This window comes from Pseudophryne corroboree, chromosome 7 (assembly GCF_028390025.1).
Source record: "Pseudophryne corroboree isolate aPseCor3 chromosome 7, aPseCor3.hap2, whole genome shotgun sequence".
Taxonomy (NCBI): domain Eukaryota; kingdom Metazoa; phylum Chordata; class Amphibia; order Anura; family Myobatrachidae; genus Pseudophryne; species Pseudophryne corroboree.
In genome coordinates this window covers 435,201,926-435,346,104 of record NC_086450.1, presented here as the reverse complement: position 1 = coordinate 435,346,104, position 144,179 = coordinate 435,201,926, and positions in this window count along the sequence as shown.

Sequence of the window (144,179 nt, the reverse complement as noted above, 5' to 3'; positions counted from 1 at the left end):
AAGTCCCTACACGCCGCCAGACATAGCCGCACGCCCGCGTTCTCCTCTACTGATAGCTGAGACACAAGCGGGGGGCCCGCTTCGGGCCCCTTGCGACCCGCCGGGCCCTAGGCAACCGCTTAGGTTGCCTAGCGGCAAATCCGCCACTGGTGGCAATAGATGGACAGAGCATGCTGGGACTTTTAGTACATCACAAGCTGGGGGCCCACAATTTGCCTGGCAGATCTACCAGGTACTAATATCCCCTATCACTGTAAAAGTCATCTCAGACAGAACATGCTGCCGCTAGCTACAGCAAATGAAAACCTCAAACACTGTGATCTCAGGGCTACTAAATAAGCTGTGGGAAAAACGGCTGGTTTAACCAATCAGATCGTCCCGGCATTAAGCCTGAGCCGAGCGGTCCTGCCAGAGACAAAATAACGAGCACTACAGTAATTAGAAATTGTTGGATTATCTCTTTTCCTTAACCACTTCTGCTAAAAGCTGTCTCTAACAGTTCCATCATGTCCACCGATAACACTGCAGCCTATCACCGCCGCCAGGAGTTAAGATAACGTAAGAACCGCTGTGGTTATCCAGCACTTATTTCCTAACACTATATGTGTTCCTCCCGCTGTGCACACACACAATATCTGCTGTAATCTTGCTTCTTCAAATAAAGAGAAGGATTATTCAGTAAGTGCTAGTTAAAGAAAGATATTGCACAACGGTGTGTTAATGGTGTAATGTTTTCCGTTTTACCGTCTTCTATTCTCTGCATTCATTTTCTAGGTGATGTCATTTTTTTTTCTGCATTAAGGGCCTGACCCAGAGATGGATGTCATGTTTATGTTCCACGCAACTGAGCGATTATCGGCAGACAGCGCAGGCATGCGTCAAGGTTGCGCTGCAATCCTGCTCGCAATAAAGAGTTTATTGCATAGTGATTGACAGGAAGTGACTGTTTTGGGGGAGATAACGGGGAGTGGTTGGAAAACGCAGGCATGTGACGGCCGTCTCGCGGCGGGCGCCTTACACCGCATGGCGTATTGAGGCTTGGTGTATTAGGGCACATCTGTACCACGACGTGTAAGGCCGTGGCTGTGCCCCTTTGGAAGACATGTACTTCCCTCTACAGCTTCCCTGCAGGTGAAAAGATAGGCTGCATTGTCATGAATAGTGGTGCAGCCCCACAAAATGGCCGGCACAACTGCTTAAGGGCTAGGGGGTCATTCTGAGTTGATCGTAGCTGTGCTAAATTTAGGAACACAGACCTGCGGGGGGACACCCAGCACAGGGCTAGTCCGCCCGCATGTCAGTCCCTGACCCGTCGCTGAAGTACAAAGTACTGCACAGCGGCGATACTTTTGTACTTCAGGAGTAGCTCCCGGCCAGCGCAGCTTTTGCGTGCTGGCCGGGAGCTACTCATCGCTGCCCGGCTCACAGCATCTGTGTGTGACATCACGCAGCCCTGCGTCCCGCCCCCCTGCACTGTCCAGCCACGCCTGCGTTGGCCAGACCATGCCCACAAAACGGCAGCCAAACGCTGCCGTGCCACCCCCTCTCACCCAGTGACCGCTTCTGCCTATCAATCAGGAAGAGGTGATCGCAAAACAACGACAGCCGTCGGCTGTCAGCCATGCACCAACGCACTGCGGCGCATGCGCAGTTCTGACCTGATCGCTGCGCTGCGAAGAATTGCAGAGAGCATTTAGGTCAGAATGACCACTTAAGTTTTTAAGAGATCACAGCTGGGTTTTATGAAATGAACATAACAGAAACTGAGCAAATCTCCAATGTTTTGGATTATGGCACCATTCAAGATGATGGGTCAATAAGAGCTTGATTAAGACCCCATAGGACCCTAGGCAAAACACTGGTTTGGGTCCCCTTCTCTCCACCATTTAAAAAAAAAAGACAACTTAGTTAAAACAGAAATGTGAAATTACCCTTTTTTAAATCACAAACTGATTCACCATCTGCAGAATGCTAAAATTCATAGTAACTCAAGATTCCCTTAACGGCTGAGGGCCGTACAGTTAAACTTATCCAGTGACATACAATTAAAAAAGAGGCTGACCTAACTGCCAGCTCCCTGATACAAATGAGGGACAACCCCTACCCTCTGCACCCATAGGGTAATAAACACTGGTGCTTTCCCAGGTCTAACCCCAGCCTGAGGGGTTTAACCCTCTCCTGTCCTATTCTGTCCTTTCGTTCTACTTCTTACACAAAACTAGAAGGGACAAATCCAAGTCATAATGGACAGTTGGGCGGAGCTTAGTGGTTTGGGGAGTGGTCTTTGAAAACGTGGGCCGCATCTGGGCTGTGGTGTGGGTTAATGTAGACCCTATATTTTCCCTACAATGTTGGGGTTGGGGATTGTGATATAGGAGAGATGGTGGTTGCTAGAGCTACACTGACACAGTCACAATGTGGTTGTCATGCATTAGGTCGTTAAAAGGTGGACAGTTAAAAGGTTGATTGTGTCTAAAATTGACAAGTTCAAAAGGTCAACAGGACAATGGTCGGCACAAGTTTGTTTATATTTTCAACTTTTTCATACTTTACCATCCACGTGGACTACGACTGGGTATCATGGCAGAGCGAGCCATGCAAGGGGACGGGTACACTAATTGTGGTCAAAGACTGTGAAATGGACAAATTGATGAAAAAATACCCCAAAAAATAAGATTTTACTCACCGGTAAATCTATTTCTCGTAGTCCATTGTGGATGCTGGGGACTCCGTAAGGACCATGGGGAATAGCGGCTCTGCAGGAGACTGGGCACAGCTAAGAAAGATTTAGGACTACCTGGTGTGCACTGGCTCCTCCCACTATGCCCCTCCTCCAGACCTCAGTTAGGATACTGTGCCCGGAAGAGCTGACACAATAAGGAAGGATTTTGAATCCCGGGTAAGACTCATACCAGCCACACCAATCACACCGTATAACTCGTGATATTATACCCAGTTAACAGTATGAACATAACAGAGCCTCTCAACAGATGGCTCAACAATAACCCTTTTAGGTAACAATAACTATATACAAGTATTGCAGACAATCCGCACTTGGGACGGGCGCCCAGCATCCACTACGGACTACGAGAAATAGATTTACCGGTGAGTAAAATCTTATTTTCTCTGACGTCCTAGTGGATGCTGGGGACTCCGTAAGGACCATGGGGATTATACCAAAGCTCCCAAACGGGCGGGAGAGTGCGGATGACTCTGCAGCACCGAATGAGAGAACTCAAGGTCCTCCTCAGCCAGGGTATCAAATTTGTAGAATTTTGCAAACGTGTTTGCCCCTGACCAAGTAGCAGCTCGGCAAAGTTGTAAAGCCGAGACCCCTCGGGCAGCCGCCCAAGAAGAGCCCACCTTCCTCGTGGAATGGGCTTTTACCGATTTAGGCTGCGGCAGGCCAGCCGCAGAATGCGCAAGCTGAATTGTGCTACAAATCCAGCGAGCAATAGTCTGCTTCGAAGCAGGAGCACCCAGCTTGTTGGGTGCATACAGGATAAATAGCGAGTCAGTCTTTCTGACTCCAGCCGTCCTGGAAACATACATTTTCAAGGCCCTGACTACGTCCAGTAACTTGGAGTCCTCCAAGTCCCTAGTAGCCGCAGGCACCACGATAGGTTGGTTCAAGTGAAAAGCTGATACCACCTTAGGAAGAAACTGGGGACGAGTCCTCAATTCTGCCCTATCCATATGGAAAATCAAATAGGGGCTTTTACATGATAAAGCCGCCAATTCCGACACACGCCTAGCCGAAGCCAAGGCCAAAAGCATGACCACTTTCCACGTGAGATATTTGAAATCCACGGTTTTAAGTGGCTCAAACCAATGTGACTTTAGGAAATCCAACACCACGTTGAGGTCCCACGGTGCCACTGGAGGCACAAAAGGAGGCTGAATATGGAGCACTCCCTTGACAAATGTCTGAACTTCAGGTAGTGAAGCCAGTTCTTTTTGGAAGAAAATCGACAGAGCCGAAATCTGGACCTTAATGGAACCCAGTTTTAGGCCCATAGTCACTCCTGACTGTAGGAAGTGCAGAAATCGACCCAGCTGAAATTCCTCCGTTGGGGCCTTCTTGGCCTCACACCACGCAACATATTTTCGCCATATGCGGTGATAATGGTTTACGGTTACTTCTTTCCTAGCCTTAATCAGCGTAGGAATGACTTCCTCCGGAATGCCCTTTTCCTTCAGGATCCGGTGTTCAACCGCCATGCCGTCAAACGCAGCCGCGGTAAGTCTTGGAACAGACAGGGCCCCTGCAGCAGCAGGTCTTGTCTGAGCGGTAGAGGCCATGGGTCCTCTGAGATCATTTCTTGAAGTTCCGGGTACCAAGCTCTTCTTGGCCAATCCGGAACAATGAGTATAGTTCTTACTCCTCTTCTCCGTATTATCCTCAGTACCTTGAGTATGAGAGGAAGAGGAGGGAACACATAAACCGACCGGTACACCCACGGTGTCACTAGAGCGTCCACAGCTATCGCCTGCGGGTCTCTTGACCTGGCGCAATACTTTTGTAGCTTTTTGTTTAGGCGGGACGCCATCATGTCCACCTGTGGCCTTTCCCAACGGTTTACAATCATTTGGAAGACTTCTGGATGAAGTCTCCACTCTCCTGGGTGGAGGTCGTGCCTGCTGAGGAAGTCTGCTTCCCAGTTGTCCACTCCCGGAATGAACACTGCTGACAGTGCTAACACGTGATTTTCCGCCCATCGGAGAATCCTTGTGGCTTCTGCCATCGCCGTCCTGCTTCTTGTGCCGCCCTGTCAGTTTACATGGGCGACTGCCGTGATGTTGTCTGACTGGATCAGAACCGGCTGGTTTTGAAGCAGGGGCTTTTCCTGACTTAGGGCATTGTAAATGGCCCTTAGTTCCAGAACATTTATGTGTAGGGAAGTCTCCTGACTTGACCAAAGTCCTTGGAAGTTTCTTCCCCGTGTGACTGCCCCCCAGCCTCGAAGGCTGGCATCCGTGGTCACCAGGACCCAGTCCTGTATGCCGAATCTGCGGCCCTCTTTGAGATGAGCACTCTGCAGCCACCACAGCAGAGACACCCTGGTCCTTGGAGACAGGGTTATCAACCGATGCATTTGAAGATACGATCCGGACCACTGGTCCAACAGGTCCCACTGAAAAGTTCTGGCATGGAACCTGCCGAATGGAATTGCTTCGTAGGAAGCTACCATTTTTCCCAGGACTCGCGTGCATATTCAGAATCCAACCGTGCTGGTGTAGCACCTCCTGAGATAGCGCTACGCCGACCAACAACTGCTCTCTGGACCTCGCCTTTATCAGGAGATCGTCCAAGTATGGGATAATTAAAACTCCCTTTTTTCGAAGGAGTATCATCATTTCGGCCATTACCTTGGTAAATACCCTCGGTGCCGTGGAAAGGCCGAACGGCAACGTCTGGAATCGGTAATGACAATCCTGTACCACAAATCTGAGGTACTCCTGGTGAGGATGGTAAATGGGGACGTGCAGGTAAGCATCCTTGATGTCCAGAGATACCATGTAATCCCCCTCTTCCAGGCTTGCAATAACCGCCCTGAGCGATTCCATCTTGAACTTGAATTTTTTATATATGTGTTCAAGGATTTTAAATTTAAAATGGGTCTCACCGAACCGTCCGGTTTCGGTACCACAAACATTGTGGAATAGTAACCCCGTCCTTGTTGAAGTAGGGGCACCTTGATTATCACCTGCTGGGAATACAGCTTGTGAATTGCCTCTATCACAGCCTCCCTGTCTGAGGGAGTCGTTGGCAAGGCAGATTTGAGGAAACGGCGGGGGGGAAATGTCTCGAATTCCAGCCTGTACCCCTGAGATACCACTTGAAGGATCCAGGGATTTACTTGTGAGCGAGCCCACTGATTGCTGAAGTTTTTGAGACGGCCCCCACCGTACCTGGCTCCGCCTGTTGAGCCCCAGCGTCATGCGGCGGACTTAGCAGAAGAAGCGGGGGAGGACTTTTGTTCCTGGGAACTGGCTGTATGCTGCAGCTTTTTTCCCCTACCTCTGCCTCTGGGCAGAAAGGACGCGCCTCTACCCCGCTTGTTCTTTTGGGGACGAAAGGACTGTACCTGATAATACGGTGCTTTCTTTGGTTGTGAGGGGACATGGGGTAAAAATGCTGACTTCCCAGCTGTAGCTGTGGAAACTAGGTCCGAAAGACCATCCCCGAACAACTCCTCACCCTTATAAGGCAAAACTTCCATGTGCCTTTTAGAATCTGCATCACCTGTCCACTGCCGAGTCCATAAACCTCTCCTGGCAGAAATGGACAGTGCACTTATTTTTGATGCCAGCCGGCAAATATCCCTCTGTGCATCTCTCATGTATAAGACAGCGTCTTTAATATGCTCTATGTTTAGCAATATAGTGTCCCTGTCTAGGGTGTCACTGTTTTCCGACAGGGAATCCGACCACGCAGCTGCAGCACTGCACATCCATGCTGAAGCAATAGCTGGTCTCAGTATAATACCAGTGTGCGTATAAATTGCCTTCAGGAGATGCTCCTGCTTTCTATCAGCAGGTTCCTTTAGGGCGGCCTTTTTTGATAAGCGTGTAAGCGCTTTATCTACCCTAGGGGGTGTTTCCCAGCGTGACCTATCCTCTGGCGGGAAAGGGTACGCCATTAGTAACTTTTTAGAAATTACCAATTTTTTATCGGGGGAAGCCCACGCTACTTCACACACTTCATTTAATTCTTCAGAAAGGGGAAAAACTACTGGTAGTTTTTTCTCCCCAAACATAATACCCTTTTTTGTGGTACCTGGGGTCACATCAGAAATGTGTAAAACATTTTTCATTTCCTCAATCATATTACGAGTGGCCCTATTGGACATTACATTAGTCTCTTCGTCGTCGACACTGGTATCAGTATCCGTGTCGACATCTGTGTCTGCCATCTGAGGTAGCGGGCGTTTTAGAGCCCCTGATGGCCTTTGAGACGTCTGGGCAGGCACGGGCTGAAAAGCCGGCTGCCCCGCATTTGGCATGTCGTCAAATTTTTTATGTAAGGAGTCGACACTTTCGCGTAATTCCTTCCACAAGTCCATCCACTCAGGTGTCTGCCCCGCAGGGGGTGACAACACATTTATAGGCACCTGCTCCTCCTCCACATAAGCCTCCTCATCAAACATGTCGACACAGCCGTACCGACACACCGCACACACACAGGGAATGCTCTGACAGAAGACAGGACCCCACAAAGCCCTTTGGGGAGACAGACAGAGAGTATGCCAGCACACACCAGAGCGCTATATAATACAGGGATTAACTAAATTATATCCCCTTATAGCTGCTATATGTATATTGCGCCTAAATTTAGTGCCCCCCCCCTCTCTTTTTTACCCTTTCTGTAGTGTAGACTGCAGGGGAGAGCCAGGGAGCTTCCTTCCAGCGGAGCTGTGAGGGAGAAATGGCGCCAGTGTGCTGAGGGAGATAGCTCCGCCCCTTTTTCGGCTGACCTTTCTCCCGCTTTTTAATGGATTCTGGCAAAGGTATTTATCACATATATAGCCTCTGGGGCTATATATTGTGATATATTTGCCAGCCAAGGTGTTTTTATTGCTGCTCGGGGCGCCCCCCCCCAGCGCCCTGCACCCTCAGTGACCGGAGTGTGAAGTGTGTATGAGGAGCAATGGCGCACAGCTGCAGTGCTGTGCGCTACCTTGGTGAAGACTGATGTCTTCTGCCGCCGATTTTCCGGACTCTTCTTGCTTCTGGCTCTGTAAGGGGGCCGGCGGCGCGGCTCTGGGACCGAACATCAATGGCCGGTTCCATGCGGTCGATCCCTCTGGAGCTAATGGTGTCCAGTAGCCTAAGAAGCCCAAGCTACCACCAGTTAGGTAGGTTCGCTTCTTCTCCCCTTAGTCCCTCGCTGCAGTGAGTCTGTTGCCAGCAGATCTCACTGTAAAATAAAAAACCTAAAATATACTTTCTCTCTAGGAGCTCAGGAGAGCCCCTAGTGTGCATCCAGCTCAGCTGGGCACAGGATTCTAACTGAGGTCTGGAGGAGGGTCATAGTGGGAGGAGCCAGTGCACACCAGGTAGTCCTAAATCTTTCTTAGCTGTGCCCAGTCTCCTGCGGAGCCGCTATTCCCCATGGTCCTTACGGAGTCCCCAGCATCCACTAGGACGTCAGAGAAATAAGTGTCGACCTTTTTTGTGTTGACCTTTCGTACCTGTAGACTATGGTGGCCAATCACAGGATCGAGATCAGCAGGATCCCGGGATTCTGGCCTAAAATTGACCGGGATTCAATCCCGGGATTGGAGCTTCCGGGGATTTCGGGATTGGCCACCACTATACTTTTTTCTATGCCGAGTAGTGTTGAGCGTTTTCAGGAGACTCAGACACTGCCCGGCTTCCCTTGCTCAGCTCCCCCTGGCCCCGGCTGTGGGCACTGCGCAGCGAGACATGACCGCCCGCCAGCTGGACCTCACCTCCTGCGCTGCCCCGCATCTCACCTCCTCCAGCAAGTGGTACCACCCTCCCGCCCGTCCAGGTTACGGTGAGATTTGTGGACTGAGCAGGGGAGGGGGGGGGGGGGGGCACATTGAAGAGAATCCAATCCTGGGATTTATCATTTTTCAATTCCGATCCCCGGAATTGAAAAAATGGCCCAGGGTTGGCCACCCTACTGTAGACCGTACACAGTAGCGGATCTTGCCACGGGCAAGCAGGACTTTTGCCCCGGGGCGCCGCCTTCCGGAGGGCGCTGGCGCCATCCGGAGGGCGCTGGCGCCATCCGGAGGGCGCCGCACCATGGCAAGATCCGCCACTGCTGTGCCCTCCGCTGCCCGCTGTGTCCCCCGGCTCTGCGGCTGTCCCGGCTGTGGTCCCCTGTGAAGGGAACTAGACGCGTAGCGTCTAGTTTCCCTTCGCGGAGAGGACCTTTGCTGAGCGGTGCGCGATGACATCATCGCGCACAGCAAAGGTCCTCTCCGCGAAGGGAACTAGATGCTGCGGTGCGCGATGACGTCATCGCGCACCGCTCAGCATTTAAGCGGCGCTTCTACTGTACAGGGGGCGTAACTGGCCACGCCCCCCGTATTAAGCCACACCCCCATTCCCTGCCCGGGGCGCGGAGGGCCCTCGAACCGGCCCTGACCGTACACACAGTTGACCTTTTACCTGGTCACATTTTGATGACCCTGTCGACCTTTTGACCCTGTCAAGCTATTGCATGTCTGCCGTATAGGGCCTACTTATTGACTGTCTAACTAGTTACTGTAGATCCAATGATCCACACCCTATAGGAGATGAAAGTCTGCAGGATGATGCAAAGGTCAGCAGCGTCTGTACTTACAGTGTTACAATTAAAGGAAATAAATTGTTATGTGGGATACGGGCATTAAAGAATAAATATCCGGCACAACAACCATTCATCAACACACAGTAGCACTGGCATTATAAGAGAAAAATATTAATAGTAACTTACGGCCAAAAGTCAATTTAAACATTGTTGGAAACACAACAATCTCCTGGTTAATATGTAATGGGGCTAAATGTCAGGGAGCGCACAAAGAAGATCAATAGAAAAAAAAACTAACTTGATTAGTGGCTCGTATTAGAAATATAATGGAGTAAATGTATTTAATTAAAGATGGCCTTTTAAAGATGCATCTGTTACAGTCTGATCAATAATTACTATTGTAGCCCCTCCCGCTTTGAGTATGATCCCTGGAGCAGCTGCGAGGCCTTTTTTAGACAATCAGACGCTTGCTTTCATTATCTGCATTTCACTGGTCACCGGTCTAATTACTGATTGGTTCAGTGCGCAGTCTGCATCTATTCTAGATGATACTTCTCAACATTGGAGGGCAGGTGATTGGGAAACATCATGGAGTGCCTCACACTGTAAAGGGCTAGGCTACCTGTTATCTTCCTACTGTCACCCTCCTCAGTAGCACACGCCCCCCCCCCCCCCCCCCCCCCCTGACCAACAAAATTATTTTTTCAGAGACGGAGACAAGATTGTCTCCGTCTCTGCACCAGCTGCACACCCTCACCTCATTGCTGCTACCTGGCCACTGCCGGTTCGGCTGTCAGCGCTTCCGCGTCAGGTGCCGTTATTATCCATACCACCTAACGCGGAGCGCGATCAGCCGAACCTACAGTGGCCGGGCAGCAGCTGCGAGCACACAATTACAGCCCTGATAGCAACAATCACTACGTGTGAACTGTGAAGTATGGGGGAAAAGGGGGTGCGTGTGTATGCCCTGTGTGTGTGTATAAGAAGTATCCTTTGTGTGTGTGTGTGTGTGTGTGTGTGTGTGTGTGTGTGTGTATAGGCCCTATTGTGTTTTTCAAGCATGCTGTGTGTGTGCATGCTACGTGTGTGTTTGTAAGTATGCTGTGTGTGTGCATGCTACGTGTGTGTTTGTAAGTATGCTGTGTGTGTACTGTATGTATGCTGTGTGCCACACATATACTCTCTCTCTCTCTCTCTCTCTATATATATATATATAATGTGTATATAGATAACATAGATATTTATACGGAAACCCCCGCCTGGAAATCCTGCGTTTGCCCCTACTCCTACAACACTTGCCATGAATAGACCTACTGCACCTCCCAAATGCCCGGCAATCAGGACAATTCAGTCTTGATGATGACAGGAAGACAGAGACCTCAAATGGGAATATTAGGAGGTGTATCAAAATGGAATATAAGGAAATGAGCCATATGGTCTAAACATAAGCATAACTAGAAAGCGCTGTATTTCATATAAATAAACCCAGCGGTTGAACAGTGCAAACTTAGGTGAAGCTGCAGTGATGCCGCTCTAGCCATAGAAGGATCATCCATTAGCAGAGGCGGATATAACTGCCGACTGCTCAGATGCAGCAGTTGGTGGAGGGGGTGGAGGGGGGGGGGGGGCAGCCTGTTTTGCCACCCCCAGCAAGTGGTGCCCCTGGGCGCCTGCCTCGTGCCCCGTGGGAAATCCGCCAATGTCCATTAGGTGACCTAGGCGTTCACCCAGAATCCTGTGAGCACTGAGGGTTCCATACTTCTTTAACAAATGTAGGGGGAAACAGGGTCCAAAGTAGAATGCTGCCTAGGGCCTCATAGAGCTTAAGCCTGGTTCTTGTATTAGCATCCCAGGCCCATCCCAGTGCTATGAAATGAGCAGAGTATGTGGCTGTATTCATCATGTATGGCTCGCAAGTTACTATGTAGCTGGTGAACATCTTCTCGGGGTTATGAGAAATAATGAGTGGAAAAAAAGGCTAATTTATTAAATTGCTCAAGAAAATTTACTGCAAGGTGAAAACAAATATTGTCACCGTAATTTTATTCAATGTGTATAAAATGTGCACTTCACAATTATTCGGAGTGCGGCAAACTAATATGTCTTCAAAAAGTAATCATCATTTATCTCGCCCGGCCCGAAATCCCATTTGTGAATGTGCGCTAACACCATGGGGGGCCTATCGCTAAAGACTGTCAGTAGAAGCACTGGGAAATAATAATTGCCATATATCACTGGGGGATGGCGCTGGAATTAGAAGGGATATTAATGCCATGGAATACAGTAATCTAGCAATAAACTCTCTCTGAGCAATTACAGTATATTCCTTAGGATGGTGTGTGTGTCAGCGATCTACACTTATGGATATACTATAGCAGCCATATTTGTCCAGCTTATTTATGTGAACACGGCATGGGCACATGAATTACGGGCATATGAAGAAAATAGGAAGGGGGGGGGAGGGTGTTGTTCAACAGGTACTCAACATGCAAAGGGCATACTCTCACCCCCAACATCATTCTGGTGATGTCTACAGAAAGATGGCATCTCCATGGTCACCATTAGAAGCGTTGGGCCCAGTATGCAGTGGGCGTGGCTGTGATCCATTGGGAAGTTTGGCCCCCATCTGTTTAAACTACTGCTAAAAGGGGGATGGCCACCCTTGAACCTTGGTACCTGGGACCCGAGTGCTTTGCATCCAACCTGCACCTGTCCTCGGCACCTCTAGAGATTAATTAGGTTTCTATGGAAACCACTGGAGGACGAGGTACACCCAAAAGTGACACAGACACATTCCCAATGGCCTTATCCTACTTGGGCTTCACAGATGGTTCTTTAGGTTTCATGAATGGGAAATGGGTAAAATAACTTGATCAATGTAGGTACTGGAGTTTTAACTCAGGGCCGTAACTAGGGGACTGCAAGCAGTGCCACCACACATGGGCCCTGGAGGCAACAGAGCTGCTACAAAACCACCAGGAGCATCTAAGGGACACTTCCTGTACACTCCAAGAGCCTACGGCCCCGCACCCTAGATGTGGCATCATGATCTCACAGGTTTAGGGGGAAGGGCCAACACAGGGGGCACTGCTGTCCTGATATGGTGCTGGAAAGTGGGGTTTTTGGAGTATTACTTGGCGCTTTACTTGACACAGTGGCAGCCTCTTTACTTCACAGTTGGACTTATCCTAATAAAGTCCATTAAATTCTAGTGAAAAGTGTGAAGGTTGTGAAGAAGATGGCGCTACTGTGTCTGTGAGGAAAAAAAAAGGGGAATAATGGAAAAGAGGACCCAAAAGTATACTTATCCTATTGTTGAGGGTCTTTTTTCTGATGTAATCTCTTCTCTGGATGTTTGGATATGCTCGGAGATGCATAAAGGAATTAATGAAAAAAGAAAGAACACATGTGTAGAAATGTTTCAATGATATGCGATAATGTACGGATAATTTTGCAATATATTCTGGAAACTGTATACGATGATGTTTAAGTTATGAGGGCTGTATGATGGTGCTGGTCAATCATATGCGTACCTCACTTACATAGTGAGAAGCACATTGAGACACATCAAGGTATCTTTACACATCAAAATTCAATTTTTCATATAAGAAATGTGGGTATGGTATTCGACCACAGCGTACCTCACTTACTCAGTGAGAGAGAGGTTAGTGGGAAATGGGTAAAATAACTTGATCAATGTAGGTACTGGAGTTTTAACTCAGGGCCGTAACTAGGGGACTGCAAGCAGTGCCACCACACATGGGCCCTGGAGGCAACAGAGCTGCTACAAAACCACCAGGAGCATCTAAGGGACACTTCCTGTACACTCCAAGAGCCTACGGCCCCGCACCCTAGATGTGGCATCATGATCTCACAGGTTTAGGGGGAAGGGCCAACACAGGGGGCACTGCTGTCCTGATATGGTGCTAGTATAACATTCCAGGTAAGTTAGAAAGCAAGCATTGAGCCCTGCTTAATTTTCACTGTAAAGCGTGGCTCTACCTTCCATCGGGAAAACATAAAATTGAGGTCTATTAGTTTCCTTTATTCTTCCATTCAGAAGCCCGAGACACTGCTTTGTTTATGAACCACGATCTGTATGGGTTGGCATCAGTTGCTGGTGTTAATTACAATGATGCTTAGCTGGCTGGCGCTTGAACGGAACGGTTGATTTGCGACCTTTGCTGACATTATGACTAGTCACTTTCTGAAATGTCAGAAGAATGACATTTAAATGAAAGATTCACAGAGTGTAGCATATCAGGCAGCCTGGGCGGAACGTGTGCGCCAGTCTATGACTCCGCAAACCGCCATGGAAACAGGTACAGTCTGCAGGATTCGGAGATGAAGGATTCCCTTCAACCAGTACGTCATCAGCCAGTATCTCAGGAACACACGCAGCAGCTTCCGAGAAGGTGCCAGAAAGCACTGGGGGCCTCATTTAGAGCTAGGAGCTCTTCCAGCTAATGGGTTCTCGTGGCTGCAGAACGGACAGTACTGTAGATGAAGGCTAAGAAAAAATATTTTTAGAATTTGTCACCAAAATATCCAGTGACGTCTGCTGTTTTCCCAAGATACTGTATGACTGAGAGCAAACTTTGCATCGCCACAATTAGAAATGTTGAATTGTGTTTTCCAAGTGAAAGATCAGGATACTTTAGATCAGGATACTTTAGAGCACACTTCCAAGGGTAAAACCCATAGAAATAATCTCTGAAAATATACTCAACACTCCATACCAAACACACAATAGCAGGTGAATTGTCACCTGACTGAGGCAGCCATTTTGTTGGCTACACCAAGATTCAGATTGTCATTTCACAAAACTAGGGACATCACTACAGTGCTATAAGAATGCAGTCGCTGGCCCTTCCCTCAGGTCCTAATGAATTCATAAGCTGCGTTCCTACACATACATTTTCAGTATAAAATGGCTGCCGTGTCTCTGCCTTTTGGCTAATATCATATATATTATCTGTTGTATTCTGGAAGTACCGGATGGCTCTCTGATGGAACCCAATGTGCCGCCTACTTCCTGGTAGAACAGGACCCATGGGAGCTAGAAAATGTACATCTTGCATAGAGGAAGGCACATGAACAATGGAATTTATATCCACTAGCTGTAGGGCTGAAACCTTATGGCACTATGTATTTTCAAGCACAAAAAACGTGAGAAGACCTAATGTGTAGGTAGAAGTGGATGGAATGAGAGCCTCAGTCTCACAATGTGCACCCAGTATTACCCAAGTGCTACAGAGGACTGCAGTGCAAAGTTTGTGCGCAGCAAAGGTGAGGCAATAAATTAATCATTATCACTTATTTGTCCACCTACAATGATTCTTTTCATCAGTGGTGACTGCATCTTGCCGGACCTGCTACATGGACATTACTCCTCCTATACTGTTAGCAAACCTGCATGTGCAGTGACCCCTGTTTGCTAATGTTAACCACAGGTGCATACTGTATCTTCCTAGAGTACCGAATCGCAGACCTCAAAATGGGAGGGATTTATATGGAAATGCAAACTTCCCAACAATAAACCATTAACGCCACCCAGATCCTCTCCAAAACATCCACTTTCTGGTGAAACTTCACCCATTTTCACATAAGCTTTCCGAGATCCTTAAATCAGTTTAGGACATTTTAGAGTTAATGAAATAGGCGGAGCTTCAACTAAATCTGCCATTTGGGGGCGTGGTTTGGACAGATCTGGGAGGGTTTATATTATGCAGCTTTTGCATGTACTGTATTAATATTGGGAGGTATGAGACGGGAGAGACTGACTGACCAAAAGTATGTCCTATTTCACCCTAGGGCCCTACAGCACTACCGCACTAGAAGTTATGCAGTGCACACTTCCACCACCCACCGAGGCAAACAATAAAAACACAAAAAAGGTGCAAGCCATAAAAATGCTGCCTCCAGTACATGGCAGCATTAAATGTGTAAAACGTAGAGAGTAATACAGAAAGACTACATCATTTTTAGTATATCTAGAGAACATAATTTATAATAGATTTAAATACATTATTTTCAATTGTGCTATTTATTTTTAAACCAGATGGATACATGCCGCTAAGCGCTGGGAGTATTTGATGAATTTCTTTTATCATTTCATCGTCTTTAGTTTTAACACGCTTCAAAGGCAGTTTGGTGCCTTTCACTTACTGCGCTGTCTTGCATCAGTAGCCGAGTGTTGGGAGATTTAGGGGTAAAAAAGATGTCAGCGTTTTCATGGTCCTGTCAAAAGGATCTTTTTTTGCTTGTTTGTCAGCCAGGAAGCGGCGTACTAGGATAAAAGGTCCGGGTGTGAGAGCAGCTGCAGTTCAGGTAAAGTGACGGCATCTATCCTTTGGGGACAGTTACACAGACCACGTATGGGACTTCTACAGTTTGCATTGTGCCTTATGTATTGGGATCTGCATGATTTACCGGCGGCCGGGATGCCGTCCGTCAGCATACAGTCAGCGGCATTTCAGCCGCCAGTCTGCCGGCAGCGGGGCGAGCGCAAAGAGTCCCCTTGCAGGCTCGTGGCTCGCTGCGCTTGGCACAGGTTCTATTCCCACTCTATATGAGTGTCGTGGACAACCACGAGTGGGAATAGCCCATGTGCGCCGGAATTCCGGCTGTCGGCATTATAGGCTGTCAGGATTCCGGCGTCGGCATCCAGACTGCCAGGATCCCGGCAGCCGGCAAATTAAGTGCATCCCCATACACTATACCTTGATCTCCAACCAATTTGTAAGTTGGGGAGGAAGGTGTGTTCAAACTTCTGGGATGTCCTAATCCCTGTGCCCTTCCCTAAAACCTACTCTTGAGCACAGCATATACTGTGGCAGTACATGAATGGGTTATATACGGGCCAGCCTTCAGGTCTGACTATGACAACAGGACACAGACCCCAAAAAGGGACAGTCCAGATAAAAGTGGGACATTAGGGAGGTGTACTGCAATCACAGCAGGATCCAGCCCTTTATATACAATATACGGGTGAGGGGGGCTGAACTGCACACCCTAACTCTAAACATAATAAGAGGCGCTACTATGCTGATATTTGTAGTGCTACACAGAAAAAAAAGAGAAAATGCAGGTGCACACTTTAAACACTAAGAAAATTTGTAACCAGAACAATTGTAATAACCTCTGCAATTTAACATGGAGTGAAATTGAAGTTTTTAGCATAATCCTTGGCCATGTGCTGTGGACTTAAACCTTAAGGATGTAAGGGACCCAGCTGATGATGTCACCTGCCCATGATAGGTGGGCCCATATTTGTAGCCCAAAATTATGCTAAGATCTCAGTTTTACGCCTTATGTACAATGCTGGCTTCATAAGGCTGCATAACTGGTTATTTGTTTAAGATGCATTTTTATCTGAAGCAAATCTAAACGGCTGGGTTCTGTCCACCATATCTTGTCCTGGCTTGCCTCAGGGAGAGCGCACTCCACTTTGCAAGTCCCCAGGACACTCTGAGACTCGGAAAGTAAACATTTGCATAACCCTTAGGGAGGTGCCAAGTGTATGATGACGCTAATGTCACTATTATGTTCACTGAGGTTGGGGCTTAAAGACGCACTTCGTGTCATTATGGCATATCCTGTCAATCTTGTATGCAGGTAGGTGTCCCTGGAGGAGACTTGCCTTCTCTCTACAGAGTCCTAGAGGTCTCACTGTAATTAGAGTCTCAGGGGTAATTTTACTAAAGTTTCTAAAAATAAAACGTGCTGGTGCTGCCGATGAACCAATGGGAGAACTACTATAGTTGTTGGTGACTGGATCATGGTGATCAGTAAAGGGGGTGTCTGCTTCTTTCTTGTCACAAAACACTATCTAGAGCAGTGGTGGCCAACCGGCGGCTCTCGAGCCGCATGCGGCTCTTTCATCTGCCGAATGCGGCTCGGCCGGCTCCTGGCCACCACTGCCCGGCACATACACTTGTCTCCGGCGGCGGTGTCACTCTTCAATTCAGCGCCGGTCCGCAAAGGAGCGCAAAGCACCTAAACCGACTAAACTAATGGGCGCGAGCATGAAATGGTCCATTTTTAGGCACCCAAACGAGTCTCTTTATGCATATTTCAGCCTGCCACCCCCCGGGAGTAGCAAGTTGAAATTAACTTCTTGCGCTCTACGGCAGCAACATTTGAATAGCCGGGTGCCGGGACCCGTGATAAGAATTGAATCCGGCCCAATGAGTTTTAAATAGCTAAAGCTCGTTGATAAATTTGCCCCTAAATGTGTGGGGCCCGATATGCTGCATATCGGAGTCCAAAACGTAGCACCGCACTCTAGACACAATGCTGCATTCACATTCTGGATACTTTTTTATGTATTTATTTATGTTGAGTTTAATAATCAATATTCATGAATCAAAAAATATTTTAAATTAGGTACTGCAAATTTCTAGATCCCTTCTTTACTGCAAAAAAATGACTTCAACCGGGACTGAAAAGAAAAATGCAAGAGGCTGTAAACCCCAATAACCCGGAATCTTTGTACATATGACTCAGTGGATCAGGAATCAGCTCACTTGCTCTGCCTTAATTCACCACCTGCGGCACGCTTAGCAATCCCATCCGTCTCGCAGGGAGCTTACAGTCCTGGTGGTGTGTTAGCACAGACATAGGCATTCATCACTGATACAAAGTTTAAATGCCTATTGCAAGTTGTTTAAAGGTTTTTATCTGCATCGATAAATCACTCTAATTGCCCGGCCAGGGAAGGCAGGGAGATGTCAGCGTGTAAACAGAATGCATCGTCAAACAATCAGGGCAGTGCAAGTGGCCTGGGGACGAGCCTTACCAGTGGCGTAAGGTGTGCAAAATGTATATACCAGATCCAACAGGAGCCAGGCTCTCCACTTGTCTGTTCTGAAGAGGGACAGGCGCAGGTGCAAATGCAAAAATAATTGTTCAGCCATTAAATGTTCTGTTAAACGGTTTATGGATCTAAAGCCAATAATTTTTCGGATCTGATGGCAATTTGGCAACCAGACGTACAGTACATGTTCCCCCATGTTTATCAGCTTGGAATGGTTAGCTGGTTACAATATTAATGTTCAGCCCTAGCAACGCTCTATCATAGCTTAGAAAATGTATATAAAGCTTTCAGTACCACCAAGGTGACGATTGTATCCAGCGTGATAAAGGGATCTTTTACACTCTTGTGATAAATACCTTCTGCTTTCCCAACATTATACTCTATATTCCACCCAATACAATGGAATTTCTCTGCTCGCCAGACCCCACAGGTCAGTGGGAAGAGAAACTCAAAGTCTGACATCCAACTGTGATTCCACGGCTCCTTCTTGCCTCCGCTGTTACCTGCCAGCTATTGTGGCACTACATGTTCCAGTATTCACGGCAGACACAGGGTTGCTGTTTCTTTGATGAACCACAATTATCAGCATGTCAGTGGATATTAGGGAGCATGGTCAGCTATAGTGGGACCATCAGGATGGAAAAGATGCCACTCCACAAAATTTTAGTTTTGTAAATATTTAAGTTGAAGTTAAGTCGGGGCGCTCTGCCCATACATCCCCTGCAGAGTGGGGGCAGACCGCCCATACATCCCCTGCAGAGTGGGGGCGGACCGCCCATACATCCCCATGCAGAGTGGGGGCGCTCGCCCATACATCCCCTGTAGAGTTGGGGCTCTCTGCCCATTCATCCCTTGCAGAGTGGGGGCGTTCCACCCATACATCCCTTGCAGACCCGTACATGCCCTGCAGAGTAGGGGCGCTCCGCCCATACATCCCCTGCAGAGTGGGGGTGCTCCACCCCTACAACCCCTGAGGGGTGGGGTCACTCCGCTCATACATCCCCTGCAGAGTGGGGTCGCTCTGCCCATACATCCCCTGCAGAGTGGGGGCGCTCCTCCCGTACATCCCCTGCAGAGTGGGGGTGTTCCACCCACACATCCCCTGCAGAGTGGGGTTGTTCCACCCATACATCCCCTGCAGAGTGGAGGTGTTCTACCCATACATCCCCTGCAGAGTGGGGTCGCTCTGCCCATACATCCCCTGCAGAGTGGGGGCGCTCCACCCGCACATCCCCTGCAGAGTGGGGGTGTTCCACCCACACATCCCCTGCAGAGTGGGGTTGTTCCACCCATACATCCCCTGCAGAGTGGAGGTGTTCCACCCATACATCCCCTGCAGAGTGGCGGCGCTCCGCTTATACATCCCCTGCAGAGTGGGGGCGCTCTGCCCATACAACCCCTGCAGAGTGGGGGGCGCTCTGCCCATACATCCCCTGCAAAGTGGGGGCACTCCGCCCATACATCCCTTGCAAAGTGGGGGCGCTCCACCCGTACATCCCCTGCAGAGTGGGGGCACTCCACCCATACATCCCCTGCAGAGTGGGGGCACTCCACCCGTACATCCCCTGCAGAGTGGGGGCACTCCGCCCATATATCCCCTGCAGAGTGGGGGCACTCTGCTCATACATCCCCTGCAGAGTTGGGGGCGCTCTGCCCATACAACCCCTGCAGAGTGGGAGGCGCTCTACCCATACATGCCCTGCAAAGTGGGGGCACTTCGCCCATACATCCCTTGCAAAGTGGGGGCGCTCCACCCGTACATCCCCTGCAGAGTGGGGGCACTCCACCCGTACATCCCCTGCAGAGTGGGGGCACTCCACCCGTACATCCCCTGCAGAGTAGGGGCGCACCACCCATTCATCCCCTGCAGAGTGGGGGCACTCCGCCCATATATCCCCTGCAGAGTGGGGGCACTCTGCTCATACATCCCCTGCAGAGTTGGGGGCGCTCTGCCCATACATCCCGTGCAAAGTGGTGGTGCTCTGCCCATAAAAACCCCTGCTGAGTGCGCCTATACACCCCCAAAGTGTCAGGCAACAATAATGCACCAAAAATAGCATACAAAAATAATCAGAGAGCACTTTGTACACTCGCCCTGTAGTATGCAAATAATTATTTTTTAAAGGGGCAGTCACTTTCAAGGCATGGTTTTGCCTTGTAAGTGATTGCCCTTTAAAAAAAAAAAGACAGAGTTTGGCCAGCATCCCGCACGGTCACCGAACTGAGCCGTCATTGCATCTGTCCTTTAATACGTTTCTTTTGCAACACACCAATCAATTAGGGGTATGCTTCAATCAAACTGAATTACAGATAATTTGCCTCACAAATAATTACAACAACATTTCTTCTATGTACTTTAGGCATTTTCTTCTTTTAATTCTGATTCTTTGTGACACTTCCAGCATGAAACACATAAACGCCGCCTGACACTGAATCACACCTATCCGCTGTTTGTGCACTTTTCAGCAGCTGCTAATGTCTGAAAAGCTCATTAAAGACAGGATGAATGGTTTGGTCTGGATCTTGTTCCCACCCTGCGTTCTAAAAATGCTGCCTTTTTTTACATTTTCAACCCCGGTGTGACCAATTCTCTTGCATTACCCAGCACTATCGATACAATAGGGTGTATTATAATAAACAACACAATGCAAAAAAAAGCACATGGAAAACAAGTTAAAAATGCCTGAACAACAGGCATCTATAGTGCATTTTGTCATCAGTTTACCCATTTTTCCCAGTGCATATGTGTACAAAATGTCCTAGTATGTTATTCTAAGTACACAACTGGGAAATAAATACAGGTCAATGGTTTTTCATATCGTTCTTGAACAATGTTGATTTCATTGGTCAGAAGACGAGTGGCTTGCCAGTTTGGGGCTATGCCATAGCTAAATTGTATAGCAACTGACAAGTTATAATGGTCACCAAGTGACCACCATCAATAGTCATAACAGACACTAAGGTGAGCATGCTGGAATATGTGTGCTCAGGCCGCTGTGGCAGTGGCAGTGTTAGTGTACACACCAGCGGATGCCCTGAGACAACAAACAGCCCTAACACTTAAACAGTGTAGAAGTTTACTGATGGTAGATGAAGTACAGCCGTACTCACTGTTATACACACTGGTTATATGGAGCACAGCTTGAGCGGAGTGGGTTGTCATACAGCTCACCAGCCAGTGAGTGTATTCAGATAGCTGATAGTGGTGCAAGCTCTATGGAAAGCGGTAGTAAGGCAGTATAATCGCAGGTCTCACAGAGCTAAGTGGAAACTGTGGCGCTCTAACACAGTGACGAGATGGTGGCTAGGTTCGGAGGCCATCTTGGTAAGGGAATGAAGCCTCCCTGAAGAATCCAATATGGAGGCACTCTCCATCTTCAAAACAGGCAACAATAAACAATGGTCAGGTAAAAAGCGAAGGTCGGTAACAGTAATCTAATAAGAAGATAGCAACCAGGTAAGATGAGGAAGGAAAACTATAAAGACTTGGCATGCCCTATATGGAAACACTGCCATAACATACATAAAAATGCTATCTCCATGCGACTGAATAGCCTCCTCCCTGTCCCCGCGTACGAATGCCCATTTAATTTCCAATACACTCCTCTGTGTGTGCGTGCGTGAAATCACTGCTGTGACTCTGTACAAACACAACAGGAACTCATGTGCGGCGCGACTTACACACATGCACAGTAAAGAAAAATCTCTCGTCTGCATCCAACATAGACATTGCGTGGCACTCAGGCCCATGGACTGGTAACATTATCTCAGGTTCAAACAAAAAAATATATCAACTGCGCTGAAATGCAAGGGGTGCAGCTACTCAACAGGTTACCACTAACCAGAATACATATATGAAACAACAAAATTATGAATAGCGCTCCCCAATTGGGATATATATCACCAAAACGTAATGTCCATCAGATTCTTGCAAGGAATAGTGATGACAGTGTTTCACGTTCTGATATCTTCTTACATAGACGTCCAAGATACCTTTGCATGATAGGAAGGGTCAGATAAAGGTTGGAAGGTGATGTCTAGTATCCAGCTGTAGGGTATTTTGAGGGTAACATTCCGGTGTTAGTTAGAGAAAGATCGCTTGCTCCTGCAAAAGTATGTAGGAGAGGAGAGGAGCCTTCAGACGTGAGGAGCAGCAGCACAGCAGGTCTATCAGAAAGCCATACCATACGGGGGAGCACAGACTCAGGACATACATACTTTTGCAGGAGCAAGCGATTTACAGTCCCTGACATTTATCAAGATATTTTAATCAAGGAAAACACTGACAGTGAGCGCACAAGGTAATGATGTTCCCTACACGGCTGCTACCTGTGATACAGAACATATGCTGATCTCACAGGAGACAATAACAGTTCTGCCTGCAAACATGGGGCTGGTGTTTTGGTCTTTCAGCAAATTTCCACGCATTACTTTATTCTCCTGTGGAAAACTAAAATATTTATTTATTTCCCCTCTTTTCTGGAAGATGGAGCATGCTATTTATGAAGAGGGAAATGAATATGGAGCTGCCCAGCTTTCTACACAACTAAGGACCATAGCCACATCTGCGTTCATCACCTCACACCAGGGGCGTTTCAACAGAGGAGGGGGCCCGTGTACACCTTCAGGCGGGCTCCCTCCTTTGTACTGCGCTGTAGACTCCGGCATTGTGCCGGAGTCTGCTGAGCATGCACAGGTGTCCGGAAACATGGCGCCCGCCATGATCCAGAGACCAATTTGGCTACCGCGCATGCGCAGCGGCCATTTTGGTGTCGATTTGGTGGCGAATTGTTTTATTGGAGCGGCTGCGTGTGTCATTTTTATTGGAGCGGCTGCAACAGCCGCCCTGAAAACGGTTCCCAGCCTACCCCCGTTCAGAATGCCCCCCCATCAACGCCGTAACTATGCCCCCTGAGGGCCGCCGCTGTCACACTTCCTGGATGCGGACAAATGTGTAAAGTCGCGCATGCGAACAATGGCCGATGCGCATGTGCAGACCACCTGTATGCGGCCACTGTAGGTGGACGCGCGGCTGCATCCAGGTCTGAATTACCCCCTAAGTCTACATTTATGGGATTTACACTAATGCACTTACGCAATGAGAATGACCAGCTAAATCGTTACATTAAATATGGGTCATATTACCATTGCTTGTACAGTACACATAGGGGGTAATTCCAAGTTGATCGCAGGAGGAAATTTTTTAGCAGTTGGGCAAAACCATGTGCACTGCAGGGGGGGGGGGGGCAGATACAACATTTGCAGAGAGAGTTAGATTTGGGTGTGGTGAGTTCAATCTGCAATCTAAATTGCAGTGTAAAAATAAAGCATCCAGTATTTACCCTGCACAGAAACAAAATAACCCACCCAAATCTAACTCTCTCTGCAAATGTTATATCTGCCCCCCCTGCAGTGCACATGGTTTTGCCCAACTGCTAAAAAATTTCCTGCTGCGATCAACTTGGAATTACCCCCATAGAATATACAGAGCCGGCCCTAACCAATATGATGCCCTAGGCAAGATTTTGGCTGGTGCCCCCTAGCACCACCACTAGTTCCGCCTCTAACCCTGAACCCCTTTCCCAGCACCATCACCCCCCACCCATAGCAGTCCTTTTTTTTTTTCCTACCCCCTGTAATCTAAATAAGAACAGTGTGCACATTCGGCACACAGCCCAAAAAGGTATGTGTTTTTGCTGGCAAGGGGCATGGCCATACAATAGTACCCCCAATTCAAATTATGCCTCACAGTAGTGCAACTTTATTCACAATTTATCATACGATTGTGTCCCTTATTCACATTACATCACACAGTAGTACCACTTTACCTTATATACGTTACTCCTCACAGTAGTGACCCTCATTCACATAACATCATACTGAATTGCTCCTTATTCACATTACACCACACCATATTGTTTTTTATTCTCATTACACCACACAATATTGCTCCTTATTCACATTACACCACACCATATTGCTCCTTATTCACATTACACCACACCATATTGCTCTTTATTCACATTAGACCACACAGTAGTGCCCTTTCTATACGTTATGCCACACAGTAAAGCACCTTATACACATAATGCCACACATTGGTAATGCATTTATCCACATAATACCACACAGTAATGCCCCTTACACATATGACACACATTATTAATGTCCTTATAAACATAATGCACCTTATACATTATGCCAACCCTTATTAATGCCCTTATACACATCATTTCCCTTACACATATGCTGCACAGTGTTAATGCCCTTATACATATAATGACACACATAATGTCCCTTACACATATGCCACACATTATTAGTGCCCTTATACACATAATGACAAACATAGTGCCCCTTACACATATGTTACACATTACTAATGCCCTTATACACATATAGTTCCTGGCGTGAGTCAACTGGCAGCTCTGCTAATGTTGGGTGCCTATTTTTTATGAAAATGCATCTTATTTGCATTGCTATGTGGCAAGGATGCACAAGCAGCTTCTGCTGATTAAAATGATATGCGGCATGCCTATATACTGTGTGCGACTGTGGCTGTATCTGCATACGAAATGCTACACACAGAATATAGGCATGCCGCATATCATTTTAATCAGCAGAAGCTGCTTGTGCCCTAGGCATACCAGATTCCCTAGGCAATTGCCTAGTTTGCCTATGCCTAGGGCCGGCTCTGAGAGTATACATACATTATTTGTTACGTCATTATTCTTTAACAGAGTTCAGGAAAAGTTCATTTTTCAGTATTTATAATCTGTGATTAAGATACTGAACAACATAGTTTGTATGCAGTTTAGTTTGCAAGGAAGTTTATTAACAACATAATGAGCAAAGCTTACTTTGAATCAGCGCCCCTAGTGGCCACATTGTGGATAAGCATGGTGGAAATACTTCCCTTTGCAAGTAAATGTACAGTACTGTAAGTATACATGAGTGATTTCAATACTATAATGTTTAAAAAAAAAAAGGAAAAGAATAATCCAGAACACAGAATGGCTGAATCTTGACGACTGTAATTTGAAACATTCAGCTGACACACACTGGACACAAGAACTATGGACGAGATGTATCAAATTTCGGAGAGAGATAAAGTGCATGAGTTGCTCATTACAACCTATCAGCTTCTGTTATTTTTCTAGCACAGCCTGCAAAGAGACAACTATAAGGAGATTGGCCACTATGGGCAACTTCTCCTCATTATCGCCAAGATTTGATAAGTCTCCCCCTTTGCAGACTAACCAATATTTAGTAACAGAGCTGGAATGTCCTGTAGGTGGGTAATTTGGGGCAGTAGTCATGGGCAACCGTAAGTCCCTTGTTCTGAGGCCCATACAGATGTTAAATTGGCCTTGCTCAGCCTATAATTTTACTAAGAATAGGGGGAGATGTATCATAGCTTGAAGAGATATAAAGTGGAGAGAGATAAAGGAAGGAATTCAATTGTTATCGCCCCCCGATCTCCCGTCTAAAGTGATGGGTGATCGCATGGACCATATTGTCCCCTATCATGCCGATCGCGCCCATTAGTGTCGGGTTTAGCTGTGTAAAGCCGACTAAACTAATGGGCGCGATCGGAAAAAGTGCTGGCAGCCATCGCGCCCAAACAGAGCTACAGTTGATATTTTGTCGGGCGCCATCTAGTGGCCACCAACTTGACCAACATTTGAATCTCGCCCAAAGTATCAACCAAACAGCTCTTAACTGTCATATTACAGTGCACTCTCTCATACCGCCAACAAACCTGGAGCAGGTGACGGTATTTAATATGGTCATAAATAAGAGGGAAATTAAAGAGGATTGCATTTGTTAAAACGCCTCAGCAGTTTGGATAGGCTTAATATCAAGATATATAAGGTCCAGGTCACACATTAGCGAATTATTTATATATATATATATATATATATATATATATATATAATTTTTTTTTAACCGTATTTATTTATTCGTTTATTTCTGTTCCTCCAAACCACACCTGTTTACTGTTTCTCCTTTTCCTCCGTTGCTAATGGCCCTGCATGGTGCTCCCCTTGCCTGTGGTCTTTGCAGACTTCCCAGGCAGCTGCCAGCAGTCCTGCTTTGAAATCAGATCCGTCCCTCACAGACAGGAATGAGATTGGTTCGCAACGTGGATTAAAGGAGCTACTGAGAGCTGGGCTTTATACCCTCCATCACTGTGTCAGGACCAGCTGGGCATGTGGCCACCGCAAGCCACGGGGACAAGTGTCCGGCAGGTGATGCCACCTTCTGTGTTCTTTCTGGGAACTGAAAGCCAGCCTGTAAGAGCTGCAGCTAAGCATTGTAGAACTTGGTCTATTGTAGAACTTCTGTCAAACCTGAATGACAACAGAAACCATCCTTTCCCACCAGTGTCAGCAGCCAGACTTACACTGATGATCACAAGGACCACGCCAGTTGTGTGGTATCCGTTCAGATGGTCGACCATGTTATGGTCGACAGTCATTAGTGTCAAAGTCAGAAAAATGTCTCAATGCACGTTGCCATATTTGCACCGCACACTGGTCCGCGCTGCGCGTGCGTGCGCTCTCCCGTGGATGCGCATACCCGCAATAACGTGCACTCGCAGGCGCGGTATGCGTATTTACGGTAGAGTTTATGTAGTCGTAGCGTGCGACTCATTCGTTACAAATGTTCACAATTAATGTAGTTTATAGATCATGGTCCCTTTGATAGATTCTGAAAGTTTGGTTAAAATACAATGTCCCAGAGCTGAGGAATCCCTCTTTATATCGTACGAAGGGTCTAACAGGAATCATACAGCAGTGTTTGGTACCCATCGGAAGAGTATTTAATTAGCAATATTCCGGTGTTGGTTTGGAGCGTATTAATCGCTCGTGCGAATAGTTATGGACATAAGAAGTTTATGTCCATTTCTATTAATTACACATACTCAGGTATGCGGCGGGAAACCCAGTTTCCCACCCACCTGAGCTGTTGGAAATCGTCACAGCCCACCTGTATGAATCACCCTATGACCTTTTGTTATGATGCAGGGCCGAATTCCTTCGGCCAATGGACAATGGGATTGTAGGACCAGGAGATTGCATTGTGTGTGGGGCATAAATAGGCAGGCCGACCACATCCAGCTCTCACTCTCTCATCAACGGTTATCTGCTGATAGCCGGGAGCTGGATATCGAGGCGCAGGCGATCATACCCTTTGTGCGTAAGTTTCTCTCCGTTATCATTGTCTTTCTGTGAGCCAATCTCTCTCTCTCTCTCTCTCTCTCGCTCTCTCTCTCTCTGTCCTGTTCTCTCATATCTCCCCTAGACTGGGCTAGTATTGTATTGTATTAGATAGTATTGTATTGTATTGCATTTAGGTCAGTGTAGTATTGTCTTTTTGTATTTATTGTTTAGTTCTGTGGTTAGGAAGTCTTTGTTATATTGTAGTGTATCATTTGTACTGTTATCCCCTTTTTACAAGTATATTAGATATAATACAGTTAATAGGCTTTGGAACCTAAACCAGCATCTGTGTATTTCCTATAGTGTTAAGTGTTCACTTGAGCGTCGGTGACGCTCAAGCAGCTTTGTAGTTAGTCAGGTTACACAAGGTTGCACTTACACCCTGTACTCACATTAAGGTATTCTTTGTATTTCATTGGTATAAGGTTTTAACATAAAGGTATAGTGTTGTGAGCGTCTGCATCGCTGGTGACCTCCTCGTGGTCTCGAGCGTAAGCTACGCCATAGCGAATCATTACCCTAGACATAACCAATAACGTGTCCTGTGATCGCTGGGCCGTGAGCGAACGTGACGCTTGAGCGTCTCGCCTACGGCTGAGCGATCGTTACGCAACTAGCGTACCATTACGGTACTTCTTAAGTAAACAGCGTACAGTGTTCTTAGCTTCATAAAGGGTTGTTATACGACAAAGGAATTTAGCATTGTCAATTGGGGACTCGTCCTATCCTTCTCATATCTGCACTAGGTAGATCAGCAGACATTATCCCTCCAGCAAAGGGTGGGAGGTTGTCTCACAGTGCTGACGGGATAAGCGTCTGCTTCGCTTAGATAAAGAATGCTGAAGGAATCCGGGAACCGGAAGTAAGAACAAAACGCTTGTGTCTTTTAAAACTGTTTTATTTCTCTTCTGTCTTGCGTATACACGCACGCATACATATATCTGCATTTCTGTTTCATTTTTCGTATATCACTATTCCTGTTTGCCAATTTTATAGTTGATAGAAAGTGCTAAAAAGAGATTTGCTGTTATTTCATAGTAGAGGTAATAGTTAAAGTATAGAACAAACACACGGTTTGTCTGAGATACAAGGCAGTCAGTGTGGATTGCGGTAGATGATCAGGGATCATTTACATTGATAAAAATATATTGTGTTACGGTGGATCCTTTGCATTGCGTACACGTGTCGCTAACAAAGACTAGCGTACGCAATCCAAAAGGCAGACGCACGCAGAGTACATTACGCAACGTAGCGTCCGGTTACGCTCACGTAGCTCAAGTCACGAAAAAGTTGAATTAGCGCAAAGCGATAATTAGCGCAAGGCGATAAGTAACGCACAGCGGTAGATAACGCGAAGCGGTAAATAACGCAAATCTATTTTTGGAAAATCGTAAATTTAGTTTAACAGATCCTGCTCCTAATTGGTAACACTTTTGGCCCAAAGACAATTTCTGCGCAGAAATAGATATAGAAACAAAAGTGTACATGTGTTGAGTGAGTGTGTTTTGTATACAAAAGTTTATATAACTTTAAGGTGGAACCAAAAGGAAAGCCGGGTACTCGTCAAGGGACATACGTGTAAGTGACATATACGGTGGCTAGGGAGGCATCCCTGGTTAAATAATATTTGAGCATTAGAGTATAGCGGACCATAAGGTAACAAGACCAGGAGGTCATAAGGTAACAAGGTCCGCTATAAAAGTCCAGTGGCACAACGCCTGGGGTGTTGGTGCAGAACCCATATAGGCCATACAAGCTCTGGCTGAAGGAATCGCAGCCGGAAACATAGATTCCATTGATCTTTCAGTACATGACAAGTAGTGCTCGTGTACTGAACGATTGGACCACACGTAATTGTGTGCAGTAGTTAGTAATCTGACCTAATACCATTAGAGTAAAGTGGTCACAAACGCTATCTGTACATTCTGACGTGATTTGTGTAATTTTTTATTTTTGGAAGGGAAGTTCGCTGGTCACTCAGGAACTATCTAACAACCCCAACTTTACTGGAAAGAGTAAGTGTCCTGCGGGTAACCCTCATATGTTCCAGTAAATAAAGGTTCACAGGGGCCCTAGGTTGGGTACAGCAGCTCTGGTTACAGTGATTGCAGTACTGGCCAACGTGGGCGAGAAGTAAGTGGGGTACTTGATAAACCACCACCGCCGGCCTGCCCAAGGACATCTTGGTTTGTTTGTAAGGGTTCGCTGAAAGCCTTGATATTCAAGGAGGAATAAGCAACGCCTGCAGATTATGGGGGCCATTTGTTCAGGTAGGGGGCGATCAACCCTGGTTCAGGTTGATTCTGTGAACCGACCAGTTGGGTCGGCACGATATGTAATGTGTGAAAAATATGGAATTCACACCGAATCTTTATGTGATGAATGGGAGAGAATGACTGTACAAGACAGGGACAAATTCCCAAGAATAGGTAGCTTTAGTCCAGAAGTGTTACAAAATTTAAGGAGGAGGATATGTCTCGTAAAATCAACAAAGAGACGAATTCAGCATCATGATTATTTACAGTTATGGCACCAGGAAGGTGAGATACAGAGAGGTTTGGCTCTGGCGGCAGGATCTGGGGCAGTCAGGAAGTTGATTGCCACAGCTCCTCCTCCACCATACATTGCAGGAGAGAAGTTGATTGCGGAGAGAAACGCACTGGGTTGTAAAACACAAACTCTTAGTAACACTGTAAATGTTAATGATGTTAACCAAATAACTCATGCAAGTATTAACCCGTGCAAGATGTACCCTGTTTTGAACCTTCCTCAGGAGTGTGATCAAGAAGACGATTCAGCAACAATTTCAGCTCTCTCTCTTGCAGCCACCATAGCAGAGACCACAGTAGGCACAGCGACACCCACGAGATTAGTGAAAGCCCCTAGCGGAGGGATAGGTGAGGTCGTGTCAACGGGTAAGTACGGCACCATGCACTACACTGAAACAATTGTACCACAACAAGCTGTAGAATCTACACAGGAAGAGGCTGTTAGAATTGCTCCTGTAAGGGTAATAGCAGTTCCCAATGGAAAAACAGATGTGTCTGGAGCCACTCCCATAAGGAACATTGCCATGTACACTCCATTTTCCAGAATGGAATTAAGAACAATAGTGTCCGAATTTCCTGACCCCAGAAAGGATTTAGTTGCTAGCCAAAAATACATCAGGGATCTAGGTAACACTGTAGAACCCAACAACAAGGATTGGCAGATACTGCTAAGAGCTTGTTTACCTTCCAATGTTGACGCAACTCAATTTTTAGCTGACTGTGCATTGGATAAAGATGTACCGCTTACAGACGTGTACAACAAGGATAATGTAAAAAGGATAAATTTACAGCTAAAGGAGTATTTCCCAGCCGTTGTTAAATGGAATAAAATATTTTCCATTAAGCAAAAGGAGTCCGAAACGGCAACAGAATATTTTCACCGGGCACTATTAGAAATGGCAAAGTACACTGGTATAGAAGACATTAAGACCAACCCAAACCATCGGGAAGTAGCAGTATCTGTACTGATGGATGGTTTAAAGGAAACATTAAAGACTAGGGTTCAGACCACGCAACCGTGCTGGCGAGGTATGTCAGTGTCCGGCTTGAGAGAGGCTGCTATTGATCACGACAGAAACATCACTAGGCACAGGGAATCGCAAAGTGATAAGTTGATGTCCGTAAGTATACAGGCGCTGACCACAAGGCAGCCTGCGTATGTACCACCGAATCCTGTGGGTAAGGCAAGTGTAATAACATGTTTTTCTTGTAACAGACCGGGACACTTTGCACGAGAATGTAGAACAAAGAATGTACAAAGATCTTTTCAACCCCCTAGACAACAACACAACACACGACATTGGGAGCAGGGTCCACAGAGGCGGAGTTTTGAGCCACATACAGGGGAAACAAAAAGATATCCCCCGAACAGAGATTGGCATGCCTCTGGTAGTTCCCAGCTAACTCCCTCACAAGTAGTTGCTGCCAGCGGGATTCAGGGAGGTCAGCATACCCAATAGGGGTGTGGCCATACCTGTAATCTGCAGCCAGTTAAGTTGATTGCTAGTCTTGGAAGCGAACCAGAAATTGCAATCAATGTAGCTGGTAAAACTTTAAACTTTCTTGTAGACACAGGGGCGGCCAAGTCAGTGATAAATTCGACAGTGGGCATGAGAACCACTGGTAGGACAATTCCAGCCATGGGAGTAACAGGAGTAGTCCAGCACTACCCTGTTAGCAAACCAGCCGAGATTACAATAGGGCCTTTGCATACCAAGCATTCCTTTTTGCTGGCTGCATCGGCACCAACCAATCTCCTGGGAAGAGACTTACTATGTAAAATGGGTTGCGTCATTTATTGTACTCCTGAAGGTGTATTCTTGGACATCCCTGAGAATCACGCTCAGGAAGTACGAGACATGCTAGACTCCCCATCAAAATTAATGTCACATTCCATTATGACAAATAGGAATCCATCCCAAGTAGAAGAGATGATATCTCAGATACCAGAGTCACTTTGGACAAAAGATGGACAGGACACTGGATTAATGGCAAACGTAGCTCCAGTAGTTGTGCAAGTAAAAGATGGTAGGATAGCTCCAAAAATCCCACAGTATCCTCTGAAGCCAGAGGTGGAGTTAGGAGTTTTTCCCGTAATAGAGCGCTTGCTACAACAGGGCATTCTAGTAAGAACGTCCAGCACAGCAAATAGTCCCATCTTCCCTGTTAAAAAGAGTGGGGGGAGGGGTTACAGGCTAGTGCAGGATCTAAGGGGGATTAACAAAATAGTTGAGAGTCAGTTCCCCGTAGTGCCTAATCCAGCTGTCATCCTAATGCAAATTCCTCCCACTGCCAAATTTTTCACTGTTATTGACCTCTGCTCCGCATTCTTTTCGGTACCTCTACACCCTGACAGCCAATATTTGTTTGCATTCACATACAGAGGAGTCCAATACACGTGGACTCGGTAACCCCAAGGTTTCATAGATAGTCCAAGTATATTTTCTCAGGCTTTGCATGATTGTTTACAGTCTTTCCAACCAGACAGTGGATCAGTATTGATACAGTATGTGGACGATTTATTACTGTGTTCAGATTCACTGGAAACATCTCTGAAGGATACGAAACAGCTCCTGTTTCATCTTTCAGACACAGGTCACAAGGTTTCCAAAGACAAGTTGCAATTATGCCAAGCTAAGGTAAAATATTTGGGACACTGTCTAACACAAGGACTGAGACACCTGACCGCTGATAGAATCCAAGCCATTAGAGACATGACACTGCCACAAACCCAGCAACAGATCAGGACGTTTTTAGGAATGTGTGGGTATTGCCGTAATTGGATCCCAGGGTTTTCCATATTGGCGCTACCTTTGCAGGAAATGGTCTCTTCAAACAAACCTGATCGGATTTCGCATACAGACGAATCTGAAACAGCATTTGAGAGACTCAAACAGTGCCTAACGCAGGCACCAGCACTAGGTATGCCAGACTATGGGAAACCCTTTGAACTATACGGAACAGAAAGTGCTGGGTGCGCAGCAGGTGTACTAACACAAAAACACGGTGACGCCAGCAGGCCAGTCGCATACTACAGCGCCCAGCTAGACACGGTAGCGCGATCCCTCCCCACATGCTTGCGTAGCGTTGCGGCGATAGCATTGCTAGTGACAAAAAGCGAAGATGTTGTGCTAGGCCACAACCTCACAATCCATACACCGCATGCGGTATCTGCCTTATTGAATTCTGCCCAAACCAGACACGTCTCATCAGCAAGGTTTACAAGATGGGAATTGGCATTAATGGCCCCCGTAAACATCACCATAAGGAGATGCAGCGCATTAAATCCTGCAACATTTCTCCCAGGTGTGCCTGGTCAGACACAAAGGGTGGAAGGTGAGAGTGATGGGGAAGGAGGATCTAATGCAAAGGAAGATACACATGATTGTATGGAATATTTGACCCAAAATTTTACCGCAAGGCCTGACATCAGTGACAATCCACTGGAAGATGCAGAACTCACGTTCTACACGGACGGTAGTTGTCACAGACAGTCAGACTCGGGAGACTTGTGTACTGGATACGCAGTCGTAGATGACCAAGACACCATAGAAGCGGAACCACTAGGCCCACCTCACTCAGCCCAGGTTGCTGAACTGGTCGCCCTAACCAGAGCATGTGAATTGGCTAAGGGTAAGTCTGCCAATATCTACACCGATTCTAGATACGCGTTCGGGGTAGTACATGATTTCGGAGCGCTATGGCGTCTCAGAAATTTCATGACAGCAGCTGGTACACCGATAGCGCATGCAGCTCACATAAAAAGGCTTCTAACAGCGATACAGGAACCCGACAGAGTGGCTGTTATCAAATGTAAAGCACATACATATAGCCAAGACCCAGTATCCCTTGGTAACAGCCGAGCAGACGAAGCCGCAAAGCTTGCAGCTGCTACCCCCACACGGACAAACACCACACAGTTGATGGTATTTAATACCATCAACACACAGAAGTTGTGTGAGATGCAGAATTTGTGTTCCACACAGGAAAGAGCAGTCTGGAAGGCAAAGGGATATGGCCAGGAGTCCTCAGGGCTCTGGACGGATGGACATGGTAAACCAGTGGCCCCCAGGGCATACCTTCCATGTCTGGCTGAAGCAGCTCACGGGCTGACTCATCTAGGCAAGGAGGGGATGTGCAAATTGGTAAGAGCATACTGGTGCGCCCCAGGATTCTCCTCTCATGCGAGTAAAAGAGCAATGTCATGCCTTACCTGTCTGAGAAAGAATATTGGAAAAGCAATACCTACAGAACCATCCCATATCCCACCTGCCGGCGGCCCTTTCCAGGTAATACAAATTGACTTCATTCAATTGCCCCCATGTCGAAATTTGAAATATGTACTTGTTTGTATAGATGTTTTCTCGAATTGGGTCGAGGCTTTTCCAGCAGCTACAAATACCGCTATGTTTACAGCTAAGAAAATTGTGCAGGAATTTGTATGTAGATATGGTATCCCTAGAATCATTGAAAGTGATAGGGGTACCCATTTTACAGGTGATGTCTTTCAAGGAATGTGTAAATTGATGGGTATTGATAGCAAGCTGCACACTCCGTACCGTCCACAGGCGAGTGCGAAGGTCGAAAGAGTGAACAGCACTATTAAAAATAAATTGAGTAAAGTAATGGCAGAGACAGGATTGACGTGGCCAGAAGCTTTACCCATTGTTTTGTATAGCATCAGAACCACTCCCAGGTCCCCTCTTAATCTGTCCCCTTTTGAAATCTTGTTTGGTCGACAACCGCATGTCATGATTAACCCTCAGGATGATTTGAAATGTAACAATGAAGTAACTGTAAAGTACTTGATTAACATGAGTAAACAGTTGAGGAATCAAAATGATAATCTGAAGTTGGTGATTCCTGATTTACCAGATAGTAATTGTCATGACATTGAACCTGGGGATTATGTAATGATACGAAATTTTCTACGCTCAGGTTGTCTTATTGATAGATGGGAAGGACCATACCAGGTCTTATTGACTAGCACCACAGCATTGAAGGTTGCTGAGAGAGAGACTTGGGTCCATTCATCCCACTGCAAAAAGGTTGCCGATCCAGAGAAGCCCCGTGATAAGGAACAGACGGTAGAGGTTGTATCACTGGAGTATCTGTTCCAGGAGGACTGAGGCGGCACCTGAGCCTTGAAGATCGAAAGCAGTTGTCGACTCCCTTCTCCCTTTTATTGTTTTTCTCCACTTCCCAGCCCCTCTCCCTTAAAATTTCTTTTTCCCCCTCCTCATTCTTCTCTATTTCCTCCTCAAAGATGGACTTGCCCCAAGAGACTGTGATCCGGATTTTGATGTTAACCATGATGTTGACCAGAGCAATCTGTTCCGGCGAGAGTACCATAGAGGTCGAGAGAGGTTCTGGAATGGGTTCCGATTATGATGATGGAGGCGTAGTTTTCCAAGATCAACCAAACCAACAAGCAAAGGCGAGTATCAGAAAACGATCCGATAGAAGAAATTGTGATGGATTGTTAGCTGAAGAAAATTGTATCTGTAGGCTCTGTGATAATCTGGTCGAAGATGGATGCATAAAGAAATGCCAATCTAGTTTTAATATCCATATAGACCGGCATCCATTGAGTGACTATCACTCCTTAGTGGGTAACGTGTTAAACCAAACAGATTGTTGGGTATGCTCTCAAGTACCTCAGGGTCACAGCAAATCAGGGCTAGTACCATTTCCTTTAACGTTAGGGGAGGTACTTGAGCTAAGTGGTGGGAGACCGGTGGACCGGAGGTTTAATATCTCCAGCCCTCCTAGTTTGAAGCTCCACCAATACCATGTGGATAGGTCCCTCATATGTTTTAACATCTCCAATCCCAGAAAACCGGGAAATTGGGAAGTGTCATGGAGCAACCTTACCATGACCTTTTCACACAGAGCAGATAGAATGCCTACAGATACAGAGCTCGTACGCCACATAGCCAGTAGAGGAAAATCTTTCCGGTATCGATATACCTTAGGAAATAGGATTACTAGAGTTGGAGAGGTATCACCAGGATACTGTGCACATATCGTACAAACCGATACGTGCATTAGGCAGATGGAAGAATTAGGGTCAGGAGATTTCACCTGGAAGGTTTGTAACATGGTCATGTCCTTCTCCGTCCCATATGTTCTCCCCGATGATGCATATTTCATATGCGGGAGAAAGGCGTACAAGTGGCTTGCCCCAAACTCTGAAGGATTGTGTTATATTGGAAAAGTATTGCCTGAAGTGATGACTGTTACACATGACAAAATGAAGGACATACACCGTGGTGCCCAAGCTCCTTATACTCACACTCATTACGAGCACCGAGTTAAAAGACAACTGTCAGAAAGGTTAGAGCATCCGGCCTCTGATCTTATCCATGAATCCACCGGGATTCAGGTTCTGGTAGCGTTAGATTTCACTCGTACCGCTCGAGGAGTGATGAATTATAAATACATTTCCGCACTCGCCAATTTGTTAGATAATATCACTGAAATGTATGATGACACGTTTAGATACACTGGAAGAGAACTTCAAGCTTACAAAACAGAACTAGTTCAGCATAGGATGGTTCTTAATTATCTTACAGCAGTAACAGGCGGATATTGTGTTACATTGGCAACACAGTACGGCATAAAGTGTTGCACGTATATCACAAATAGCACCGAGGATCCGGTAGAGGTCATAGACCAAAAGATGGATGATATTCTCCAATTGAAGTGGGAATTTCGTCGAAAACACAATCTCACCCTTGCTGCTGTAGGTAATGAGCTGACTAGTTGGGTGTCATGGTTGAACCCGCGAAATTGGTTCTCCGGTTTGGGAGAGTGGGCTCAAGGAGTCATAATGGATGTTGGAAAGTTTCTACTATGTATCTTGGGTGTCGTTATATCGATTGGATTGATATTTAGATGCGGGCAGGCTTTAATGAGGTGCAAACAAAGTACAAAAGTGATGAGCTTGAGGAGTGAGGAAACCGTAATTAACCTGGATTTGATTTATGACCCAATGATAGAAACCAGGATGTGATGAAAATGCGATTATACGGTCCGTTTCTTTCACCTGTTTTTCTGCTTTTCTCCAAGATACAAAGACCCCCTTGGACAAGGAAGCTGACGAGACGAGATGTATACAGACAACGGATTGACCAAAGAAGAAGATTTGACAACTTTAAATATGGACACTTGATGAACTTTGCCATGGATCCCCAGTTTCCCTAGTATTTTTTAACTCACGCTAGCCCAACATTTTTGTAAATCTGATGGCACTGACAAAGCTTGTTGCTCATGCCTAAGGAGCAAAACAGCGCAAAGAAGACGACTCTCAACAGATACCGAACACAACTTCAACAACAGATGTACATTTCCCTGACATAGAATATCATTGCATTTTTCGTAAGTGTTCTTTATCTTCATCTCTACAACCCTCAGGTAACGACACACATAGACGATAGGGAATACAGGCACAGATATCAGCAACCACATACCTCCCCCATTCATGTATCATCAACTAAAATGTGCATCCCCATTTTGTTACAACCACAGCCGAAATGAGCTCGGTAGAGTTTGACAGCCCATCCACAGACCTGTACCACAGGATAAGAAGGAATTCAAATGTATACTTCGCAATACCTCGAAGCTTGATTTACAACACGTACGGCACGATGATACATGACCCCCCAAACATGGATTCATACACACATGCTTCTGCTATCTCACTAGGTCATACCCTCTTCACACCTTCTCCTCTCTCCTCCCCTACCCAACCATGGAAATCAATTAACCCCTGACTTACATTTTTCTCCTTAAATGTTTTGTGGCAGTTATTATTGACTGCCAAAGGGTGGACTGTCAAAGTCAGAAAAATGTCTCAATGCACGTTGCCATATTTGCACCGCACACTGGTCCGCGCTGCGCGTGCGTGCGCTCTCCCGTGGATGCGCATACCCGCAATAACGTGCACTCGCAGGCGCGGTATGCGTATTTACGGTAGAGTTTATGTAGTCGTAGCGTGCGACTCATTCGTTACAAATGTTCACAATTAATGTAGTTTATAGATCATGGTCCCTTTGATAGATTCTGAAAGTTTGGTTAAAATACAATGTCCCAGAGCTGAGGAATCCCTCTTTATATCGTACGAAGGGTCTAACAGGAATCATACAGCAGTGTTTGGTACCCATCGGAAGAATATTTAATTAGCAATATTCCGGTGTTGGTTTGGAGCGTATTAATCGCTCGTGCGAATAGTTATGGACATAAGAAGTTTATGTCCATTTCTATTAATTACACATACTCAGGTATGCGGCGGGAAACCCAGTTTCCCACCCACCTGAGCTGTTGGAAATCGTCACAGCCCACCTGTATGAATCACCCTATGACCTTTTGTTATGATGCAGGGCCGAATTCCTTCGGCCAATGGACAATGGGATTGTAGGACCAGGAGATTGCATTGTGTGTGGGGCATAAATAGGCAGGCCGACCACATCCAGCTCTCACTCTCTCATCAACGGTTATCTGCTGATAGCCGGGAGCTGGATATCGAGGCGCAGGCGATCATACCCTTTGTGCGTAAGTTTCTCTCCGTTATCATTGTCTTTCTGTGAGCCAATCTCTCTCTCTCTCTCTCTCGCTCTCTCTCTCTCTGTCCTGTTCTCTCATATCTCCCCTAGACTGGGCTAGTATTGTATTGTATTAGATAGTATTGTATTGTATTGCATTTAGGTCAGTGTAGTATTGTCTTTTTGTATTTATTGTTTAGTTCTGTGGTTAGGAAGTCTTTGTTATATTGTAGTGTATCATTTGTACTGTTATCCCCTTTTTACAAGTATATTAGATATAATACAGTTAATAGGCTTTGGAACCTAAACCAGCATCTGTGTATTTCCTATAGTGTTAAGTGTTCACTTGAGCGTCGGTGACGCTCAAGCAGCTTTGTAGTTAGTCAGGTTACACAAGGTTGCACTTACACCCTGTACTCACATTAAGGTATTCTTTGTATTTCATTGGTATAAGGTTTTAACATAAAGGTATAGTGTTGTGAGCGTCTGCATCGCTGGTGACCTCCTCGTGGTCTCGAGCGTAAGCTACGCCATAGCGAATCATTACCCTAGACATAACCAATAACGTGTCCTGTGATCGCTGGGCCGTGAGCGAACGTGACGCTTGAGCGTCTCGCCTACGGCTGAGCGATCGTTACGCAACTAGCGTACCATTACGGTACTTCTTAAGTAAACAGCGTACAGTGTTCTTAGCTTCATAAAGGGTTGTTATACGACAAAGGAATTTAGCATTGTCAATAGGTCGACCACTATTGGTCGACATTGACATGGTCGACATGTACACATGGTCGACACGTGAAAATGGTCGACACATGAAAAGGTCGACATGAGTTTTTTAACTTTTTTCCCTTTTGGGGAACTTTTCCATACTTTACGATTCACGTGGACTATGATTGTACCGTTCCGGTAATCTGTGCGAGCGAAGCGGTAGCGGAGCAAAGGCACCATGCCCGAAGCATGGCGACCCATGCGAGGGGACGTGGTGCACTAATTGGGGTTCACAGTCACTTTACGCAAAAAACGACACCCAAAAAAGTTAAAAAAACTCATGTCGACCTTTTCATGTGTCGACATTTCATGTGTCGACCATGTGTACATGTCGACCATATCAATGTCGACCAAGAGTGGTCGACCTAACGACTGTCGACCATAACATGGTCGACCATTCATACCGGAACCCAGTTGTGTATGGGGTTTGTCTTGTCGCTGGGTGTTAAGTATTTCATAGTTGCTACAGTAGCTCCTGAGTCATAACCGGTGGCAATTCTGGTATAGTCAATGACGTCATTGCGGCTTCAGCTCCCCCAGCTGATTAGTGCTGTGATTGGGCCATTGACAGATGTAAGGAAGGGCCAAGAAAACACGAACCCCTGCGGATGGCTTCATCAAGCCCCAAAACAAGTTTTATGCAAATATCTCCCAAAGTACTGCAAATCGGGATGAGCTATTGATCGCGGAATGGCGGGGCAGTTCCCTGACGCACAGACTGCCCCGCCGACAGCCGATATCAGGACATACAAATGAAGCAGGACCGGAATGACTGTGACCGACACGGAATAAATCAGTACCTGTCAGTATTTGCCCCGCCCTCACCCTGTCGACATGCAATAGTTCAATAGGTACAAAAGGTCGACCAGTAAAAAGGTTGATATGTCAATGGTCAACACATTGTTTTTCCAGTTTTCCCAATATTTGCTAACTTTATTATCCACGTGGACTACAATTATGAACAGTAACCTGTGGCGAGCACATCGGTTGGGTCGACCATGTGTGTGTCAGCCATTTTCATGATGACCTTTTGAGCATGTTGACCTTTTGAGCATGTTGACCTTAACCTCTGTTGATCTTTTAGCTGTTGATCTTTTGTACCTGTCGACCTAATGCACGTCGACCATATTATGTCGACCTACTTACTGTTTAGCTAGACACTGTAGATCTTCTATACCACCCCCGACAGGGTAGACAATTTTAGTCAATGTTACATAGATCCTGACAGAGGCGCATCTAGAGAGGAGGAGGCCCCAGGGGCGCATCTAGATTGGAGGAGGCCCGTGTGTAGACTCTGTCTGGGCCCCCTCCTTTCTAGCCGGCAGCTCACTAGACTCCGGGCACTAGGGTTAATAGGGGACCCTAGTACTATCCTAGAGTCTACTGTGTATGCGCAAAACTCCGGGAAAATGGCCCGGCGGGCATTTTTCCAGTGATTTCCGTACAGCACATGTGCAAAATGCCGGGAAAATGGCCACAGCACCATCCTCCTGGTGATTTCTTCAGCACTGCTGCTGCCGACGCAGAACTCCGGAGGGTAAATATATAAAAAAATGGGTGCAGTGTGTGCGGTGTGGGCCCCCCTGGATCCCGGGGGCCTGGGTGCACCGCGCACACTGCACCCATTATAAATATGCCAGTGACTCCTGCACACAATGACAATGTTGACGGAGTTAAGCAATTTTGCTGCAGCGGATGTGACATCGCCATGCATGAGTCCCGGCTGCGTTCGTACAGCGTTGCAGCTGCAATTTTAGCCGCTCGCACCCAGAAGTGTTTTGAAAATGTATTGGGCCGTCCTGGGCGGTGGCAGGAAGGCGGCTAAACATACGCACTGAGATGGTCCGTCTTATGGGCGTAATACAGGAGTAGACGTGCCCCTGACATATTTGCATGCACAGGTACTCAATCATCCTGTTTGGAGGCCATATTCAGGCACGCAATCTGCACCTGGCGTAAGTTTTAATGTTGCGACTGAAGATGGCCTCTAAGGACTCACCAGGCGGTATTACGGCATCCACAGACGCTGGGAGAGGGGGTCTCACTCCTCACAGCTGACCACCAGGGAAGGGCTTTGCAGCAGCATATGCATAAAGTCACAGGCGGGTAACCACTAAGTGACGCAGCCCACCTGCTTCGGAGCCCAGTGCTGAATGAGGCCCATAATGACCTAAACGCTCTTTGAGGCTTATTCATGAAGCAGTGAAAAGTGTGGAGAAGTGAGCCAGTGGTGAAGTTGCCCATGGCAACCAATCAGCATTGAGGTAACGTTTAAAATTTGCATACTATAAAATTATACAGAGTAGCTGATTGGTTGCCATGGGCAACTTCTCCACAGGCTCACTTCTCCACTCTTTTCACTGCTTCATGTATAGACTCCTTTGTATTTTTAAAATCTATATTATTCAAGTAAAAAATTCCTCTTGACGAGCAAGAGTGATCCACCAGCTGTATAATACTCATACACACCGCAATGCAAAGGACTCAAAGATCCAACTACATGATCAGATTACAAATACATAATTATTTTATATATGTACAGAATAATAATAAATTAATTATTATGTATCTTATGTGCGATTTCATAACCAATAAAAGTATCCTCATCAAACATGACATTATAATAAATCGGCTATATTTACCAATACACGTATATGGGTAATCACCGTGCAGCTTGAAATGATCGCCCTATACACACTTAAGGTGGGTACACACTGGCCGATATATCGGCTGTTCTCTTGAACGGACGATATATCGCGGGTCCGACAGCCAGTGTGTACGGCCGATACGTCTGTGACCTCCGTCGTTCACAGACATATTGTGTTGGCCCCGCAGCACAGCCGACGGCCAATATATCTACCGGTATATTGGCGCATTGCTGTGTGTGTACGGGCGACCAGCCGCCCGCCCGTACACAAGCTGCGGCAGCCGGCGGTGATTGACAGCTGAACTGGGCGGGCGTGTGTACACGCCCGCCCAGTTCATGACGTCAGTCTCCGATGGATCGGGCAGTGTGTATGTACAGCACACTGCCCGATCCGTGCATAGATATATCTGCAGATCAATTGATCGGCAGATATATCTACCAGTGTGTACCCACCTTTACATTGTACTATTGTATATGTTACATTATTGTTGCATCAGTGCAAGCATTGGGGGTCATTCCGAGTTGTTCGCTCGGTAAAAATCTTCGCATCGCAGCGATTTTCCGCTTAATGCGCATGCGCAATGTCCGCACTGCGACTGCGCCAAGTAAATTTGCTATGCACTTAGGAATTTTACTCACGGCATTTTCATCGTTCTGGCGATCGTAATGTGATTGACAGGAAATGGGTGTTACTGGGCGGAAACAGGCCGTTTTATGGGCGTGTGGGAAAAAACGCTACCGTTTCCGGAAAAAACGCAGGAGTGGCCGGAGAAACGGGGGAGTGTCTGGGCGAACGCTGGGTGTGTTTGTGACGTCAAACCAGGAACGACAAGCACTGAACTGATCACAGAAGCCGAGCAAGTCTGGAGCTACTCAGAAACTGCTACGAGGTGTGTAATCGCAATATTGCGAATACATCGTTCGCAATTTTAAGATGCTAAGATTCACTCCCAGTAGGCGGCGGCTTAGCATGAGCAAATCTGCTAAAATCCGCTTGCGAGCGAACAACTCGGAATGACCCCCATTGTTCTTTATTATGAGTCATTTCAGAATCAGAAAGGTTACGTGCCACAGAACGGACAGGAAACATGTTGTACATAGGAGACAGTTCCCTGAGGCACAAGTTTTATAAAGTTTTCCTATAGCGCCTGCTCTCTCTACGCTCAGCGATTTTGTAACTTGAGTCTTAAAAATTGTGCAGGGTCACGCTGAACAGCAGATTCCCAATGCAACTCTTCAAGGAGGATTACACATTAGGCTCATGTTTTCAACACTTTAATTTCCCAGTTCTCTCGCCCTAAAGGGAACACTGCTTGTACGGCTGAGTGCTGTTTTGCAATTACAGATGGCCATTGTGTTACTGTACATCCCCGCTCCCACCTGTTTTGGAAATATGCCCCACATGCTGGGACCTGTAGTTCCATAAGCAGCTGAAGAAGGTGCTACAGGGTGTCATCATCGTCAATACCTGCTCCCATTTTGCAACTGCTGAGAATTATTTGTCCATTTCCCAGAGGCACCCGGGCTGAGTCTCGCACCTTGCTTTCACACGTATCCAGGACAGGATGGGGAAAACAGGATCTGACTTTCTCCCAGAGGGAATGGGATCTTTGCATGCAAAGTCTGGATCAGAACAGGCCATCAATCACCAGAAATGTTTCCTGGATTTCTGACAAGCAGACCGTCTATCCATGTGTATAAAAGACATGGTTTATATATACAATCCCTGTGTGCACTATTCACCAAATAGCAGGCCTGCTTCTCCTAAAACCAATCAGCATTGCTTTTATGACATTGCAAAGTGTCACAAAAGGCTTGAAAAACTCTGTACCAAGCCAGCCACTCCAGGCTGCTGCCTAATATGGCGATATGGGCACTGTACAGTTAATGATGTCATGCTGTTTAAAGGGGCAGTGGAGACGTTACGGTTAACGGTGTGTACCGTTTCTCAGTGGCCTGAGCAAGCGCCGGCAATCAGTAACACAAATAGGAAGCTGCTACGTTGCACCCTGCTAAACCTTCCTCAGATAATGGAAAAAGTTCTCTCTCTCCCCCCCCCCCCCCCCCCCCTCCTCCCTCCACACCTCCCACCTTCATGCCAGCGTCTTTATACACAATACATCTAATTTAAAATTATTATCGGCCTCGGAACTGTTTACATGACATTCATTATTTTCTAGTGGTTACCAGGGCAATACACATTTATACAATACACCAACATCGCTAGTTGTGGCTGGTTAATGTCTGACACTGAGCTTCGCAGGCTGACTGTGTGTGTGGTAAATCCGTCGTCTTGCAGCACTAAAGCCGTTGATGATGTTTGCAAGAACCTACACAGAGGCTGACTAAAACGAAACGCTTATTATCCTCATGAATGGAGATAATGGGGGTAGGAGTCTGGCATAAACTTCCCTGGCCGTCTCAGAAAATCAGGGTACGAAAAACAAAGAAAACATGGCAATGTAAACAGTGGCACACTTAAAATGGCAGCAGTTGGCAAGACAAAACTTATACACTGTATGTGCCTTGCAAAGTTCCGTGTAAACTGAGACATCAAGAAAGGAAAGAGTTAAAATATTGACTTCCCCAACTATGAGTGTATGTACACTATGTATATAAATATATATATATATATATATATATTTATATTTATACATAATAACAGGCTACTGCTGCTCTTCACCTCTCTGGGGGCGAGTTCAAGTGTTCTGCGCGCCGCCGGCCACTAGATGGCTCCCGACTGATCAATTCAAGTGTTTCTCCGTTCGGGCGCGCACATATTAGTATTTAAGTAACGTAGTTGATACACAGGTAAATGTCTGTTGATATCAAACAGAAATTACTGCCGAACGTCAGGGTCCAGTAGTGAATGTTTAAGCGCATCAGCTATCGTGCTCCTAGGATTTGTCCATTCCTGTGAAATAATATTCATAACACATTTCCGGTCTGCAAAATGTAATATAAAATACATGGCTTAAAAGTGCAAAAAACAGCATCCAGAACTCGTCTGGAGATGATAAGGTTTCATTCATTCTCATGACATAATTAAACATTAACCCATCCACAACACAACATTGGGAGCCTGCTGCAAAGTGCAGGAGAAACCACAGAAGACACACAGTAATGCAATTTTACACCAGTGCCTGTCTGCTAGAAGCTAGGGCAAAATATTGTGCCAAGCAGAAGAACAAAAGAAAATGTATCTATTTCATATTATACCAAGACATATGTACGCAAAGATACAGAAATATATATTCATCTGAGAGAGCTGTGTATCCATTCCCCACACATTGTAGACAACACTGAGGTGTGAGGCACTACTGTAGCTCCTGGTGAATAGTTATAACAGTGAAAGTTACCTCAAGCCTACAAAATGGCCGCTTCTAATATGTGTAAGATATGTGCTGACTTTAAGACAGACCGGAAACTGGCAGGTGCCATCTTTACAATGCAACTTAATGAACATGACCAGGAGTGCTGTATAGCTTTAGCCGCAGGACAAGGTTCGTTTTCTCAACTGCTCTATCTCAAACACGAGAATATAATCTATACTCCCTTTAAATTCTATGTTATGATGTCTGGCGGACTGAGTAAACAGTAACCTGTTATTATACAACAAGCACTTTAATGCATCCCCAGCAATTGCTACCACCCTAGGCTACTGCCTCATCCAACCTTCCCACAGTTCTAATCTTGTCGAAGAAGCAGTTTCACACGTCAGGGAATCAACAAGGTCAAAGCACTTAACGAAACCAATGGGTGTGTGGCAGAGGAGCACAGTTTGCCTTCCCTTCTGGTTTAAGTTATTTTGTTTCATCTATGGGCAAATCTGTCTTCTAAGCAGTACTGAAATGTGTTTTTCCAGATGCAGAAACATTGGTATAGAGCGAAAACCGCTAGTACAGTAGATGCCTGGGGTATAGGATCAGGATCGAAGATAACACAGTTGCAATCAGCATAAACCCTGTCTAGATAATACTACTACTACTACTACTAATAATAATAATAATAAAACTCCAAAAATGCAGAACTGAGAATCCTGTGTTCAACATTAGAAAGATCAGGACTTTTCACTACGAATTTCCAGTGGTGTAAAAGCAGCATGCTTGCTTGATATTTATCCCATATTAACAGCCTGACAACTTTGCAAATTAGTCCCTGAACAACACACACTGAGAGCCCCTGGGCAGGTGGCAATCAACTTGCTCTCCGTGGTGGGTGGCAGCCCTGGTCTTTCCAGTACAGACTTAGATCCGGCGAAACATAAAGTATTTCATTAGTACACAAAAAGAAACTTTGAATCAGACAACTTAAAGAAGAACATCCATCCTACCAGGTTCCCCAGCCTGCATGAGAGGCCTGGGCAGTTTTGAAGAACATATATTGGTTCCACAAATAATTGGAAAGGATATGGGTTACAGACCAGTTTGAGGCACCAGCTGCGAGGACGGGTGGTTTGTTTGAGCCAGAAGAATACGGTGGGAGCCAATGCTGGGTATGGAACCTGTTCACCTTCCTCTGAGCCCTGACCATGGCTCCGACCTCTGCCAGAAGATTCTCCAGAGCCCAAGCTCCCCAGAGCTGCCTTCTCAGCACTTCCCCCATCATCTTCCTCGCCAGGGACCCCTGCCTGTGGCATGGGGGGTATGGGAACCCTGATTTCATCTCCGGCCAGCGGCTGGAAAGGTTCTTTTCTCTCGCCATCAGTCATGATAGCAAACGGCACCTGTGGTAGAGGAGCAAAGGACAATTTGTAAGTTCACCAAGTTGTCTACTCCCCAATGCTTGGGCTAAGAGGCAACATACGGATTGCCGGTATCTAATGTGAGTATAAATGGATGACAGTAGAACAGTTAGTCAGTTAAATACCTACTACCTAGGGTTCTAAAAGCACTCAAGGTATAGAGAGGTTCAATTTGTAAGCCACCGAGTGTTTCAAGATTATAGAGGAAATAGGAAGAGTCTAAACTATACTGAAAGCCCTGATGAAGCTCAAACTTTATCTCATGGTGCAGATTTCCAGGCTGGGAGGTGTTACAATTAATGGTCAGCACTATCCAGGAACATCTAAGCTAGATGTAGGACCTTTGGTGATGATGAACTCTTTAGAAAGGTCCGCGATAGGGGTTGCTGGCTATAGGCTCGCATGGTCTCAAGATCCTGAACACCAAGCAAGAACAGAAAACCTACAGACTTGTCAAACAGTGACATTAACAAAACAAAAAAAAGTCAGAAGACAATAAGAGGAAAAAGCAACAAGAAAGTCAAAACAGGTAGAAAAATCAAATAGATACAATAAATACATTAACAAAAAACAACAAAGAATGAGATGACAGTAAGCAAAACCTTAGGTCTAAAAGGAAAAGAAAAAGACGAAGAGGGAAAGAAGACAATGGGAGAGATTTGTGTGGAAGAAGAGAAAAAGAAGTGAGAAGAACGGACCCGCAGCTGAGACATAAAATTGGGAGCAGTGCATGGAGCAGATAATGTAATAAAGGGAATATTGCCTCAGTAAAAGACTGTAATAACACATAAGAGATGCATGATGTACAGTACTGTCCCCAATTAGGTCTAATTCAAGTGAGTTCACTAATGACAAGATATTCTCCATGCAATGAAAGAGGATGATTTCTGCATGAGAAAAAGTAAGTGGAGCTCTTTGTCTGGCAGCGGGCACTCCCTAATACTCATCTCTAGGCTTACATACCTTCCATATGGGCATCGCAATGCCCACATTTAACACATCCTCTACTAAAAAGTGCCGACATGCAGCCATGCAGCTAATGACACTGTCACTGGACAGGACATGTGCTGTATATACACAGTGATGCACAGTATACAGCTGCTGTACACTACTTACACAAGGCTACAGCCAGAATTGCTACTTTGCCAGAGTATTCTTGTACAGCGCGAGGGGCGGACATCGCCCACATCCATATATTATCTAGTATCTTGCTCCATCCAGACAGGGAAAATGTCCAGTGTATACAGAGAATATTCATATGAAATATGAATATACAGTGCAGCATATACAATGAGCACATGATATATGGGCAGATGCAGTACACAGGGTACACATGCATTCATAATACGGTAATATATTTATAATGACCCTATAGATCATATAGTGTACACTGTCTAAAAGCATGAGTATGCACAGGCTAGGCATTTAATGTATACAGTTTACAGACAGTCAATGTACAGTAGACGCGTATTATACATACTATATATTCCAAGATGCTTTCCCTTTGCCATGTTATTTGAAAGCTTAAAATGATTGCTTGTGCCCAAATTAGGAAACACATATTTGTGAAAAGTAAAAAACACGCTGAAGACTTGAGCAGACTGGGGAGACTGGGAATTGGTTCCTGATGTGCCTGGGTACAAGCATATGTGCATGGTAAGTAAGTTAACTTAAGCCTTACATAAACCCCCTCTCTCTGCAGCCCCTTCCTGGTGGGGATCAGGCTGGAGGAAGAGTCTGCAGAACAATATACAGTGTGTGGTTTTATTGCACATAAAACTAAGACCTTGCTCTAAGTCACTGGGGGCATCCGCAGTATTAGGGCACATACGCTAAGAATGAATAGCAAACACTGGCTAAAGTAGCATTAGGTTTAGATGATTGTTTCCAATCCCCTCCTGGTTGCCTTTTTTATTTGTAGTAAATACCGTGCCATCTGGTGTTGTGAGGGTTAAATCTTACCTACCCATAGTATATAAGTGTACCTGCTGCTGATGGTACAGTGTTTGCCTTTGGGCACCATCATTTTGACTGCAGAATATAGAAGGGAGACTATCAGGTCAGTGTAGCACCCACTTTACTCACCACCCCTCTTACCTGACAGCCCAGGGTACAGTGTGTGCAGCCCACCCCCAGTTACCTGTGTTGAGAGGTGTGCCCTTACCTTAATTTAACGGAGTCCCGGCTTCCCAAAAGCATAGCTCACCTCCAGTTTACATGAAACCCAAAAGTAATAATGAGGGGTTTGGAGTAAGGGGCTAGGAGACCCCTCCTCCTTGAGCTCCAGGGAAAGTATATATCCAGCAGGTGCAGGGGTTAGGAGCACCAGGTGTGGTGGTTGCTGATGCTACGGGCACAATCCCAGGTGGGTATATCCAGAGCAATCCCAGGTGAAGAGGGCTTATCCTTTCCTTATCCAGGTGACCAGGGATGGGTTCTAGGCTGCCACCCCCTTCTGCTCCTAAGAAGGATGATGTTGGGGTGTCTGATAGCTCAGCCTGTTTGCATTAGGTAAAGGCAATCACTCTGCAGCCCAGCAAAGCCTAATAGAACTGGGCAGGAAACTTCTGATGTACCAGGAGGGAGGAGGAGAGACAGCACAGCTAGGGATGAGGGGAGGATGAGGAGGGGGATGAGGAGGGGAGGAGGAATGGAGGAAGGGGGGGAGTGACTGACAGAAAGGATGCTGGAGAGGTAAAGCAGGATTTGGGAGCTCCCTCTGATTGCTGCTTATAGGTGGCATGTATAGGTGGCAGCCAGGATGGGTGTGAGTGCCCCCCTCCCAATACTCCCCAGGCTGCCTCCCACACCCCCCAGCCAGGGCTCAGGTGAGGTTGTCTGAGCTCTGAAGGTGCAAGGCAGCTGGGGACTGTCACCATGCAGACACATGTGTGCCTGAGGATTGCGCACCATATTTATCACCTCACTAATTGCTGTAACATGTGCAGCTATTCAGCTGTTTGTATGTGGGGGTGTGTATATTGCTGTGTCAGTGTCTCAGCCTGTACTACCAAACCTCACAATGTACACATACAGTAAGACATACGGAATCATACGTGTGTGTAGATAGAGATGTATGTATATATATATATACACACACATAATTTATATATGTGTGTGTGTGTGTGTGTGTGTGTGTGTGTGTGTTTGTGTGTGTATATACAGTATAGATAGATAGTCTATATATATATATATATATATATACACATACACACATACACACACACACACACACACACACACACACACACACACACACACACCTCCTATACATTATGGAGGTCATTCCGAGTCGTTCGCTCGGAAAATTTCTTGCAGCGATTTTCCGCTTAGTGCGCATGCGCAATGTCCGCACAGCGACTGCGCCAAGTAAATTTGCTATGAAGTTTGGATTTTTACTCACAGCTTTTTCTACGCTCAGGCGATCGTAATGTGATTGACAGGAAGTGGGTGTTTCTGGGCGGAAACAGGCCGTTTTATGGGCGTGTGGGAAAAAACGCTACCGTTTCTGGGAAAAACGCGGGAGTGGCTGGAGAAACGGAGGAGTGTCTGGGCGAACGCTGGGTGTGTTTGTGACGTCAAACCAGGAACGACAAGCACTGAACTGATCGCACTGGCAGAGTAAGTCTCGAGCTTCTCAGAAACTGCACAGAGATGTCTTATCGCAATGTTGCGAATCTTTCGTTCGCAATTTTAAGATGCTAAGATTCACTCCCAGTAGGCGGCGGCTTAGCGTGTGCAATACTGCTAAAATCGCCTTGCGAGCGAACAACTCGGAATGAGGGCCTATGTGCAATACACTGGTGTTGGTAGACAAATCATTACCAGTATTACCAACATAGGCCCTCATTCCGAGTTGATCGGTCGCAAGGCGATTTTAGCAGAGTTACACACGCTAAGCCGCCGCCTACTGGGAGTGAATCTTAGCTTCTTAAAATTGCGAACGATGTATTCGCAATATTGCGATAACAAACTACTTAGCAGTTTCAGAGTAGCTCCAGACTTACTCTGCCTGTGCGATCAGTTCAGTGCTTGTCGTTCCTGGTTTGACGTCACAAACACACTCAGCGTTCGCCCAGACACTCCCCCGTTTCTCCGGCCACTCCTGCGTTTTTTCCGGAAACGGTAGCGTTTTCATCCACACGCCCCTAAAACGCCGTGTTTCCGCCCAGTAAACACCCATTTCCTGTCAATCACACTACGATCGCCGGAGCGATGAAAAAGCCGTGAGTAAAAATACTATCTTCATTGTAAAATTACTTGGCGCAGTGCGAATATTGCGCATGCGTACTAAGCGAATTTTCACTGCGATGCGATGAAAAATACCGAGCGAACGACTCGGAATGAGGGCCATAATGCAAGTGAATTAATCTGTGTGGTGTAAGATCTGGTCAATCAGTAGTAGTGTAGTTTATTATTAAGGGGAGGTTTATCACATTTTGGAGAGAGATAAAGTATAATAAAATGTAATATGAAATATAAGGATAGAAGTGCCTGGTCTGTACAGTATACAATCCAAATGAATCCCAAACCATCTTCTTAACATCCCTAGGATATTCTACCTGAGTATGCTCCTAGGTCATTCTTTCTGACTACCTGCCCTATATACTACACTATTGTGTCCCCTATATTATACCTACCTACCTGCCCTATATTCTTTCCAATTGTGTCCCCTATATTATACCTGCCCTATATTCTTCCCTATTGTGTCCCCTATATTATACCTGCCTATCTGCCCTATATTCTACACTATTGTGTCCCCTATATTATACCTGACTACCTGCCTTATATTCTACACTATTGTGTCCCCTATATTATACCTGCCTACCTGCCCTATATTCTACACTATTGTGTCCCCTATATTATACCTGCCTACCTGCCCTATATTCTACACTATTGTGTCCCCTATATTATACCTGCCTACCTGCCCTATATTCTACACTATTGTGTCCCCTATATTATACCTGCCTATCTGCCCTATATTCTACACTATTGTGTCCCCTATATTATACCTGCCTATCTGCCCTATATTCTACCCTATTGCATCCCCTATATTATACCTGACTACCTGCCCTATATTCTACCCTACTGCATCCCTATATTATACCTGACTACCTGCCCTATAGTCTACCCTGTTGTGTCCCCTATATTATACCTGCCCTATATTCTACCCTATTGTGTCCCCTATATTATACCTGCCCTATATTCTACCCTACTGCATCCCCTATATTATACCTGCCTACCTTCCCTATATTCTACCCTATTGTGTCTCCTATATTATACCTGACTACCTGCCCTATATTCTACCCTGTTGTGTCCCTATATTATACCTGCCCTATATTCTACCCTATTGTGTCCCCTATATTATACCTGCCCTATATTCTACCCTACTGCATCCCTATATTATACCTGCCTACCTTCCCTATATTCTACCCTATTGTGTCTCCTATATTATATCTGACTACCTGCCCTATATTCTACCCTATTGTATTCCCTATACTATACCTGACTACCTGCCCTATATGCTACACTATTGTGTCCCCTTAATTATACCTGCCCTATATTCTACCCGATTGCATCTACTATATTATACCTATCTGTCCTATATTTTTGCCAATTGTGTCCCCTATATTATACCTGACTACCTGCCCTATATTCTACCCTATTGTGTCCGCTATATTATACCTGTCTACCTGCTCTATATTCTACCCAATTGTGTCCCCTATATTATACCTGCCTACCTGCCCTATATTCTACAATATTGCGCCCCCTATATTATACGTACTATATTCTACACTATTTTGTCATCTGTATTATACCCGACTATCTCCTCTATATTCTACCTGACTAAGGGAATTATTCAGAGCTGTTAGCAACCAAAAAAGTTAGCAATTGGGCAAAACCATGCTGCACTACAGGTGGGGCAGATGTAACATGTGCAGAGAGAGTTAGATTTGGGTGGGGTGTGGGGTGTCTAAATTGCAGTGTAAAAATAAAGCAGCCAGCATTTATCCTGCACAGAAACAATATAACTCACCCAAATCTAACTCTCTCTGCACATGTTACATCTGCCCTACCTGCAGTGCAGCCAGTGTCGGACAGGGGCAAAGGGAATGTGGCCACATAGGCTTGAAATGCACAATAGACTTGTGCAGTGTACTGCAACATATCTACCATGTATAATACATGTGCACAATCTGGAACCTAATCCCTAGACAGGGCCGGTTCTAGACCTTGCGGCGCCCAGGGCGAAAGTTTCCTATGCCCGTGGCAAGAGCCGCTACTGTCCCTAGAGGAAGGAGTGGGCTCTCAGGCAGTGGGGCTCACCGGTGGTTTCCCCTGTACACCTGTGGGCCATACCGACCTTGAGTGCAGCTTGGTTTTGCCCAATTGCTAACTTTTTTGGTTTGCTAACAGCTCTGAATAACACCCAACCTTCCCTATATTTTACCTGACTATCGCCCTTCTATGTTATTCTACCTGACTACATCTATTATATTCTACATGACCACTTCCCCTATATTCTACATTGTCTACCCCTTTTGTCTACCTGACTACCTATCCTCTATTTTATTCTATCTGATCACCTCCCATATATACGCTACCTGATCACCTCCTCTATATTATACACGGTTACCTTCCCTATACCCTACACCAATACCTCTCCTATAGACTATCTGACTACCTCCTCTATATTATACACGGTTACCTTCCCTATACCCTACACGAATACCTCTCCTATAGACTACCTGACTACCTCCTCTATATTATACACGGTTACCTTCCCTATACCTACACCAATACCTCTCCTATAGACTACCTGACTACCTCCTCTATATTATACACGGTTACCTTCCCTATACCCTACACCAATACCTCTCCTATAGACCACCTGACTTCCTCCTTTATATTCTACACGGTTACCTTCCCTATACCCTACACCAATACCTCTCCTATAGACCACCTGACTTCCTCCTTTATATTCTACACGGTTACCTTCCCTATACCCTACACCAACACCTCTCCTATAGACCACCTGACTTCCTCCTTTATATTCTACACGGTTATCTTCCCTATACCCTACACCAATACCTCTCCTATAGACCACCTGACTTCCTCCTTTATATTATACACGGTTACCTTCCCTATACCCTACACGAATACCTCTCCTATAGACTACCTGACTACCTCCTCTATATTATACACGGTTACCTCCCTATACCCTACACCAATACCTCTCCTATAGACCACCTGACTACCTCCTTTATATTATACACGGTTACCTTCCCTATACCCTACAAGAATACCTATCCTATAGACTACCTACCTCTTCTATATTATACACGGTTACCTTCCCTATACCCTACACCAATACCTCTCCTATAGACTATCTACCTCTATATTTTACACAGTTACCTTCCCTATACCCTACACCAATACCTCTCCTATAGACTACCTACCTCCTCTATATTCTACACGGTTACCTTCCCTATACCCTACACCAATACCTCTCCTATAGACTACCTACCTCCTCTATATTATACACGGTTACCTTCCCTATACCCTACACGAATACCTATCCTATAGACTACCTACCTCTTCTATATTATACACGGTTACCTTCCCTATACCCTACACCAATACCTCTCCTATAGACTACCTACCTCCTCTATATTCTACACGGTTACATTCCCTATACCCTACACCAATACCTCTCCTATAGACTACCTACCTCCTCTATATTATCACGGTTACCTTCCCTATACCCTACACCAATACCTCTCCTATAGACTACCTACCTCCTCTATATTATACACGGTTACCTTCTCTATACCCTACACCAATACCTCTCCTATAGACTACCTACCTCCTCTATATTCTACACGGTTACCTTCCCTATACCCTACACCAATACCTTTCCTATAGACTACCTACCTCCTCTATATTCTACATGGTTACCTTCCCTATACCCTACACCAATACCTCTCCTATAGACTACCTACCTCCTCTATATTATACACGGTTACCTTCCCTATACCCTACACCAATACCTCTCCTATAGACTACCTACCTCCTCTATATTCTACACAGTTACCTTCCCTATACCCTACACCAATACCTCTCCTATAGACTACCTACCTCCTCTATATTCTACACGGTTACCTTCCCTATACCCTACACCAATACCTCTCCTATAAACTACCTACCTCCTCTATATTCTACACGGTTACCTTCCCTATACCCTACACCAATACCTCTCCTATAGATACCTACCTCCTCTATATTCTACACGGTTACCTTCCCTATACCCTACACCAATACCTCTCCTATAGATACCTACCTCCTCTATATTCTACACGGTTACCTTCCCTATACCCTACACCAATACCTCTCTTATAGACTACCTACCTCCTCTATATTCTACACGGTTACCTTCCCTATACCCTACACCAATACCTCTCCTATAGACTACCTACCTCCTCTATATTCTACACGGTTACCTTCCCTATACCCTACACCAATACCTCTCCTATAGATACCTACCTCCTCTATATTCTACACGGTTACCTTCCCTATACCCTACACCAATACCTCTCCTATAGATACCTACCTCCTCTATATTCTACACGGTTACCTTCCCTATACCCTACACCAATACCTCTCCTATAGACTACCTACCTCCTCTATATTCTACACGGTTACCTTCCCTATACCCTACACCAATACCTCTCCTATAGACTACCTACCTCCTCTATATTCTACACGGTTACCTTCCCTATACCCTACACCAATACCTCTCCTATAGACTACCTACCTCCTCTATATTCTACACGGTTACCTTCCCTATACCCTACACCAATACCTTTCCTATAGACTACCTACCTCCTCTATATTCTACATGGTTACCTTCCCTATACCCTACACCAATACCTCTCCTATAGACTACCTACCTCCTCTATATTATACACGGTTACCTTCCCTATACCCTACACCAATACCTCTCCTATAGACTACCTACCTCCTCTATATTCTACACAGTTACCTTCCCTATACCCTACACCAATACCTCTCCTATAGACTACCTACCTCCTCTATATTCTACACGGTTACCTTCCCTATACCCTACACCAATACCTCTCCTATAAACTACCTACCTCCTCTATATTCTACACGGTTACCTTCCCTATACCCTACACCAATACCTCTCCTATAGATACCTACCTCCTCTATATTCTACACGGTTACCTTCCCTATACCCTACACCAATACCTCTCCTATAGATACCTACCTCCTCTATATTCTACACGGTTACCTTCCCTATACCCTACACCAATACCTCTCTTATAGACTACCTACCTCCTCTATATTCTACACGGTTACCTTCCCTATACCCTACACCAATACCTCTCCTATAGACTACCTACCTCCTCTATATTCTACACGGTTACCTTCCCTATACCCTACACCAATACCTCTCCTATAGATACCTACCTCCTCTATATTCTACACGGTTACCTTCCCTATACCCTACACCAATACCTCTCCTATAGATACCTACCTCCTCTATATTCTACACGGTTACCTTCCCTATACCCTACACCAATACCTCTCCTATAGATACCTACCTCCTCTATATTCTACACGGTTACCTTCCCTATACCCTACACCAATACCTCTCCTATAGACTACCTACCTCCTCTATATTCTACACGGTTACCTTCCCTATACCCTACACCAATACCTCTCCTATAGACTACCTACCTCCTCTATATTCTACACGGTTACCTTCCCTATACCCTACACCAATACCTCTCCTATAGACTGCCTGTCTACCTCCATTCTACACAATTTAAACCTTCTAGGTTTTCTCCTTCTATACTGAAACAACGCTCTGTCCCCAAAGCCAGCATTGCTGTGTGACCGTCTTACATAACGCCTCTGAGCACTTTCTCCCCCTTGCTATCTGGCCAGACTAATAATCAATGTGTGGCCGTAACCTGACCACCTAGCATCTATTGTCCTACAGAGTGTAAGCGAGCGTGCAGTGTCCTCTCACCTCGGTGTTAGCTATTACCCTGTCTCCTGTTATTATTACTATCATGGCTCCCAATCCTAAAGCAAAGCAGGGCTTGCAGGCACTACACATATTAAATTCTAGTAGTAATAATAATAATACTAATAATAATAATCATTATTATGTAGGCATGGGCTAGTGGAGGCTGACTGCACCTGTGACAGAGGCCAGCTGCTGCAGCACTTGGGGATCTGTTCTGTCAATCACTGTTACGCCTGTTAAGAGAGCAGATTTTTATGGCAAATGGATATAAGCTAGTGTCATGGCAGCTGAAGAGACTTTTTGCAGTAGAGCAGATCGCAGAGCTAACCCATAGGTAACACAGTGATCTGCTGCCATTGGACACGTTGATTGGCAGCACTGCCTCCTCAAGGTCTTGCTGCTGATTGTGTTGCCTTGACCCCTGTGATGAACAAGTGACATTCTGCCCTAGGGCAGTCTCAGTCTCCTTTGCCTCTATACACCAGGGGCAGGTATATAGAGAGGTACATACATTAAGGGTCAGCGGAAAATGACTATAGTCCTTATGAGTGACATCCTGTGCACAGAGGTGAGAGGCACGCAGGGACAGAAAGTTACCGAATTAAACATAAATTATAGGCAGGCAAGGACATATACTGCACACACCCAGCGGGTGCAAGCCTGAGCGTATCTCGCGGTTTTATAAGTAGTGGTGGAGCAGGAGGGGCGATTTAGAACCCTGTGTCGGGGCCGCTCCACGAACGCATGAAGTTACGGCCAGGGGGCAGAACCGCTGGTACCAGGGAGTCTGTGGCGTGCGGTGAGGTCAATGGCTGGGGAGGCACCGGCCATTTACATACATAAAAATTATTGCAATAACACAACTATGACTATTAAAATGTTTAGAAATAATACAAGGTGATTGTCTTATACAGAATAATGTAAAGATGATATTATGGGGGCTATTTATCAATAAGTTTTAATTATTTAAAACTTGTTGCATATGATAAATGGTGGTCCAGCCAATCAGCTCCTAACATTGGGGCGGATGCATTAAGCTTGGAGAAGTGATAAAGCAGTGATAAGTGCACCAGCCAATCAGCTCCAATATTTAAAATTGACAGTTAGGAGCTGATTGGCTGGTGCGTTATCACCTTCCACTTATCACTGCTTTATCACTTCTCCAGGCTTAATACATCTGCCCGTATTTGAAAAATGTATCATACGTAATAAGTGATAACAAGAATATCACTCGTTGTTAAATATGGCCCTATAAGTTATAAATATCTCCATTGTATTAGTCTAATAATTTACTGTATACTGTATAGTCAAATCTCTGTAGTGTAGTAGTAAGGGGGACATTTACTAAGCAGTGATAAGAGCGGAGAAGTGAGCCAGTGGAGAAATTGCCCCATCAACCAATCAGCAGCTCTGTATCATTTTATAGTGTGCAAATTATAGCTGTTACTTCAGTGCTGATTGGCTGCCATGGGCAATTTATCCACTGGCCAAATTCTACGCTCTTATCACTGCTTAGTAAATGTCCCCCTAAGACAGGCGAGGCTCTGCCTCCCCTGACTGCACATCACTGCAGGTAGTACAGTACTGCCTGGTGCATCCGTAGGCGGTTCGGACAGTTGGACACTCCAGGTGGCTGTGTGGCATTACTACTGCAGGTGCTATGTGTCAGTGAGAGAGTAAAACAGTCAAATTAAAAAAATAACCCCAAACCAACAAAACAGAGAGAGGATGTAACAGTATTTGCCTGTAAGTAGGTTACACGACTACCTACAGTACAACAAGCCAACAAAAGAGATTTAAATAACTAAAACAGTTCTAAGATACGCCATTAAGCCGACACCAAGCCCTGGCGCATTGGCGCTGTGATTCCACTGGCTCCCGTGGCTTCGGAGCAGCTCAGCCAGGCACCAGGATGAGGTTAATTCTGCAAACAGCAGCTGCAGGTCTCATTAAGGAGTCTCACATCTCTGCAGACTGAGGAGAGCAGTGTGATACCAGTGGCAGCAGTAGCATCACGCTAAGCTCCTTACATTAACCCCTGTGCTGCCACCTGGATCATGTAGGCGGGTGTCGGCAGGGTGACAGCTGGGTTCCAGGGGGACTCTTAGGATGCAATTCCTTTACATGATGTAATCCATCGCTGGGGCTGAAAGGATATTACACCACGGCGGGAGGATGAGAGTTATATCACACTGCTCACTAGACTAGAGTGGGAGAGGTGTGAGCGTGAGCGTGCACTTGTGGTGCTTTTACTTAATGAAGCAGAAATACGCAGGACCACATTGCATTTAGGGGTCTGTGTATCTTTGGTGGCAGTGCCTGTCAATAACGTTGCAAATAAATCCTCACAGTGACCACCATCACAGGATTATCGCAGCACCAACGCAGTGCATCTTAGACACATGTGCAGTGGCCAAAAAATAGTCCTACTGCGTGCAACAATGCATTTATCTCTGAATCAGGCCCTCTGCTGCTTCTAGGCGGCGAATGCTGCAGTATATTTTCTAGCAGACGCTGAGGTCAGTCCGATTGGCCGTGTTGATCTCATGGGTGTGAGTCATCGCGGCAGCAGCAGCACTTTATGGCGGCCCACATTTGCACAAAAGTGCTCGCCACCCCATAGAGGCCCGAGCAATTTTGTGCGAAGGGTGCGAGATCGGGGTGCCGTTGCCGGCATTGAAATGCCGCGGCAACGGCACTTCGCAGCTAATTGGATCGACCCCACTGATACATACAGTGATGCCCAGTGTCGGACTGGGGCATGTAGGGCCCACCGGGGGTATGCAGTGGTAGGGGCCCATGTTTAGGGGTGTGGCCAGTCCACAGAGGGGGTGTGGCCTGCTACCTCATTGGTTTGACTAACCATTAGAGCAGGCTTTTTCAACCAGTGTGCCGTGGCACACTAGTGTGCCGCGACCAGTTGCAAGGTGTGCCGTGGAGCCAGAGCAGCTTCTTGCACCTTCAGAGTGAACTGTTGGCCCGGGCTCTTCTTAGAGGATCAGTCGTGCTCCGGCCATGACCTGTGCATTGGTGACGCGGCGGTGTGATATCATAGGTCACGGCCGCCGTGTGTCACCACTCAGCCAGCCTACACATCTTCCAGTTCCCGTCTGCATCCACAGCTTTCCTTGCCCACCCACATCCACACCTGCCCGACCGCCCGCTGCTCAGTATTCGCAGCAATCCACTATGAACAACCCCCGCCACTGAGGGACAGAGAGGAGGACAGCTGACCGGTAGGGGCTAATATTTGTTATATTATTTCTCCTGTGGTGGGCAATAGGATTTATGGGGGGAACAATGTGAATAATTCATGTGGGAAGTAATAGGATTTATGTAGGGAGCAACATGATTTATGTGGAGAGCAATGTGATTGTTTTTTCTGTGTAGACCAATGTATGTGTAGATTTGTTTTTTTACTGTGAGGGCCAATGTGTGTTTTTTGTTTTTTGTCTGTGGGGAACTGATGGTGTGCCTTAGCAATTTTAAAATATTGTTTGGTGTGCCGCGAGTAAAAAAAGGTTGAAAATCACTGCATTAGAGAGTGCAACGTCTGGGCCCCTTCATAAATATATACAGTAAATTCAGCTGCTGCATGCATAATAATGTACCAGATTAATAACAGATTACTAACAGATTAATAACAGCAGTGCACTGTAGAAAATACACCATAGTCCAGTATAAGGTAACATATGTATAATTTAAGTGCACAGTCTGGAACCTGGGGGGTCATTTTGACCCGTTCGCTCGCTGCTTTTTAACGCAGCAGAGCGAATGGGTCCCTACTGCGCATGCGCCGGCGCCGTAGTGTGCCGGTGCATGGCAGACAGCCGAAGGCTGTAGCAGGGATGCGAACGCCTCTGCCTGATTGACAGGCAGAGGCGATCGCTCGGCAGGAGGGGGCAGAACAGCGGCGTTTGGGCGCCGTTTCGTGGGTGCGGTGCGGCCAACGCAGGCGTGGCCGGACCGAATGGGGGGCGGGCCGCAGCGGCTGCGTGATGTCACACGCGGCCGCTGCGGGGCGGGGAGCGATGAGTAGCTCCCGGCCAGCCCGCTAAAGTTGTGCTGGCCGGGAGCTACTCTTGAAGTGCAGAGGCATCGCCGCTGTGCGATGCCTTTGCACTTCTGCGGGCGGGGGGTGGACTGACATGCGGGGCGGACTAGCTCTGTGCTGGGCGTCCCCCCGCATGTCAGGGAAGATGATCGTAGCTGTGCTAAATTTAGCACAGCTACGATCAACACGGAATGACCCACCTGATCCTTAGAGCAGAAGGTGGGCCCTCAGGCAGTAGGGCCCACCAGTGGTTTCCCCTGTATCCCTGTGGGCCAGTCCAAGCCTGATGATACCTATAAATCACTCTGCACAAGCAGAGAGAGATACATCGGGCCAGATGTACTAAGCCTGAAAAGTGATAAATATCACTGTGATAAAGCATCAGCCAATCGGCTCCTAACTGTCATTTTTCAAACACAGCCTGTAACATGGCAGTTAGGAGCCGATTGGCTGGTGCTTTATCACAGTGATATTTATCACTTTTCAGGCTTAGTACATCTCCCCCAGTATATTGCTGCTTGCTGCAACACAAACCTGACCTTTGTCACACTTGCCCCTTATAAACCAACTTGTCACTACCTAACATCGGTAAGGATGAGGCTCTTTTACAGACTGATTTGGAAACATCTGCAAAGAGTTGCAAAGTGGTAAAATATTATTATTTGTTGTACAGGGCATAAAACAAAACAGTTTCAGGTGTCTGGGGCAAGAGCGGAGTCTTCTTAGGGGGATATCCAATTAGCCCCGGTAATAAGCGCCGGCTTAACAGGGATTTTGTTTCATCTGCCTCCAGCAGGCAAAGCAGAATCCCCGGAAACAGCCCCCGTTTTTGTCCGCAAACGGGGCTGTTTCACACGAAAACACACAGGTTTCACTGAACCTGTGTGTTTTCAGGAGAAGGTTTTTTTTTGCCTGTAAAAAAAAAAAATCAGTGAAACATCGGAAAAAAGTCCAAAAAACTGCAGTTTTTCGAACCCAATGTTTTACCGGGGATAATTGGATATCCCCCATAGTGTTCATCTCCTGCTCATCCATGAGTCTGGGGCTATGAAGTGGGTATGGACAGGACAACTTATAGCCAGACATAATATCAGAGTGCTCATGGGAACAGAGTGTATTTTAGGAGACCTGTGTGCTGATCTTGTGGGGGGCAGGGGCCTGTACACTGCTGGGACCATGACAGCGATGACAGGGCAGCATGTAGCAGGTGCATGATGGGAGGTGGGGGATGGAGCCAACAGGAAGCCACAGAAACAAGTTTCATTTTTTTTTTTAGCATGGTCTCAAGTATTAATGTGTTATTGTTCTGTAACCCCAAGTGTCAGTGCACCATTGCTCTGTAACCCCAAGTGTCAGTGTGCCATTATTCTGTAACCCCAAGTGTTAGTGTGCCATTGCTCTGTAACCCCAAGTGTCAGTGTGCCATTATTCTGTTACCCCAAGTGTCAGTGTGCCATTATTCTGTAACCCCAAGTGTCAGTGTGTCATTGTTCTGTAACCCCAAGTGTCAGTGTGCCATTATTCTGTAACCCCAAGTGTCAGTGTGTCATTGTTCTGTAACCCCAAGTGTCAGTGTGCCATTATTCTGTAACCCCAAGTGTCAGTGTGCCATTGTTCTGTTACCCCAAGTGTCAGTGTGCCATTATTATGTAACCCCAAGTGTCAGTGTGCCATTAATCTGTTACCCCAAGTGTCAGTGTGCCATTGCTCTGTAACCCCAAGTGTCAGTGTGCCATTAATCTGTTACCCCAAGTGTCAGTGTGCCATTATTCTGTTACCCCAAGTGTCAGCGTGCCATTATTCTGTTACCCCAAGTGTCAGTGTGCCATTGCTCTGTAACCCCAAGTGTCAGTGTGCCATTAATCTGTTACCCCAAGTGTCAGTGTGCCATTATTCTGTTACCCCAAGTGTCAGTGTGCCATTGCTCTGTAACCCCAAGTGTCAGTGTGCCATTATTCTGTTACCCCAAGTGTCAGTGTGCCATTATTCTGTTACCCCAAGTGTCAGTGTGCCATTAATCTGTTACCCCAAGTGTCAGTGTGCCATTATTCTGTTACCCCAAGTGTCAGTGTGTCATTGTTCTGTTACCCCAAGTGTCAGTGTGCCATTATTCTGTAACCCCAAGTGTCAGTGTGCCATTGTTCTGTTACCCCAAGTGTCAGTGTGCCATTATTCTGTTACCCCAAGTGTCAGTGTGTCATTGTTCTGTTACCCCAAGTGTCAGTGTGCCATTATTCTGTAACCCCAAGTGTCAGTGTGCCATTATTCTGTAACCCCAAGTGTCAGTGTGCCATTAATCTGTTACCCCAAGTGTCAGTGTGCCATTGCTCTGTAACCCCAAGTGTCAGTGTGCCATTAATCTGTTACCCCAAGTGTCAGTGTGCCATTATTCTGTTACCCCAAGTGTCAGCGTGCCATTATTCTGTTACCCCAAGTGTCAGTGTGCCATTGCTCTGTAACCCCAAGTGTCAGTGTGCCATTAATCTGTTACCCCAAGTGTCAGTGTGCCATTATTCTGTTACCCCAAGTGTCAGTGTGCCATTGCTCTGTAACCCCAAGTGTCAGTGTGCCATTATTCTGGTACCCCAAGTGTCAGTGTGCCATTATTCTGTTACCCCAAGTGTCAGTGTGCCATTATTCTGTTACCCCAAGTGTCAGTGTGCCATTATTCTGTTACCCCAAGTGTCAGTGTGCCATTATTCTGTTACCCCAAGTGTCAGTGTGCCATTGTTCTGTTACCCCAAGTGTCAGTGTGCCATTGTTCTGTTACTCCAAGTGTCAGTGTGCCATTATTCTGTAACCCCAAGTGTCAGTGTGCCATTATTCTGTTACCCCAAGTGTCACTGCGCCATTATTCTGTTACCCCAAGTGTCACTGCGCCATTATTCTGTTACCCCAAGTGTCAGTGTGCCATTGCTCTGTAACCCCAAGTGTCAGTGTGCCATTAATCTGTTACCCCAAGTGTCAGTGTGCCATTATTCTGTTACCCCAAGTGTCAGTGTGCCATTGCTCTGTAACCCCAAGTGTCAGTGTGCCATTATTCTGTTACCCCAAGTGTCAGTGTGCCATTATTCTGTTACCCCAAGTGTCAGTGTGCCATTATTCTGTTACCCCAAGTGTCAGTGTGCCATTATTCTGTTACCCCAAGTGTCAGTGTGCCATTATTCTGTTACCCCAAGTGTCAGTGCGCCATTATTCTGTTACCCCAAGTGTCAGTGTGCCATTATTATGTAACCCCAAGTGTCAGTGTGCCATTAATCTGTTACCCCAAGTGTCAGTGTGCCATTGCTCTGTAACCCCAAGTGTCAGTGTGCCATTAATCTGTTACCCCAAGTGTCAGTGTGCCATTATTCTGTTACCCCAAGTGTCAGCGTGCCATTATTCTGTTACCCCAAGTGTCAGCGTGCCATTGTTCTGTTACCCCAAGTGTCAGTGTGTCATTGTTCTGTTACCCCAAGTGTCAGTGTGTCATTGCTCTGTAACCCCAAGTGTCAGTGTGCCATTGCTCTGTTACCCCAAGTGTCAGCGTGCCATTGTTCTGTTACCCCAAGTGTCAGTGTGCCATTATTCTGTTACCCCAAGTGTCAGTGTGCCATTATTCTGTTACCCCAAGTGTCAGTGTGCCATTATTCTGTTACCCCAAGTGTCAGTGTGCCATTGTTCTGTTACCCCAAGTGTCAGTGTGCCATTGTTCTGTTACCCGAAGTGTCAGCGTGCCATTGTTCTGTTACCCCAAGTGTCAGTGTGCCATTATTCTGTTACCCCAAGTGTCACTGCGCCATTGTTCTGTTACCCCAAGTGTCAGTGTGCCATTGTTCTGTTACCCCAAGTGTCAGTGTGCCATTATTCTGTAACCCCAAGTGTCAGTGTGCCATTATTCTGTTACCCCAAGTGTCAGTGTGCCATTATTCTGTTACCCCAAGTGTCAGTGTGCCATTATTCTGTTACCCCAAGTGTCAGTGTGCCATTATTCTGTTACCCCAAGTGTCAGTGTGCCATTATTCTGTTACCCCAAGTGTCAGTGTGCCATTATTCTGTTACCCCAAGTGTCAGTGCGCCATTGTTCTGTTACCCCAAGTGTCAGTGTGCCATTATTCTGTTACCCCAAGTGTCAGCGTGCCATTATTCTGTTACCCCAAGTGTCAGCGTGCCATTGTTCTGTTACCCCAAGTGTCAGTGTGTCATTGTTCTGTTACCCCAAGTGTCAGTGTGTCATTGCTCTGTAACCCCAAGTGTCAGTGTGCCATTGCACTGTTACCCCAAGTGTCAGTGTGCCATTATTCTGTTACCCCAAGTGTCAGCGTGCCATTATTCTGTTACCCCAAGTGTCAGCGTGCCATTGTTCTGTTACCCCAAGTGTCAGTGTGTCATTGTTCTGTTACCCCAAGTGTCAGTGTGTCATTGCTCTGTAACCCCAAGTGTCAGTGTGCCATTGCTCTGTTACCCCAAGTGTCAGCGTGCCATTGTTCTGTTACCCCAAGTGTCAGTGTGTCATTGTTCTGTTACCCCAAGTGTCAGTGTGTCATTGTTCTGTTAACCCAAGTGTCAATGCGCCATTGTTCTGTTACCCCAAGTGTCAGTGTGCCATTATTCTGTTACCCCAAGTGTCAGTGTGCCATTATTCTGTTACCCGAAGTGTCAGCGTGCCATTGTTCTGTTACCCCAAGTGTCAGTGTGCCATTATTCTGTTACCCCAAGTGCCAGTGTGCCATTATTCTGTTACCCCAAGTGTCAGTGTGCCATTGTTCTGTAGCCCCAAGTGTCAGTGTGCCATTATTCTGTTACCCCAAGTGCCAGTGTGCCATTGCTCTGTAACCCCAAGTGTCAGTGTGCCATTGCTCTGTTACCCCAAGTGTCAGTGTGCCATTATTCTGTTACCCCAAGTGTCAGTGTGCCATTATTCTGAAACCCCAAGTGTCAGTGTGTCATTGCTCTGTTACCCCAAGTGTCAGTGTGCCATTATTCTGTTACCCCAAGTGTCAGTGTGCCATTGCTCTGTTACCCCAAGTGTCAGCGTGCCATTGCTCTGTAACCCTAAAATAGATAGTTAACTACAAAAAGAAGGTGTGGGGTCCTCCAAAATCATAAAGTAGTGACTTTAGGTTCCTTGTGGGATGATTTTCTCACCTCTATCTGAAACTGATACCACTTTTATACTAAAATGAAGGGTCGCACCCGTGAGCCGTCCACAGGTGCTTCTCGGGTACGACCCTGCAAGAGACTCCGGCATATTGTTGGGTTGGTGACATCAGTGGTGACATGTCCCGGAGGCGGCACTAGGAGATGATTTGATCTCCAAACGCCGCCTCTTCCTATTGTGTGAACTGGTGAATGGGTCCCCATTTTATACTGCTCCGTGAGCCGGGCTGAACCCCTGATCACTACCCAGTTGAAATTTCAACTGGGTTCTGTTACACCGCACAACATCCCCGGTTGCTGCTCATTCACGAGCAAAAGCCTGGGATATTAAGTGTAGCGGAATAGGGGTATAAGTTTATACAGTCAACTACTTCATTTATTTAGCGCTATATAATAAAGTTTTTACAATGTACCGTAATCGGAATAATCTTTCCTCATATGGCAGCAGTCATGATGTCATCACACAACACTTGGGTGTTTTCTCTGTATACAAACATGTCACACATAAACATGCCTTGTGCCTGCAGCGTGTCTCCTCATACAGCACTGCTGCAGAGACACAGAACATGAGTCACCGCGATGTCTCATTGTTTGGGATGATTTGGGTCATAAAAGTCCTGTAGAGTGGCGGAGACTCCTATTTTTCTCAATGCAGCGCACATTTGGCTCCCATCCAGCGCATTAAAGCTAGGCAATTCATTTTAACTAGAGGTCACCCTCCATTCACCACACATACAAAACAGATTGTAATGGGTGGTAGCCAAGCCTTGTCCTTCCAGCACCTGTGAACACATTGCTGCACCAATCTGGTATGGACTATGGTCAATCAATCAATCAATCAATCAATCAATCAATCAATCAATCAATCAATCAATTAATCAATCAATCAACCAGTCCATCAATCTATTAACCAATCCACCAATCAGTCAATCAATTAATCAACCAATCCATCTATCTATCTATCTATCTATCTATCTATCTATCTATCTATCTATCTATCTATCTATCTATCTATCTATCTATCTATCTATCTATCTATCAACCAGTCAATCAATCAATCAATCAATCAATCAATCAATCAATCAGATTTCTGCATATAACATGTGCAGAAAGAGTTAGATTTGGGTGGGTTATTTTATTTCTGTGCAGGGTAAATACTGGCTGCTTTATTTTTACACTGCAAATTAGATTGCAGATTGAACACACCACACCCAAATCTAACTCTCTCTGCACATGTTTCATCTGCCTCCCCTGCAGTGCACATGGGGGGTGATTCCGAGTTGTTCGCTCGCTAGCTGCTTTTAGCAGCTTTGCACACGCTAAGCCGCCGCCTACTGGGAGTGAATCTTAGCTTTGCAGAATTGCGAACGAAAGATTCGCATAATTGCGAATAGAAATTTCTTTGCAGTTTCTGAGTAGCTCGGGACTTACTCTGCCACTGCGATCAGTTCAGTCAGTTTCGTTCCTGGTTTGACGTCACAAACACACCCAGCGTTCGCCCAGACACTCCCCCGTTTCTCCAGCCACTCCCGCGTTTTTCCCAGAAACGGCAGCGTTTTTCCGCACACACCCATAAAACGGCCAGTTTCCACCCAGAAACACCCACTTCCTGTCAATCACACTCCGATCACCAGAACAATGAAAAATCCTTGTTATGCCGTGAGTAAAATACCAAACTTTTTAGCAAATTTACTTGGCGCAGACGCACTGCGAACATTGCGCATGCGCAGTAAGCGACTAATCGCAATATAGCGAAACTCAGCAACGAGCGAACAACTCGGAATGAGGGCCATGGTTTTGCCCAACTGCTAACAAAATTCCTGCTGCGATCAAGTTGGAATTACCCCCTATAATCCTACAAAATCCCTGATTTTGTGCAAGTGTACCTAGAACAATTGACGCTATTTTGAAGGCAAAGGATGGTCACACCAAATATTGATTAGATTTAGATTTCTCTTCTGTTCATTCACTTTGCATTTCGTTAATTGATAAAAATAAACTATTAACAATTCTAATTTTGAAAGCATTCTTATCTTGCAGCATTTTTTCCATACCTGCCTAAAACTTTTGCACAGTACTGTATGTTGCCTGGGGATAAAAGCAGGACTGCCAGATACATTTGGTTTTCACCAAAATATCCGTATTATGCAAAATCCTCTGCAATCTGTACATAGCAGACATTGGCCCTCATTCCGAGTTGATCGGTCGCAAGGCGAATTTAGCAGAGTTACACACGCTAAGCCGCCGCCTACTGGGAGTGAATCTTAGCTTCTTAAAATTGCGACCGATGTATTCGCAATAATGCGATTACTAACTACTTAGCAGTTTCAGAGTAGCTCCAGACTTACTCTGCCTGTGCGATCATTTCAGTGCTTGTCGTTCCTGGTTGACGTCACAAACACACCCAGCGTTCGCCCAGGCACTCCCACCGTTTCTCCGGCCACTCCTGCGTTTTTTCCGGAAACGGTAGCGTTTTCAGCCACACGCCCCTGAAACGCAGTGTTTCCGCCCAGTAACACCCATTTCCTGTCAATCACATTACGATCGCCGGAGCGAAGAAAAAGCCGTGAGTAAAAATACTTTCTTCATAGTAAAGTTACTTGGCGCAGTCGCAGTGCGAACATTGCGCATGCGTACTAAGCGGATTTTCACTGCGATGCGATGAAAAATACCGAGCGAACAACTCGGAATGAGGGCCATTGTATGTACAGTCTCCTGTGGAAAAGCCTGCACTGCACAGGAGCCAGAAGTTACTGGGGCTTATTCAGAGTTGTGCGTAAACCGGCTGCAAGTCACTGTATGCAGCATTCCATGGATTTATGCAGCCTCACTGGGTATCCGGACTCCAGATCGACAGCAAAAAGGTCGACAACCCTTAGGTCGACATGGACAAAAGGTCGACATGGACAAAGGTCGACAGGAACAAGGTCGACATAGAAAAAGGTCGACACAATTTTTTCACGATTTTTTTTCTTTTTTGGAACCTTTTCATACTTAACGATCCACGTGGACTACGATTGGAACGGTAATCTGTGCCGTGCGAAGCGGTAGCGGAGCGAAGGCACCATGCCCGAAGCATGGCGAGCGAAGCGAGCCATGCGAGGGGACACGGTGCACTAATTGGGGTTCCTGGTCACTCTACGAAGAAAACGACACCAAACCCCCCCCCAAAAAAACCCATGTCGACCTTTTTCCATGTCGACCTTGTTCCTGTCGACCTTTTGTCCATGTCGACCTAAGGTGTGTCGACCAATTGGCGTCGACCTAAGGTTTGTCGACCTTTTTGCTGTCGATCCTGAGTTCCAGACCCCAATCCATCCGCTTGTGAAAGTCGACGTTATCGATATCAGCGGGTGATTCAGAGGTAGATGCAGGAAAAGTGGGCAATGGATTACCTCTGCGCTGCGTCCAGACACACTGTGCAGGTGTCACAATGGTTACCGCACAGATGCGATCCATGCAATTTGGATGGGCGCTTCCAGGTGTTAACTGGGGTGTGGCTACCAGAAGGGCGTGTCGGCAGGTGCGTCTAAAGACGTAGGTGTACTGACATCGATGGCCATGTGCGCTCGCACATTCTGCTTCCGATGGTGAGGCAGATTGTGTGCTGACAGTGTGTTTTTGTACGCACATCTCCAGTGGGAGTCTCAATATGCTGCGGCTATGGTGGCCAATCCCGGGCCATTTTTTCAATGCCGGGTATCGTGATTGAAAAATGGTAAATCTCAGGATTCCCGGGATACTCAGGATTGGTTTGTTTCCTGTGTCCCTGCACCGAACCTCACCGCACACATAACTCTCCACCATGGTACCTGGGGAGGCGGGTGGATAACTTCCTCCAGTTGGGTGAGGTTCGGGTGTCGGGCAGCTGGCTGTGCAGCGTGACCTCTGACTTCACATCACGCTGCGCAGGGGAAGCAGGGAGCCGGGCAGAGTCTGAGTCTCCTGAGGACGCTCAACGCTGCCCAGCATTAAAAAAACAATGGACCGCCTGATCCCAAATTCCCTGGGATTCAATCCTCCAATCCTGGGATTCAATCCTGGCTGATTTTTGGCCTAAATCCCAGATCCCCGGATTGGCCACCCTAGCTGCGCCATTAGCATAAAGATGCAGGAATCACCCGCTTAGTGCACATTTGTGCCAACCCTATAGAGGGCACAAGATATCCACCTGAAATCAGGGAGATCCCTGCGTATGCACAACTCAGCACAGCCTGCGATTGCACATACCCACAACTCGTCCTCAGAACATATATTCAACGTGAGACTGTTCCATTGGCACCCTGTATTGCCCATTCAGGCACAACTGGATATGCCACTGAGATGCATATAACCCTGAAGCCACCATGGATGCTCATAGAAGCGCATTGTCAGCTACAGAACATGCACAGTGCTTAAAATCACAAGACGTGCGTGCCACTGTTGATCAGCCCCACTATGTATTAGGGTTTCTGCCAACGTCTTTTATATGTAACATGGAATTAAATTTCCCTGAGGCCGGGTAGCTGCTTGTCAGCCCTTTACATCAATATAAGTATAATGATGTGTTAACATATATAATGCAGAAACAAGACAGGATCAATAAAAGCTGTTTATTACCCACGTGCGCTCTGCGATTGGCTGGTGCCACAGATGGGTATTACTGGCGCTTATGAATGCTCTGATAAATGTTTAATAGCATTTTACAATTTACGTCTGACGGGCTACAATAATATAGTACTGTACAGTCATTTATCTGGACCAGGATTTACGGGTCTATAGTACTTTTCATTATCCATCGACTACATATATTTCCTACCCCTGATTCAGCGATACCCAGCTCCCCTGGCATACTGACCGGCAGAAACATACATTTCAAAAGTTATTTGCACAGAATAATCCGTATTAAGGACCTTATTCAGGTTTATTAGCACACTAAAGGGCAAAACTATGTGCACTGCAGGTGGGGCAGATGTAACACGTGCAGAGAGAGAGTTAGATTTGGCTGGGTTATATTGTTTCTGTGCAGGGTAAATACTGTCTGTTTTATTTCTACACTGCAATTCAGATTTCAGTTTGAACACACCCCACTCAAATCTAACTCTCTCTGCACATGTTACATCTGCCCCACCTGCAGCGCAGCACGGTTTTGCCCATTAGTGTGCTTTTTGGGTTTGCTAACAAACCTGAATACGGGCAAAGGGGGTCATTCCGAGTTGTTCGCTCGTTATTTTTTTCTCGCAACGGAGCGATTAGTCGCTAATGCGCATACGCAATGTCCGCAGTGCGACTGCGCCAAGTAAATTTGCTATGCAGTTAGGTATTTTACTCACGGCATTACGAGGTTTTTTCTTCGTTCTGGTGATCGTAATGTGATTGACAGGAAGTGGGTGTTTCTGGGCGGAAACTGGACGTTTTATGGGTGTGTGTGAAAAAACGCTACAGTTTCTGGGAAAAACGCGGGAGTGGCCGGAGAAACGGAGGAGTGTCTGGGTGAACGCTGGGTGTGTTTGTGATGTCAAACCAGGAACGACACTGACTGAACTGATCGCAGATGCCGAGTAAGTATGGAGCTACTCAGAAACTGCTAAGAAGTGTCTATTCGCAATTCTGCTAATCTTTCGTTCGCAATTTTGATAAGCTAAGATTCACTCCCAGTAGGCGGCGGCTTAGCGTGTGCAAAGCTGCTAAAAGCAGCTTGCGAGCGAACAACTCGGAATGACCCCCAAAACCCATTACGGGCATCATTTATTTTTAAAATTGTCGACACAGCATAAGCCACAAAATCGCCAGCTAATCAGCATAACTGTATAAATATACTACACACACTGAAAGTAGGTATCTGAGCGCTAGCGACGGAACTGCAGATTACCAGCTGGATGCATTCATCGGCCTTATCTATAGATAGCAGATAAGATAACGACCAGATAACCATCAGGTTTCTGCGCCTTAAACACCCAAAATACGTCTGCCAAACTGGCTTGTGTTCTACTCTAAAGGCACAGAGACGAGCAGGTGGGGTGAGGAGTTCGTTGGGCCCAGATTGGCTAGTAGCGGGGCACTGGGGACGATATTCGGACATGGCAAAGGTCGACACATGAAAAGGTCGACATGAGTGTTTAAAAAATAAATACTTGTTTTAACTTTTTCATACTTTACTTACGATTCACATGGACCATGATTGGGAATAGTAACCTGTGCTGAGCGCAGCGGTAGCGGAGTGAGGCACCTTTCCTGAAGCATGGAGAGCAAAGCGAGCCATGCGAGGGGACACGGTGCTCTAATTGGGGTTCCTGGTCACTTTACCAAGAAAACAACAATTTGTTTTTAAAAAACTCATGTTGACCTTTTGCCATGTCGACCGTATCCATGTCGACCTAATGACTGTGTTGACCTAGTCACTGTTGACCAATAGTGGTCGACCTAATGACTGTCGACCCAACGATCCACAGCCATTGTGGACACAGGGCGATGGGGGGGGGGGTCATGTAGGGCACAAGCAGGTCTGCACAGTGTCGGACTGGGGCATGTAGGGCCCACCGGGGGTATGCAGTGGTGGGGGCCCATGTTTAGGGGTGTGGCCAGTCTCTAGAAGGAGTGTGCCCAGCCGCCACATTGGTTTGCCTAATCATTTTGCATGGGTTGGGCCTCTTGATAAATATATACAGTAAATACTGTAGGCTATACGCGATAATGTACTAGATTAATAGCAGCACAGTCTGGAACCTGATCCCTAGAGGAGGGAGTGGGTCACCAGCAGACCTTAGGGCCCACCTGTGGTTTCCCCTGTACCCCTGTGGGCCAGTCCAACCCTGGGTCTGCAGGGGATCTGTGGGTGAGGGCCATATAGGTGATGGATGGAAAATAGAGTATTTCTCCACTACCCTGCTCATTCTGTTTTTAACCTGTGGAGCAAGTGTCGATGAACCAATTCCATAAACTTCCCATGAAGGTTATGTACTAAATACTGTATATCCCTCAGTAAATCCGCTGTACAGTGCATGGGCGATAAGTGAGTATTTGCTTTATTTCATGTAATCAAACTCCACCAACATTTTTATTTTACTTTTTGGGTGGAGCTGTTCTTCACATTTTTCCAAAATATCCAGAGCTGTAGGGTGGTACTACCTATCTAGCGGTCACTGCCGGGGTAGCAGGGCTCAAAATGTTTATAATTGCCTTGCATGGGTAACGCTATATATGAAACCACTGTTTGACCTTTCAAAAATTTGCAGCATTGAATCCCGCATCAAAATATGCTGTGGCCGGAGAGACCCCAGCCCACGTGGACAATGGCGGCCGCGGCACTGAAGGGGTTAACCCCTAGTGCCCGGCGCCATTATGAGGACAATGGGCGCTTGGCGCCATATTTAAAATAGTGTGGGCGCTAGGCGCCGTGCGTTTAGAAATGTTTAATAATGTATTTTAAAAATGTGCCGCGGTCCCGGACCTCTCTGGCGACCGCGGCAGAGAGGGCAGCCCCCGGCGCACTGAGCAGTGTGTGCGCGCCGGGGGAGAGGGGAACCGCTGCAGCCGGGAGATCAGCTCCCGCTGCAGCCATCAGGTGTGCGCCGCCGGAGTCCGGGAGCTCTGCTCCCGGCGGCAGTGAGCACAGCCCCCCAGTACACTAGCTGTGTGTGCACGCCGGGGGGAGAAGGGGGAGCCGCTGCGGCTGGGAGCTCAGCTCCCGCTGCAGCGCGCTCTGTGGTTCCTGTGCTGGGGGACGGGAGCTCTGCTCTGGAGGCGGGGTTGCTAGGCGGCAAGGGGGGTGCGCCGCAGCCCGGCTCCCCGCCGGACTCTGCTGCGAGGCCACAATGCTCAGCGCCGCACACAGGGGACTGGGCTAGCCGGCTCCCTGGCGGCAGGGAGATGATTAGGCTGGTGAGTGCTGGGGTCCGGGAGCTACGCTCCCGGCACCTCAGCGCTGCAACAGACACAGAGCCACGGCAGCTGGGACAAGTGTCCCGGGCTGCCGGGCTTTAGATCAGGGGGGTTCGCCGCACCGTGCTGCGAGGCCAGTGAATGAGTGCCACACTGGGGGGACAGGGAGAGCCAGCTCCCTGGACTCCAGTGGCGGGCATTACAGGCAGGCTGGAGGATGGGGGAAGCCAGCCCCACAGCTCCAGCACAGACAGAGCCCTAGCAGCCAGGCTGCAGGGCTAGGGGACGGTATTTAAAAAAACCCACATTGTTTTAAATGTAATAACATATATATTGTGATGTAAGGCACTGCAGTGCCTAGGTATGTGGAGCCTGTGCAGGGCACAGGCTCAGAGTGTATTTAAAGGGGAACACATGTATTTAAATGAAATGTATTTAAAGGTAAATTGCACTTACTTGGTTGTGTGTCCCAGGAGGGGGGAATCCATGGCTGTGCAGGCTGATGGATTCTCCCAGACCTTTTCTCAAGAAACATAATACTTTCCCTTCCAGCCTCACACTTGAAAGTGGCATTGGGAGAGAGAGGAGAAGATCAGCTTTGAAACAAGCTGAGTGGTTTTCTGAGCTCCATGGAGATCACCCGTAGTGGCCAGGAAACCTTGACCGGGGATCTAGGCTGCCCAGCTCTGGAGCCCAAATCCAGGCTGCAGGCAGTGGGCTAGGTCCCGGGCAGGGTTCTGGAAGTCAGTTTAGGTGGGAAAACTTCCCCCAGCCTAGACTGAACGGCACTGGGGCGTATCCTGATCCTCCAGGATGGGACAGACAAAGGAGAGTGACCACTCCCCACTGTCCATAGAGAACAATGTTAGCTGTGCATGTGACCAAGGCATGCACAGCCCATGGGTAAACATTGGTTGTACACCACAGCAGAGGCGTATCTAGGGTAGGGCGAGTGGGGCACGTGCCCTGGGTGCCTTGGCAGGCCCAGGAGAGGGGGGCGGCGGCGGCCAGGGCATCTTACATCTTACAGGCCATTTTACATTTTGCCTTGGGCTCCAAAAACCCTAGTTACGCCTCTGGGGCTTACCCCCTGTGGTAATGTGTATTGGAGTAGGATAAAAGGAGGGCAGTTGCCCCCATGAAAAGTGTATTGTACCATCTTCATTCTGCTGTAAACATCTTGCTGTACTGCTAAGTTCTTTTCAGAACTTTTTGTTGGCATTAAAACATCATCTGCCTCAAGAAGATTGCGTCATCTCGTGACCTACCGGGCTATGCGAAACATAGCCCCGTTCACCGGCTGTCTAGGGTGAATCAGCGTATCCAAGTTCCGCCTTCCGCCAGCTACCGGTAGCGGCCTAGTCAGGTGACTAGTGGAGATTCGTCAACACCACACAGGTGTGGTAACGCAGTGTGTCGGCACATACAGAGCAGAACCGTGGTTCCAAACGCCACGGCAGGTCAGGAGTTTGGTGGTGGCAGCATAAACCCGCCCACAGCGCAGTGGGTGGAGTCAGTAACAGGCGGTTACTGACGGTAAGCGGGAATCCCCTATGTGGTCAGGTCCCGTGTGACCTAACCTTCCATTCTGTGCACAGGGGACGGGACGCGAAAGCGGTGAGTGCTTTCGTACGGAACCGTCCTGTCACATATGCGACGCGTACAACTATTTTTGCCAAATTGTGTCCTATAATGTTTGTCTCCAACTATGCCCCTGTCTGCGCATGCGTCTGATTCGCTCTGCGCATGTGACCCAATTTTGTACATACGCAGAACAGATTTAGACGTACAGTAGCATTATGTTAGTATCATTCCTGGGAGGTGATTGGGAGGTAATGGGTGGGTGGAGCAATTGGACGTCTCTGTCTATTGCAGCAAAAGATGTAAGGACAGCACAGATTGGTTAATAGGCCGTTAGAGGGCATAGGTCATCGCCATTCTCATGTGATAGTTTACAGCAGTAATTAGTCTCCTGCTAGATCACTAGTCGCCCACCCTTTCATGTAACTTCGCTGAGGTATTATGGCGATGCATGCATTTACAGTAATTCCATTTAATATGGGTTTTATTACTGAATGACTGTCAGTGAAGGTTTGCAATTACAGAGATTACAGATGGCATTTGGAGGTATATACTGTGTTATAATTAAATGCACAGACCAGCCTGATTGGAGCCATTATTAAAGGATCACCAGAGCAAAATTTCAAGTTGCTCTATTAATAACAGCTGCCGGGGACGGACTGGGGTCACAATTTGGCCCTGGCATTCGTGAACGCGTGTGTTCAGCACGAGGGGCGTGTGGACGGCAGAGTGGGCGCACGGGGCGTGCCACAAGCCAGGGAGTGTGGACTGTGTTAAAAAGCACACTAAGGGTGGGGGCGCACGTACGCGGGCCACGAGACTGTTGCGTGGACTCGACGCACGCCCTCTTTTTCTTGGAGATGCAGGATTCGGGCGGGGGAGGCTAAACCAGAGAGCCGGAGGCTGCGCTGTGCGTGGACTTCCCTGCTCTCTGTGGGATCGCACCAGCCCACCACACCATCGGCCCGTATGGCATATGCCAGAAGTGCCAGATGGGCAGTCCAGCCCTGACAGCTGCTAATATTGTTCACAAATAAAGATAAAGTAAACCAAAAACCTACAGCTAGAGATAGTGCAGGAAAGGTTCTGATCGCAGGTGACAAGTCTTGCTCAACTCTAATCACTGCAGCTCACTACTCCACGGCTACAACTACAACATCCACGTCCACAGAACACTTATCCTCAGTTACACACAACTGGCTGCAAGTGTAGATGTGGGTAACATGTGTAAAGCAGAAGTAAAGGTCATATGGGCCTGGGGCCGAAAATGATCAAGGGCCTCCTGTGAGGAAATGGACGAGCTTCGACCAGTGCTGTGTGGGTGTGGTGGTCAGTGTTGTGTGGGAGTGGCCAGTGCTATGCGGGAATGGCCAGTGCTGTGTTGGTGTGACCATTGCCATGTGAGAGTGGCCAGTGCTGGGTGGGTGTGACCAGTGCCATGTTGGTGTGGCCAGTGCTGTGTGGGTGTGACCAGTGCCATGTGTCTTTGGCCAGTGCTGTGTGGGTGTGACCAGTGCTGTGCAGGGCCGCTATCAGTGGGGGTCTGTGGGGCCTGAGAGAGAGAGAGGGGGCCCTATTTTTTGCAGAAATAAGGTAACGGGAACAGGGAGGGGGGTTCAGTGGGGCCTTGCCTATTTTGTCAGTCCCGGGACCCAAAATTTCTGATAGCAGCCCTGGTGCTGTGTGGGTGTGGCCAGTTCCATGAGGGTGTGACCAGTGCTGTGTGGGTGTGACCAGTGAAGTGTGGGAGTGGCCAGTGCCATGTCTGTGCCTTGTGGGAGTGGCCAGAGCTGTGTGGGTGTTGCCATTGACATGAGGATGTGACCAGTGCTGTGTGAGTGTGACCAGTGCTGTGTGAGTGTGACCAGTGATGTGTGGGTGTACACTATCAGCCGCAATCACTGCTGTCATGATGATGGGCCTATTTTTAAGTGGAGGACTGGAGCATACAGTAGTCCATCCGCCGCATTGTTAATCTGACCTGGGACACATGTAGCCTACTACTATACTGCCGTAGTTTCTAAAAGATGTATATGCCTTCATTAGGACCCTGCTATTTTATCTGCTACCCCCTCCATGTCATAAGTAACGAGCTGCTACTTCGCATAAGGCAATCCTCCCCACCAGTCATCCCCAGCACTGCAGACTCAGGGGTCTATTCATGAAGCAGTGAAAAGGGTAAAGAAGTGAACCTGTGGAGAAGTTGCCCATGGCAACCAATCAGCATTGAAGTAACATTTATCATTTGCATACTATGCAATTGTACGGAGCAGCTGATTGGTTGCCATAGGCAACTTCTCCACAGGCTCACTTCTCCACTATTTTCACTGTTTCATGAATAGACCCCTCAGAGTGGTCACGTCCTGTTTACAAGTGACTGCAATTCACCTATGGCTACATCTCTATACAGGCCACGGCGCATGTTCCGAGATCCGTATGAAGACGGAATTGTGTCCACCTCTGTGATCAGGCCCAATCTGTGCAAAGGAACTTGGCGGACATTTTTCTTTTGTTTACTGCAATATATGCCAGGAAATCCAATGTTATTATCTATGGGGGATAATAAGTGATTACACCATTGCAAAATTCGGGTGGGTCAGCAATACGTATCCTTCAGGACTGGTGGTCACCCGCTTTGTACAGTGAGGAACAATTTGGTCTGTCGGTTGTAGAAGCGCCATTTAGAGATCCTGTTCTGCAACCAGGAGGACAATACCGTATCGGCGCACGCGCAGTGCAGCAGATGGATAGGTGCTCGCACCATTGTTACTGACTTATGCAGAAAAATCATGTCCCTGGTGTTCAGAGCTTCGCTGGGATGTACCGGAGGAAAATGGAGTCATATCTCATATCGCATTAATAAGAGCCGACTCTACAACGGCAGCTGGAAAAGAAACAAATCATTGATGATTAGATTAGTGTAGAGAATTACCGGAAGGGAAAGCGGAGAATCACACTATGGTCCTGTCTCTTACATCTTACCTGAACTCAATGCAGAGATCACACACAGAACACTGTACCTCTCATAGGAGGGAGAAAGGAGACACACCGGGAGGAACAAAGAATGAAAATAATTTGACGGGAAGGAGAGAAATATTACCCGAATACCACCAATAATATTACCCATTCACCACCAATAATATTACCCATTTACCACCAATAATATTACCCATTCACCACCAATAATATTACGCAATTACCACCAATAACATTACCCATTTACCACCAATAACATTACCCATTTACCACCAATAATATTATTCATTTACCACCAATACTATTACCCAACTACCACCAATAATATTACCCATTTACCACCAATAACATTACCCATTTACCACCAATAACATTACCCATTTACCACCAATAACATTACCCATTTACCACCAATAATATTACCCATTTACCACCAATAACATTACCCATTTACCACCAATAGTATTACCCAATTACCACCAATAATATTACCCATTTACCACCAATAACATTACCCATTTACCACCAATAACATTACCCATTTACCACCAATAACATTACCCATTTACCACCAATAATATTACCCATTTACCACCAATAACATTACCCATTTACCACCAATAGTATTACCCAATTACCACCAATAATATTACCCATTTACCACCAATACTATTACCCAATTACCACCAATAACATAATCCATTTACCACCAATAACATTACCCATTTACCACCAATAACATTACCCATTTACCACCAATAATATTACCCAATTACCACCAATGATATTACCCATTTACCACCAATACTATTACCCAATTACCACCAATAATATTACCCATTTACCACCAATAACATCACCCGAATACCACCAATAATATTACCCATTTTTCTCTATCGTCCTAAGTGGATGCTGGGGTTCCTGAAAGGACCATGGGGAATAGCGGCTCCGCAGGAGACAGGGCACAAAAGTAAAGCTTTTACAGGTCAGGTGGTGTGTACTGGCTCCTCCCCCTATGACCCTCCTCCAGACTCCAGTTAGATTTTTGTGCCCGGACGAGAAGGGTGCAATTCTAGGTGGCTCTCATAAAGAGCTGCTTAGAGAGTTTAGCTTAGGTTTTTTATTTTACAGTGATTCCTGCTGGCAACAGGATCACTGCAACGAGGGACAGAGGGGAGAAGAAGTGAACTCACCTGCGTGCAGGATGGATTGGCTTCTTGGCTACTGGACATGAAGCTCCAGAGGGACGATCACAGGTACAGCCTGGATGGTCACCGGAGCCACGCCGCCGGCCCCCTCACAGATGCTGAAGCAAGAAGAGGTCCAGAATCGGCGGCTGAAGACTCCTGCAGTCTTCTTAAGGTAGCGCACAGCACTGCAGCTGTGCGCCATTTTCCTCTCAGCACACTTCACACGGCAGTCACTGAGGGTGCAGGGCGCTGGGGGGGGGCGCCCTGGGAGGCAAATGTAAACCTTTAAAAAGGCTAAAAATACCTCACATATAGCCCCAGAGGCTATATGGAGATATTTACCCCTGCCTAAATGTACTAAATAGCGGGAGACGAGCCCGCCGGAAAAGGGGCGGGGCCTATCTCCTCAGCACACGGCGCCATTTTCTGTCACAGCTCCGCTGGTCAGGAAGGCTCCCAGGTCTCTCCCCTGCACTGCACTACAGAAACAGGGTATAACAGAGAGGGGGGCAAAATAAATGGCAATATATTAATATAAAAGCAGCTATAAGGGAGCACTTAATCATAAGGCTATCCCTGTCATATATAGCGCTTTTTGGTGTGTGCTGGCAGACTCTCCCTCTGTCTCCCCAAAGGGCTAGTGGGTCCTGTCTTCGTATAGAGCATTCCCTGTGTGTCTGCTGTGTGTCGGTACGTGTGTGTCGACATGTATGAGGACGTTATTGGTGTGGAGGCGGAGCAATTGCCAAATATGAGGATGTCACCTTCTAGGGGGTCGACACCAGAATGGATGCCTTTATTTGTGGAATTACGGGATAGCGTCAACTCGCTTAAGCAGTCGTTTGCCGACATGAGGCGGCCGGACACTCACTTAGTGCCTGTCCAGGCGCCTCAAACACCGTCAGGGGCTGTAAAACGCCCCTTGCCTCAGTCGGTCGACACAGACCCAGACACAGGCACTGATTCCGGTAGTGAAGGTGACGAATCAACCGTATTTTCCAAAAGGGCCACACGTTATATGATTTTGGCAATAAAGGAGATGTTACATTTAGCTGATACTACAGGTACCACTAAACAGGGTATTATGTGGGGTGTGAAAAAACTACCAGTAGTTTTTACCGAATCAGAAGAATTAAATGACGTGTGTGATGAAGCGTGGGGTGCCCCGATAAAAAACTGCTAATTTCAAAGAAGTTATTGGCTTTATACCCTTTCCCGCCAGAGGTTAGGGAGCGCTGGGAAACACCTCCTAGGGTGGACAAAGCGCTAACACGCTTATCAAAACAAGTGGCGTTACCCTCTCCTGAGACGGCCGCACTTGAAGATCCATCAGATAGGAGGATGGAAAATATCCAAAAAGGTATATACACACATGCAGGTGTTATACTACGACCAGCTATTGCGACTGCCTGGATGTGCAGTGCTGGGGTAGTTTGGTCAGAGTCCCTGATCGAAAATATTGATACCCTGGACAGGGACAATATTTTACTGTCGTTAGAACAAATAAAGGATGCATTTCTTTATATGCGTGATGCACAGAGAGATATCTGCACACTGGCATCACGGGTAAGTGCTATGTCCATTTCGGCCAGAAGAGCTTTATGGACACGACAGTGGACAGGCGATGCGTAGAGGAGTTATTTGGGGTCGGTCTATCGGATTTGGTGGCCACGGCTACGGCCGGGAAATCCACCTTTTCTACCTCAAGTCACTCCCCAACAGAAAAAGGCACCGACCTTTCAACCGCAGCCTTTTCGTTCCTTTAAAAATAAGAGAGCAAAGGGCTATTCATATCTGCCACGAGGCAGAGGACGAGGGAAGAGACAGCAACAGGCAGCTCCTTCCCAGGAACAGAAGCACTCCCCGGCTTCTACAAAAGCCTCAGCATGACGCTGGGGCTTCGCAAGCGGACTCGGGGGCGGTAGGCGGTCGTCTCAAGAATTACAGCGCGCAGTGGGCTCACTCGCAGGTAAATCCCTGGATCCTGCAGATAATATCTCAGGGGTACAGTTTGAAATTAGAGACAGAGCCACCTCGCCGTTTCCTGAAGTCTGCTTTACCAACGTCCCCCTCAGAAAGGGAGACGGTTTTGGAAGCCATTCACAAGCTGTATTCTCAGCAGGTGATAGTCAAGGTACCTCTTCTACAACAAGGGAAGGGGTATTATTCCACTCTTTTTGTGGTACCGAAGCCGGATGGCTCGGTAAGGCCTATTCTAAATCTGAAGTCCTTGAACCTGTACATAAAGAAGTTCAAGTTCAAGATGGAGTCACTCAGAGCAGTGATAGCGAACCTGGAAGAAGGGGACTTTATGGTATCCTTGGACATCAAGGATGCGTATCTCCACGTTCCAATTACCCCTCACACCAGGGGTACCTCAGGTTCGTTGTACAAAACTGTCACTATCAGTTTCAGACGCTGCCGTTTGGTTTGTCCACGGCACCTCGGGTCTTTACAAAGGTAATGGCCGAGATAATATTTCTTCTTCGAAGAAAAGGCGTATTAATTATCCCATACTTGGACGATCTCCTAATAAGGGCAAGGTCCAGAGAACAGCTAGAGATGGGTTTAGCACTATCTCAAGAGGTGCTAAAGCAGCACGGATGGATTCTGAATATTCCAAAATCCCAATTAATGCCGACAACTCGTCTGCTGTTCCTGGGGATGATTCTGGACACAGTTCAGAAAAGGTTTTTCTTCCCGAAGAAAAAGCCAAGGAGTTATCTGACCTGGTCAGGAACCTCCTAAAACCAGGAAAGGTGTCTGTACATCAATGCACAAGAGTCCTGGGAAAAAATGGTAGCTTCTTACGAAGCAATCCCTTTCGGCAGATTCCATGCAAAGGGATCTGTTGGACAAATGGTCAGGGTCGCATCTTCAGATGCACCTGCGGATAACCCTGTCGCCGAGGACAAGGGTATCCCTTCTGTGGTGGTTGCAGGAGGCTCATCTATTGGAGGGCCGCAGATTCGGCATGCAGGATTGGATCCTGGTGACCACGGGTGCCAGCCAGAGAGGCTGGGGAGCAGTCACACAGGGAAGAAATTTCCAGGGAGTGTGGTCGAGCCTGAAAAAGTCTCTTCACATAAGCATTCTGGAACTAAGAGCAATCTACAATGCTCTAAGCCAGGCGGAACCTCTGCTTCAAGGAATACCGGTGTTGATCCAGTCGGACAACATCACGGCAGTCGCCCATGTAAACAGACAGGGCGGCACAAGAAGCAGGAGGGCAATGGCAGAAGCTGCCAGGATCCTTCGCTGGGCGGAGAATCACGTGATAGCACTGTCAGCAGTATTCATCCCGGGCGTGGACAACTGGGAAGCAGACTTCCTCAGCAGACACGACCTTCACCCGGGAGAGTGGAGACTTCATCCAGAAGTTTTCCACATGCTATTAAACCGTTGGGTAAAACCAATGGTGGACATGATGGCGTCTCGCCTCAACAAAACACTGGACAGGTATTGCGCCAGGTCAAGAGATCCGCAGGCAATAGTTGTGGACGCGCTGGTAACACCTTGGGTGTACCAGTCGGTATATGTGTTTCCTCCTCTGCCTCTCATACCAAAGGTATTGAGGATTATACGGCAAAGTGGAGTAAGACTAGTGGCTCCGGATTGGCCAAGAAGGACTTGGTACCCGGAACTTCAAGAGATGGTCACGGACGATCCGTGGCCTCTACTTCTGAGAAGGGACCTGCTTCAGCAGGGTACTTGTCTTTTTCAAGACTTACCGCGGCTGCGTTTGACGGCATGGCGTTTGAATGCCAGATCCTAAAAGGAAAAGGCATTCCAGAAGAAGTCATTCCTACCTTGATAAAGGCAAGGAAGGAAGTCACCGCGAAGCATTATCGCCGTATTTGGCAAAAATATGTTGCGTGGTGCGAGCAGCGGAGGGCTCCGATGGAGGAATTTCAACTGGGTCGTTTTCCTACATTTCCTGCAATCAGGATTGTCTATGGGTCTCAAATTGGGATCTATTAAGGTTCAAATTTCGGCCCTATCAATATTCTTCCAAAAAGAATTGGCCTCAGTCCCTGAGGTCCAGATTTTTATCAAAGGAGTACTGCATATACAGCCTCCTGTGGTGCCTAAGGTGGCACCGTGGGATCTAAATGTAGTTTTAGATTTCCTCAAATCAAATTGGTTTGAACCACTAAAGAAGGTGGATTTGAAATATCTCACATGGAAAGTGACTATGTTACTGGCCCTGGCTTCGGCCGGGAGAGTATCTGAACTGGCGGCTTTGTTTTATAAAAGCCTTATTTAATTTTCCATTCGACATAGGGCAGAGCTGCGGACGCGTCCGCATTTTCTCCCTAAGGTGGTATCGGCGTTTCACCTGAACCAGCCTATTGTAGTGCCTGCGGCTACAGACGACTTGAAGGACTCCAAGTTGTTGGACGTTGTCAGAGCCTTAAAAATATACATTTAAAGGACGGCTGGAGTCAGAAAATCTGACTCGCTGTTTATACTGTATGCACCCAACAAGTTGGGTGCACCTGCTTCTAAGCAGTCGATAGCTCGTTGGATTTGTAACAAAATTCAACTTGTACATTCTGTGGCAGGCCTGCCACAGCCTAAATCTGTTAAGGCCCATTCCGCAAGGAAGGTGGGCTCATCTTGGGCGGCTGCCCGAGGGGTCTCGGCATTACTACTCTGCCGAGCAGCTACGTGGTCAGGGGAGAACACGTTTGTAAATTTTTACAAATTTGATACCCTGGCAAAGGAGGACCTGGAGTTCTCTCATTCGGTGCTGCAGAGTCATCCGCACTCTCCCGCCCGTTTGGGAGCTTTGGTATAATCCCCATGGTCCTTTCAGGAACCCCAGCATCCACTTAGGACGATAGAGAAAATAAGAATTTACTTACCGATAATTCTATTTCTCGGAGTCCGTAGTGGATGCTGGGCGCCCATCCCAAGTGCGGATTATCTGCAATACTTGTACATAGTTATTGTTAACTAATTCGGGTTATTGTTTAGGAAGCCATCTTTCAGAGGCTCCTCTGTTATCATACTGTTAACTGGGTTTAGATCACAAGTTGTACGGTGTGATTGGTGTGGCTGGTATGAGTCTTACCCGGGATTCAAAATCCTCCCTTATTGTGTACGCTCGTCCGGGCACAGTACCTAACTGGAGTCTGGAGGAGGGTCATAGGGGGAGGAGCCAGTACACACCACCTGACCTGTAAAAGCTTTACTTTTGTGCCCTGTCTCCTGCGGAGCCGCTATTCCCCATGGTCCTTTCAGGAACCCCAGCATCCACTACGGACTCCGAGAAATAGAATTATCGGTAAGTAAATTCTTATTATCACCAATAATGTTACCCAATTACCACCAGTAATATTACCCAATTACCACCAATAATGTTACCCATTTACCACCAATTTCTCTGACGTCCTAGTGGATGCTGGGAACTCCGTAAGGACCATGGGGAATAGCGGCTCCGCAGGAGACTGGGCACATCTAAAGAAAGCTTTAGGACTAGCTGGTGTGCACTGGCTCCTCCCCCTATGACCCTCCTCCAAGCCTCAGTTAGATTTCTGTGCCCGACGAGAAGGGTGCACACTAGGGGCTCTCCTGAGCTCTTTGTGAAAGTTTTAGTTTAGGTTTATTATTTTCAGTGAGACCTGCTGGCAACAGGCTCACTGCATCGTGGGACTAAGGGGAGAAGAAACGGACTCACCTGCGTGCAGAGTGGATCGGGTTTCTTAGGCTACTGGACATTAGCTCCAGAGGGACGATCACAGGTTCAGCCTGGATGGGTCCCGGAGCCGCGCCGCCGGCCCCCTTACAGAGCCAGAAGAGCGAAGAGGTCCGGTGAAATCGGCGGCAGAAGACGATCCTGTCTTCAGATAAGGTAGCGCACAGCACCGCAGCTGTGCGCCATTGCTCTCAGCACACTTCACACTCCGGTCACTGAGGGTGCAGGGCGCTGGGGGGGCAGCGCCCTGAGACGCAATAACTCGATAAAACCTTATATGGCTAAAATAAATGCATCACATATAACTCCTGGGCTATATGGATGCATTTAACCCCTGCCAAAACATATAGAAAAACGGATGATAAGGACGCCGAGAAAGGGGCGGAGCCTATCTCCTCAGCACACTGGCGCCATTTTCCCTCACAGCTCAGTTGGAGGGAAGCTCCCTGGCTCTCCCCTGCAGTCACTACACTACAGAAAGGGGTTAAAAAAGAGAGGGGGGCACAAATTAGGCGCAGTATAAACAATACAGCAGCTATAAAGGGAAAAACACTTATATAAGGTTATCCCTGTATATATATAGCGCTCTGGTGTGTGCTGGCAAACTCTCCCTCTGTCTCCCCAAAGGGCTAGTGGGTCCTGTCCTCTATCAGAGCATTCCCTGTGTGTGTGCTGTGTGTCGGTACTTTTGTGTCGACATGTATGAGGAGAAAAATGATGTGGAGACGGAGTAGAGTGTCTGTAATAGTGTTGTCACCCCCTAGGGGGTCGACACCTGAGTGGATGTACTGTTGAAATTGCGTGACAGTGTCAGCTTTGTATAAAAGACAGTGGTTGACATGAGACAGCCGGCTACTCAGCTTGTGCATGTCCAGATGTCTCATACAGGGGCTCTAAAGCGCCCGTTACCTCAGATACAGACGCCGACACGGATACTGGCTCCTGTGTCGACGTGAAGAGACAACCATGATTTCCAATAGGGCCACACATTGCATGATTGAGGCAATGGAAAATGTTTACACTTTTCTGATAATATGAATACCACCAAAAAAGGGGTATTATGTTTGGTGAGGAAAAACTTCCTATAGTTTTCCTGAATCTGAAAAATAAAATGAGGTGTGTGATGATGCGTGGGTTTTCCTCCGATAACAATTGATAATTCTAAAAAGTTATTGGCAGTATACCTTTTCCCGCCAGTGGTTAGGGTGCGTTGGGAAACACCCCCTACAGGGGATAAGGCGCTCACACGATTGTAAGAACAAGGGCTCTACCCTCTCTTGAGATGGCCGCCCTTAAGGATCCTGCTGATAAAAAGCAGGAGGGTATCCTAAAATGTATTTACACACATACTGGTGTTATACTGCGACCAGCAATCGCCTCAGCCTGGATGTGCAGTGCTGGGTGGCGTGGTCGGATTCCCTGACTGGAAATATTGATATCCTAGATAAGGACAGTATATTATTGCCTATAGAGCAATTAAAAGATGCTTTTCTATATATGCATGATGCACAGCGGAATATTTGCCGACTGGCATCAAGTATAAGTGCTTTGTATCTACCAGTAAAGTGGTCAGGGATTCCAAACGGCATTTGGAATTGCCTTAAAAAAGGGGATGTACCCTAGGTCGCCTCTCAAAATAAGACGCCGTATTATCAGGCGCAGTCCTGGTTGGCAAGCGGACAAAAGGGTTCCTCTTTTCTGCTCGTGACAGAGGGAGAGGAAAATGGCTGCAGAGATCAGCCAGTTCCCAGGAACAGAAACCCTTTTCCGCCGCTGCCAAGCCCTCAGTATGACGCTAGGGCTTTACAAGTTCAGGCACGGTGGGGGCCCGTTCTCAGTGAATTTCAGTGCGCAGTGGGCTCACTCGCAAGTAGACCCCTGGATCCTTCAGGTAATATTTCAGGGGTACAAATTGGAATTCGAGACGTATTCCCCTCGCCGTTTCCAAAAAGTCTGTTTTACCGACGTCTCCCGCTGTCAGGGAGGCAGTTTTGGAAGCCATTCACAAGCTGTATTCCCAGCAGGTGATAATTAAGGTACCCCTCCTGCAACAGGGAACGGGGTATTATTCCACACTATTGTGGTACCGAAGCCAGACGGCTCGGTGAGACCGATTTTAAAATCTAAAATCTTTGAACACTTACATACAGAACACTTACATACAGAGGTTCAAATTCAAAATTGAGTCACTCAGAGCAGTGATTGCAAACCTGGAAGAAGGGGACTACATGATGTCTCGGGACATCAAGGATGCTTACCTTCATGTCAAAATTTACCCTTCTCACCAAAGGTATCTCAGGTTATGGTACAGAACTGTCACTATCAGTTCAGACGCTGCCGTAGGGATGGTCCACGGCACCCCGGGTCTTTACTGAAGTAATGACCGAAATGATGATATTACTTCGAAGGAAGGGAATTTTAGTTATCCTTTACTTGGACGATTCCCTGATAAGGGTAAGATCCAGAGAACAGTTGGAGGTCGGTGTAGCACTATCGCAGGTAGTGTTGCGGCAGCACGAGTGGATTCTCAATATTCCAAAATCGCAGCTGGTTCCGACGACTTGTCTTCTGTTCCTAGGGATGATCCTGGACACAGTCCAGAAAGAAGGTGTTTCTCCCGGAGGAGAAAGCCAGGGAGTTATCCGAGCTAGTCAGGAACCTCCTAAAACCGAACCAAGTTTCAGTGCATCAATGCACAAGGGTTCTGGGTAAAAATGGTGGCTTCCTACGAAGCAATCCCATTCGGCAGATTCCACACAAGAACTTTCCAGTGGAACCTACTGGACAAATGGTCCGGGTCGCATCTTCAGATGCATCAGCGGATAACCCTGTCACCAAGGACAAGGGTGTCCCTCCTGTGGTGGTTGCAGAGTGCTCATCTTCTAGAGGGCCGCAGATTCGGCATTCAGGACTGGGTCCTGGTGACCACGGATGCCAGCCTGCGAGGCTGGGGAGCAGTCACACAGGGAAGAAATATCCAGGGCTTATGGTCAAGCCTGGAGACAAAAATATCCTGGAACTAAGGGCCATTTACAATGCCCTAAGTCAAGCAAAACCTCTGCTTCAGGGTCAACCGGTATTGATCCAGTCGGACAACATCACGGCTGTCGCCCACGTAAACAGACAGGGCGGCACAAGAAGCAGGAGGGCAATGGCAGAAGCTGCAAGGATTCTCTGCTGGGCGGAAAATCATGTGATAGCACTGTCAGCAGTGTTCATTCCGGGAGTGGACAACTGGGAAGCAGACTTCCTCAGCAGACACGACCTCCACCCGGGGGAGTGGGGACTTCACCCAGAAGTCTTCCAACTGATTGTAAACCGTTGGGAAAAACCAAAGGTGGACATGATGGCGTCCCGTCTTAACAAGAAACTGGACAGATATTGCGCAAGGTCAAGGGACCCTCAGGCAATAGCGGTGGATGCTCTGGTGACACCGTGGGTGTACCAGTCAGTGTATGTGTTCCCTCCTCTGCCTCTCATACCAAAAGTACTGAGAATCATAAGAAGGAGAGGAGTAAGAACGATACTCGTGGTTCCGGATTGGCCAAGAAGGACTTGGTACCCGGAACTTCAAGAGATGCTCACGGAAGACCCGTGGCCTCTACCTCTAAGAAAGGACCTGCTCCAGCAGGGGCCTTGTCTGTTCCAAGACTTACCGCGGCTGCGTTTGACGGCATGGCGGTTGAACGCCGGATCCTGAAGGAAAAAGGCATTCCAGATGAAGTCATCCCTACCCTGGTCAAAGCCAGGAAGGATGTAAGCGCAAAACATTATCACCGCATTTGGCGAAAATATGTTGCGTGATGTGAGGCCAAGAAGGCCCCTACAGAGGAATTTCAACTAGGTCGTTTCCTCCATTTCCTGCAGACAGGACTGTCTATGGGCCTAAAATTAGGGTCCATTAAGGTTCAAATTTCGGCCCTGTCGATTTTCTTCCAGAAAGAACTGGCTTCAGTACCTGAAGTTCAGACATTTGTAAAAGGGGTACTGCATATACAACCTCCTTTTGTGCCTCCAGTGGCACCTTGGGATCTCAATGTTGTTTTGAGGTTCCTTAAGTCACATTGGTTGAACCACTCACCACTGTGGACTTAAAATATCATCTCACATGGAAGGTGACGATGCTGTTAGCCCTGGCTTCAACCAGGCGTGTGTCAGAATTGGCGGCTTTTATCATATAAAAGCCCTTACTTAATTTTTCATTCTGACAGGGCAGAATTGAGGACTCGTCCTCAATTTCTCCCTAAGGTGGTTTCTGCTTTTCACATGAACCAACCTGTTGTGGTGCCTGCGGCTACTAGGGACTTGGAGGACTCCAAGTTACTTGACGTTGTCAGGGCCCTGAAAATATATGTTTCCAGGACGGCTGGAGTCAGAAAATCTGACTCGCTGTTTATCCTGTATGCACCCAACAAGCTGGGTGCTCCTGCTTCTAAGCAGACTATTGCTCGTTGGATTTGTAGTACAATTCAGCTTGCACATTCTGTGGCAGGCCTGCCACAGCCAAAATCTGTAAAAGCCCATTCCACAAGGAAAGTGGGCTCATCTTGGGCGGCTGCCCGAGGGGTCTCGGCTTTACAACTTTGCCGAGCAGCTATTTGGTCAGGGGCAAACACGTTTGCTAAATTCTACAAATTTGATACCCTGGCTGAGGAGGACCTGGAGTTCTCTCATTCGGTGCTGCAGAGTCATCCGCACTCTCCCGCCCGTTTGGGAGCTTTGGTATAATCCCCATGGTCCTTACGGAGTTCCCAGCATCCACTAGGACGTCAGAGAAAATAAGATTTTACTTACCGATAAATCTATTTCTCGTAGTCCGTAGTGGATGCTGGGCGCCCATCCCAAGTGCGGATTGTCTGCAATACTTGTACATAGTTATTGTTAACTAAATCGGGTTATTGTTGTTGTGAGCCATCTTTTCAGAGGCTCCTTCATTGTTATCATACTGTTAACTGGGTTCAGATCACAAGTTGTACGGTGTGATTGGTGTGGCTGGTATGAGTCTTACCCGGGATTCAATATCCTTCCTTATTATGTACGCTCGTCCGGGCACAGTATCCTAACTGAGGCTTGGAGGAGGGTCATAGGGGGAGGAGCCAGTGCACACCAGCTAGTCCTAAAGCTTTCTTTAGATGTGCCCAGTCTCCTGCGGAGCCGCTATTCCCCATGGTCCTTACGGAGTTCCCAGCATCCACTACGGACTACGAGAAATAGATTTATCGGTAAGTAAAATCTTATTATTACCCATTTACCACCAATAATATTACCCATTTACCACCAATAATATTACCCATTTACCACCAATATTACCCATTTACCACCAATAATGTTAACCATTTACCACCAATAATATTACCCATTTACCACCAATAATATTACCCATTTATCACCAATAATGTTACCCAATTACCACCAATAACATTACACATTTACCACCAATAATATTACCCATTTATCACCAATAATGTTACCCAATTACCACCAATAATATTACCCATATACCACCAATAATATTATCCATTTACCACCAATAATATTACCCATTTACCACCAATAATGTTACCCAATTACCACCAATAATATTACCCATATACCACCAATAATATTATCCATTTATCACCAATAATGTTACCCAATTACCACCAATAATATTACCCATTTACCACCAATAATATTACCCATTTACCACCAATAATGTTACCCATTTACCACCAATATTACTTATTTACCACCAATAATATTACCCATATACCACCAATAATATTACCCATTTATCACCAATAATGTTACCCAATTACCACCAATAATATTACCCATTTACCACCAATAATATTACCCATTTACCACCAATAATGTTACCCATTTACCACCAATATTACCCATTTACCACCAATAATATTACCCATTTACCACCAATAATATTACCCATTTACCAGAAATATTACCCATTTACCACCATCCCTCCGATTCTATTATACCACGTAACAATGAGCAAGTTAGATTATGCCACATTACAGTGCCCCCTTACCATTTTACCATCCACTATGCACCTCTCACTGAAAATGGAATGTCAACCCATTTAGGCTGAGGAATGGGTCAGACCCCATGATTACAGGCATAACAGGGAAATACGTATGCAACTATATAACCTGTCCCCGGGGCGCCCTAAGCATATGGGCCCCATGGCATTGGCACCCTCTACAACCGCTATAGCTTGAAAAATGACAGGAGCCAATTGGATGGAGCTTTATCTCTCTCCAAGCTTTGATACATCTCCCCTTATTCTTCTAATGTTCTTTTATGTCGGTTAGGCTGAACCAATAGTCATCAGAATGCAATATATATTATTAACTAAGTGATTCATCGTGCCCTACGGGCGCTCTTCACACCGTCGTAAGGGGCTACGCCCCCTTAACCCTTGTACACCCTTGTGGTGTGCAATATTTGTATTATATGGAGTGGTGGTGCGGCGGGTAGGGTAGGGGTGGGTGTGGGTGTGCTGCAGGTGGGGTCCGGAGCCATCACGGGTGGTAAAGGGGGGTGCGGGGGTGCCGCTGATGGGGCCCGGAAGTACTGCGAGTGGGGGAGGGGCAGGTAATGCTTCGCCTGCTTCTCCTCCTGGAAGCAGCTAAGCTGCTGTCCTCTCCTTGGCAGTGGCTCTCCCGGAGACTCGCACAGCAGCCAAGCAGCCAGTCACTGTTGTTAGTGCCGCTGTCCAAACGCGCCGCATTACATGGAGATGCACTCAATAAACTACAGCTCCCAGCAGGCCTTAGCGCCAGAATGCTTTGGTGTTAAGGGCTGCTGGGAGGTGTAGTGTATTTAGTGCGTCTACTTCCCTGTAATGCTGCGTGTTGGGACACCGGCGCTAACAATAATGACTGGCTGGCAGAAGTGACTGACTAGCTGAAACAGTATAGAAGGTGAGAGTGCTGTGCAGTGTCAGTGACATTGCACACCCACTGCACTGCACAGCACTGTCATCTTTTACATTGATTCAGCGCCAAGACATTACCCTCCGCGATATCACCCACTCTATCCGTTAAATTAGCCATCTCGGGGCTTCCAGGCAGGCAGGCCAGGTGCTGTGTTGCGGAGTCAGGGCCTCTGGGGATCTGGCCGCGGCTGTGGCGGGGAGGCACTTCTGTGACATCACGCGCAGAGGAGGCTCCGGGCCTCAGAGAGTATGCGGCACAGGGAGGGCTATGAAAGCCTTCCGCTGCGTCGCTTTCATACACATCTATGCCGGGGTCCGCAGCAGATTTTGTTCCACCTGCGTCGCAGCCAGGGAGTGGGGATTGTTGATGCCGGAGGGGGCAGGCGGACTGGCAGCAGGACATAGGGGGTCATTCCAACCGTTAGCACGCTGCTGTTTCTCTGACGTCCTAGTGGATGCTGGGTACTCCGTAAGGACCATGGGGAATAGACGGGCTCCGCAGGAGACTGGGCACTCTAAAGAAAAGATTAGGTACTACATCTGGTGTGCACTGGCTCCTCCCTCTATGCCCCTCCTCCAGTTAGAATCTGTGCCCGGCCAGAGCTGGATGCACTCTAGGGGCTCTCCTGAGCTTCCTAGAAAGAAAAGTATTTCTTAGGTTTTTTATTTTCAGTGAGATCTGCTGGCAACAGACTCACTGCTACGTGGGACTTAGGGGAGAGAAGCAAACCTACCTGCTTGCAGCTAGCTTGTGCTTCTAGGCTACTGGACACCATTAGCTCCAGAGGGATCGAACACAGGGCCCGACCTCGATCGTCCATTCCCGGAGCCGCGCCGCCGCCCCCCTTGCAGAGCCAGAAGACGGAAGAAACCGGAGGAAATCGGCGGCTGAAGAATTCGGTCTTCGTTAAGGTAGCGCACAGCACTGCAGCTGTGCGCCATTGCTCCCTATGCACACCACACACTCCGGTCACTGATGGGTGCAGGGCGCTGGGGGGGGGGGGGGTCCTGGGCAGCAATTGGAGTACCTTACATGGCTAATTGACACATAATACAGCTTTTAAGCTGTATATGTGCATAATCCCCCACCATTATACAGATAAAAAAGCGGGAGAAGCCCGCCGAGAAGGGGGCGGGGCTATCTTCCTCAGCACACCGGCGCCATTTTCTCTTCACAGCTCCGCTGGAAGACCGCTCCCCAGGCTCTCCCCTGCAGTTTCCAGACATCAAGGGTAAAAAAGAGAGGGGGGGGCACTAAATTTAGGCGCAAAACTATATATAAAAGCAGCTATAGGGAAAATCGCTTTTGTTAGTGTAAATCCCTGATTATATAGCGCTGTGGTGTGTGCTGGCATACTCTCTCTCTGTCTCCCCAAAGGACTTTGTGGGGTCCTGTCCTCAGTCAGAGCATTCCCTGTGTGTGTGTGCGGTGTGTCGGTACGGCTGTGTCGACATGTTTGATGAGGACGCTTACATGGAGGCGGAGCAGGTGCCGATAAGTGTGATGTCGCCCCCTGTGGGGCCGACACCTGAGTGGATGGATATGTGGAAGGTATTAACCGACAGTGTCAACTCCTTACATAAAAGGTTCGATGACGCAGCTTTGGGACAGCCGGCATCTCAGCCCGCGCCTGCCCAGGCATCTCAGAGGCTGTCAGGGGCTCAAAAACGCCCGCTACCTCAGATGGCAGACACAGATGTCGACACGGAGTCTGACTCCAGTGTCGACGAGGATGAGACAAATATACAATCCGCTAGGGCCATCCGTTGCATGATTACGGCAATGAAAAATGTGTTGCACATTTCTGACATTAACCCGGTTACCACAAAAAAGGGTATTATGTTTGGGGAGAAAAAGCAGCCAGTGACTTTTCCCCCATCTGATGAGTTAAACGAATTGTGTGAAGAAGCGTGGGGTTCCCCAGATAAGAAACTAGTAATTTCTAAGCGGTTACTAATGGCGTACCCTTTCCCGCCAACTGATAGGTAACGCTGGGAGACATCCCCGAAGGTGGACAAGGCGCTCACACGCTTATCAAAAAAGGTGGCACTGCCGTCTCAGGATACGGCCGCCTTAAAGGAGCCTGCAGATAGAAAGCAGGAGGCTATCCTGAAGTCTATGTATACACACTCAGGTACTATACTGAGACCTGCTATTGCTTCAGCATGGATGTGCAGTGCTGCAGCAGCGTGGTCTGATTCCCTGTCTGATAACATTGATTCCCTTGACAGGGACACTATATTGCTAACCATAGAGCATATTAAAGACGTAGTCTTATATATGAGAGATGCACAGAGGGACATTTGCCGGCTGGCATCTAGAATTAATGCGATGTCCATTTCTGCCAGGAGAGTATTATGGACTCGGCAGTGGACGGGTGGTGCTGATTCTAAAAGGCACATGGAAATTTTGCCTTATAAGGGGGGGCTCCACATGTGGAGCCAGGTGCGGTGGGGGCCCATCTCCGGAACTTCAGCGACCAGTGGCTTCGCTCACAGGTGGATCTCTGGGTTCTACAAGTGGTATCTCAGGGATACAAGTTGGAATTCGAGACGTCTCCCCCTCGCGTTACCTCAAATCAGCCTTGCCAGCTACTCCCCAGGACAGGGAGGTAGTACTGGCGGCAATTCACAAGCTGTACCTCCAGCAGGTGATAATAAAAGTTCCCCTCCTTCAACAGGGACGGGGTTACTATTCCACAATGTTTGTGGTACCGAAACCAGACGGTTCGGTGAGACCCATTCTAAATTTGAAATCCTTGAACACTTATATAAGGAAGTTCAAGTTCAAAATGGAATCGCTCAGGGCGGTTATTGCAAGCCTGGAAGAGGGGGATTACATGGTATCACTGGACATCAAGGATGCTTACCTACATGTCCCCATTCACCCACCTCACCAGGTGTACCTCCGTTTTGTGGTACAGGACTGCCATAACCAATTCCAGACGTTGCCGTTTGGTCTGTCCACGGCACCGAGGGTATTTACCAAAGTAATGGCCGAAATGATGATACTCCTTCGAAAGAAGGGAGTTATAATTATCCCATACTTGGACGATCTCCTTATAAAGGCGAGGTCCAAGGAGCAGTTGTTGGTCGGAGTAGCACTATCTCAGGAAGTACTACAACAGCACGGCTGGATTCTGAATATCCCGAAGTCGCAGCTGGTTCCTACGACGTGTCTGCTGTTCCTGGGTATGATTCTGGACACAGAACAGAAGAAGGTGTTTCTCCCGGAGGAGAAGGCCAAGGAGTTGTCATCTCTGGTCAGAGACCTCCTAAAACCAAAACAGGTGTCGGTGCATCAATGCACGCGAGTCCTGGGAAAGATGGTAGCTTCTTACGAGGCAATTCCATTCGGCAGGTTCCATGCACGGATCTTTCAGTGGGATCTGTTAGACAAGTGGTCCGGATCGCATCTTCAGATGCATCGGCTGATCACCCTGTCCCCGAGGGCCAGGGTGTCTCTGCTGTGGTGGCTGCAGAGTGCTCATCTACTCGAGGGCCGCAGATTCGGCATACAGGACTGGGTCCTGGTGACCACGGATGCAAGCCTCCGAGGTTGAGGGGCAGTCACTCAGGGAAGAAACTTCCAAGGCCAATGGTCGAGTCAGGAAGCTTCCCTACACATAAACATTCTGGAACTAAGGGCCATTTACAATGCACTAAGTCAGGCAAAACCCCTGCTTCAAAACCAGCCGGTGCTGATTCAGTCAGACAACATCACGGCGGTCGCCCATGTAAACCGACATGGCGGCACAAGAAGCAGGATGGCGATGGCAGAAGCCACAAGGATTCTCCTATGGGCGGAAAAACACGTGATAGCACTGTCAGCAGTGTTCATTCCGGGAGTGGACAACTGGGAAGCAGACTTCCTCAGCAGGCACGACCTCCACCCGGGAGAGTGGGGACTTCATCCAGAAGTCTTCCAGCTGATTGTAAATCGTTGGGAAAGGCCACAGGTGGACATGATGGCGTCCCGCCTCAACAAAAAGCTAAAAAGATATTGCGCCAGGTCAAGGGACCCTCAGGCGATAGCTGTGGACGCTCTAGTGACACCGTGGGTGTACCAGTCGGTTTATGTGTTCCCTCCTCTTCCTCTCATACCAAAGGTACTGAGGATAATAAGAAAGAGAGGAGTAAGAACCATACTCATCGTTCCGGATTGGCCAAGAAGGACTTGGTACCCGGAACTACAAGAAATGATCTCAGAGGACCCTTGGCCTCTGCATCTCAGACAGGACCTGCTACAGCAGGGGCCCTGTCTGTTTCAAGACTTACCGCGGCTGCGTTTGACGGCATGGCGGTTGAACGCCGGATCCTGATGGAAAAGGGCATTCCGGTTGAAGTCATTCCTACGCTGATAAAAGCTAGGAAGGATGTGACAGCAAAACATTATCACCGCATATGGCGAAAATATGTTGCTTGGTGTGAGGCTATGAAGGCCCCAACAGAAGAATTTCAGCTGGGTCGTTTTCTGCACTTCCTACAGCCAGGAGTGACTATGGGCCTAAAATTGGGATCCATAAAAGTCCAGATTTCGGCCCTGTCTATTTTCTTTCAAAAAGAACTGGCTTCACTGCCTGAAGTTCAGACGTTTGTTAAGGGAGTGCTGCATATTCAGCCCCCTTTTGTGCCCCCAGTGGCACCTTGGGATCTCAACGTTGTGTTGGATTTCCTAAAATCACATTGGTTTGAGCCACTTCAGACCGTGGAGTTGAAATATCTCACGTGGAAAGTGGTCATGCTTTTGGCCTTGGCTTCGGCTAGGCGTGTGTCAGAATTGGCGGCTTTGTCATGTAAAAGCCCCTATCTGATCTTCCATATGGACAGGACTAGATTTATGTAGCCATCTATGTTTCCAGGACGGCTAGAGTCAGAAAAACTGACTCGCTGTTTATCCTGCATGCACCCAACAAGCTGGGTGCTCCTGCTTCAAAGCAGACTATTGCTCGCTGGATCTGTTGCACGATTCAACTTGCACATTCTGCGGCTGGACTGCCGCATCCTAAATCAGTCAAAGCCCATTCCACGAGGAAGGTGGGCTCTTCTTGGGCGGCTGCCCGAGGGGTCTCGGCTTTACAACTTTGCCGAGCTGCTACCTGGTCGGGATCAAACACGTTTGAAAAATTCTACAAGTTTGATACCCTGGCTGAGGAGGACCTTGAGTTTGCTCATTCGGTGCTGCAGAGTCATCCGCACTCTCCCGCCCGTTTGGGAGCTTTGGTATAATCCCCATGGTCCTTATAGAGTACCCAGCATCCACTAGGACGTCAGAGAAAATAAGATTTTACTCACCGGTAAATCTATTTCTCGTAGTCCGTAGTGGATGCTGGGAGCCCGTCCCAAGTGCGGAATTCTGCAATACTTGTATATAGTTATTGCTTAACTATAGGGTTTTTTGGTACTGAGCCATCAGTTTAATGAGGCTCAGTTGTTGTTCATACTGTTAACTGGGTATAATTATCACAAGTTGTACGGTGTGATTGGTGTGGCTGGTATGAGTCTTACCCTGGATTCCAAATCCTTTCCTAGTAATGTCAGCTCTTCCGGGCACAGTTTCCCTAACTGAGGTCTGAAGGAGGGGCATAGAGGGAGGAGCCAGTGCACACCAGATGTAGTACCTAATCTTTTCTTTAGAGTGCCCAGTCTCCTGCGGAGCCCGTCTATTCCCCATGGTCCTTACGGAGTATCCAGCATCCACTACGGACTACGAGAAATAGATTTACCGATGAGTAAAATCTTATTTTTTCATAGCAGTGCAAACGGGTCGGTTCTGCGCATGCGTGGCGACTGCAATGCGCAAGCGTGTCGTTGCCGTCGCTGGGCAACAACTAGAAGAACGAACAAAGCGATCGCTCCGGCGATCGCAAGAAGATTGACAGGAGGAAGGCGTTCCGGGGCGTCAACTGACCGTTTTCTGGGAGTGGTGTGGCGAACGCAGGCGTGTCCAGGCAATTGCAGGGCGGGTGTCTGACGTCAATTCAGGGACCTGACAGGCTGAAGACATCGCAGCGGGTAAGTAACTCCAGAGCTACTCAGAAACTGCACAAAATGTTTTTGCATAGCTCGGCTGCACAAGGGTTCGCAGCCTTGCTATGCGAAAAAAACCCTCCCCCATAGGCAGCGTCTAGTTGATGGCACGGGCAGCAAAAAGTTGCTACGTGTGATCAACTCGGAATGACCCCCATAGGACGCTGCAGTAAAAGGAATTTTTGTTTTCCCTATCTACAGTGCAGAGACTTGCTGCAGATGTAGTGTCATACCCTCCAGCTGCACCTTTTTGGCAGGTACAGGACCGTTTTTTTGGGGGGGTTTGTACCGATTTTTGGCTCTCCAAGCTTCCATTGAAAGTATAGGAAAAGGGGCGTGGCCACACCACTGTACCCGAGGCCACACCCCCTTTTAGAATTTGTCCCGATTTTTGTGTGTAAATTGTTGGAGGGTATGTTGCTGCAGATGCAGTGGGCCTATTTTGGGGTGTGGACCTGAAGCTGCAGCTCCATCAGCCCCATTGTTAATCCTGCTCTGTGAACACACAGCAGCCAAAGGGCAGAACCTCCCATTGGATGTAACCTGTGTGGGAGGGCGTTTCTCGCCCAATCAGCTGTGGACTGGGTGTGATAGACCTGCTGCTAACCCAATGAGAGCTCCTAGCCACGCCCAGCGTTATCCACACAGTCACAGAGTGACAGATCTGGGCAATTATAAAGAAGATGCCTCTGACTTTGTTACTGACCACTGTAATTTGACGTCCGTCCTGACCTTTTCCTGTGCTCCACCTTGTTATCTATCTCCTTATTTGGTGCTGTTTTGTCTGATAGTGGCTGACCTGACTTGTCTGACCACCATGTTGCTCACTAGTTGATGCCATATTGCAGCCACCCATAAGAATTATAAGGCACCTGACTAAATTTGTTTCTGGGCCACCCCACTCCTTGATAGATGAGTTTGAAAATTCCTAATTGTACATTGATATTAAATGTCTCTTTAATTAATCAAAGTTTAGATAGTATCCCCTGAGTCCCACCTCTTTATCTGATTTATATACGCAGTAGCGACAAGCCCATGTACACCCTACACACGCACTCAGTGAGATGGGGGGTCTTCACATTGCACAGTCCAATACAGAAGTAGTTACATCCTTACCATAGCACTGATGAACTCACCGTTACTGTCCCAGTCAGCAGCTCATGAGACGGCAGCCAGTGCCAGTGACGGCAGCACACACAGATCTGTATGAGATATAAGGTGTGTGCTTAATATAGATACTGGTCAGGGACGTTGTGCAGGTGCTGAGCAGGGCTCCACAATATGATCCCCACTGGAGATTATACACAACACCAACATCGGTTATTGGCTGAGGTAGTAGATATTGGATTATGCAGGTCCAATATAATAGCATTGTAGGCCCTGGGTAAAGCAATGCACTCAGACCTCCTACCCACCCATTAATGGAAATAAAATAACTTATCCCTCCTGCAGTCCCGCTCCGCCTCTCCAGATGCTTCCATACAGTGAATGGCTGTAAGCACTCTGATTGGTGGATAACTCCAGCCTACCACCAGTCAGCATGGTGACAGTCATTCACTGTTTGACTGCAGGCAGGTAGAGAATGCTGCACTCTTATTGGTAGATAGCTTCAAACATCCACCAATCAGCACGCTGACCGTCATTCACTGTTTGACTGCAGACTTGGAGGCAGGTAGAGAATGCTCCACTCTCATTGGTAGATAGCTTCAGCCATCCACCAATCAGCACGCTGACCGTCATTCACTGTTTGACTGCAGGCTGGGAGGCAGGAAGAAAATACTGCCTGGCCACTCTGTGTATTTAACAATCAGAGCAGCCATCCGACTGCAAGTGGCGCTGCGACTGAGAGGCGTATGAACCGCTCGGACGCTGACAGTGGGAATCTCAGTCCTTGCACATACAGACACACGAATGTACACAAGGAGAGGACTTTGTAGTGGCACTTGGTAAACACAGGTAGAGTTTCTTGCGGCTACTTACACCTTTGTTTACGCTGTAAAGTCAGTTGAGGTTTCCCGGCCTCCCTCTCAATTTCCGGTGTATCATAATACATTTTGGTCTCATATAGAAAGTAAATACAATGTAGTAGCACATAAAACAATAATATACCTGTACTTTGTATTTTTTTAAGATTAAAACAGACACATAAATGATATAATAATACAGGCAATCAATATATTAAGAGGTTTTTTTCTACAGAAAATATATTTTACCTTCTTGATTTTTTTTTTACCCTCATTGGTGACTTGAAATGATGTAAGAAATGAATTGTGGCTCTTGGTTATTTATCTTACACTCTCAGCTGCTCACCTGCGTCTCCCCCTGTGACGCTATTACATGTGACATTGATACATCATTCCCGCGGCCTACAGTAAGTATGGGCTAAGCGTCTAAAGACCGGACAATACTAATTATCCTGATTGCGGGAGATGTATACTGGGCGTCCTCTGTGTGATCAATAAGACGAGTATCAATAAATTATGTTACACAATGGAACAGGCAATGCCTCGCCAGATACTTTGTCTTTTACCGACATATTTATCTTATATTCTTCTATGGAAATGGTTCTAGCAGTTTTCATTCATACTTATAAAAGCATGTCAGGGAGACTGTGACAGTAACACCTATCAGTGCGGGCGTGTACTGCTACATCGGAGAGGCGGGTCATATGTAAATGACCCCAAAGTCAGTAGGATCTACTTGTTAAAGTAAAAAAACACTGATATTTTGCAGGATTTGTTCATGTATTGTGTTTTACAAAATGTTCCATATACTGTAAGTGGCTATGAGAAACCTTATTTAAAATGCATGTAGCCATAGGGATCAGTGGGGCAGATGTAATAAGCCTGGAGAAGTGATAAAGAAGTGATAAGTGGAAGGTGATAACGCACCAGCCAATCAGCTCCTGTCATTTTTCAAACCTGTAATGATTGGCTGGTGCGTTATCACCTTCCACTTATCACTGCTTTATCACTTCTCCAGGCTGAATACATTTGCCCCATTGTGCCTTATAGCCAATACAGGGAAATGGCGCTGATGATCCCATTTGAATGTATATCTCTATGATTTCTTCTTCTTCCCCAAGAACGCAACAGCTACATAATGGGTGTAAGGTCCAATCAGGGAGATTGCTGGTCTATTCAGGGAGTCAGGGAGGTTGCTACTATTTTTGGTAGTCTCCTGCAGAATAAGGGAGGGTAGGCAACTATGTTTTCATTCCAACCATCCAGATCTGCCAGATAATTGTCTAGTGTATGCCCAGTTTCACACGCATGTGCAGACTGCAGATAATCCCCCCCCATTCATTTCAGCAAGACTTGAAGCCATTTTGGGGGGTCATTCCGAGTTAATCGCTAGCTAGCAACTTTTTGCAGCGCTGCGATCAGATAGTCGCCGCCTATGAGGGAGTGTATTTTGCTTTGCAAGTGTGCGAACGCTGTTGCAGCCGACGGCACAAAAAAGTTTTTTGCAGTTTCTTAGTAGCTCTGGACTTACTCAGCCGCTGCGATCACTTCAGTCTTTTTGGTCCTGGAATTGACGTCAGACACCCGCCCTGCAAATGCTTGACCACGCCTGCGTTTTTGCAAACACTCCCAGAAACGGTCAGTTGACACCCACAAATGCCCTCTTTCTGTCAATCACCTTGCGATCGGCTGTGCGAATGGATTCTTCGTTAAATCCATCGCCCAGCACCGATCCTCTTTGTACCCGTACGACGCACCTGCGCATTGCGGTGCATACGCATGCGCAGTTTTGCCGAGATTTAACCTGATTGCAGCGCTACAAAAAGTTGCTAGCGAGCGATCAACTTGGAGTGACCCCCTTGGTGTAGTGCAGTCTGTTGCCAGATATCAGCTATGGAAGACACAAGTGTGATCAGGGCAGACTTGTTGAGTTACATTAAAGATTCTGAACCTCTTTGGTTTATGCCATACAGTTATACAGTTGATGTCAGATCCATATTTGTGAGTATTCCTCATCGGCCAAGTCATATATCACTTTCTTATTTTATGTACATCATTGCTTGCTCTAGGGAAGTTTGGGTACTAGAGGTATTTTATATGAATGGAATTTGGTGAAGTTTGAGACCATGGATCTTAAGGTGGTGGATGCTTGAGACCATGGATCTTTAGGTGGTGGATGCTTGAGACCATGGATCTTTAGGTGGTGGATGCTTGAGACCATGGATCTTTACGTGGTGGATGCTTGAGACCATGGATCTTTATGTGGTGGATGCTTGAGACCATGGATATTTACGTGGTGGATGCTTGAGACCATGGATCTTTACATGGTGATTTTGGGAAGGGTGAGGACCGGTTGTGCATAAAAGCAGTCTAGGGGCAAAAATTTTACATTTGGTCCTGATAGGGGTATATGCAATTGCGGTCGAATTCGCGGCAATTTTCGACGTTTTTTAATTCGACTCAATTCGACAGGTGAATCCCGGAAGGTGGCTTCCGGAATTCACCATATTCAATGAAAAACGGATTCGCCAGAGTCGCGGGCGAAAATCGGCCGATTTGGCGGATTTTGCCGCGATTTTAAAAAACGGTAAAAAAACGTGAAAAACCCAAAAAAAAAATGGCGTGGGGTCCCCCCTCCAAAGCATAATCAGCCTCGGGCTCATCGAGCTGGTCCTGGTTCTAAAAATGCAGGGGAAAAATTGGCCAGGGATCCCCCGTATTTTTAAAACCAGCACCGGGCTCTGCGCCTGGTGCTGGTGCCAAAAATACGGGGGACAAAAAGAGTAGGGGTCCCCCGTATTTTTAACACCAGCATCGGGCTCCACTAGCTGGACAGATAATGCCACAGCCGGGGGTCACTTTTATGCCGTGCCCTGCGGCCGTGGCATTAAATATCCAACTAGTCACCCCTGGCCGGGGTACCCTGGGGGAGTGGGGACCCCTTCAATCAAGGGGTCCCCCCCCCCAGCCACCCAAGGGCCAGGGGTGAAGCCCGAGGCTGTCCCCCCCCATCCAATGGGCTGCGGATGGGGGGGCTGATAGCCTTTTGTGATAATAAAAAGATTGTTTTTTCCAGCAGTACTACAAGTCCCAGCAAGCCTCCCCCGCAAGCTGGTACTTGGAGAACCACAAGTACCAGCATGCGGGAGAAAAACGGGTCCGCTGGTACCTGTAGTACTACTGGGAAAAAAATACCCAAATAAAAACAGGACACACACACCTTGATAGTAAAACTTTATTACACACTACCGACACACACATACCTATGTTGACACGCCGACTGCCACGGTCTCCGACGATCCGAGGGTACCTGTGAAAAAATTATACTCACCTTCCAGCGTCCAGAGATAAATCCACGTCCAGATAGTAAAATCCACGTACTTGTTTTAAAAAAAAAAAACGCAAAAACCCGCTCCATACCGGACTAGAAAGGGGTCCAATGCTTTCACATCAGACCCCTTTCTCCCGAATGCCGGGACATCACGTGACTCCTGTCACTGACGTCCCTTCAGCCAATCAGGAAGCGCTACTTCCGTGGCGCTCACCTGATTGGCTGTGCGCTGTCTGTACTGTGACAGCGCATCGCAAAGCCGCTCCATTACTTTCAATGGTGGGAACTTTGCGGGTAGCGGTGGGGTCACCCGCCGGTCAGCCGCTGACCGGCGGGTGACCTCACCGCTAGCCGCTAAGTTCCCACCATTGAATATAATGGAGGGAGCTGTGCGATGCGCTGTCACAGTACAGACAGCGCTCAGCCAATCAGGTGAGCGCAACGAAGTTGCGCTTCCTGATTGGCTTAGAGACCTTTCTGTGACAGCTGTCACTGACAGGTCTCATTCGTGGAAAGGTGTCCCATGTGTCAGCATGGGACCCCTTTCAGTCCGTTATGGAGCGGGTATTTGCGTTTTTTTATTTTTAACAAGTACGTGGATTTATCTCTGGACCATGGCTGAGGTGAGTATATTGATCTTTTTTTTCAGGTATCCGTGGATTCTACATGGAGAAGAGGACCGATGTCGGCGTGTGAACATAGGTAAGTATGTGTGTGTCGGTAGTGTGTAATAAAGTTTTACTGTCGACGGTGTGTGTGTCCTGTTTTTATTTGGGTATTTTTTTCCCAGTAGTACTACAGGTACCAGCGGGCCCGTTTTTCTCCCGCATGCTGGTACTTGTGGTTCTCCAAGTACCAGCTTGCGGGGGAGGCTTGCTGGGACTTGTAGTACTACTGGAAAAAACAATATCTTTTTATTATCACAAAAGGCTATCAGCCCCCCCATCCGCAGCCCATTGGATGGGGGGGGACAGCCTCGGGCTTCACCCCTGGCCCTTGGGTGGCTGGGGGGGGGACACCCCTTGATTGAAGGGGTCCCCACTCCCCCAGGGTACCCCGGCCAGGGGTGACTAGTTGGATATTTGATGCCACGGCCGCAGGGCACGGCATAAAAGTGACCCCCGGCTGTGGCATTATCTGTCCAGCTAGTGGAGCCCGATGCTGGTGTTAAAAATACGGGGGACCCCTACTCTTTTTGTCCCCCGTATTTTTGGCACCAGCAGAGCCCGGCGCAGAGCCCGGTGCTGGTTTTAAAAATACGGGGGACCCCTGTCAATTTTTCCCCCGCATTTTTAGAACCAGGACCAGCTCGAAGAGCCCGAGGCTGGTTATGCTTTGGAGGGGGGACCCCACGCCATTTTTTTTTATGATTTCACCGTTCCAGCATAAAAAAAAAATAAAAAAAAATAATATTTTAAAAAATATATAAATAATATTTGTGCCTCCAAAAAAAAAAAAAAAAAGTACCTAATCCCTTCTAATATAAATAGATCTGCTATTCCCCCCCAAAAAAAACACAAAAAAAAACATGTTTAAATTTTTTTTATTTGTTTTCACCCTCCAAAGTGTGGCGGATTGAAAATGACGAATTTGCTGTCTAAAAGCACTGCTGTCGAATTTCCAAACTTGAATTGAATATGCTTTGGTCGAATTGCAGCACTTATATCATTGCAGAAAAGTCGAATTTGCAAAAATTCGAATTTCAAAAAGTCGAATTTTGAAAGTCCGTTTTTTGGTCGGAAAGCACTGAATTGCATAGGCGATTTTTTTTTTGGGTCGAAAATGACCCGAAATTCGACAATTTCGGGAATTCGACCACAATTGCATATACCCCATAGTGTAGATCCTCAACTTTGTTCTTTATTTGTTGCCTTTCATTAATTAGTATATCTGACAGAGCGTCTATAATATTATCATCACTTGTTTATCATTATTTACCTTTTAAATTAGTCTTATGGCTACAACTAGGATGATTTTTCTGTAATAAATATTATGTTTTTTCTTTTCATACACAAACAGAACTTCTAAATATTTGCCCCCTACTGGCGCGTTTTGCCCATGTGAGGTATATTGCGATTCACTGCGTTCTTCACATTCGTTGAGGCATGAGGGGAGGTGTGTGTGTGTGGGGGGGGGGGGTATCAAAATAATATCAAAGATTGTAAGTGGAGTAAATAGTTGGGACTCATCGCTTCCTTTGTCAGTAAATGTTAGATGGTATACTTTGTGTCATAGAGAGAAGACAACGGGTTAGGGATATTATTGTCCACCGAGGACTATAAAACATCAATGGCTTGCTATCAATGGTTCAATGGTTTTTATATCAATAGTAGAGGCCCGATATTTCTTCACCATCTATGGCAGACGTTCGATAGTGACACAGTATTTAATATTTTTCATTGCATGGCCCATAGCACCGCCCTTCCATTGCACATTTCAAAGTCCCACCATCCTTCTCCCATTGGCTCCCTGCCATCATGTAACATTGCTAATGCTGCACATTTATGGTTTGAACCAACAATGGGATTCCTACCATTGACGGAAAGTATCTATGATGGAGAACGTCAATATTCAACCATTCAATTGACAACCCTACATTGGGGGGTTAAAAAGGGACAAAAGGGCAATTGTAGTGTAAGTAGCACCTGATTGGATTGCTGTGACCCCATCCACCTGGCCCCTGGTACAAAATCTGAACAACAGTCTTTCTCATTTACAGCTAAACATGCATGCTGGTGCTTTCATCTTCATAAAGAGAGGAAATGAACTATGCATCGTGAACACATAACAAAACAAGCCCCTCCCATGACCCAATCAAATCCTCCCCAATCTGCCTGGACCATCCCCAGGTATGCTCCACCAAGCCTACCTTCTTCAAAGCCACACCTATTTCTGAGTCATTATTTTGGGGAAATTAGGTAAACCCAGTTACATTTTGGAGGTCACAGCAATTACCTCCCCGCATTTAGCCATTGTGAGAGCTAGAAAATGCAGAGGTCCAAACTCACCCCGTGACCCCACCAGCCTTATATTCTCTAGATCACAGGTTCTCAAACTCGGTCCTCAGAACCCCAGACGGTTTATGTTTTACAGGTCACCTGTAGATTTTTAAAATGTGACAGTTGGTGATACACAGTGCAGCTGCTGGGTGACATGGAAAACGTGAACCGTATTGGGTCCTGAGGACCGAGTTTGAGAACCACTGCTCTAGATATATGTACACCAGTCAGCATGCTACAGATAACAGCGGCCATCATTCTGCTTGATGCAGGCCGTGATGCTGAATAATCACAAAGCATAGCTAATCGGGAAGCATTTAGCTTCCCGACGGATAGTATCCTGCTGGTCGATATACCGACCCGGGATCCCGAAGGAGGACGCAATTCCAGCATCTACATACTGACACCACATGGGATACCGGCGTCACACTACCGATAGCCGGGGGGGTCTCAGGTTTAGGCTGGAGAAGGATGGTTAGAGTTAGGGTGCAGGTTCGGGAAGGTTAGGGTGAGGGACCGAGGAGGGAGGGTTAGGTTTAGGCACAGAGAAGGGGAGGTTAGTGTTAGGCCTCAATCAGGGAGGGTTAGGTTCAAGCAGCGGGGAGAGTTAGGGTCAGGCACCCACAAGGGAGGGTTAGGGTAGGGGGCAGAGGAGGGTTAGGAGACTTTAGAGGGGGCTGTCAGGATTCTGATGGACGGGATGTCGCTGTCGGTTTTCTGATCGCCGGCATCCCGTCCATGGATAAATCATACTGAACCCAGCGAATCTATTTATTATTACATACTGTATCAGTTAAAGTAAAATCTGCGATTACACAATCATAAGATACATGAGTGTTATGGTGGTGCAAGTAACCTGGAAATGGAGTTCCTGCACGAAATTATTTGCAGGTATGGACACCCACCACACCCTCCCCCAAAATAAGAAATGAAATAATGTGGGCATATAAGCACTAGCTCCGTTTATTGGTCTACACCAGGGATGTGGAACCTTCGGCCCTCCAGCTGTTCTTGAACTACACATCCCAGCATGCCCTGCAACAGTTTTAGCATGGCCAAATAGCAAAATTGTAGCAAGGCACGCTGGTATGTGTAGATCAACAACAGCTGGAGGGCCAAAGGTTCCCCATCCCTGGTCTATATTATAATAGTGGAAAGTGTACTTTTCATGATATTGAGCTTTTTGCTCTCCTTCAACCTGTGACTATGGGCTTCTTGGGTCTTTAGTCACAGAGCAACCTCAATGTTACTTAGTAACAACAGTGCCACCTGCAGGCTATGAAAGACAGAGCAGCCAAAACACTAAAGTGCAACAGCACTAGAATGAGCAAAATAATGTCATAAAAATAAATTTGTAAAGTTGACTTATATTTAATTTAACACACTATAATGTAATGTCTGCCATAGTGGAAGCAGCCACTTTGTGGGCTCTATGAATATTCATTTGGAACTACAGTAACGCCTAATGATTACTAGTCACGATGCATGTCACTGAGGGTCTTGCTGGATTGCCATCCAGTGTTGGCCAGGGCCGTCAAGAGCCTACAAGGGCCCAGGTACTGTGGTCAAATCAGGGAAGAGTGGCCACACCTCCTGGAAGAAAAAAAAATCCCTCAGATCATCCACCGTCGGTAAAGAACATCTTTATATGCTACGTATAAACATTTCTTTACAGACAGTGGAATAATAGCAATATTAATACAGGCTGTAAGGCATAATGTATGACCCAACTTGCACTTGTATACACAATACCAGGACACAATGACCTCACACGTGTATCAATGATGGTGACGAGATAGAATCTATATCCCGAAGGGTAACCTTCTTTAAATATTTAATTCCTACAATAAATAAGAGAAGTTATTTCTCTTCTGGATTATTGTCAATAACTTGTGATAATCCCCCCGTAACCTTACATGACCCTGAGCTCTGATTTAAGAGACTCACTGGGCAATGGCGCTTATTGCAATGCAGAATTTCCACCCATTCTCATTAAGATCAATCTGAAACACAGGTTCTTGACTTCTATTGACTAATTGCAGAAGTTTAGCCACCAGGGACATAGGCAAACGCAGAAGGGGTTTCTGGTTGCCTGGAAACCTCCCTTCTCTTGGCAAGTGGCTCAAATTACAACAACAATAGCAATGGTATATAATATGAAGGTAGCTGCCAGGGAGAAGAGACAGAAGCCTTTCCATTAGAGATGAGCGGGTTCGGTTCCTCGGAATCCGAACCCGCCCGAACTTCAGCTTTTTTCTCACGGGTCCGAGCGACTCGGATCCTCCCGCCTTGCTCGGTTAACCCGAGCGTGCCCGAACGTCATCATCCCGCTGTCGGATTCTCGCGAGGCTCGTATTCTATCGCGAGACTCGAATTCTATATAAGGAGCCGCGCATCGCCGCCATTTTCACACGTGCATTGAGATTGATAGGGAGAGGACGTGGCTGGCGTCCTCTCCGTTTATAGAGAAGAGACTAGAGTATAGAGAGACACAGTATTTAGTAATTTTGGGGAGCATTTTTAGGAGTACTACTACTTGCTGAAGTGTAGTGTGACTGTATATGTATATCTGACTTGTGGGGGAGACAGTGGGGAGCAGTTAGAGTCTGAGAGCAGGAGTACATATTTTAACGTACAGTGCACACTTTTGCTGCCAGAGTGCCAGCCACACTGCCATTGTGACCACACTGACCACCAGTATATTGTGATTGTCTGCTTAGGAGTACTACTTGCAAGTTGCTGATAGTGTGACCAGTGACCTGACCACCAGTTTAATTAATCACCACCAGTTTAATATATATATATAAAATTGTATATATATATAATTGTATACCACCTACCCGTGTTTTTTTTCTTTTCTTTCTTCTTGATACATACTATAGTAGCTTACTGTAGCAGTCTGCGGTGCTGAGCTGACAGTGTCCAGCAGGTCCGTCATCAGTCATTACATAATAAATATATATACCTGTCCGGCTGCAGTACTAGTGATATTATATATATATATATTAATTTCATCTCATTATCATCCAGTCTATATTAGCAGCAGACACAGTACGGTAGTCCACGGCTGTAGCTACCTCTGTGTCGGCAGTCGCTCGTCCATCCATAATTGTATACCACCTACCCGTGTTTTTTTTTTCTTTCTTTCTTCTTGATACATACTACTATAGTAGCTTACTGTAGCAGTCTGCGGTGCTGAGCTGACAGTGTCCAGCAGGTCCGTCATCAGTCATTACATAATAAATATATATACCTGTCCGGCTGCAGTACTAGTGATATTATATATATATATATATATATATATTAATTTCATCTCATTATCATCCAGTCTATATTAGCAGCAGACACAGTACGGTAGTCCACGGCTGTAGCTACCTCTGTGTCGGCAGTCGCTCATCCATCCATAATTGTATACCACCTACCCGTGGTTTTTTTTTTCTTTCTTCTTGATACATACTACTATAGTAACTTACTGTAGCAGTCTGCGGTGCTTAGCTGACAGTGTCCAGCAGGTCCGTCATCAGTCATTACATAATAAATATATATACCTGTCCGGCTGCAGTACTAGTGATATTATATATATATATATTAATTTCATCTCATTATCATCCAGTCTATATTAGCAGCAGACACAGTACGGTAGTCCACGGCTGTAGCTACCTCTGTGTCGGCAGTCGCTCGTCCATCCATAATTGTATACCACCTACCCGTGGTTTTTTTTTCTTTTCTTTCTTCTTGATACATACTACTATAGTAGCTTACTGTAGCAGTCTGCGGTGCTGAGCTGACAGTGTCCAGCAGGTCCGTCATCAGTCATTACATAATAAATATATATACCTGTCCGGCTGCAGTACTAGTGATATTATATATATATATATATATATTAATTTCATCTCATTATCATCCAGTCTATATTAGCAGCAGACACAGTACGGTAGTCCACGGCTGTTGCTACCTCTGTGTCGGCAGTTGCTCGTCCATCCATAATTGTATACCACCTACCCGTGGTTTTTTTTTTTTCTTTCTTCTTGATACATACTACTATAGTAGCTTACTGTAGCAGTCTGCGGTGCTGAGCTGACAGTGTCCAGCAGGTCCGTCATTACATAATAAATATATATACCTGTCCGGCTGCAGTACTAGTGATATTATATATACATATATTAATTTCATCTCATTATCATCCAGTCTATATCAGCAGCAGACACAGTACGGTAGTCCACGGCTGTAGCTACCTCTGTGTCGGCAGTCGCTCGTCCATCCATAATTGTATACTAGTATCCATCCATCTCCATTGTTTACCTGAGGTGCCTTTTAGTTGTGCCTATTAAAATATGGAGAACAAAAATGTTGAGGTTCCAAAAATAGGGAAAGATCAAGATCCACTTCCACCTCGTGCTGAAGCTGCTGCCACTAGTCATGGCCGAGATGATGAAATGCCATCAACGTCGTCTGCCAAGGCCGATGCCCAATGTCTTAGTACAGAGCATGTAAAATCCAAAACACCAAATATCAGTAAAAAAAGGACTCCAAAATCTAAAATAAAATTGTCGGAGAAGAAGCGTAAACTTGCCAATATGCCATTTACCACACGGAGTGGCAAGGAACGGCTGAGGCCCTGGCCTATGTTCATGGCTAGTGGTTCAGCTTCACATGAGGATGGAAGCACTCAGCCTCTCGCTAGAAAAATGAAAAGACTCAAGCTGGCAAAAGCACCGCAAAGAACTGTGCGTTCTTCGAAATCCCAAATCCACAAGGAGAGTCCAATTGTGTCGGTTGCGATGCCTGACCTTCCCAACACTGGACGTGAAGAGCATGCGCCTTCCACCATTTGCACGCCCCCTGCAAGTGCTGGAAGGAGCACCCGCAGTCCAGTTCCTGATAGTCAGATTGAAGATGTCAGTGTTGAAGTACACCAGGATGAGGAGGATATGGGTGTTGCTGGCGCTGGGGAGGAAATTGACAAGGAGGATTCTGATGGTGAGGTGGTTTGTTTAAGTCAGGCACCTGGGGAGACACCTGTTGTCCGTGGGAGGAATATGGCCATTGACATGCCTGGTGAAAATACCAAAAAAATCAGCTCTTCGGTGTGGAAGTATTTCAACAGAAATGCGGACAACATTTGTCAAGCCGTGTGTTGCCTTTGTCAAGCTGTAATAAGTAGGGGTAAGGACGTTAACCACCTCGGAACATCCTCCCTTATACGTCACCTGCAGCGCATTCATAATAAGTCAGTGACAAGTTCAAAAACTTTGGGCGACAGCGGAAGCAGTCCACTGACCAGTAAATCCCTTCCTCTTGTAACCAAGCTCACGCAAACCACCCCACCAACTCCCTCAGTGTCAATTTCCTCCTTCCCCAGGAATGCCAATAGTCCTGCAGGCCATGTCACTGGCAATTCTGACGAGTCCTCTCCTGCCTGGGATTCCTCCGATGCATCCTTGCGTGTAACGCCTACTGCTGCTGGCGCTGCTGTTGTTGCTGCTGGGAGTCGATGGTCATCCCAGAGGGGAAGTCGTAAGCCCACTTTTACTACTTCCACCAAGCAATTGACTGTCCAACAGTCCTTTGCGAGGAAGATGAAATATCACAGCAGTCATCCTGTTGCAAAGCGGATAACTGAGGCCTTGACAACTATGTTGGTGTTAGACGTGCGTCCGGTATCCGCCGTTAGTTCACAGGGAACTAGACAATTTCTTGAGGTAGTGTGCCCCCGTTACCAAATACCATCTAGGTTCCACTTCTCTAGGCAGGCGATACCGAGAATGTACACGGACGTCAGAAAAAGACTCACCAGTGTCCTAAAAAATGCAGTTGTACCCAATGTCCACTTAACCACGGACATGTGGACAAGTGGAGCAGGGCAGGGTCAGGACTATATGACTGTGACAGCCCACTGGGTAGATGTATGGACTCCCGCCGCAAGAACAGCAGCGGCGGCACCAGTAGCAGCATCTCGCAACGCCAACTCTTTCCTAGGCAAGCTACGCTTTGTATCACCGGTTTCCAGAATACGCACACAGCTGAAAACCTCTTACGGCAACTGAGGAAGATCATCGCGGAATGGCTTACCCCAATTGGACTCTCCTGTGGATTTGTGGCATCGGACAACGCCAGCAATATTGTGTGTGCATTAAATATGGGCAAATTCCAGCACGTCCCATGTTTTGCACATACCTTGAATTTGGTGGTGCAGAATTTTTTTAAAAACGACAGGGGCGTGCAAGAGATGCTGTCGGTGGCCAGAAGAATTGCGGGACACTTTCGGCGTACAGGCACCACGTACAGAAGACTGGAGCACCACCAAAAACGCCTGAACCTGCCCTGCCATCATCTGAAGCAAGAAGTGGTAACGAGGTGGAATTCAACCCTATATATGCTTCAGAGGTTGGAGGAGCAGCAAAAGGCCATTCAAGCCTATACAATTGAGCACGATATAGGAGGTGGAATGTACCTGTCTCAAGCGCAGTGGAGAATGATTTCAACGTTGTGCAAGGTTCTGCAACCTTTTGAACTTGCCACACGTGAAGTCAGTTCAGACACTGCCAGCCTGAGTCAGGTCATTCCCCTCATCAGGCTTTTGCAGAAGAAGCTGGAGGCATTGAAGGAGGAGCTAAAAGGGAGCGATTCCGCTAGGCATGTGGGACTTGTGGATAGAGCCCTTAATTCGCTTAACAAGGATTCACGGGTGGTCAATCTGTTGAAATCAGAGCACTACATTTTGGCCACCGTGCTCGATCCTAGATTTAAAACCTACCTTGGATCTCTCTTTCCGGCAGACACAAGTCTGCTGGGGTTCAAAGACCTGCTGGTGACAAAATTGTCAAGTCAAGCGGAACGTGACCTGTCAACATCTCCTCCTTCACATTCTCCCGCAACTGGGGGTGCAAGGAAAAGGCTCAGAATTCCGAGCCCACCCGCTGGCGGTGATGCAGGGCAGTCTGGAGCAACTGCTGATGCTGACATCTGGTCCGGACTGAAGGACCTGACAACGATTACGGACATGTCGTCTACTGTCACTGCATATGATTCTCTCACCATTGAAAGAATGGTGGAGGATTATATGAGTGACCGCATCCAAGTAGGCACGTCAGACAGTCCGTACTTATACTGGCAGGAAAAAGAGGCAATTTGGAGGCCCTTGCACAAACTGGCTTTATTCTACCTAAGTTGCCCTCCCACAAGTGTGTACTCCGAAAGAGTGTTTAGTGCCGCCGCTCACCTTGTCAGCAATCGGCGTACGCGGTTACTTCCAGAAAATGTGGAGAAGATGATGTTCATTAAAATGAATTATAATCAATTCCTCCGTGGAGACATTGACCAGCAGCAATTGCCTCCACAAAGTACACAGGGAGCTGAGATGGTGGATTCCAGTGGGGACGAATTGATAATCTGTGAGGAGCGGGATGTACACGGTGATATATCGGAGGGTGATGATGAGGTGGACATCTTGCCTCTGTAGAGCCAGTTTGTGCAAGGAGAGATTAATTTTTTTCTTTGCGTCATGTGCTGTTTGGGGAGTGTTTTTTGGAAGGGCCATCCTGCGTGACACTGCAGTGCCACTCCTAGATGGGCCAGGTGTTTGTGTCGGCCACTAGGGTCGCTTAGCTTACTCACACAGCTACCTCATTGCGCCTCTTTTTTTCTTTGCGTCATGTGCTGTTTGGGGAGTGTTTTTTGGAAGGGCCATCCTGCGTGACACTGCAGTGCCACTCCTAGATGGGCCAGGTGTTTGTGTCGGCCACTAGGGTCGCTTATCTTACTCACACAGCTACCTCATTGCGCCTCTTTTTTTCTTTGCGTCATGTGCTGTTTGGGGAGTGTTTTTTGGAAGGGCCATCCTGCGTGACACTGCAGTGCCACTCCAAGATGGGCCAGGTGTTTGTGTCGGCCACTAGGGTCGCTTAGCTTAGTCATCCAGCGACCTCGGTGCAAATTTTAGGACTAAAAATAATATTGTGACGTGTGAGGTATTCAGAATAGACTGAAAATGAGTGGAAATTATGGTTTTTGAGGTTAATAATACTTTGGGATCAAAATGACCCCCAAATTCTATGATTTAAGCTGTTTTTTAGGGTTTTTTGAAAAAAACACCCGAATCCAAAACACACCCGAATCCGACAAAAAAAATTCGGTGAGGTTTTGCCAAAACGCGGTCGAACCCAAAACACGGCCGCGGAACCGAACCCAAAACCCGAAAAATTTCAAGTGCACATCTCTACTTTCCATGAGGTGGGAGAATGTGTGCTTAGAAAGTGCACTTCTGTCTACAACTGGTTCTATTATGTTTATTTATTTAATATGGTATGTTTAACCTTTTCCTGACCACTTATCTTATTTATGTTGTTTAAATATGTTTGATACTGCCGATACTATAGACAATCTATAGCGTTAAATATTAATACTCTATTCCATACAGTATCCAATGTATAAAAAGTACCAATGTTCAGGGTCGTTACTAGGTACTTCTACTGCTCCCCCAGACTCCTGCACTGGCTCCGCAGAATGGGAGATTATGGATTGCATTTGGAAACCCCCCTCTAGAAATAAACATTGGCTGTGGCCTTGGTGACGGCACCTCTTGCACTTCCTATGGCCATTGGCCCTAAAATGTCATCTGCATTGTTGATATAGCCTACAGTATTCGGGTGGTCACAAAAGGGGTACAGCAGATGTAAAAACGACTGGTCACACAGATGTCTTTAACCAGGTTGCAGGTTGGTAAACAGCAGTAACAGGATATGTAGGAGCACAGTGGCAATGCAGGGGTTAACAGCAGTAACCAGAGGTAATGCAGCAGTGGTATCAAACAGTGATAAAACGAGATTTATGGTAAGAACTTACCGTTGTTAAATCTCATTCTGCGAGGTACACTGGGCTCCACAGGGAATGACATTGGAGTGTAGAGTAGGATCTTGATCCGAGGCACCAACAGGCTCAAAGCTTTGACCTTCTTCCCAGAATGCATAGCGCCGCCTCCTCTATAACACCGCCTCCGTGCACAGAAGCTCAGTTTATGTTAACCAGTCCAATGCAGTAGTAGGCAAAAGAGACGACAACTGTTAGTAGCCACATACACGACATCCTCACGACACGAGAAAGTGTCAGCGGCTAATGCCATACCAACCCAAAGAAGCTAAGTGCGTCAGGGTGGGCGTCCTGTGGAGCCCAATGTACTTTGCAGAAAGAGATTTAACAACGGTAAGTTCTTACCATAAAGCTTGTTTTCTGCTGCGGGGTACACTGGGCTCCACAGGGAATGACATTGGGGATGTCCTAAAGCAGTTCCTTATGGGAGGGGACACACTGTAGCGGGCACAAGAACCCGGCGTCCAAAGGAAGCATCCTGGGAGGCGGAAGTATCGAAGGCATAGAACCTTATGAACCTGTTCACTGAGGACCACGTAGCTGCCTTGCACAATTGTTCAAGGGTCACACCACGGCGGGCCGCCCAAGAAGGTCCAACCGACCGAGTAGAATGGGCCTTAATGGTAGCAGGAGCTGGAAGGCCAGCCTGTACATAAGCATGTGCAATCACCATTCTAATCCATCTGGCCAGGGTCTGCTTGTGAGCAGGCCAGCCACGTTTGTGAAAACCAAACAGAACAAAGAGAGAATCCGACTTCCTGATGGAGGCAGTTCTCTTTACGTAGATACGGAGAGCCCGTACCACATCCAATGACTTCTCTTTGGAAGACAAGTCAGGAGAGGCAAAGGCCGGAACCACGATCTCCTGATTAAGATGGAAAGAAGACACCACCTTCGGTAAATACCCGAGACGTGTTCTAAGAACCGCCCGATCACGGTGAAAAATCAGATAAGGTGACCTACAAGACAAGGCACCCAAATCCGACACCCGTCTAGCAGAAGCAATAGCCAGCAGAAACAACACCTTAAGGGAAAGCCTCTTAAGGTCTGCAGATTCGAGAGGCTCAAACGGAGTCCCTTGCAACGCCTCCAGAACCACCGACAGGTCTCAAGGTGCCACAGGTGGGACATAAGGAGGTTGAATCCGCAACACACCCTGAGTGAACGTATGAACATCAGGTAAGGTTGCAATTTTTCTCTGGAACCAAACCGACAAGGCAGAAATATGAACCTTGATGGAGGCCAGACGAAGGCCCAAGTCCAGGCCCTGTTGTAGACAGGCCAAAGGTTTGGCCGTACTAAACTTGTAAGCGTCATAATTGTTAGATGCGCACCAAGCAAAGTAAAAATTCCAGACCCTATGGTAAATCCGAGCAGAAGCCGCTTTCCAGGCCTTCAACATATTTTGAATGACCGCCTCTGAAAATCCTTTGTTCCTCAAGATGGAAGCTTCAAGAGCCATGCCGTCAAAGCCAGTCGGGCTAAATCCTGATATACACAGGGGCCCTGAACGAGGAGATCTGGGCGCTGCGGAAGTAGAAGGGGACGCTCTGTCGAGAGACCCTGAAGGTCTGAGAACCAATACCATCTGGGCCACGCTGGAGCTATCAGAAGTAGGATTCCTCCTTCTTGCTTGAACTTCCTTATTACTCTGGGCAGGAGTGACACCGGAGTGAACACGTATGGCAGCCGAAAGTTCCATGGAATTGCCAATGCGTCCACGAACGCTGCTTGGGGATCCCTTGTCCTTGCTCCGAAGACAGGAACCTTGTGATCGTGTCGAGATGCCATCAGATCCACATCTGGAAGGCCCCACTTGTCCACGAGGAGTTGAAACACTTCTGAATGGAGGCTCCACTCTCCGACATGTATGTCCTGACGACTGAGAAAGTCCGCTTCCCAGTTTAGGACCCCCGGAATGAACACTGCCGATATGGGTGGCAGATGGCGTTCTGCCCACTGAAGAATCCGTGATACCATGCGGCTTTGAGTGCCGCCTTGATAATTGATGTACGCCACCGTGGTGGCGTTGCCCAACTTTACTTGAACAGGTCTGTTCTGTATTAAATGCTGGGCCAAGTTCAATGAGTTGAACACCGCCCGCAATTCCAGAATGTTTATCTGGAGGAGAGACTCCTCCTTGGTCCATCGACCCTGAAGGGAGTGTTGCTCCAACACCGCGCCCCAACCTCTCATCTGTCGTCAGAAGGACCCAGTTGGAGATCCAGAAGGGACGACCCCTGCTCAATCGTTGGTCCTGAAGACACCAGCTCAGTGACAGACGGACCTCCGGAGACAAGGAGATCATTTGAGATCTGATCCGGTGAGGCAAGCCATCCCACTTGGCAAGAATCAGCTCCTGCAGAGGGCGGAAATGGAATTGAGCGTACTCCACCATGTCAAAAGCAGACCCCATGAGACCTAGCACTTGCATTGCCGAATGTATCGATACTTGCGGACGAGATAGGAAGCATCGAATCCTGTCCTGAAGCTTCAGGACTTTCTCCTGAGACAAAAACAACTGCTGGTTGTGAGTGTCCAACAACGCCCCCAGGTGCACCATGCTCCGAGCAGGGACCAGGGAAGATTTCTTCCAGTTGAGGAGCCACCCGTGGGCTAGCAGAAACTGGATAGTCAGATCCAGATGGCGTAGGAGAGTTTCTGGGGAATTTGCCAGGATCAATAAGTCGTCCAGGTACGGTAGGATCCTGACCCCTTGACGGTGGAGCACAGCCGTCATGACCGCCATGACCTTGGTGAAGACTCGCGGAGCCGTGGTCAAACCTAAAGGTAATACCCGAAATTGGTAATGGAGGTTGCCAACCGCAAACCTCAGGTATTGCTGATGCGACATTGCAATGGGAATATGCAGGTAAGCATCCTGTATGTCCAGGGAGACCATATAATCCCCAGGTTCCAATGCCAGAACAATAGAGTGAAGAGTTTCCATACGAAACTTGGAGACCTTCACAAATTTGTTCAAGGACTTGAGGTTGAGAATGGGCCGGGATGACCCATTCGGTTTCGGGACTAGGAACTGCGGTGAATAGTACCCCTTGCCTCTCTGAGCCAGAGGCACCTGTACTACCACTCCTGTGTCCAGGAGGGACTGTACCACCGAATGAAGAGTTTTTACCTTCACCTGATCCGAAGGGACGTCTGTCAGGCAAAATCGATGAGGGGGGTGATTTTTGAAGGATACGGCGTAACCTTGAGTGACGACTTCCCGTACCCAGGCATCGGAAGTGGTCTTCAACCATTCCTGGGTATACCCTAGAAGTCGGCCCCCCACCCTGGGGTCCCCCAGAGGGAGGCCCGCCCCGTCATGCGGCAGGTTTGTCAGTTTTGGAAGTAGGCTGTCGGGCAGCCCAGGCCCATTTGGGTTTGGGCTTATTGGGTTTGGAAGTGCGAACCTGTTTCGGGTACGCCTGACCTTTTGCTTTCCCTGAAGGACGAAAGGAGCAAAAAGGGAGTACTCTTAGCCTTTGGCACCGAAGGAGCAGTACTAGGTAGACATGCTGTTTTAGCAGAAGCTAAGTCAGCCACTATCTTGTTGAGGTCTTCTCCGAAAAGAATGTCCCCCTTAAAAGGGAGCACCTCCAGGGTTTTCTTAGAGTCCAGATACACAGACCAGGACTGTAACCAGAGCATCCGGCGAGCCAAAAATGGACGTAGTAGAAGCCTTGGCCGCCAGAATACCTGCATCCGAAGCTGCCTCCTTAATGTAATGAGACGTTGTGACAATATATGACAAGCATTGATCAATATATGACAAGCATGATCAGAAGCGTTGGACGGCAACTCCGCCTCCAGCTCCTGAGCCCACGCTTCCACAGCTTCTGCAGCCCATGTCGCTGCAATGGTGGGCCTATGCGCAGCACCAGTTAGGGTGTAAATTGCCTTTAAACAACCCTCCACACGCTTATCCGTGATTGTAGTTACAGGCAGAGCTGAGGATATCACCAGCCGCACCACCTGCGAATCCACTGGCGGGGGTGTTTCCCAATTTTTACTTAGCTCCACAGTGAGGGGATAGCGAGCCAGCATCTTCATGTGAGGCGTGAATTTCTTTCCTGGATTTCCCCAGGACACCTAACATATGTCAATTAAATGGTCAGAGTGAGGTAAAACTTGTTTAACCACTTTCTGACGTTTAAACCTGTCCGGTTTCTTAGGGGCAGCATCAGGTTCCGGGTCATCATCAACTTGAAGAATAAACCTGATAGCCTCCAACAAGTCAGAAACATCTACCTGTGAAACAGCTTCCCCATCAGAAGCATCGGGCCAGAATCTGTGGGGCAGTATAAACGCCATCCTCATCAGACGAGGTGTCTGGGACGTTGGTGCATTGTAAGGAAGTAATTGGCCGCTTAGAGGACCCCTTGGTCTTAGGCGGACAAGGGTTAGACTTCTGAGTAGTCAGTGATTGTTTCAATTGCTATAACTGATTGGACAGTTGATCTACCCACGGCGGGTTTATAGCGGGGACCGTAAGCGGTTGTACTGGCACAGGAGGTCCCATAGGGGGCGTTAGTCTAGTTACCAGCGTATTCAATAGCGTGGAGAAGGTAGCCCAAGGTGGGTCATTTTGAACCCCCGTTGTTACAGTCCCACTGGGGGGGTAAGGAACCCCCAGAACCTGAACCCTCAGCTGTTGTTATCCTCAAATGTGTCTGCAGCGTCAACACCACGCAATGTGGGATCAGCCCCAGCACCGTTGCCCTTTGCAGCTGACATACTGTAATCAAAAGCTCAATGCAAGGCAACACAGTACAATATCTGCAATACAATACCTGACAAGAACCCCCTGTGCAGTGTAAACAGGGAATTCTAGAGGTATACGGTGACTAGAAATCACAGAGAAAAATACACACTGAGTATATCCTGTGAACCACCTATATTAATGATAAACCTGACGCACTTAGCCCCCTCAGGTTATAAAATATAGGGATAGCAATCTGAGTGAGATACACAAAATGGAGGTCACATAGCAGCTATATGCACACACACAGAGTCACAGTTTGTACAATGCAGAAATTATGACATGCAATAAAACTGCACTGGACTAGCAATACATAGTAGTACTAAGTATAGCTATACACTTAATAGATATAACAATGCACAGTAAAGACTGGATGTATATCACAGGGTACTTGTACTATATAACCCTGACTAAATGCACTTTTTCTTAACTAACACTGTCAGCAGACATGTAGAATACTTAAGTGTCCTGTAAAATGCACAGCGCTGACAGGCAGGCGGCTTTACAGAGGAGGATTTGCCCAAACAGTCCCAGGATCAGCTCAGCTTGTCCTAATGGCACCCAAACGCTGACAGGGAGTGAGGGAGAGAGAGATATGCAGCTCCAGGGTGGGAACATTTACTCTAAATGGCGTCCTGGGGCTGGGGGAGCGGCTACAGTTCAAGCCTTTTCCCCCTGCTGGACTTCACCACCTGGTACTGGGGGCTTAAATAAACGGTTTTATGAGAGAAAACCGACTTGTGCCCATGCCCTGGTGGTCTAGTGGGGTCCCTGTACTGCCACAGTGTCCACACCAGCGCGTGCGGCCCGCTTCTCTGTTGTATGCCTGCTTACTGCATGGCACCAACTACAAAACTAAACTGAGCTCCTGTGCACGGAGGCGAGGTTATAGAGGAGGCGGCGCTATGCATTCTGGGAAGAAGGTCAAAGCTTTGAGCCTGTTGGTGTCTCGGATCAAGATTCTACTCTACACCCCAATGTCATTCCCTGTGGAGCCCAGTGTACCCTGCAGCAGAAATGCAGGTATTACTGTAGGTGTGTCACCTCAGGAGCTAAGTACGGGGCTTCCGCACAGCACTCTATCACTCTACACATTGAAGATGGTGGCAGTCTACACATGTGCAGTAGCACATCAGGTTGGAGGCTGCACCTCCCTGGAGACTCTCGATCCTAGTACCCAGAGTGTATGCGGCATATGAGACAGAGAGTGCTGCTGCTGCTCTCTCAATATATCTGATCAGATCCTACTTTACTATGGGGGTTATTCAGGTTGGATCGCAGTTTTGAGAAAATCACAAACAAGCGATTTTCTCACAACTGCACATGCACTGCAGCCGCACAGCACATGTGCTAGCAGTCACATGGTGATCGCAACCTGGAGCAATGCAATCACTCTTTGAGTGACAACAGCGGTCATCGTAGGAGGCAGCGTTTCGGTGTTGCGGGGGAGTGGTCTGGCCAACGCAGGTGTAGCCAGAACATTTTTGGGGCGGCTGCATGACGTCACACGCAGTCGCTCCGATCAAGAAAGAGGGGGTCATCCACAATTGCTGCGACCACAATCGGATTGTGATCGCAGCCGCGGGGTGGGAGATAGCAGGCTGGGCGGCCCCCAGCATGCTACAGACGAGATTGTGCTTTTTATCGGAATCTGCAATCCGTGCTGAATAGGGTCAAACATACGGTTCCGGTATGAATTTTCGACCGTGTTATAGTCGACAGTCATTAGGTCGACCACTATTGGTCGACATTGGCATGGTCGACTTGGACAAATGGTCGACACATGAAAGGTCGACACATGAGAAGGTCGACATGCGTTTTTTTACTTTTTTGGTGTCGTTTTCTGCGTAAAATTACGGGGAACCCCAATTAGTGCACCGCGTACCCTCGCATGGCTCGCTTCGCTCGCCATGCTTCTGTGCCATGCACGGCACAGATTACCGTTCCCAGTCGTAGTCCACGTGGATCGTAAAGTATGGAAAAGTTCCCCAAAAGAAATTTTTTTAAAAACTCAAGTCGACCTTTCATGTGTCGACCATTTTCATGTGTCGTCCATGTCGACCATGTCAATGTGGACCAATAGTGGTCGACCTAATGACTGTCGACCATAACATGGTCGACCATCCAAATGGATACCCAAATATACAAATATTGCTCTCCTAAGGCTTAACTGTATGTATGGTATGAAATGATATATTAGTGTGGTGTAAAAAGGGAGTACTGATTAAATATACAGTACTACAATATACTACAATAATGGGACAATAAATTAGTCCATTATTTTAATATAACGATTAATGTATTTTTAATTTTTTTAAATCACTAGATACATTAACAGAAAATCTGTTTTAATACAGAACTAAAAAGAGTTTTATACCCACCTCACTAGTGCGGCAGCTTTGCCAACTTACTTTGTCTTCTTCTTTTGAAATTCAGTCTATTATGTTAGTGTGACAGCACGTCCATGAGTGGGACGTAAGAGTTTTGTTCCCTTATCACACATTATATAGAGAGAAGAAAGCTGAGATGTTGCTGATTTTTTGTTATGGTGCTGTTATCACTGAAAACTCTGTAATTGCGCTATGTATGTAATAGTCTAGTGAATCAGTGTGCACCTTTAGCCTTTGATCTGCAGGACAAATTGCTCTTCTTCTGACATATTTAAATACAGTCCTATTCTAATTAATCAGCTTTCAGCTTTAATTGATGACATATTCAGAGTCGTTAGTTGACAGCCCCTGATGTAGTGCCTTGTTTGGTTTGGGTGTGTGGGTTTCCTGGCCGGACATTGGGGGTCATTCCGAGTTGATCGCTAGCTGCTTTCGGTCGCAGTGTGGCGATTAGGTGAAAAAGCGGCATTTCTGCGCATGCGTATAGTGCGCAGTGCGCACGCGCAACGTACTTTCACACAAAACTCAAAACTATGCAGTTTCACACAAGGTCTAGCGACGCTTTTCAATCGCACTGCTGATCGTTGAGTGATTGACAGGAAGTGGGTGTTTCTGGGTGGTAACAGTCCGTTTTCGGGGTGTGTAAAAATGCAGGCGTGCCCGATAAAAATGCAGGAGTGGCTGGGAAAATGTAGGCGTGGCTGGCCGAACGCAGGGCGTGTTTGTGACATCACAAAAGGAACTAAACAGTCTGAAGTGATCGCTAGCTAGGAGTAGGTCTCGAGCTACTCTGAAACTGCACAATCTTTTTTTGTAGCAATGCTGCGATCCTTTCGGTCGCACTTCTGCTAAGCTAAGATACACTCCCAGAGGGCGGCAGCTTAGCGTTTGCACTGCTGCTAAAAACAGCTAGCGAGCGATCAACTCGGAATGAGGGCCATTGCCTGGTGTGAACCTCTTCCACATTCCTTCGGCATTAAGGATCTCTGGTCATTATTCTAAGTATGTACAGTAGATCTACGCCTACTTCATATACATACATACATACATTCCATTTCTAAACCAACAAAATCAAGACTTTGTAAAGAAAGTGTACACTTACCTGTACTGCATGCACTTACCTTGTCCAGTTAATCATACATCTTCTACTAGGAAGCTACATGCTTCTGATTGTCTTCTATCCCTATGGTTTCTGAAGCCAGGGGTGAAACACAGCATTGCTGGGATATATAGTTATGTCGGGCATGCTCCCAGGGCCCCTGCTCTGGTCTTCTTAGTATGTGAGGGTGAGGAGCATGTAGTGCTGAGAAGTGAAGAGCAGTTGGACACACTCAGCCCTCCCTGAAGTAGCTGTAGATCCACCATATATGAAGTCCTACCACTGGATTACACTAGTAAGATGGAACCCGTACTCAATGTCCTCACAGTGCTACACGGCTCACCCTAGTCTTGCACTCTCAACTCTACCTATCACATCTCAGCTGCAGCTCTCAAACCTCGGCATCTACAGCACATGGTCAGAACTATCCCAATGTGCCTAGACTTTGCTTGACTCAGACCCTAGTCATACTCTAATAGACTGCCCATAAGTTACTAATGGTAGGATGTCAAACTATTTGGTCATGAGTTTCTGTTCTGTAATCTCTATCTACATGTGGAGTAACGCAAACATGCTGTGCTTGTTCATCTCCACCTTCCAGGACTTCTGGGGACCACTCTGAGTGCTTGGACTCCTGAAAGATTGAACAGGGCCATTTTTAAATCCCCTGCTCACACCATTTACTTTCAGGTGGCAGGCAATTTTCATCCGCCCCATTGTTAATCCGGCTCTGAGTGTGGGTGTGATGTCCTCATAGAACATAACTGTACTTTCCTGGGGGTATATGCCAACCTGCCCCCTGGTCCAGACCAGCCCATCTATCCAATCCCTTTCCTGTTTAGTGGGTATTAGATATATCCCCAATAACTGGTACTTGGCTTAAAGGGTGTTCGTAAATGGTGAATGGAGCAATTTTCCTTTCAGGATCCTTAACTTTATTCCCATTATATTTTCTTTCTTTTACTGTGGGTTCCCAGCACTCACACTATTTAAGTTTGTGTTGTGGATTTATTTAGAACTCACAAATCAGCACCAGAGCCAAAAGCGGTTTGCTTATCCCCACACATCAACAGTGCGTAAATCTGTCCATGACGGCTGGGAGTCTGTCAACCGCCCCCAAATAATACAAACTTGGTGTAACGGGAAAAAGGCACTGCATTACAGAAAGAAAGGGAAAGAAACAATGATAGCAAGAGTAAATGGTTAACAAATGTGTAACAATTGCAATTGTACCAGTAATGTCCAAGTCCCCTCCCCCCTCTATATGTGTGTGTATATATGTATATATTGTACACTTGAAGGGTGAGACTCCTTCATTTTGGCATTGGCTCCCCTCCCATCTAACCTTAGGTGTTCAATCTACATTGCTGGCTAAATATTAGAATGGGCACCATACTTGCCTTCTTTTAAAAAGCATGTCAGGGAGATTGTGAAAGCGACACCTATCAGTGCGGGTGTGTACTGCTACATCTGAGAGACGTGTCATGAAAATTACTTAAGGCCAGTACTCACTGGCCGATGTCAGAGAGATGTGTGCTGAGCGAACCGCTCAGCACACATCTCTCCCGGCGCTCAGCACAGCGCGATGTGTGCTGAGCGTGCGGGGGGAGACGGGGGGGGCGCTCACTTCACCCAGCGGGTGAAATGAGCGACCCGCTAGATTGGCCTGCATGCAGGCCAATCTAGCAGCAGCGATAGCGATGTGTGGGGCTGCGCATCGCTATCGCTGAGGGGGCTACACACGGAGCGATCGTGCTTAAAATCTAAGCAATCTAGTCAGATTGCTTAGATTTTAAGCAGCGATCGCTCCGTGAGTACCCCCCTTTACATTCAAATGTAAATGAGCCCCAAAGTTAGTAAGATCTACTTGTTGAAGAAAAGATACTGATATTTTTCAGGAATTGTTTGTTTTTTGAGTTTTACAAGAGCTTCCATATACTGTAAGTGGCCACGAGAAAACTTATTTAAAATGCATGCAGACATAGGGATTATTGTGCCTTATAACCAATACAGGGAATGGCACTGATGTTCCCATTTGAAAGTATGTATCTCTGATTTATTTTCCCCCCCAAGAATGTAATAGCTTCTGAATGGGGGTAAGGTGCAATCAGGGAGATAGCTGGTCTAGTCAGGGAGTGAGGGAGATTGCTGTTATTTCAGAGAGTCTCCTGCAGAATGAGGGAAATATGATGGGCACTATTTAGTGGTATGATCTGAATAAATTGATATAATGGTGTAATGTACATTATTAAGGTGATAATTTGTTGGATGTGGTATGTTAGGTAGATTAGACTTAGGTCAAAAGTTTCTAGGTCGACCGCTACTGGTCAACAGTAAGTAGGTTGACATGGTTTCTAGGTCGACAGGGACTCTAGGTCGACATGTACTAGGTCGACATGAGAAAAGGTCGACAAGAGGTTTTTTTACTTTTTTTGGTGTCATTTTCTCCGTACAGTGGTGGTCATTCCGAGTTGTTCGCTCGCAAGCTGCTTTTAGCAGCTTTGCACACGCTAAGCCGCCGCCTACTGGGAGTGAATCTTAGCTTATCAAAATTGCGAACGAAAGATTCGCAATATTGCGAAAAGACTTCTCTGTGCAGTTTCTGAGTAGCTCGAGACTTACTCTTCCAGTGCGATCAGTTCAGTGCTTGTCGTTCCTGGTTTGACGTCACAAACACACCCAGCGTTCGCCCAGACACTCCTCCGTTTCTCCAGCCACTCCCGCGTTTTTCCCAGAAACAGTAGCGTTTTTTCAAACACTCCCATAAAACAGCCTGTTTCCGCCCAGAAACACCCACTTCCTGTCAATCACATTACGATCACCAGAACGAAGAAAAAACCTTGTAATGCCGTGAGTAAAATACCTAACTGCATAGCAAATTTACTTGGCGCAGTCGCACTGCGGACATTGCGCATGCGCATTAGCGACTAATCGCTCCGTTGCGGAAAAAAAATAACGAGCGATCAACTCGGAATGAGGGTCAGTGACTGGGAACCCCAATTAGTGCACCGTGTCCCCTTGCATGCCGCTACCGCTGCGCTCAGCACAGGTTACCATTCCCAATTGTAGTCCACGTGGATCGTAAAGTGTGAAAAAGTAAAAAAAATGGAAAAAAAATTGTCAAAAACTCATGTTGACCTTTTGTCATGTCCTAGAGTGCCTGTCGACCTAGAAACCACGTTGACCTACTTACTGTCGACCAATAGTGTTCAACCTAGACAGTGTCGACCTACTTACTGTCGACCTAAAGACCGGATCCCACATTGGTTGAACACTGAAATACACACTTTATATACATTATTTAAATGAATGAAATGATTATTGGGGGTCATTCCGAGTTGTTCGCTCGCAAGCGGATTTTAGCAGATTTGCTCATGCTAAGCCGCCGCCTACTGGGAGTGAATCTTAGCATCTTAAAATTGCGAACGATGTATTCGCAATATTGCGATTACACACCTCGTAGCAGTTTCTGAGTAGCTTCAGACTTACTCGGCATCTGCGATCATTTCAGTGCTTGTCGTTCCTGGTTTGACGTCACAAACACACCCAGCGTTCGCCCAGACACTCCCCCGTTTCTCCGGCCACTCCTGCGGTTTTTCCGGAAACAGTAGCGTTTTTTCCCACACGCCCATAAAACGGCCTGTTTCCCGCCCAGTAACACCCATTTCCTGTCAATCACATTACGATCGCCAGAACGATGAAAAAGCCGTGAGTAAAAATCCTAACTGCATAGCAAATTTACTTGGCGCAGTCGCAGTGCGGACATTGCGCATGCGCATTAAGCGGAAAATCGCTGCGATGCGAAGATTTTTACCGAGCGAACAACTCGGAATGACCCCCCTTGTACGTATCCTTAAGTGACTGGGAAGTTGGCATAGTAAGGAGGTTTTGAGGTATTTGTAGAACTCATCCTTAGCACTGAAGGAGTTACAAGCGATGAAAGAGAAAGTCTACAGGTATAATGAGACTTGGCTAGCTGATAACTGAGACTGGGCAGTGAATTAGCAGAGATTTACCATGAAGAAAAGGAATTTGGAGGGATTAAAATGTGCCCAGAGGGAGGATGTCTGTGAAGATTATGACAATGTGCAGTCCCTTATGGGTAGGTTACATTGAGAAAAAGATAAAAGGAAAGCACTGATAGGTTTTGTCATAAACTAATTAGCATAAACAATTGCACTGAAATGACATTATTATAACAAATTAGAAGAGCAGTAAAGAAAAATGTGTCTTTCACTGTGGGTGATAGTAACAATTCAGGAATAAAACGGGACAATGGAATTAGTGGTGCAAGTAATGTACGATATCTTGTGTTTGTTTTATAAGACATTTACAGAACCAGTTACAAAGATTCTACAGGTGAGGGGACTCTAATATACAGGTGAGGGGACTCTAATATAAAGATGAGGGGGCTCTAATATAAAGGTGAGGGGCTCTAATATACAGGTGAGGGAATCTAATATACAGGTGAGGTAGTTCTAATGTACAGGTGAGAGAACTTTAATATACAGGTGAGGGGATCTAATATACAGGTGAGAAGGATCTAAAATACAGGTGAGGGGATCTAATATACAGGTGAGCGGACTCTAATGTACAGATGAGAATGCTCCAATGTATTGATGAGAAGTCTCTAATACCCCTTTTCCACCTGAGTACCGGGTCCGATCTGGAATGTTTAACCCGGCTACAACCCGTGTCGGCCCCACCGTTTCCACTGCACTTCAGCACGGGATGTTCTCGGGTCGGATCTTCTTCCACTTAATCCGGGTAAGCTCTGTAAAAGCTATTGATGTCACTCGTTACTCGGGTCTGAAACACGGGTAATAATGACCTATTTCACTGCACAATTACCCGGGTCATTACAGTGTTCAACCCAGTTAGCTACCCGGGTAGGATTCCAGGGTCACTCAACCCGTGTTGAGCTGTTTCCACTTACTAAAAACCCGTGTTGATGCGCCCCCCCCGTGCAAAAACACGGGTAAATTTAGCTAGTGGAAAAGGGGTTTCATATACAGGTGAGGGAGCCCTCATGTATATGTGAAGTAACCCTAATATACAGGTGAGGGGGCAGGATGTACAGATGAGGAGGGTGTGATGTACAGGTGACGGAGCCCTGATGTACAGGTGGGGGAGCCCTGATGTACAGGTGAAGGAGTCCTGATGTATAGGTGAAGGAACCCTGATGTACAGGTGAGGGAGCCCTGATGTATAGGTGAAAGAACCGTGATGTACAGGTGAGGAAGCCCTGATGTACAGGTGAAGGAGCCCTGATGTACAGCTGCGGGTGCACTGATGTACAGGTGAAGGAACCGTGATGTACAGGTGAGGAAGCCCTGATGTACAGGTGAAGGAACCGTGATGTACAGGTGAGGGAGCCCTGATGTACAGGTGAGGAGGGTGTGATGTACAGGTGACGGAGCCCTGATGTACAGGTGAGGAAGCCCTGATGTACAGCTGAGGGAGACATGATGTACAGGTGAAAGAACCGTGATGTACAGGTGAGGAAGCCCTGATGTACAGGTGAAGGAGCCCTGATGTACAGCTGAGGGTGCACTGATGTACAGGTGAAGGAACCGTGATGTACAGGTGAGGGAGCACTGATGTGCAGGTGAAGGAACCGTGATGTACAGGTGAGGGAGCCCTGATGTACAGGTGAGGGAGACCTGATGTACAGCTGAGGGTGCACTGATGTACAGGTGAAGGAACCGTGATGTACAGGTGAGGAAGCCCTGATGTACAGGTGAAGGAACCGTGATGTACAGGTGAGGGAGCCCTGATGTACAGGTGAAGGAACCGTGATGTACAGGTGAGGGAGCCCTGATGTACAGGTGAGGAGGGTGTGATGTACAGGTGACGGAGCCCTGATGTACAGGTGAGAAAGCCCTGATGTACAGGTGAGGGAGACATGATGCACAGGTGAAAGAACCGTGATGTACAGGTGAGGAAGCCCTGATGTACAGGTGAAGGAGAACTGATGTACAGCTGAGGGTGCACTGATGTACAGGTGAAGGAACCGTGATGTACAGGTGAGGGAGCCCTGATGTGCAGGTGAAGGAACCGTGATGTACAGGTGAGGGAGCCCTGATGTACAGGTGAGGGAGCCCTGATGTACAGGTGAAGGAGCCCTGATGTACAGCTGCGGGTGCACTGATGTACAGGTGAAGGAACCGTGATGTACAGGTGAGGAAGCCCTGATGTACAGGTGAAGGAACCGTGATGTACAGGTGAGGGAGCCCTGATGTACAGGTGAGGAGGGTGTGATGTACAGGTGACGGAGCCCTGATGTACAGGTGAGGAAGCCCTGATGTACAGCTGAGGGAGACATGATGTACAGGTGAAAGAACCGTGATGTACAGGTGAGGAAGCCCTGATGTACAGGTGAAGGAGCCCTGATGTACAGCTGAGGGTGCACTGATGTACAGGTGAAGGAACCGTGATGTACAGGTGAGGGAGCACTGATGTGCAGGTGAAGGAACCGTGATGTACAGGTGAGGGAGCCCTGATGTACAGGTGAGGGAGACCTGATGTACAGCTGAGGGTGCACTGATGTACAGGTGAAGGAACCGTGATGTACAGGTGAGGAAGCCCTGATGTACAGGTGAAGGAACCGTGATGTACAGGTGAGGGAGCCCTGATGTACAGGTGAAGGAACCGTGATGTACAGGTGAGGGAGCCCTGATGTACAGGTGAGGAGGGTGTGATGTACAGGTGACGGAGCCCTGATGTACAGGTGAGAAAGCCCTGATGTACAGGTGAGGGAGACATGATGCACAGGTGAAAGAACCGTGATGTACAGGTGAGGAAGCCCTGATGTACAGGTGAAGGAGAACTGATGTACAGCTGAGGGTGCACTGATGTACAGGTGAAGGAACCGTGATGTACAGGTGAGGGAGCCCTGATGTGCAGGTGAAGGAACCGTGATGTACAGGTGAGGGAGCCCTGATGTACAGGTGAGGGAGCCCTGATGTACAGGTGAGGGAGACCTGATGTACAGGTGAGGGAGCCCTGATGTACAGGTGAGGAGGGTGTGATGTACAGGTGACGGAGCCCTGATGTACAGGTGAGGGAGACATGATGTACAGGTGAAAGAACCGTGATGTACAGGTGAGGAAGCCCTGATGTACAGGTGAAGGAGCCCTGATGTACAGCTGAGGGTGCACTGATGTACAGGTGAAGGAACCGTGATGTACAGGTGAGGGAGCCCTGATGTGCAGGTGAAGGAACCGTGATGTACAGGTGAGGGAGCCCTGATGTACAGGTGAGGGAGACCTGATGTACAGGTGAGGGAGACCTGATGTACAGGTGAGGGAGCTCTGGTGTACAGGTGAGGGAGCCCTGATGTACAGGTGAGGGAGACATGATGTACAGGTGAAAGAACCGTGATGTACAGGTGAGGAAGCCCTGATGTACAGGTGAAGGAGCCCTGATGTACAGCTGAGGGTGCACTGATGTACAGGTGAAGGAACCGTGATGTACAGGTGAGGGAGCCCTGATGTGCAGGTGAAGGAACCGTGATGTACAGGTGAGGGAGCCCTGATGTACAGGTGAGGGAGACCTGATGTACAGGTAAGGGAGACCTGATGTACAGGTGAGGGAGCTCTGGTGTACAGGTGAGGGAGCCCTGATGTACAGGTGAGGGAGCCCTGATGTACAGGTGAGGGAGACCTGATGTACAGGTGAGGGAGCCCTGATGTACAGGTGAGGGAGCCCTGATGTACAGGTGAGGGAGACCTGATGTACAGGTGAGGGAGCTCTGGTGTACAGGTGAGGGAGCCCTGATGTACAGGTGAGGGAGCCCTGATGTACAGGTGAGGAGGTTGTGATGTACAGGTGAGGGAGACATGATGTACAGGTGAGGAGGTTGTGATGTACAGGTGAGGGAGACATGATGTATAGGTGAAGGAACCGTGATGTACAGGTGAGGAAGCACTGATGTACAGGTGAAGTAACCCTGATGTACAGGTGAAGGAACCCTGATGTACAGGTGAGGGGACCCTAATATACAGGTGAGGGAGCCCTGATGTACAGGTGCGTGGGTATTTAGGAAATAGTAATCAAAGTAGAATATTAAACTTAAATCTCTATAAGATGCTTTATGGAAGCTACAGAATCTGTGCACTTCAGAAGTCAGCTTGAAGTGTTGAGGCTTGTTGTTTAGGGAAATAAAATCTCACATAAACACAGAGCAACCAAATGGGAAATGTAAAAGATAACATTTTAGATTAGTAAGGCTGCAAGTATAATCTATAGGGATGTATTGGAGGCAGTATGGAAATGAAAGTGAGCATTTAGACTGGCAGTTCTGTAAAAAGAGACTGTAAATTTAATTCACTATAGAATAATACAAGTTACATATATTGAAGAAATGGCATACGTGCACGATACTGGCTGCCGGGATACCGATGCCGGAATCCCAACACCCGTCAGAACACCGACAGCTTGAATTCTGAACGTAAGTATAGCCAGGAGGGTTAGGGTTTGGCTGCGGAGGGGTATATTGGGGGTTGATTGAGGCATCACCTGGGTGGGTTAGGGTTAGGTTGCCGTTGGTGTTAGGCTCTGGGGAAGGGGGGGGGGGGGGGCCTTAGGGCTAGGCACCACTGGGGGGGAAGGTTAGGTTTAGACACTAGGAGGGGAGGGTTAGATTTAGGCTGTGGAAGGGGGGGGGGGGTAAGGTTTAGGAACTACAGCAGGGCTGCAATTATAGGGGGCTAATGGGGTGCAGGATTTGAGGGGGCGCAGAGGGGTTAGAGGAGTAGGGTTGTTTTTTTACTGTGAGACAGCAGAAGGCTCCCGGGGCAGTGTATCTGACCAACCTGTCTGCCCACAGCTGGCAAGAGAGGAGGGGGAAAGATTAGGGAAGGGGGGGGGGGGAGATGAGGGTACCAAATTACAGCCTTGCCCCGAGTGACTAAAATTGTAGTTTCTGCCTTGACTAAGGGAGGAGGTTTGGGTTAGGCACTAACGGGGGAGGTCAGGGTTAGGGTGTACACGTAACATGAATACCTAAATACACAACATAGCACAGATACATCTCTGCCCCATCCAGGGGCTAGTGGGTAGGATGTAACACATTATACTGTACATATTTATACTGTTTTTCTAATGGCCACACCTTTAAGTACGTGTATGGGAATGTTCTACAATGCTATCTCCATAATGACAACCAGTGTCGGACTGGTTGGGGGGGATGCAGTGATAGGGGCCCATACTTAAGGGTATGGGCCCTACAAGGGTGTGACCAGCCTCCAAGGGTGTGTGGCCAGCCTACAAATGGGTGTGACCAGCCTACAAAGGGGGTGTGGCCAGCCTCCACAGAGGCTTGAAATACACAATAGTCTAGTGCAGTGTAATGCAACATATTCTACCATGTATAATACAACTGCACAGTCTGGAACCTGATCCCTAGAGGAAGGAGTGGGCTCTCAGGCAGTGGGCCTACCGGTGGTTTCCCTGGTACCCCTGTGGGCCAGTCCAACCCTAATGACAACATTATTAGTGCAAGTTCCATGGCTCCCATAGCAGGGTGGAAGCACACAATATAGTGACAGGGCTATGATTGCATATACTGTATCTTCCTTTAGTTCCAAATCCCAGAATAACTCATTGCATGTCACAGCTGTTCCAAATGTATCTCACTGCCCTTCAGGAAAGGAATGTATTCTCTTGGTCTTTCTTGAGTGTAGCTAGGTTGTTAACCAGTAAGTGTCGAGCAAATGACCTCTTCTTGACTTGTCGCAAACTACTTACAGGTCTGTTTTATTACTATGGAAAGAGGAAAACAGGTTAGCAAATAGATATCGCAATAAAAACCCAGTCTAATCCCAAAGCAGACGTACATAAATGGTTAAAGCAATACAAAACATAATGGTGGGCCACTAAAAGATAAAGGTTGATGTAGCAAGCCAAGAAAAGAGTTGAGAAGTGGGCCTGTGGAAGAGTTGTTCATAGTAACCAATCAGCATCAAGGTAACATTTACCAAGTCCATTCTAAAAACTAGGATAGGTACTGTACAAGCTGGTTGGTTGAGATGGTCTCGGACCCATAGACTAAGATATTTCTAAAATCTTTTCCCATTTTACCTGCTGACCAAATACTTGCAGCTCTGGCCCTGATCTACATCATATGTATCAAGGCCAGACAGAGACTCCGGGGGAAATGAAGTAGCCTGCGAGATGCACCCATCTGTGAGTTCCCGGCGACCCTACATCAGGCAAACTCACCAATGCCTGTTACATTTACTCCTGCATACCACTCAACTGTCCCGATTTTTTGCAGGACAGTCCCCTTTTTTTGGGACTGTCCCGCTGGCCCACCCGTGGGCCGCAGTGTCCCACGGTGGCAGTGGGGGTGGGGGGCAGTTGGGAGGCTCCTCTCACTCACAGCGTCTATTCACTGGAGACAGAGGGAGAGGGGGCGTGTCAGCAGCTCACAGAGTGCTGGGCATACCCCCTCAGTGATGAAAACAGGGGCGTGGCTCGCAATTGCGACACTCCCACAAAGCCATACCCTTTTCCATAGACCACACCCCTTTTTAAATTGGGTGTGGCTTCACCGTGCAAAAGTCCCTCATCCCCTACCATAGATGTTGGGAGGTATGCTCCTGCATCTGACAACGCTACATTACTGTGCTCCAAACAATCTTGGTCCTTCTGTCCTGGATTTGCTAATCAGTCACTGAAGCCCTCCCACTATGGGCAGTTACAGTATACGAAACATCTAATGAGGTCACTGGGAGAAAGAACAGACACAAGGGGAGGAAGAGAAAACCTATAACGTGATATACTGTACATTATATACACACAACAGTCCCTGGTCTAGTCAAGTGGAGGAGAAAACATTGCAAAGATTCAATAAAGGTTCTGTATTACAGTCAGGGGTACATCTAGAGAGGTGGAAGCCCATGTGCAGACTTAAAGGGGGTACACATGGAAAGATCCATGCTTAAATTCTAAGCAATCTGACTAGAGCAGGGATCTCTCCGTATGTACACCCCATAGCGGTAGCGATGCGCGGCCCCGCGCTTCGCTATCTCCGGTGCTAGATTGGCCTGCATGCAGGCTCAATCTAGCACATCGCTCATTTCACCGCTGGGTGAAATGAGCGCCCCGTCCCCTCGCTCAGCACCTAACTCCCCCCCGTGTGGACGGCCCTTTAGTGGCAGATACATTAAGCCTGGAGAAGTGATAAAGCAGTGATAAGTGCAAGGTGATAACACACCAACCAATCAGCTCCAATATGTAAATAGGTAGTTAGGAGCTGATTGGCTGCTGCGTTATCACCTTCCATTTATCACTACTTTATCACTTCTCCAGGCTTAATACATCTGCCCCCTAGTCTGGCCCCCCTCCTCTCTTGCCAGCACGTATACTCTGGGCTGCTGCTGCTGACACGGGACTCCGAAGGGTAAGTATTGAATAAAATGGGTGCAGGTTGTGCGGTGTGGGCCCGTGTGTACCGCACACTATGCACCCATTATAAATAGAGATGAGCGCCTGAAATTTTTCGGGTTTTGTGTTTTGGTTTTGGGTTCGGTTCCGCGGCCGTGTTTTGGGTTCGAACGCGTTTTGGCAAAACCTCACCGAATTATTTTTGTCGGATTCGGGTGTGTTTTGGATTCGGGTGTTTTTTTCCAAAAACACTAAAAAACAGCTTAAATCATAGAATTTGGGGGTCATTTTGATCCCAAAGTATTATTAACCTCAAAAACCATAATTTACACTCATTTTCAGTCTATTCTGAATACCTCACACCTCACAATATTATTTTTAGTCCTAAAATTTGCACCGAGGTCGCTGTGTGAGTAAGATAAGCGACCCTAGTGGCCGACACAAACACCGGGCCCATCTAGGAGTGGCACTGCAGTGTCACGCAGGATGTCCCTTCCAAAAAACCCTCCCCAAACAGCACATGACGCAAAGAAAAAAAGAGGCGCAATGAGGTAGCTGTGTGAGTAAGATTAGCGACCCTAGTGGCCGACACAAACACCGGGCCCATCTAGGAGTGGCACTGCAGTGTCACGCAGGATGGCCCTTCCAAAAAAACCTCCCCAAACAGCACATGACGCAAAGAAAAAAAGAGGCGCAATGAGGTAGCTGACTGTGTGAGTAAGATTAGCGACCCTAGTGGCCGACACAAACACCGGGCCCATCTAGGAGTGGCACTGCAGTGTCACGCAGGATGGCCCTTCCAAAAAACCCTCCCCAAACAGCACATGACGCAAAGAAAAAAAGAGGCGCAATGAGGTAGCTGACTGTGTGAGTAAGATTAGCGACCCTAGTGGCCGACACAAACACCGGGCCCATCTAGGAGTGGCACTGCAGTGTCACGCAGGATGTCCCTTCCAAAAAACCCTCCCCAAACAGCACATGACGCAAAGAAAAAAAGAGGCGCAATGAGGTAGCTGTGTGAGTAAGATTAGCGACCCTAGTGGCCGACACAAACACCGGGCCCATCTAGGAGTGGCACTGCAGTGTCACGCAGGATGTCCCTTCCAAAAAACCCTCCCCAAACAGCACATGACGCAAAGAAAAAAAGAGGCGCAATGAGGTAGCTGACTGTGTGAGTAAGATTAGCGACCCTAGTGGCCGACACAAACACCGGGCCCATTTAGGAGTGGCACTGCAGTGTCACGCAGGATGTCCCTTCCAAAAAACCCTCCCCAATCAGCACATGATGCAAAGAAAAAGAAAAGAAAAAAGAGGTGCAAGATGGAATTATCCTTGGGCCCTCCCACCCACCCTTATGTTGTATAAACAAAACAGGACATGCACACTTTAACCAACCCATCATTTCAGTGACAGGGTCTGCCACACGACTGTGACTGATATGACGGGTTGGTTTGGACCCCCCCCAAAAAAGAAGCAATTAATCTCTCCTTGCACAAACTGGCTCTACAGAGGCAAGATGTCCACCTCATCTTCACCCTCCGATATATCACCGTGTACATCCCCCTCCTCACAGATTATCAATTCGTCCCCACTGGAATCCACCATCTCAGCTCCCTGTGTACTTTGTGGAGGCAATTGCTGCTGGTCAATGTCTCCGCGGAGGAATTGATTATAATTCATTTTAATGAACATCATCTTCTCCACATTTTCTGGATGTAACCTCGTACGCCGATTGCTGACAAGGTGAGCGGCGGCACTAAACACTCTTTCGGAGTACACACTTGTGGGAGGGCAACTTAGGTAGAATAAAGCCAGTTTGTGCAAGGGCCTCCAAATTGCCTCTTTTTCCTGCCAGTATAAGTACGGACTGTGTGACGTGCCTACTTGGATGCGGTCACTCATATAATCCTCCACCATTCTATCAATGTTGAGAGAATCATATGCAGTGACAGTAGACGACATGTCCGTAATCGTTGTCAGGTCCTTCAGTCCGGACCAGATGTCAGCATCAGCAGTCGCTCCAGACTGCCCTGCATCACCGCCAGCGGGTGGGCTCGGAATTCTGAGCCTTTTCCTCGCACCCCCAGTTGCGGGAGAATGTGAAGGAGGAGATGTTGACAGGTCGCGTTCCGCTTGACTTGACAATTTTGTCACCAGCAGGTCTTTCAACCCCAGCAGACCTGTGTCTGCCGGAAAGAGAGATCCAAGGTAGGCTTTAAATCTAGGATCGAGCACGTGGCCAAAATGTAGTGCTCTGATTTCAACAGATTGACCACCCGTGAATCCTTGTTAAGCGAATTAAGGGCTGCATCCACAAGTCCCACATGCTAGCGGAATCGCCTCCCTTTTAGCTCCTTCTTCAATGCCTCCAGCTTCTTCTGCAAAAGCCTGATGAGGGGAATGACCTGACTCAGGCTGGCAGTGTCTGAACTGACTTCAACGTGTGGCAAGTTCAAAGGGCATCAGAACCTTGCACAACGTTGAAATCATTCTCCACTGCACTTGAGACAGGTGCATTCCATCTCCTATATCGTGCTCAATTGTATAGGCTTGAATGGCCTTTTGCTGCTCCTCCAACCTCTGAAGCATATAGAGGGTTGAATTCCACCTCGTTACCACTTCTTGCTTCAGATGATGGCAGGGCAGGTTCAGTAGTTTTTGGTGGTGCTCCAGTCTTCTGTACGTGGTGCCTGTACGCCGAAAGTGTCCCGCAATTTTTCTGGCCACCGACAGCATCTCTTGCACGCCCCTGTCGTTTTTTAAAAAATTCTGCACCACCAAATTCAAGGTATGTGCAAAACATGGGACGTGCTGGAATTTGCCCATATTTAATGCACACACAATATTGCTGGCGTTGTCCGATGCCACAAATCCACAGGAGAGTCCAATTGGGGTAAGCCATTCCGCGATGATCTTCCTCAGTTGCCGTAAGAGGTTTTCAGCTGTGTGCGTATTCTGGAAACGGTGATACAAAGCGTAGCCTGCCTAGGAAAGAGTTGGCGTTTGCGAGATGCTGCTACTGGTGCCGCCGCTGCTGTTCTTGCGGCGGGAGTCCATACATCTACCCAGTGGGCTGTCACAGTCATATAGTCTCTGACCCTGCCCTGCTCCACTTGTCCACATGTCCGTGGTTAAGTGGACATTGGGTACAACTGCATTTTTTAGGAGACTGGTGAGTCTTTTTCTGACGTCCGTGTACATTCTCGGTATCGCCTGCCTAGAGAAGTGGAACCTAGATGGTATTTGGTAACGGGGGCACACTGCCTCAATAAATTGTCTAGTTCCCTGTGAACTAACGGCGGATACCGGACGCACGTCTAACACCAACATAGTTGTCAAGGACTCAGTTATCCGCTTTGCAGTAGGATGACTGCTGTGATATTTCATCTTCCTCGCAAAGGACTGTTGAACAGTCAATTGCTTACTGGAAGTAGTACAAGTGGGCTTACGACTTCCCCTCTGGGATGACCATCGACTCCCAGCGGCAACAACAGCAGCGCCAGCAGCAGTAGGCGTTACACGCAAGGATGCATCGGAGGAATCCCAGGCAGGAGAGGACTCGTCAGACTTGCCAGTGACATGGCCTGCAGGACTATTGGCATTCCTGGGGAAGGAGGAAATTGACACTGAGGGAGTTGGTGGGGTGGTTTGCGTGAGCTTGGTTACAAGAGGAAGGGATTTACTGGTCAGTGGACTGCTTCCGCTGTCACCCAAAGTTTTTGAACTTGTCACTGACTTATTATGAATGCGCTGCAGGTGACGTATAAGGGAGGATGTTCCGAGGTGGTTAACGTCCTTACCCCTACTTATTACAGCTTGACAAAGGGAACACACGGCTTGACACCTGTTGTCCGCATTTCTGGTGAAATACCTCCACACCGAAGAGCTGATTTTTTTGGTATTTTCACCTGGCATGTCAACGGCCATATTCCTCCCACGGACAACAGGTGTCTCCCCGGGTGCCTGACTTAAACAAACCACCTCACCATCAGAATCCTCCTGGTCAATTTCCTCCCCAGCGCCAGCAACACCCATATCCTCCTCATCCTGGTGTACTTCAACACTGACATCTTCAATCTGACTATCAGGAACTGGACTGCGGGTGCTCCTTCCAGCACTTGCAGGGGGCGTGCAAATGGTGGAAGGCGCATGCTCTTCACGTCCAGTGTTGGGAAGGTCAGGCATCGCAACCGACACAATTGGACTCTCCTTGTGGATTTGGGATTTCAAAGAACGCACAGTTCTTTGCGGTGCTTTTGCCAGCTTGAGTCTTTTCAGTTTTCTAGCGAGAGGCTGAGTGCTTCCATCCTCATGTGAAGCTGAACCACTAGCCATGAACATAGGCCAGGGCCTCAGCCGTTCCTTGCCACTCCGTGTGGTAAATGGCATATTGGCAAGTTTACGCTTCTCCTCCGACAATTTTATTTTAGGTTTTGGAGTCCTTTTTTTACTGATATTTGGTGTTTTGGTTTTGACATGCTCTGTACTATGCCATTGGGCATCGGCCTTGGCAGACGACGTTGCTGGCATTTCATCGTCTCGGCCATGACTAGTGGCAGCAGCTTCAGCACGAGGTGGAAGTGGATCTTGATCTTTCCCTAATTTTGGAACCTCAACATTTTTGTTCTCCATATTTTAATAGGCACAACTAAAAGGCACCTCAGGTAAACAATGCAGATGGATGGATTGGATACTAGTATACAATTATGGACGGGCTGCCGAGTGCCGACACAGAGGTAGCCACAGCCGTGAACTACCGCACTGTACTGTGTCTGCTGCTAATATATAGACTGGTTGATAAAGAGATAGTATACTCGTAACTAGTATGTATGTATAAAGAAAGAAAAAAAAACCACGGTTAGGTCACTGGTATATACAATTATGGACGGGCTGCCGAGTGCCGACACAGAGGTAGCCACAGCCGTGAACTACCGCACTGTACTGTGTCTGCTGCTAATATATAGACTGGTTGATAAAGAGATAGTATACTCGTAACTAGTATGTATGTATAAAGAAAGAAAAAAAAACCACGGTTAGGTCACTGGTATATACAATTATGGACGGGCTGCCGAGTGCCGACACAGAGGTAGCCACAGCCGTGAACTACCGCACTGTACTGTGTCTGCTGCTAATATATAGACTGGTTGATAAAGAGATAGTATACTCGTAACTAGTATGTATGTATAAAGAAAGAAAAAAAAACCACGGTTAGGTCACTGGTATATACAATTATGGACGGGCTGCGGAGTGCCGACACAGAGGTAGCCACAGCCGTGAACTACCGCACTGTACTGTGTCTGCTGCTAATATATAGACTGGTTGATAAAGAGATAGTATACTCGTAACTAGTATGTATGTATAAAGAAAGAAAAAAAAACCACGGTTAGGTGGTATATACAATTATGGACGGGCTGCCGAGTGCCGACACAGAGGTAGCCACAGCCGTGAACTACCGCACTGTACTGTGTCTGCTGCTAATATATAGACTGGTTGATAAAGAGATAGTATACTCGTAACTAGTATGTATGTATAAAGAAAGAAAAAAAAAACCACGGTTAGGTCACTGGTATATACAATTATGGACGGGCTGCCGAGTGCCGACACAGAGGTAGCCACAGCCGTGAACTACCGCACTGTACACTGGTTGATAAAGAGATAGTAGTATACTCGTAACAACTAGTATGACGACGGTATAAAGAATGAAAAAAAAACCACGGTTAGGTGGTATATAATACAATTATGGTTGGACGGACTGCCTGCCGAGTGCCGACACAGAGGTAGCCACAGCCGTGAACTACCGCACTGTACACTGGTTGATAAAGAGATAGTAGTATACTCGTAACAACTAGTATGACGACGGTATAAAGAACGAAAAAAAAACCACGGTTAGGTGGTATATATTATAATACAATTATGGATGGACGGACTGCCTGCCGAGTTCCGACACAGAGGTAGCCACAGCCGTGAACTACCGCACTGTACACTGGTTGATAAAGAGATAGTAGTATACTCGTAACAACTAGTATGACGACGGTATAAAGAACGAGAAAAAAACCACGGTTAGGTGGTATATATTATAATACAATTATGGATGGACGGACTGCCTGCCGAGTTCCGACACAGAGGTAGCCACAGCCGTGAACTACCGCACTGTACACTGGTTGATAAAGAGATAGTAGTATACTCGTAACAACTAGTATGACTATGACGACGGTATAAAGAAAGAAAAAAAAAACCACGGTTAGGTGGTATATAATACAATTATGGATGGACGGACTGCCTGCCGAGTGCCGACACAGAGGTAGCCACAGCCGTGAACTACCGCACTGTACTGTGTCTGCTGCTAATATAGACTGGTTGATAAAGAGATAGTATACAATACTACTAATATACTGGTGGTCAGGCACTGGTCACCACTAGTCACACTGGCAGTGGCACTCCTGCAGCAAAAGTGTGCACTGTTTAATTTTAATATAATATTATTTATCATGTACTCCTGGCTCCTGCTATAACAACCTGCAGTGCTCCCCAGTCTCCCCCACAATTATAAGCTTTATATACAATACATTGATGTGCAGCACACTGGGCTGAGCAGTGCACACAGACTGAGTCACTGTGTGACTGTGTATCGTTTTTTTCAGGCAGAGAACGGATATATTAAATAAAACAAACAACTGCACTGTCTCTGGTGGTCACTGGTCACTGTGGTCGTCAGTCACTAAACTCTGTCTGCACTCTGCACTCTCTTCTAATCTACAGTATCACAGCAATCTCTCTCTCTCTCTCTCTTCTAAATCTAATCTAAATGGAGAGGACGCCAGCCACGTCCTCTCCCTATCAATCTCAATGCACGTGTGAAAATGGCGGCGACGCGCGGCTCCTTATATAGAATCCGAGTCTCGCGATAGAATCCGAGCCTTGCGAGAATCCGACAGCGTCATGATGACGTTCGGGCGCGCTCGGGTTAACCGAGCAAGGCGGGAAGATCCGAGTCGCTCGGACCCGTGAAAAAAAAAGTGAAGTTCGTGCGGGTTCGGATTCAAAGAAACCGAACCCGCTCATCTCTAATTATAAATATGCCAATGTTTATTGTTTACAATTTGCATCTGCTTATATGTTGGAGGTTGGGACTAACGAGCATCAGGATAACTTTAAAAGATAACGAATCTGAGCCACACCTTCTGTACATTCTGTTATCTTCCTGTTCTTGTTTATATATAAATTTTGTCGGAATGGATTGGACTGAGTTGGGTGTATTGTATTTTAAAAATACATTCTAAGGGGTACTCATTTATCTAGTAGATAATACCTGGAATCTGATTGGTTGCTATGGGCAACATCCCATCTTAAATAGAACTCCCATCTTAGTAAATTTACCCCTAACATTCAAATGCATGAACTGCCCCCTGGCAGAGAAAGCTGAGCAGGGAGCCGGCTCCGGTGATCAGCTATGTGTGTCTGATGGACACACAAGCTTATCACAGTGTGTAATAAAAATCCGGTGAGCGCTGCTGGGTGCCGGGTCCTCCATATGCTGCACTGTGACTCCGGTGCAGTAAAGTGATGCTGCAAAACGGTCGCTCACTTTACAGCACCGTAGGTCACAACGCAGAAGGACCCCGGCGCCACTGGAGCAGCGGACACCGGTTCCTGGGAGTGGTGAGTATGAATCCGGGGGAAGGGCGGGGGGTGCTCTATCCAGTGCGGGGATAGTCACGGCGGGGGGACCCGGTGGCAGCAGTTGCGACGGGTGGCGGCGCATGTGCAGCAGGCCATCGGGCTAGTTTTTTTTACAAAAAATACCCCGATCATGCTGCGAAGAGGCATCGGAGGGACAGAGCTTGACCGCAAGTTCTGTCCCTGCATGCGATAATTGATACATCCATGCGATGTACTCAAGGGTGTAGTATTGTATGCCGGTGGCCAGGCTCCCGGCGATCAGCATACTGGCGCCGGAATCCCGACCGCCGGCATACCAACAGTGTGGCGAGCGCAAATGAGCCCCTTGCGGGCACGGTGGCGCGCCATGCTATTTATTCTCCCTCCAGGGCGGTCGTGGACCCCCAAGAGGGAGATAAAGTGCCGGTATGCCGGCTGTCGGGATTCCGGAGCAGGTATACTGTGCACCAGGATCCCGACAGCCGGCAAACTGAAGACCCAGTGATGCACCCAGGGGGGGTTTCCGAGCACCCAGAAACCCCCCTCCACCCAAAAAAAAAATAATGAATTTTTTCTTCTTCTTTTGGCTGCATGAGTATTATTAATGGCTGTCTAGCGTCCTCTGCAGCCTGCTGTCTTCCTGGTGGCACTTGTAAGTGCTTAATAAAAGTTTACTTTATTTTAATTATAGTACATACAGTATATATCCATGTGCATGCATATATATACACATGTATATACATACATATTAACACACACACACACACACACACACACACACACACACACACACACACACACACACACACACACACACACAATATATATACATGTGTATACACACTTACCAAGTTCTTGGCTGCCAGTTGCAGTGGCAAACGCAGGATTTGCATGGGGGTGTTTCCATAACTCGGTGGAGCCAATCACGGGGGTGGGGACTGAGGTGACCCAGTATATGCTGGGTCCGTAAAACTAGTGTGTCTGTATATATATATATATATATATATATATATATAGGTACAAAATAGCTTGAGACCAGTGTGTCCATTCTTCTTTTGAATTACAAAGACCCGCGAGTGCCACCATTGTTGCAAGGTATATATATATATATATACATACATACATACACACACACACACACACACACACACATATCTACACATATATATATATATATATATATATATATATATACCGTATACACACACATATATATATATATATATATATATGTATGCATGTTTAATATGCTATGTATATGTGTATATATATATATATACTAGGTGATTCATCGCGCCCTATGGGCGCTCTTCACACCGTCGTTGGGGGCTACGCCCCGTTAACCCTTGCACGCCTTTGAACATACGCAGGCCGGTAGATATCAGATTCAGAAATGCAGGGCAGTATTGAGGGCATACAGAAATGGGGCCCTGTTGAGAAAAAATAGAGAGGCGTAAAGGGGGAGAAAGGGAATGTACAGAAACGCTGTGCGATTGGTAAAGGATAGGGAGAGTCAGGGTGGTAGGGAGAGGATAAAGAGAGGTAAGGTGTTAGACAGAAAATACCGTTGCAAGAGGCTACGACCCGTTAACCCCTGCACAGGCTTCAGCTGTGCTATAATTGTTAT